Source organism: Dama dama, chromosome 1 (genome assembly GCF_033118175.1).
Source record: "Dama dama isolate Ldn47 chromosome 1, ASM3311817v1, whole genome shotgun sequence".
Lineage (NCBI taxonomy): Eukaryota > Metazoa > Chordata > Mammalia > Artiodactyla > Cervidae > Dama > Dama dama.
In genome coordinates this window covers 53489196-53631169 of record NC_083681.1, presented here as the reverse complement: position 1 = coordinate 53631169, position 141974 = coordinate 53489196, and the positions used below count along the sequence as shown (strand labels likewise).

Below are 141974 nucleotides of genomic sequence, written 5' to 3'. Positions count from 1 at the left end.
TAGCTGGACTTCCTCCCTTGACAGCCTCATCTGATGCTAGTTAATTTATCAGTCTAACGACATCACCCCCATGACCCCCCACTCCACCCAGTGTTGAGGAGTTGAAGGGTAAGAGGATGAAGAGGGTCCCACCCTGGCTGTGGATAACTCTACCTCAGAATGAAAAGCAAAACTGGTTTGGAGAGCCATGCCATCCCAATAAGAAGTCCCTCCATATGTCTAGCCCCAATTCTACAATGTGCGGTCAGAGCCTGTTTTTTCCCCACCAGTCTGAGAAAAGACATCAAGAGTCACTGCTTCATCTCAGGAAGGACCAAAATGCTCTAAGTGTCCCCTCCCACCCCCTTCAGTGACCCAGGTCAGCAAGAATGACATGGCACCACTTCCAAGAGCAGAGTATCTGAGATTATTGCAGACTTTATAGAAAACTGCCCAAAGGAGATCCAGGTTTCCGGAGGCGAGGGCGGGGGGAGGCCTCAAGCCAATATGTTGGAGGAGGGTGACTTCCTGTGTGCAGAGGCAGCACAGGCCAGCCATTCTGCTTGACCTAGGGGTGGGAGTCAGGGAGAGGCAGCCCCCTCCCACTCACCAATTGTGCTTTGGGATCATGCAGAAGGCAAGGCGCTGAGGCTCTGACCCTGGACAGGAGGGCTTGTGCCTGAGACAGGAGGAGAGGCCCCCTTCCTCTTCCAGAAGTCATATCGGGCAGGGGGTGGGCAAGGATGGCAAGGTGGCAGCGAGGAAACCTCAGGGGTGAAGAGTCACATAGGTGGGAAAGAGGATGTGGCCAACAGCTCCCAGCCCTTCAGAGCCTCCTCCTCCACCCCTCTCTGTGGCACAAAGGTCAGCTGACCCTGGTTCTAAGGTCAGCCCATCTACTCTGCACCCCCAGGACTCTCTCCTCCAGGATCTCTCATGAGGATCTGCTAGCATGGTTGGGGGGGGGGGGGTGGTGCTTGGCACCTGCCTGTTTTGCAGGGCTAGAGAGCTCATCCTAAGAGGAAAGGGGGGGTGGGCATCTTTCAGGGATGGAGTCCTCACTGGACCTGACCCAGTGAGTGGCAGATGTGGGTACTGAGTGCAAGCAATGGGTGTAGAGAGAACTGAGAGCCCAAAACTTGGGTAGAGGGATGAAACTCAGATCGGGGTGAAGAGCTGAGAGTCTCAGATTGGGCACAAGGGCTGAGTATTGGGGTATGAGAGCCCAAAGTGGGAAATGCTGATGATCGGCTCCACACTAAGGGTTTAACGGGGTGTCCCTGTCCCTGTGATGGGAGAGTTAGGAGCTGAGCGCTAAGCCTGGGCCAAGGAGGGGCTTGAGCTAGAGCTGGGGTGGTGGGTGGTATGAAATACATCCTCAGATTGGGGGAGGGTGCTCAGCCCTCAGAGCCCCCAGATGTAGGTCTGTATGCAGGATGAGCTGGTATAAGAGAAAAAAGGCTCAAAGTCTACAAAAACCTTCTGAAGGGGGTGCTCTGATTCTGAGACTAGAATGGGATGTGAGGGCCCCTGAGCCCTAGAAGGGAGCTGAGGGCTGCGAGCTGGAGTGCAGTTTAGGGGGACGTTTCCTGCTGAGAGGTCTGGGTTCAAAGCACAGGGTGGTGGAAGCAGTCTCAGGGCCTTGGGATAGGACAGGGTCTCCGAGTGAGTCCTGAAAGGGGGAAGGGGCTTCGGGTGGTTCAGGAGGGCTTTCAGAGCCTGGGATGAGTGGATGGGGGCGGGGGGGGCGGTTCTGGAATCAGAAGAGGGTGTCTCTGGGTCTTCGATGGTGACAGCTCTCAGAAGCTGGGGAGAAGGGGTACAGCTCCAGGCCCCTGGATGGGGGAGATGCCACAATCCAAACGTCTCAGGGCAGGGGCAGGTCTCAAAGCCTCAAGCTCGCGGGTGTCCCATACCCACGGTCTCGGGCGAGGTGGCCTCAGTAAGGTCATCAGCTGGCTGGGGCAGTCCCCAAGTCAGAACAGGCGAAGCTCAGAGGCCCGAACCCGGTGAAGTGGCGCGAGAGCCGGCGGGGGCTGCCGGGGCGGGCGCGCGGCGCGGGTCGGCGTCCTGCTCATAGCGGTAGTGGTAGCCCTCCATCTGGTCCCGGCACGCCTCACGCAAGTTGCGCATCCAGCGCTGGATGCCGCGGCGGTTTAGGTAGAGCACCATAAGGAAGATGAGGCCGATGAGCGCCAGAACCAACCCGAAGAAGACGTAGGAAGCTTCCAGCTCCGGGCCGGCGAGCTCCACTTCATCCCCGCGACCGTCTGCATCGCCGTCGGCGCAGCGCAGCCGCGCCTCGTCCAAGTCCAGGAAAGGCCGATTGTGCAGCGCCCGCGGGGCGGCGCAGCGCAGGCGCCGCGCGTCGGGTACGCGCTCCGTGGCGTTGCGCAGCCAGGCCAGCAGGGGGCGTGCGGCGCAGCCGCAGCGCAGGGGGTTGTCGGCGAGCAGCAAGCGCGGCGCGGGGAGGCCGCCATCGCGTTCGAGCGCCCGCAGCTCGTCGGGGTCCAGGCCGGCCAGCGCGTTGAGGTGCACATCCAGCTGCTCCAGGCGCGGCCGGCGCAGAGCGGCGGGCGGCAGGCGGCTAAGCGCGTTGCCCGCCAGGCCCAGGAGGCGCAGCTCGTCGAGCGGAGCGAGCGCGGCGTCCAGCGCGGCCAGCAGTGCGGAGCCGCCCCGCGCCAGCGCGTGGTTGAGCTGCAGCGAGCGCAGCGCGGGCAGCCCGCGGAAGGCGCCGCCGCCTAGGGTGCGCAGCGGGTTGTGGCTCAGGTCGAGCGCCGTCAGACTGGGTAGCCCGTCGAAGGCGCCGTCCTCCACCACCTCGATGTTGTTGTGCGTGAGGCGCAGCGCGGTCAGGTGCGGAAGGCGCACGCCGCCCTCCGCTGCCTCCTCCCCGTCCGCGTCCCCGCCGGCGAAGGCGGCCGCGCGCAGCACCGTCAGGTTGGCGCCCACGATGGTGAGGTTGCGCGCGTCGGGTGGCACGTCCCGCGGCGGCTGCCGGAGCTCGGCGCCGGACGCGCAGCGCAACATCAGCTTGGGGCCGCCGAAGCAGTAGCACTGGAAGGGACAGGGCGCGGCAGGTCGGCTCAGCGCCGCCGCCACGAGCAGCAGCCCCGGCAGCAGCGGGCCCCTGTGCTCCGGCTGTCCCGCGCGCGGGGCCATCGCAGCTGCCCCCACATCCAGCGCCCGGGTCGCGGCGCTCACCAGTGAGTTCGGAGCGCCTTGGGGGCGGGGAGGGGGGCGGGTGGGGCAAGTCCTTGACTCGGAGCGCCCGGCGGTCGTGGTCCTTCGGTCCGCTGGCTCTAGAGTCCGAGGAACCTTCACTTTCCTGGTTGGGGCGAGAGGGGACAGGCAGGGAGCGGAACCCCCCGCCCCCGGTGCCCTCTTCGCCCTGCGCACCGGCCTCCGACTTCCGCGGCTGTTCTGGGCTCAGAGCCGAGTGGGCAGGGTTTGCCTCCCCCCTCCCCGCCTCCTAGCCGCCTCCTCCGCCCCCAGCGGTGTCTCCGCGCCCTCCTAGCCGAGAGGCGGGGTGGGAGGCTCCCGAGAACCAGGGCTTTGGGCTGCTGCTCTTGTTCTTCTCCCTTTCGGCTCCCGGGCTGATGTGAAGTTTGACTCTCCGAGGTTCTGACTTAGTTCCCTCTCATCTCCCCCACCCTCCGCGTTTAAGCTGGTTCCTTCCTCTTACCTCTCAAGCACGTGTGGGGCGGGGCGGGGCCGGGCAGGGGAGAGCTGGCAGGTGGGTCAGCATCTCCAAGGGAGAATTTAGGGGCAGGATTTTAGAGTTCCTCCTCCAAGTGCAGGCAGGGATGAGGGGTCAGCTGGGAAAGTTCCTCGTTTTTCAGCTGCTTCCTAATTCCTGTGATCACGGAGAGGGCTGTGCTAGGAAAGGAAAATCCCCAGCCTCAGCCCCCTCTTCTGCCACCCCAGTTACATCTGGTCTGGCTCTGTTAGCATCCCTGCACGTTCCTGGAGACCTCCGTCTTTTCCACCCCACCCCATCTACCCGAGGAAGTCAAGACAACCCCCTCTTCCTTCCACCCCTCCTCCCCTCAAGTCACTGGCTGCTCCTCCAGGATTTCTTCCGTCTGGTTTTCTCCACCAGGCTGGACTCCTCCCCCAAGCACTCTCCTAGGCCCTGGGACCCTGTGGGTGTGGTGATTCAGCTCTTTGCTGCCCTTCTCCTTGCCCCAGCACCTTGGACCCCTGCTTGGTTGTCCTGGGTCTCAGGACCTTAGGGTTGTTGGATGACATCAGCTGCCCCTCCTCCTCTCCAGGGTACCCCACCTGTAAATGGTGAATGGGTAGGAGGGTTTGGGGCTCCGGAGGTGGTGAGACCAGGAGCAGATTTTGCACTGTTGGGGTAGGGGGTCTCAGAAGGGACCAAGGCCGAACTGTTTATAGGTTTGTTTTGTTCTCGATTCCCCCCACCCACCACCACCCCGCCTCAAGGACTGGGAAGCTCCAGGCCTGATTTAAAGAGAAAGGCTCCTGAGAAGGGAGCTCTCCTGGCTTTGGCATGAATTATTCAGGCTGTAGAAGTTGACACCTGATCCTCAAGCCCTTCTGGTATGAGCAGAGCTGGTTGGGATAAAGGCTCCCTCCAATCTAAGAAGCAGCCTCTTTCTCCTGAAATTAGGGATTGCTGGGTTGCCTCCTTCCCTGAAAGTATATTTAACTGATCAACCAACAGATCAATACCACCTAAGGAGAGGCCTGGGTCTCAGACAGGGGTCAGTGTTGAGGTCCAGGGCTGTTGATGCTGGGGGTGGGAGGAAGACCTCGCCTTCTCCTTCCCGCCCTCTCTCCTGTCCCTACTGTCACTCCCAAGCTTTGGCAGATGAGAATAGTAACTTGCACATGCTTATTGGACATGTCTTTTCAGAAGTGGGGTTGTACACTCACATGTATGTGCAGAAGCAAACTTAACATGTGAGCAGGCCTAGGTGTGTCCACATGTGAGCACATACACACACTCATGCTCACTTGTGTGTGCCTACACATCCACAGGAAGGCTTGCATAAGTTGTGCACAGTTCCAGGCAGGCTCAGATGTGCTTCTTACATGTACTTGCAGGAGCATTCATACATGTGCACATGTGAACATAGCTTTGGGTGCATTCTGGTATGTGTCCGTAGATTCATAAGCACATACATATTTGAACATTCATACTTCTGGGCCCATGCAGGTACCTGGGTGTGTTCTCAGAGGGACAAGCTAACAGACTTATGCAAGCACATGCATCCAGAGGTCGGCCAACACACTCTGAGCCCACTCCTGCCCTCCACCACACCTTTGGTCTGTGGAGTTAACAGGGTGTGGTGTCTTTTCTTATATGGCACAAGAGCTCAAGCAGGCCATAGATGCTGGGCCCTCAGCTTTGCATTCACTCCAGTCCTGGCCCTTGTCAACTCTAAGCCCCAGCTCTGACATCTTCCCCAGTGGGAGGCACTGGCTCTTCCTCACTGTTGTGTTTCTGGTACACAGACTAGCGCAAGAGACTATGCAGTAAATGTTTGTAAATGAATGAGTGAATGAAAAGGTCTTTGGTTTCCTGTCCTGCTGCGTACAGCCCCTTCAGCCTCCAGCCACTAAGACATCACAGGTCAGCTGTCAAGGCCAGCTCTCCCTTCTCAGGCCCCATGGTGGCTGGTTTCTGATTGGCTGATGGCCCTCCAGGGGAAGCCCTGCAGGGGAGCCAGCAGCTTTGGTGGTGGGGGTAGGGATATGTGTGCATTTGCTAGACACCTCCGTTGGGGAAAGGAGGCCCAGAGAGAACCTAGGACCATCAAATGACAGAGAACAAGGCAGTGACTGTGTTTTATAAATGGGGTGGTGAGGCCAGAGGCCAGGGACTTGTCAAAAAACTTGTGGTCCTCGGGGCTTTGCCTGGAAACCTGACCCCAGCACCTGGCCCAGGGCTCTGTCCAAGGTAGTAGGTGTGTTTGAGTGGCCAGCACCACAGGAAAATCTCTTCTTGACCCCAGGGATCTGAGGCCAAGAACAGATGGCAGGTAGGGTCTGGTGTGACCTTGGACCTCTCTCCACCTCTGGGCTGTCAGCTTCTATTTCTGCAGAGTAGTTGGGCTTCTGAATCTGTCATTTCTGGTCCTTTTAGAGCTATTGTGATAACGTGAAGGGAAAATGTTTTGAAACAAGAAAAGTCATATCATTAGGGTCTAGGCACTTAGCACCCACGTGACTCTGGATGAGGCATTGCCCTTTTCTGGGACTAATTAGTTTCCATGCTTTTTGGCTCTGTTCCATCTTCCTTCATCCCCCAACACCTCAAATTCATGGTAGATAGTACAAGGAGTGAGTCTCCACTTGCTGTCTCTCTCTATGCCTCTCCCCTGCCTTCTCCCCTGTCTCCCCTCTTTCTGCAGGTGTTCCTTATCTCTGTCCAGTTTCCCTTGGAACCAAGTCTGTGAGTCATTTTGGGGGGGGGGTCTCTTCTCTGGAGGAACAGCCTTCGGCGTCTTGGGAGTAATCAGTGTTCGGTATGTAGTAGGTGTTCAATAAATGCATTCAGTAAATGCGTCTTGAGGCTGTGTGTTTATTCCCTGAGGCATCCCGTGGATTGCTCACTGTTTGACTCTCATGGGGTGCTCTCTCCCCTTGATTTTTTTCCTCCAGTCTAGCCTACTGTCCCTCAGGGCTCAACTTGAATTCTGTCTCCTCCAAGAAGCCTTCCTGGCTTCCTTCTCTCTCCTTTGAACTTCACACTGAGTGATCAGAGGGCTAGGGCTGTCCTGAGCCCCTTGACTGTCAGCAGCTAGAGCTCACAACAAGTCTAATTTCTTGTGTTGTCAGCACACAGCTTAGAGCTCAGCATGGAAAAGACACCAGGGAACATTTACTAAGTGAAATAATGATTTAAAAGTCTCTGGCTCGATCCACCCCTGTGAAGCAGGCTAGGTGAGGATCCTTCACCTATGCTTTACACCAGGAGACAGCTGCCCAGAAAGGTTAAGTGCTTTCCTCAAGGTTGCACAGCTAACTGGAACCCGAGCCTGACAGGAGCTCAGGTTTCCTGCTCATCTTCTCTGCTGCGCCCTCCCCATCCTAGGTTCTCTCTCTAGGGAATGTGACTGGGTCAGATCCCAGGGGAGCCTGTGGGCAAAGAGCTCAGGCCCTCAGGGTTTCCTCAGGACTCAGCAAACAGATCACCCCAGCCCCACCCAGGCAGAATGATTGTGTCTGCCATGTGCCAGGCTGTGAATCAACCATGTCAGCCTCGAGGCACCTGAATTCTTGAATTTGTTACCCCGCTAGGTCCCAGAGCCCCTCTCAGCCTTCCAAGGAGCTGTGCCTCCCCTAAGCCCCAGTTCCTACATCCTCTTCTCCCTGCAAAGGTCCTACCCTCTGTACGCTCCCATAAGCCTTTATAGGGAAACTGGAGGGGTTTTCAGCTTCCCTGAGGTCGCCCAGCAGGTAGCTCTTACCCATCCGCCTCCAGCTCCATTTTCTCCCTTAATGGCTACTCGGTGTTACTGGAGCCTGTGGGCAAGTCTGTCTTTCCACCTCTGTTTCCCTGTTTGCAAAGGTGTATGTGTGTGTGCAAGGGGATGATCTTGGAAGGCTTTTAAGTGCTGTGCCCCATGGCCTTTTAGGGACGAGGGTCCTGGAGCTGCCTAAGTTGGTGCCCCCATCTTTTCAATATGTGACCTTGAAGTTGGCCCCACCCTTAATTATCAAGTGTGCTAGGATGTCCTGCAGCTCCTCCTGAGTCCCCTGCTATAGCAGCCTGCAATCCAGGCTCCCTCTTTCCTGGTTGCCCTCCTGCTGCCTGCCTTTCCCTCTGCTCCCCCTTCCTCGGAAGCAAGTGGAGGAGCAGCCTGGCAGGCCTGACATGATGAAGCTCAGTCATTAGGTAGTGGGGGAGGCCCCAGGTTCTCTCCTGTATCTCCGGCTCTGGTGGGGAGGGGAAAACTCCACTGCAGCCTTTACTGTTCCCATTTCTCACTCCCCCCCCCACCCCGCCCCACTGCCACGAGACACAGGAAAATCCATAGACCCAAGATCCATTTTCTCCATTGAGTCAGCAGAGGCCACACTCTGCTTCTGAGGGACTGGCAACCGGCTTTTAAATAACTCTCAGATATTTAATACCCTCCTCCTCCACTCTGTGGCCAGGGCCTCTGGGGAAAGCCTAGAATAAAAGTTGGATGAATCCTCTGAATCATAAGTGCTCCTGCCCGCACCTCAACCCACCCTCCCCCACCCAGACTCCCAGGCCATGGAGGAAAACCTGATTCCTTATCACCTTTGCACAGTGCTTTAGAGTTTCTAAGTGGTGCCCCCGACTTGGTTTGTTATCACAGGTTTAGAACTGGAAACTGAAGTTTAGAAAAGGGGACTGACCCCCTCTGACTTGTAGTCTTGGTCTATTGCTGGCTGGCTGTGTGGCTTTGAGCAGGTCTCTGTCCTCTGTGCTTCACGGTGGTTCAACCTGTGGGTTGCCACTGGTACCTCTAGCTATTATGTTTCATGAATTGGTGTCCTGGTCTAAGTCTCCTCTTATGGAGCCGCTTTTTGCCTCCATACTCTGCCTGGGGAAGGTTAAAGGGCAGAGCAGACTGAGGCTCAAGGCTAGGCAGGGTCTGGCCCTAGGATTCCAGTGTAAGTCAGAGACAGGAGTGGGTGGGGGGAAGGGAAAAGAGCAGAGTTGGATTCTTTTGTCCCCTCCTCCCCACCCCCCTTCCTTTCTTCTGCAGGTGGAGGTCAGGACAGACCAAGGACAATAATATTTAAATTTTGGCTTCTTTAAGACTAAGGTTCTCAGCAGCTGTAGATATAATTTGAGAAGGTGGGAACAGAACCCTCTGCCTAAGTTGTGTCAGGATCAAGGTCCTGATAATGAAAGTTAGAGGGCCCAGTTCTCCTGGCTTTACCACTGTTCTGTGTCATTTGGAAGACAGGGATTGATATCTGCATTGGTTATTTGAGAACACTGGAAGATTAAGAGCTGTGCTTGGGGTCACCTCATGATGAGGTGACCCTAATGATGGAAGAGGGCATATAGTCTAGGGTTTCTGATGCCCAGCTCATCCAAGCCTGCTCTAGCAGGAAACTGGGGGCTAAGGGATGCGAATGGAAGAGGCAAGTGGGTTCCCATTTAGTCTGGGAGTGACCTTGCTTTGTTTTACTTCCCTTGCATCCTCTTGGGTCCTCATGATCCTCCTGAGCTGTACCAAGCCCTCTGTGTATGTGTGTGTGTGTGTGTGTGTGTGTGTGTGTGTTAGTTGCTCAGTCATGTCTGACTCTTTGCAACCCCATGGACTGTAGCTTGCCAGGCTCCTCTGTCCATGGAATTCTCCAGGCAAGAATACTGGAGTGGGTTGCCAATCCCTTCTCCAGGGGATCTTCCCAACCCAGGGATCAAAGCTGGGTCTCCTCTGGTCTTTGCAGAGGAGATTCTTTACATTGCAGGCAGATTCTTTACTGTCTGAGCCACAGGGAAGCCCTACCAAAGCTTCTGCTTCTAAAATTACATAATTTTAGAATCAAAATACTGAATTTTAAGAACCACAGACTCTGGGAGCCATAGAACCATGGTCTGTTTCAATCAAAACATAAGACTCTTATGCTGCTGGTAGTATGAATGGTGGTGAAGCACTTAGAGCCTGTGGTAGGTTGTTATATTAATATTCCTCAATGAAACCTGTCTCTCTGTATCCATACTTCTATGCTGTCCCTTCACACACTGAGTTTGGTTTGGCCATGTGAATTTCTTTGGCACTGAGACATCAGAAAATGTGATGCAAGCAGAAGATTAAAAGGTGCTTGTCCCTGGTGGGGACAAGAAGAGGGGGCCTCCCCTCTTCTTGCTCTGCTGAGATCTCCATGCATAGAAACCCCAGTAAGCCTCTTAGGGGAAGAGACCAGCAATGAGCCATCCTGCTGAAGCCCTCTAGACAAACCAGCTCCCAGATGATCTTCCAGCTGATGCCAGCTGCCTGCATGACCCTAGATAAGACCAAGAGAACTACCCAGCTGACCTGAGCCCAAATTGCTGACTCACAGAATTGTGAACAGATAAAGTGGTTTCTGTATTAAACCATTAAGTTTGGGGGGGTGGTTTGTTACACAGAGGTAGATAACTGATTCAGAGCCTTAGCATTAGATCTGTAGAATCTTAGTCACCGATTCTACATACCCCTGCAATCACAGTATTGTAGATTCTTTGATGCAGTACCTAAGGGATAGAAGGATCCTGAGAACTCATTTAACTCACTCGGTGCTGCCCTCTAAGTCACAAAGCAACTGACCCACTCACTCTCTTCCAACCTGGAGCTCCCTGCTCAAGGGTCCCTGATTCTTCAGTATCTGTCCATCATGTCACAGAGTCTTCTTGTTCCACTCCTCAGTTGGTTCCTCAGTTCTTAATTCTTTAGAGAACCTTCCAATGCTGATCTACTTGCTCTGGTCTTAGGAACTAAATGTGGACATGGTGGAAATTTGTCGTAATATTTATCCCAATTCCTGGCACAGTGCCTGGTACAGAGTGAGGGTTAATGAACATACCTTGAGGGAAAACAACCATCACTACCACCACAAAGCTTTTCTCATGTTTTCCCACCCTGTCCCCGCCTTACTGAGTTCTGTGATCTGTCCATGGTGCTGAATGCCTATCCTTGCTTCTATCTGCCTCAGAATGGCTACTTCCCAAGGGAAGAAATCTCTCCCGTGTCTTGGAATTCTCCCTCCCTCTCAATCTCCCTCCCTGTTTCCCTCTCTCTCTTTGCACCACCCCTCATGTCCTGTCTTCCTCACCCTGCCCTATCCTTCATATACAGATCATTGGCCTGAACTATTTAATGCAAACTAATATGAGGTGATGTATACTGATTAGGATTAGGTTTAGCTGTAGGCATCAGAATGCACAAAATAACAATCTCTTAAGTGATATGGAAATAGAAGTTTTTTTCCTTTCATAAAAGGAAGTCTAGATGTAGCAGTCCAGAGTCTGAATGGTTTCTCCGTGGGTATAAGAAATCAGTACTTCTTCCAGCCTCCCACTCTGCTTTCCCTAGGGTGTAGTCCTCATTCTTGTGGTACAAAATGGCTCCTAGGGCACCAGCCATCACATCAGATGGGAGATGGAGGCAAAAGATAAAGTTGCCCTTTCCTTTTATGGTTACTTCTCATAATTTCATCCAACACATTCACTGGCATGGTCACCTCTAACTAGCTTCAAGGGGCTTGGGAACTTTAGTCTTAACTGGGTCGGGGAGTGGGGAGGAGGCAATTTTCCCAGCAAAAAGTGGTCGTCCTTATTACTGAGGAAGAAGGAGAAATAGTTATTGAAAAGTAACTAGAAATCTCTGACATTAGTGATGAAATAGTGTTACTGATGGTGACAGTGACTATGGCATACTAGTTATGTTGATGGTAACAGAAATGGTTATGGTTGTGGTGGTGATGTTGGTGATGATAGTGGTGGAGGTGATGATAAAACTTGTGATCAATATAAGCTCATGTCCAGGAGCACAGCCTGGACCAGGAGAATACCCAGAAGATAGACCCAGTGACTATAAGGTGTCTGGAGCTCGGGGCCTGCTCCAAGCCACAAGAGAGTGTTTCTGGCACCCCTGCTGCTTTGCAGTTCATCAGCCATGGGCCTCTCACCTTCCTGAGTCCAGAAGAGCATGAATCAGATCCCTCCCACACCCCACTTAGGCTGGAAATAACCATGGAATGAAAATTTAAGGCCTTAGGGAGGTGAAGCAGGAAGGGTGATATTGGGCTTCCATTTATTAGACAATAAACATTGATGGAATTTGTTGTTTCATTCAAGGAAATCTTTGCTGTGAAATATCCAGAGACACACATAGACACATAGCCTCCAACATAAGACAAATGGTTACAAAGATAGACATGCAGAGAGAATTACAGATATGCAGAAACAGGCCCATTTTCATGGAGACCCATAGGCCCAGACACACTTAGTCTAACAAAGAGGCATCAGGATAGCCCCTCTCCCCAATGAGATGCAGGCCATCCAGCCATCTTATTCCATAGGACAACTTTCAAGTCACCCCTGGATCCTGAAGGCTGAAGTCCTGAAGGCACCAAGGAGCCAGAAGTAACATTGAAGAGGGGGCTCAGAGATCAGTAGCCAATCAGGAAAGGAAGCAGTCTGACCTTTGATATGCCTCCCACCTGGGGAGGGATTGTACCAGTGTACCATGGCCTGATCCAGGCCAGCCCAGGTTCTGTGGCTGAAGGTGACCAGGTGGGGTGGGAATTGGGTAGGAGGGGGTGTGTCCTCCAGGATGTCTCCCCCCAGGGGCCCAAGGACACACCTGGAGGCCATTAGCAGAGGAGCCATCAGGCAGCAGGCTCCGGCTCCAGGTGAGGAGGCGTGATGTGAACATGTGGCAGCCTCCCACCAGCTGGAGCTGGATCCTGGAGGACACCTTGGCCTGGGTGGTTCCAGCATCACTCCCCCAGCACCCACATGGAGTGTGGAGGTAGCCACAGCACAGGCCTTGGTGCTCAAGACTGTGGGTGAGCCCACCTCCAGTTTACCTCCTGAACCAGATTTCCTGACTTTCACGGTGACATTCTTCTCAGAAGGCATCCTGATGACTTCACTGCCCCCTCCCCCATCACGCCACCGAGTCTCTTTCTTTCTCTGCTTCTGCTCAGAGCTCCTATGTGGCATCGCCCTGACCTGCCTACCCTTTCCATTGATCTGTGCTTCTTGGTAAGTGACAGCCCTGCCTAGCTCCAGCCGCTGCCACCCTCCCCCTCTCTACCCAGCTGGAGCAGCTTTACTTCACTGTAGTTTCAGTTCTTTCTTTGTGATGTAAGATGTTTGAGCCCCAAAGGGGGCTCAGCCCCCTTTGCGGCTAATCCTTGACCCTGGGACTCACTGCTCATTTCCCACCATTTGAGTGCTGGAAGCCCCCAGAGAGCCCGCTCTTTGCAGACAGGCCATCTATTGCCACACTAGCCTAGGCTTGGTGTTTTCCTGCCATCCCGGAGCCTCTGCTACTTTTCCAGATGCATGTTGACCATTTACCAGGATGACTTAGTGCTGGTTTCCCCCAGTGGGTCATATTCTAGGTCCCTCGGTTTTCCCAACTATATCCCAAAATGGTAGAGAAAGCATTCAATCTCAGGTGTGGTAGGAGTAGCTTTCCTCAACTCTAATAAGAGCCTGATTTCCCCGGGGATCTCTGAGTTCATCACTTTATGGAAGGCTGCAGATGGGTAGCAAGACCTTGAAGCCTAGCCAGAACATTGATTATTGGCTGCCCCACATGTTCCTGGACTTAGGACAGGAACCTCGGGGCAGACAATAGACAGCAGCCCACACAGTCAAGAAGCAGTTTCCTACCGAGGCAATCCCACGCTCAGCAGCCCTGCTACAGACATCTCCCCTCCTCAGCACAGGGCCTGATGGTGGTGGCGGCCTCAGCTTGGCTCTGCCAGTGTGTCCCCTGCCCGGCCCTGGGGAAGGAAAAGAGAAGCCAGTTGGAAGTTCAGAAAAAGAAAGCCTAAAAAGGAGCCCACAATTGGCCCTAATTAGCCACTGAGAGAGAAAAAAAGGAGGTCAGAGGGCTGAGTCTACTTCTGAAAGAAAGCACCTGGCAGGCAGAGCCGTGCCTGATTTGTGCTCCGTGCCTTCCAGCACAGGGCTGTGCGTGGGCCCATCTGACCCTGGACTCTTCAGCAGCCCCCAGCTGGGGAAGGACACCACATCCACCCACAGCAGTCATGGCCCTCTCCTCTGGAAGAGGCAGCTGGCTCTAGGGGAGGAGGGAGGGAAGGCAGGCTGACTTGACTGAGTGCCCGCTGTACCCAGCGCACTGAGTTCAGAGCTTTACATACATAGTTGTATTTAATTCTCACAGTGGTCCTGAAATAGAGGTACTTTGGCCCCAATTTTTAAACAAAGAAGTGGACACTCAGGTTAAGTAGTTGACCCAAGACCACACAGCTTGAAAGGGGCCAAGTGGGGAGTCCAGTTCAGGCTGTGGGCTCTGCAACCCGTGTTCGGGTGCTATAAAATGAGCGCTCGGAGGGCAGAACCCCAGTCTATGTCATCTCTGTGCCCCCAGCGCCCGGCCTGGGGAGGGGCAGGCACGTGGCAAGGGCTGAGAAGAGCTGTTGAACTCAACAGGCAGGACAGGCTGAACCAGGGAAGGACTTAAAGAGGAGGACAGATGGAGGGACAGTGGAGGCTCCGCCAAGACAGGCAGATCACCCCCGTGCCCTGGAACACCGTGCAGGGGACCCTCGGGGTGGGATGCTTCCCTTGGGCTGAGGATGGTGCTGGACTGAACACGGCCTGTACCCAGCCAAGGGGGGAGGCAAGGGAGAGGTACATTGCTTCTCTCCATTTTGCCACTCCTCCTACCCTCCAACCCACCCCAGATGGTTAAGCTGAAGCACAGACAAAATGAGGAGCCTTTAGCTCTTGCTGGAACTGAGCCACCCCTGCTTAGCCCGGGCAGATCACCAGCAGGCCAGCTGGGCCAGGGCCAGGCTGTGCTCCAAAGTGGCAGGGGGAGCACTGGGGAGTGGAGGAACACTGGGCCTCAGGACAGGACCGCTGTGGGTGCAGCACCCCTCCACGCAGGCTGCTTCTTCCAGGAGGTGCCGAATGCCTCTCACATAGGAGAGAGCCAGTAGAATGGGGAAGGGGAGGAGCTTCCTTTGGCCCTGTCTTATGAGCACCCCGGTAGCAACTGGAGAATAGGAGAGATCTATTTTGGGTCACAGAGAAGGAAATGGACAACCCACTCCAGTACCCTTGCCTGGAGAATCCCAGGGACGGCGGAGCCTGGTAGGCTGCCATCTATGGGGTCGCACAGAGTTGGACACGACTGATGCAACTTAGCAGCAGCAGCAGCATTTTGGGTCAGGCTGACTTCAAAGCCTGGTTGAGTCTTCAAAACCACCACTTGGAAACGAAGTGGTTCTCGAGTCAGATGTTAAAGTTGAGGAAACAGGCACAGAGCGAGCAAGTGAGTTGCCTAAGGTCACAGAGTAGGAGGAGGGCTGGGATTCCACCCCAGGCTCTTTGGCTCCAGGCCTGCTCTTAATCATCATCATCTCCTGAGAAGAGCAGTGAGAAGCTTGCCTGTCTGCACCCACCAGCAATTAGGGGGCCCTCAGTATTGTGAAAAACGTCAGTGGAGTGTGTCTGATTAGCCTCATCAGTGCCCAGCATGGGACACGTGTGTTTTTAAGATGGATCACCATTATCCTTGGCTGAAGAATTGCATAGGGTTTTCTAATTACAAATTATTCCTGCTGGATTTCATTATTCTCCCTCTTGTACTGGCTTTTTGTGTTCTCAATAATCTTACAAAACTTTGAAAATCATAATCGGCCCAGCTTATTCGCTAGGTCTTAAAATATACAGCTCAGCTTTTATGAAGGCACAGTGTTGTTATATTTTTAACAAGTGAATGTTTGACTCAGTATTATAAGAAGACAGAGATTATTTGAATTTTACCATTCCACATTTATCATGAGTCAAAAGAGCAGGACAGAAATTTACCTGCCTATAGAAAACCTTCATTCATCCAGAAAGCAAATTTCCTGTGATTGAGGGAGGTTTTAATTTAAGTGTTTTGAGCTGTTTTCAGCCACTAGTCAACTGTTATGAGCAAGTAGCCTGGGTTAATTTGCTCATTTATAAGTGCAGCTTTTCACTGAGGACTAAAAATTCTTCAGGTTTCACAACACTAACAGAGAGAGCAAAAACAGAATGCTTAAATCATTAAAAAATGAAGAAGAAGAAGAAAATGCAGTGGTCATCAGGACCCAGCATAGACTTACTTTCAGGCTAATCTCCTTTCTCCTCCTTTGGGAGAAACTGAGATCAATGGGTCTGTCAGAGTCTTGAAAAAATCTTGATTTCAAAAAGGCATTTGACCATATGATGTCACTTATATGTGGAATCTAAAATATAACACAAATGAACCTATCTGTGAAACAAAAACAGAATTACAGACATAGAGAACATACTGGTGGTTCTGTGGTTGGTGGTTCCAAGAGCAAGGGGTTTGGGGAGGGCTGGAGTGCGAGGTTGGGGTTAGCAGATGTAAGCTTTTATATAGAGAGCTGATAAACAACGAGGTCCCATTGCATAGCACAGAGAACTATATTCTATATGCTGATAAACCATATGGAAAAGAGTATATAAAAAAAGAATATATATGTTTAACTGAATCACTTTGCTGTACTGCAGAAATTAACACAACATTATAAGTCAACTATAATCATGAAAAAAAAAAAAAAAACCCAAAAGGCATTTGGACCATCTCCCAAGGAATTTTTATGGCAAAATCAGGGGCAGGATCAAATAGTGACTGACACTCCAGGGGAATCCCTAGCTGCCTGGCTAGCTGGTGGAGGAGAATTGATCAAGGGTCATCAGATCAATGGCAGCCTGGAGGGCAGACTAGAGCCCTGCTCAGGCTCCATCCCCCAGGTTGACTTGTGGGTCTGATGTATTTTTGAAGGACTTGGATGAGACCAAATAAAATGTGTATCTAGTCTGTGGGTGGGAGTGTGATGGTGTCAGAAGGCCAAACTAGGTTTCAAAATGATCTGAATTGACTTGGCCAAGTCCCTACCAGGGAAAAAGTTGGGTGAGGGAGAGGGGAAGGAATTATTGAGCACATGTGCATGTGTGTGCATGCTAAGTTGCTTTAATCGTATCCAACTCTTTGTGACGCCATAGACTGTAGCCCACCAGGCTCCTCTGTCCATGGGATTCTCCACTATCTGCCATAACCTTTGCATATGATCACTCACTTTATTATGAAACTCCTAAGAGGGGGCTGTTGCTCTCATTTTGAGGGGAAGCAACTGAGGCCCTGAGAAGCTAAGCACTTGCTCTTTGTTAAAAACAGGTGGAGCTGACGTCAAAACTAAGGCTGGTCAGACTCCACCTTCTCACTTAACAGCACTTGATGTGAGAAGACAGAAGTATACATTTATGAGATGTTAGTGCAAAATTCTAGAGCTGAGGCTTTTCTGAGACTCTCTCTTACTTCTTTCTAAAAATGTATTTATTTTTTAGTTGAAGGATAATTGCTTTACAGAATTTTGTTGTTTTCCGTCAAACATCAACATAAACCAGCCTTCGGTGTACATATGTACCCACTCTCTTGACCCTCCCTCCCATTTCCTTCCCATCCCACTCCCAGATTGATACAGAGCCCCTGTTTGAGTTTCCTGAGTCATACAGGAAATTCCCATTGGCTGTCTGTTTTACACATGATGATGTAAGTTTCCATGTTACTCTCCATACATCTCACCCTCTCCTCCCCTCTCCCCATGTCCATAAGTCTGTTCTCTTTATCTGTTTCTCCATTGCTTCTCTGCAAATAAATTCATCAGTACTGTCTTTCTAGATTCTGTATATATGCGTTAGTTTACTATATTTATCTTTCTGTTTCTGATTTACTTCCCTCTGTATGATAGGCTCTAGGTTCATCCACCTCATTAGAACTGATTCAAATGTGTTCCTTTTTATGGCTGAGTAATATTCCATTGTGTATGCGTACCACAACCTCATCACCCATTCATCTGTCGATGGACATCTAGGTTGCTTCCATGTTCTAGCAATTGTAAATAGTGCTTCAGTGAACATTGGGGTACACGTGTCTTTTTCAATTTTGGTTTCCTCAGGGTATATGCCTAGGAGTGGGATTGCTGGGTCATATGGTGGTGTTATTCCTAGCTTTTTAAGGAATCCATACCATCTTCCATAGTGTCTGTATCAATTTACATTCCCACCAACAGTGCAAAAGGATTCCCTTTTCTCCACACCCTCTCCAGCATGTATTGTTAGTAGACTTTTTGATGATGGGAATTCTGACTGGTGTGAGGTGATATCTCATTGTAGTTTTGCATTTCTCTAATAATGAGCAATGTTGAGCATCTTTTCATGTGTTTGTTAGCCATCTGTATGTCTTCTTTAGAGAAATGTCTGTTTAGGTGAGATTCTCTTTTGAGATCACTCTGAAGCCAGACTCGGGGTGCAGAGATGAAATACCCAGCACCCAAGCAAGCTGAGCAGAGAAACCAACACAACCACAGGCCAGTTGACAGTTCTGGGCATGCTGAGTGCTGCGGGAGCCTGGGGAAGACAGCCGTCCTGCCTCAGGGAATCCTGGCGAACTGTGCAAAGGAGGCAGGACCTGGCCTGAGGCCTGAGGATTGCTGGCTGATCTGGGAGCCCAGGATGCCCAGGGTTGCAAGCACAGGCAGAGGGTACCAACCCAGGCACTTCATTTCTGCCCCTCTGGCCTCACTATAAGGCCCAAAAAGTGTCTGGGCTGAAGGGATGATAAGATTTGCCCACCCTCCACTCCCAGCCCCCAGTCCAGAAATGGAGGGAGAAAGCAGGATAAGAGTGGGAGTTCTGGAAGGCACCTGGGAGCCAGAGTTGGGGCTCTGCCTCTGGGAATGCTGGGAGGTTCTGAGACCTTGGGTAGCAAATCTGCCAGTTATTTTGTGACCATTGGCTGTATCCTTAAGCTGTTCCTTCAAGTGAGAAAGGCCAGAGACCGGCATTCAGCGACAGTGAACATGCAAAGAACAGATATCCATGGAGTCAATTTGGCAAAGGAAAGGATGGCAGACCACATCTTTGTGCCCAAGGGGGAGGCAGTGTGAATGATGTGTACAAAGGTCTCTGAGGTGGGGGGGATAGGCTGGGGGTGGGGCAGAGACAAGAGATCAAGAGATGGGAGAGAGGGTTGCTGAGATACAGTTGGCAAGGTCTGCAAAGGCCAGGCCTTGTGGGCCTTGCAGGCCTTGTTCAAGATGTTAACCTTTCTCCCAAAGACAAGGAGAAGCCACTGAAGGCTTTTAAGCAGAAAGGTGACAGTTTTGTCTGCTGTTCGGAAAGACCACTGTCGCTGCAGGAGAAGGGGGGAAAATGTGAGAAAACAACTGAAGATATTCTTGGGGGCGTGCAGGTAGAAGATGCCAGTGCTTGGCCTGGGTGGTGGCGTGGGGGTGGGAGTAGCGATGGATTTGTCACTTGGTGCCTGGTGACAGACTGGATATGGGGCTGGGGGAGGGATGGCTCTGGGGTGTCCAACTTGTGGATGATGCGATCATGCACTGAGAGAGGGAAGGCCAGGTGCAGGGTGGGCAGAGAGGGTGAACTTGGCCTTGATTCTGATGCGTTAGAGATGCCAAGACATCCAAGTAGAGATGCTGAATGGGCAGTTGGATATTTAAGTCTGGCATTCGGGAGCCGTGTCAAGGCTGGAGCTGCAAGGCTGGGAGTTATTGACATTTAGGTGGTAATTGAAGCTGCTTGGTTATTCAAGGCCCCTGAGATCCAGTGCCTGCCCTGGGAAGCAGTTCCTGACCTCCACCCTGCTGGCTCTGGGCTGCCTCTGGGTTCCCATAGCTTCCTCATCACTGTGTGTGCTCAATGTCTGTCTCCTTCCTTAGATGGAGAGCTCCTTGAAGGCAGGGACCATGTTCATCCTTGCATCCCTGGGGCCCAGCCCAGGTCCTGGCACAGAGGAGACACTGGTGACAGTTTGATAACTGAGCGTGGACAATTTCCCAGTGGATTGGGCTGCTGTAGGAGGGAAGACACTTCCCACCCCAGAAGGCACGTTGGGAGTACTCTACAGCCACTGGGGAGTAGAAGAGATTCCTGTATCCAGCAGGTGTTGTTTGGGGACCCTGTCAGCCCTGGATTCTAGATTGCCAGAAACTAAGTCACAAGTCACACTCCCTAAGGAGGAGGAAGTGTCATTTCCTCTTATCCCTCTGTCCAGAGGTGGGGCTGGGACTCTCTGGGGCCGCCTCCTCTGCTGAAGAGGTTTCTGGAGGCTGTGCTGACCTCAGCAGATGCTTCCCTCCCCCAGAGCCTCTCAGCTCTGGAGCAGCCACCCGAGCGGAGCGAGCCGTGATCGTAGATGCCTTGCTGGAGTTTAGCAGAAGCTGCTGAGGCAGCTTTGGCCGGGGCTTCTCAGGCTGGCTGCCCGCCCTGCCCAGCCTCGGCAACCTCTGCCTTGGCCTGGGCCCTTCTCCCTCCCCAGCCACCTCTATCCTACTCCACTGCATTCCTTACTGCGGCAGCTCGGCCACTGCAGGAGCCAAGTGGGCATCCACCTGGTGATTCTGGGGGCTCGGCAAAAAGAGGGTGTACAAGGAAGGAGAAGAAGAGGGAGCGGATTGGTGAAGAAACTGAGAAGGAAGGGGGAAGGGGAGGGGTCCGGGAAGGGGCAGTGAGATAAGAATGTCCCCACTGAGATGGAGGCCCTGTCAGATGATCTAGCTCCCTCTCTTTGCCCCCGGGGAGCAGGAAGGGGGAAGTAGGAGTTGGGGGTAGTGGTGTGTGTGACTTACTGGAGGATTCCAGGGATGATATACAGGGCACAAGAAACCCCCCTGTGCTTGGGGAGGTGGGGGAAGGGAGGGAGCAGAGGACCCAGGAGGCTAGGACTGAGACTGTTCCCCCTGGAGGAGGGGGTAAGGAGGTAGTGGGGTCCTGGGGCAGAAACGTTAGGGATCAAGGTTGGCTGAGACTGATTTCTTCCTGTGTGAGTCAACCCCTACTCTCTCATATCTTGTCTCCCCATTCCACTCCCCATTAGTGGAAAAACACTGCCTCTTCCATCTGATTGGGACATTCCTCCTGCATTGCAGGTGGATTCTTTACCCACTGAGCCACCTGGGTAGCCCTGATTGGGACATTCCTAAGGCAGGGAATAGTCTAGAGCCTCCCGAGGTTGGAAGACTGACTCTCCCACCAGACGGGGGCCAGACAGGACCAAACCTCACTTGGCACTGGGGCAGTGCAGAGAGGAGAGGCGATAGGGGAACTGCAACTCAGACAAGGAGACACAGATGGCACCTCTGATGGACCTAAGCTTCCCATGACTGAGCACCCCCACCCCATTCATAGGAAGGAAGGTGAACCTTGAAGCCTGGGAAATGATAAATAAAACCAGCAGAGAGGAAGAGTCCAGCCCCCTGAGCTAAATCCTCAGAGTTTAGTAGAGCCTGATAACATATACATTGTAACAAGAGGTGGGAATGCTGGGTTATTCTCATGGTGGCTCAGAGTGTTCGACCTGAGATAACTGGTGACCGTGATGCACGCCAGCTATGCCAGCTCTGGTAGCAAACACTGCAAGGGACTGCCAGGCTGCCCCAGAAAACCCAGAACCACCTTGGCTTCCAACCACTAAAGGACATGACTATGGGAACTTGAAGAGTTTCCCTGGTGGCTCAGATGGTAAAGAATCTGTCTACAATGCAGGAGACCCAGGTTTGATCCCTGGGTGGGGAAGATCCCCTGGAGAAGGAAATGGCAACTGACTCCAGTGTTCTTGCCTGGGAAATTCCATGGACAGAGGAGCCTGGCGGGCTACAGTCCTTGGGGTCACAAAAAGTTGGACACTACTGAGCAACTAACACACACACATGGGAACTTGAAAGGACTAAGACGGGGTTGTACCATCTCTTAGTTAATACAATTTTTATGCTGGGTTTTAAAATAAAACTTATTTTACTGTTTGTTTCAGAGTGTGCTCACTATAAAAAATTGGAAAAATGGAAGTTGAAAGAAAAATAAGCAGACTCATATCCCACTATCCAGAGACTTTTTGGACAAATTTCCTTCCAGTCTTTTTTCTATGCATAGTTTCTCCATGATTGTGTTAATACTGGCATAATCTTTTAAACTATTTTCATTTTACTTTTTCTTATAATTATTAGAGTAATTATACTTTTTTTTAAAAAGAAAGTGCAGAAAAACATAAAAAAGCAGGGGAAAATATTCATAATTTTATTAGCCCATCAATCATTGTGTGAAGATATTGGAACATTTACTTCTAGTCATTTTTATTTGCCCCACGCTTTAAAAAAAAACATTAGGAGTCATAAACACAAATTCTCTGTAGTTACAATTTGGGAGACAGCATAATGTGTTTATTACAACAAAACCATCCACTTGTATTGGAATCCTGTTTCCATCACTTACCAGCTGAATGAATGTTATTTCACTTCCAAAATCTCAATTTCCTCAGCTATAAAATGGGATCAACCAATATCCAGTTTAAAAGAGAGTTTGCTTTGCAGATTTGCTTATGTAAAACTCCTGGAACACATCCAGCATTTAGTGACTCCTCAATAAAGGTGTAGTGGGCATTTGTCACATGTTCTGCTGCCTAAAAACAATCCATTGCTTTGTATTATATTTTGAGTGAATCTCCCATTAGGTGAGTCCTTATGGAAACTAGGACCCAATCTTCAATTTCAAAGTCAAAAGGAGCCAGATTCTCTCCCACTGCCACCTCCTGCCAATTTGACCAGTTGTACCTGTCTCAGAACTTTGGTGTGACAATTAGTGAGCCTGGAAAGAAGATTCACTCGCATTCATTTGTGCTTACGTCATGTAGCAGCGCCATGTCTGGGTGTGCAGTATGGTGGAGATGTTCAAAGGGCAGGCCGGTGGAAGTGCTGGGGCCAGCTGTTCCTGTGGTATTATATAACCCTGGCTATGAGTCCAGCTGCATGTTCATTTGGTTCTCCAGCTTTCTCATCCATTCTTAGCTGCCCAGTGGAATTGCTAATCTTTTTTTTTTTTTTTTCTGTTTTACTTAGTCTTGGTAAGTTTCTGTTGCTTGCAATCACAAAGGTTACTTCCTAAATCTTTTAAAAGCAGAATAAATTTCAGGCCCTAGCTTCAGTTCCCAGCCAACATTTTAAATGCAGACAAGTCCTGGATGTGCTGGAATGTTGTGCTTAATGTCATTTGAACAAAGAACAGGATGACCCCAGGTCTGTGCCTCATTGTTCAACCCAGAGCCTGCTTGAAGAGAAGAGGTACTGAGAGCTGCTGAAGGAAAGACTGAAGGAAGGGAGAGAATAGGTAAGGGAAGAATTTCCACCAGCCACTTCCTACAGACCACTAGTGTGTGGCCCACTTGAATTCCTAAGGTTCCATGGGCCACCACCCAATGAATCCTGTAATTGAGGAGCTTGAAACTGTTGCAGCTCCTGACCTTACATCCTCCTGTTTCCCATAGAATGGCATGACACAAGATAACAACGCTGGGTGTCTCCTGAAACCCTTTGAGTCTAACTTTTATTCGTTTCTTGATCCATGCCTTACCTCCCTCCCTAGGACACCAGCTCAACTGGTCAGTTTCCCCTGTCTTATCTGAATTTGCTCATGGGGCCCTTGTTTGCCACAGGACTGGCCCTCAGGAGTTAGGTGTCAGGAGCAGGCCTCCAGAGGCCAGGTCACTTTTGACCAGCAAGACTTCTTGCCTGGGTATCTCAGTCCTTGGGCAAGGGGTTGCAGGCAGATCCAGCCAACAAGCAGAGCTCCAGAGACATCAGCCAGGCCTGAGTCCTACCTAGAGCCAAGCCGGGACTATCAGGTTGGTAAGGGGAAATATTTGTGTGCACTTCTAGAACTCCTGGAGGACAGGACCTGGTTCTCATTCATCTCTATCCCCCACTCCCATCTGCTCCCAGTCCCAGCACTGGGCCTGGAACACTGTCAGTGCTCAGGAAGCAAGGATTGATCAGAGAGACTCTGGGGTCCTTGCCTCAGTCCCTTCTTGGCATGCCATCAGAAGTGAGACTGGGACCAGCTACGTCTCCTGCCTCATCTCCCCATTCCTACGTCCTGCTCTAGGCTCCAGCCACACCAACTAGTTCCCTGAATGTGTGCCAAGCTGTTTCACTGCCATGCCTTTGTACATGCTGTTCCCTCCACCCAAGGCCCTCCCTCAACCAGGTCAGCGCAGTGAACTCCCACTAATCCATCCTTCCTTTAAGGTTCAGTGAGTGCAATTACTGCCTTCCCTGGAGAGCCTTCTGGAACTGGCCCCAGGAAGTCTTCCACATCATGACCCCTCTGGGTCCTGCCCATGTGGGCCTCTGTTGTACCACTTGGCATAGAACGTTGTAGGTATATGTCACCTCCACTAGGCCATACTTCTAGGTCTGTTTCTCTCTGTACCTCCAGTGCCTAGCTAGGACCAGGCACAGAGGGAAAAACTAGGAGGTATTTTTTGCCTCTCTACCCACCCCCACCCCTTGGAGACAGGAGATGCGGTTGGCAAATTTGCAGGGCTTTGAATGCCAAGCTAAGGAGAGAGGCTTGGTCAGATTTTCATTTTTGAAAAATCCTGGTGGCTGGGACACCCTCATCTGGGGGTCATTTTTTCAATTTGTCCCTTTCCCAGACCAGAGAACAGGGAGTTAGTTATCAGCAGGAAGATGGAATATGGGCCTCCGCCTGGGGTCATGGCTGCCCCTTCCCCTGCAGCCCCTCTTTTCCCCCTCTGCTTTTACTCACATCCCCTGAGGTCTCTTCGCAAAAGCTTGGGGTCTGGGATCCACCCCCACTACCCAGGGGCCAAGTCTAAACCTCAATCCCCTGTTATGTAAGTGAATTATCCTGTTCCCAACCAGCGCCAGCCAGATCTCCTCCTCCTCCTCATAATTGATTTAATCTTCTCATACCGGAGAGCTGGGCGGGGTTGGGGAGACAGTGTTGATCAGAAGCCAACACGTCCGTGACGTAGGCTCATTAATTACAGAGAATCTAGGTCATGGATTGGCTCTGGGTGGCTCTGATTCCCCCCCTCCCTTGTCATTTGGGCCTCTGAAAGGACATTTTCAGTTTTTCCTCATTCCTCAAACCCCAGACCCAAACAGAAAGTTGAGGGTTCCATTAGATCCTATTTCTGTCTCTCAATTTCCCCAAACCCTCAGTGCTAGATGGAAATTCCCCGCATTTTAATGTGAACACAGGACACAGCTAAACCTAATTGTTGAGGATTGAAGAGATGAGCAGATGATTTAATTTGGGGGTGGGAAGAGACTTTAGAGTTGCCTTTATTTGCTTTCCACACGAAGCAAGTCTCCACTTTGTAGCTTCTCTGCTAGAGGATGTCCTTCTTGTGCAGCCCTAGAGATGGGAATCCCAAGAAAGTCCTTCTCATTGTATGATGTCCTTTCTCCCATGAGGCTGAGACCCCAGTCTTGTGACTTCCTCTGGGAGGTAGCTTTGCCTCTGGGGCCACAGGGCATGCCCCAGGACAGCCAGCCAGATCCTGAGCCATAGGGATTATCATCCCTGACTTTTCTCCAGGCTGAATACTCCTGGTTCTTTCACCAGTTCCTCATTTGGTAGACTTGACAGATTACTTCTCACTGTATCTCCTATGTGGACAAGACACAGATGTCATCATCCCTCCTGATGCACAGAGCAGAACACAGGCCCCAGAAAAATACCATTACCTTTTTTGATCATGTTATTAGACTTTCTTTGATACCAGCCTGAGATCTTTTAGGGTCTTAACACACTTTTGACTCAATTTAAGGACAGAGTCAGCTCACCCCCATGGTCATTTTTCTGATGTTTAGAAAGTCTCCATGAAAGTGATCTTTGTGATATTTAAGAATGTCTCCATGTTTCCCATAATTCTTTCTATATACCCTGACATTTATCTTACCATATAATCATGTAGTTATACATCATTCACCCACACAACTATCTAACTATGTATTAATCTATCCACTCACCAACCACACTGTCCACCTACATACCCTTCATTTAGCTGTGCATAGAATCACTCATGTACTCATTCACCTGTCCATCTTCCCACATACCTACCAACCTGATTACCTTTTCCCCACCTATATGATTTTGTACTTATCTGCCATCCATACATTCACCCACCATCCACCCATATACACACTTACCCATCCACACATCCATCCCTTCATCTACTCTCTTTCCCAGTCACCCATACATCAGTATTCATCATCTATCCATCTATCTATCCATCCAATACTTTCTGAGATTCTATCACATCTCAGATCTTGTGTTGAGTATTCTGAGTGCTTCAAAGCTGAATAAAATGCAAGCTGTCTGTCTTCTTAGGGGAGGGGATGAGAGCAGATTAGACAGATGATGCTGAGTATGATAAAACAGAAAGAAAATGCATTGGAGGTTCAGAGGAGAGAGAAGTGGCATCTGGATAAGATTATGGATGCTTTCCCCACAGGGTAAACTTTGGTTTGAGCCTTGATGGGACAGCAGTATTTGGACATACACAGATGTATTGGAAGTAATTCCAAGTAGAAGCAGCACATCAAAGGTATAGAAAGCAGAATTCATGTCCCATTTTGTATGTTCCTGCCAAAGTGCCTAGTGCAGATCTGGGCACATTTTAGTAACCTAATACATACTTCCTGATTTATATTTTTTTCTTCTCTTATGGGGGCACCCCCAACACTTGATCAGGATAAGAGGTTCCTCTTTCTGTTTAAGAGGATTCTACAATTGCCTTGCTGATGGCCTTGGGCAAGACACAAACCTTCTCTGGATTTCTCAGAGTTTAGGGCTGAATTTCTGTCTCTATCAGGTATTCCTTCCCCCCCAATCTTATTTTTATCATGCTTTCTGAAGAGAGATTAGCATTTCCAGATATCTTGAACTTTATTTCCTTTTGTTGGTACAAATGAACTCAATCCCTCCTGTCTTTGACTTCTTCAGCCCTGTTCCCAGGCAAAAAGTCTGTGATGTGGACAAAGTGGGGAGTCCTATGCAAGGGAAATAGCACTGAAGTAGAAACCAGGAGCCATGAATTACCTGATTACCAGGTTTCAGGTAAAGATCCTGAAACTCCTGGCTTCAGCCAAAGATCCACCTTTGCCATCAGCTTGCTATATGGCCTTGGGCAAATCTCTTCCCCTGTCTGTTTTAAAGAATTTTAGCACTGAACACAACATTTGAGATTGCCTAATCCAACATCCTCATCTTAAAAATGAAAAAAACAGCCTCGTAAAGGCCATGCCACTTGCTGTAGATCATACCTAGATTAGTGGCAAAGTCAGAACTAAGCTTCAGATTTCCTGACTTTCAGTTAGGGATTTTCTTTACCCAACCACCACATTTCATCTCCAGTCATAGCCCCTGTACATTTAAGGGAGAGCTTCCTCTCCCACCTCCGTTCTCCAAGAAAAAAATGTGTGAGTCTTTCAGTTGTTCTGGCTATGTGTTCCTGATTCATGTCTAGGTGGGGGCTGGGCAGGCAGTATTTAAGAGCAAGTATTCCAAGCCTGACGGAGTTAATTATGTTCATCAGGAAGAGAGAAGAGAAAGGAACAAGGCGCTCTGGTTATCTACTGGGCTTTAATCAAATTGAGAAAGGAGGAAATCCATCACCCAGAGGCTAAGGGAGTTGGAGAGCTTGGCTTCCGCTGGCTCCGAGTCCTGTAATGGGTTGGGCGCTGTCCAAGGTGCTGACATCTTCACTTACTGCTCTGAGTTGCTGGGAGGGGCCCAATCTAGGCAGAGGGACGACAGGTCTTAGGAGATGGCCCAGGATAGAGCAAGAAAAGGTCTGGACATGTTAGGGGAGAGGTTTGAGTTTCTAATCTTCTCTTCTTCGTTTGTCTATCTGATTTAGAGAAAATACCCCTTCTTAAGACTAGAGTCCTGAACTGGGGTTAAAGAAATAGAGAAGGGAGCACCCTGAACCCCTTGATTTCAGGAAGTTGCCTCCAGCATGAGGGCAAAAGCTCAGTCCTTGGTCTTTGGGGATTCCCCATATTAAGGGGAGATGTATCTTCTGCTTTTATAAAGTCCTCAGTCTATGGCAGAGAAATGAACTTACCTTTGGGAATTTATTAATCTGGTGGAGAAACATCATTCTGCCTTTAACTCAAGCTCAAGCATGATATAAGAGAGGCATTGACCATGCCTATATGGAGCCTCCAGTCTGATGGGGAAGACATTGTCTTCCTCTAGAAAACTCTGTTTGGTTGAAGAGACACTCTTAATTTATGGGGAAGTCTCAATTATAATCAGAGAGACAAGATAACAGATAAAATATGCTCTATAATCAACCAAAGATGTCAGATCTTCACGTTTGTGATTAAGGTTTTTGGTGCTAGATATTCAGTGTCAATCAAATAAGGCTTTCTGGTAGAGGTGAGTTTGAGTTGAAACTAAAAGCAAGGGACTTGAGCCCTTAGTATTACAATCATGCCTTTTCATTCTTTTATATTCCTTTTGGAATAAGAATAAGCCTGGGCACAGAGAAGGTTCTTATTTAATGAACAATCACCAGCAGATAGAGCGTGAATATACCTGCTTTGTGGGTGTGGAGACTGCAGAGTACAGCTGAGGTAGGAATCAGGGAGGAGGGTCAGTTGGAATAGAGAGCCCAAGGCTGGGTGGGGGACAGCAGTGGGATGGTAACATGAGCAGCGAGGTAGCCCAATGTGTGTCCAAGCCAGTGAAGCACTACATACAGAGCAACTCCTTCATGCTTTTGGAGCTGGTAAGAGACATTTTATTGAATCTGGGATGGTTAAAGCTAGAGACTATTAAATTACAAAATCATAGACTGTGCAGCTTCTAGAGTCACACAATCATGGCAAGTTAGAATATTAAAATCATAGCATGCTAGCAGGGGAGAATTACAGTGTGTTGAAACTATAGAAATGTGGCATATTAAAGCCAAAGGGCCAACAATCCATATTAGAGCATCTTAAAATCCAAGAATCTCAGTGTCAAAAAGGAAAAGAAATAGCAATTTATTGACTCGATCTGTATCAGTTATGGTGCTGTGAGTATTAGAATATACTAGAGTATATGATCCCATTTAATTCCTACCCCAAGTTTTAAGCCATTCAACTCCATTCCTACTCAATGCAGTACTTCTGACAAATGTTTATCAAGCACAGCCTTGTGTCAATTTCATGACAGGGGCGTCATTGCCTCTCTGCATACCTCAACCCCCAGCTGAATGGAAGCTAAGGAGCTCTACCTTATATAAGCTCCCTCCCTGTAGTGTCCCCACATCAGTCCAGTTCATGTCCTCTGAGCTACACTAAGTCTAATCTTCCACTCACATGACAGCTTTTCAGATGGCTAAAGACAGTCCTTATTTCTTTCTTCTCTAGGATAAGCTGGTTTGTTCATCGTGTATCTAGAAATGGGACAGCAAGTCAAAGAATATTTGAGCTAGAAAGGCCCTTAGAGGTCATCTTGTCCAGAGACTTCCTTTTACTGCAAAGCAGTATAGCATTATGGTTAGGAGCCAGGTCTTTAGAGAAGAGAGATGAGCCTGAATTCAGAATCCAAAGATCCAGCACTAACTTGCTCTGTAACCTTGGGCAAGTTACCTAAAATCCCTGAGCCTCAGTCTCCTTATCTAAAAAATAAAGACAATAATAATATTGACATAGCACAGTTGATGGGAGGATTGAATGAGATAATGCAAGGGAAGCTCTTAGCAGAATGCTTGGCACACAGCAAGCAGTCAATAAATATTAGCTATGATTATTGGAGGCCCACAGGGGCAGGGATTTGCTGAAGATCACAGAACAACTCAGAGACAGAACTGGGGTTAGACCAAGGACTCCTGCCTCCCAGCCAAGGACCCTTTCATGTACCACAGTTTCACTCTACCTTCCTGGGGAAAAGAAAAGTTAGAGGGGACTGGAATTCTTTGTACTCAGTTAGAATGCCAGTAAGAGAAAGCCTGGTGGCTTATGAGAGCCACAACTACTGAAGCCTGTGTGCCCTAGAGCCCATGCTCTGAGACAAGAGAAGCCACTGCAAAATAAGCCCACGCACCATCACTAGGAAACAGCCCCCTCTCACTGCAACTAGAAAAAAAGCCCACTTGCAGCAATGAAGGCCTAGCACAGCCAAAAATAAAGAAATAAGTAAAATTAAAAAAAAAAATAAACAACACCAAAAAGCCAAATGTCTATGGCACACCACCTAAAATTATTCTGAATGCTCCCATGACTAGGCTTACTACACTTTTGGAAATACTGAGCCATATATTGAAAAGAATGTATATTTTAAACTTTCTCTGTTGGGGTAACTATCAAATCCATAAATGAGCATGGAGGACAGGGCAAGGTATTGTGTCTCCTTAAAGTCGTCTCCGTACTGTTTTCTCATCAAGCTCTTATAACTTTCTGTCCATCCTCACTTGACCATGCCTTCTAACCCTGTGTGCACTCCTCCAGGTAACAGAGGCCATCATAATAACACACTTCAGCCCCCACACTATTGATCACATGAGTCTTAGCTGAAGAGTTCAGGACATGCATTCCCCACTCTACTGGACAGCACATCAGCCCAACTGGAAATTTAAATATTTTCACTATATCGCTTTGTCAAAAATTTCACTCAGGTGTCATGTAACCAGCCACCCTTCCTCTCTGATGTATTTATTCCTTTCTTTCTCATATCTCTCAAAATTCCTTCCCCAGATAAGAGGATGTCTCAGGTTTTCTTGTGTCACCCACTCCAATCTCCCATCACACCCCTGTCTCCGCACAGTAGGGACTCCAGTTAGTTTAAAATTCTCTTTTAGTACTTATACATTTTTCACAATTTAAATATATTTTCCTCCAGGCTCAAAAGGGCTTCCCAGGTGGCACTAGTGGTAAAGAATCCACCTGCCAATGAAGGAGATGCAAGAGACGTGGGTTCGATCCCTAGGATGGGAAGATCTCCTGGAGTAGGAAATGGCAACTTGCTCCAGTATTCTTGCCTGGAAAATTCCATGGAAAGAGGAGCCTGGCGGGCCAAAGAGAGTTGGACACAGCTGAGCACGCAGAGCATACAACCTCAAAACAAACAAACAAACAAAAAACAATGGTGGGGGACTTCCCTGGTGGTGCAGTGGACAAGAATCTGCCTGCCAATGCAGGGGACACGGATTTGATCCCTGGACTGTGATGACCCTACATGCCATGGAGCAACTAAGCTCATGTGCCACAACTACTGAGCCTGTGCTCCACAACAAGAGAAGCCACCTCAATGAGAAGCCCAAGCACCACAGCGAAGAGTAGCCCCCACTCACCACAACTAGAGAAAGCCCACGTGCAAAGCAACAAAAACCCAGAACTGCCCCTCCCCCCCCAAAAAACCCCAAAACTGATGGCTTAAAGTTTTTATTTCCTTAACAAGGAAACCAGAGGGACGTGGAGTCAGGATTGGTCTGGCTATTCAACCATGTCTCTGATGACCCAGGCTTTTTCCATTCTAAGCCTTGAGGGAGAGGTTCCCCTTGTGATCACAAAGTGGCTGACATGGCACCAAGTATCATGACCTCCCAAGCAGGAAGAAAGGGCATGGAAATGAAAAGGATCTTCTCTCATGCCTCTCTCTTATCCAAGAGGGGCGCTTTCCAAGAAGACCATCCCCTCACGTCTCACTGACCAAAATAAAGTCACGTGTTCATTCTTAGACTACTCACTGGCAAAGAGGAAGGCATCTCCATGAATGGCTTGGATCATCCTGTGGCTGGGCACCTTGCTATTGGAAAGAGGAAAAGGGGATTTGCTGTTGGAAGGCAACCAACAGTGCATGCCACACTCACCCTCTGTCTCCTCCCTGAAGCCTCCCTTCTCAGCTCCACCTCCGCCCGGTGGCTTTTCTTTACTTCCACCCCTTTGTCCTGTGGATCCTCTTCCATCATGTAATTAAACATTGCCCAGTTCACATCACAGTCTACTTTGCCAAGCTTTTCATCTTTTCATGTCCAAATCTTGTCTCCTTGGCTAGTCTGTGAGCACTGGGAGAGTAATAGCAGCTACTAATGAATAAGTACCTATTGGGTGCCAGACCCTGTTTTGACACTTGTGGTAGCTTGTTTCCAACAGCTCCCAAAGATCCACACACCTCCTGGTATCCACACCTGTGTGTGTTTCTGTCTCACACTGTGCCAAGTTTAGTCTGTGACCAAAAGAGTATGATAAAAGTAATGGTATGTCACTTCCAAGATTAGATTATGAAGGATACCGTGGCTTCCATCTTGGCAGATTCTCTTTCTTGGCTCATTCATTTAGTGAAAGTTAGCCCCAGGTCATAAGCAGTCTCATGGAGCCTCTTGTGTAAAATGGAACTGAAATTTTTGACCAACTGGCAGCAAAGAATGGAGACCTGACAACAATCACAGAGGGAGCTTGGAAGTGGATTTTCCAATTCTGGTTGAGCCTTCTGATGACTGCAGCCCTGGCTGACACTTGCCTGCAACCCCACGAGACATTCTGAGCCAGAATCTCTCAATTCTGAGTTCTTGAGCCTCAGAAATTGTATGTTGTGCTGTGCTCAGCCACTCAGTCCTGTCTGACTCTTTGTAGCCCCATGGACTGTAGCCTGTTAGGCTCCTCTGCCCATGGAATTTTCTAGGCAAGAACACTGGAGTGGGTTGCCATTCCCTCTTTCAGAAATTGTATGAGATAAAACAACAAAGCTGCTAAATTCGGGGATAAGTTGTTACTCAGCAATGTTAACTGCTACAGTGCTACAGTATCACATTAAACCCTCATCACAACTCTTTGAAACATAGGATCTTTCTCTCCCAATTTTCTGATGAGAAAATCAAGGCTGAGATGAATGCAGTTGACTTCCCACACCTGGAAAGTGATGAGCTGGGATTTGTCCTCATGTCTATTGGATTCCAAAGCAGAGGGAACTTGGTTCTGTTTTCCCAGCTGGAATGTCTCCAGCTTCAAGGTGAAGGTTCCTGTCACGTCAGTTAGCAGCTACTACATCTGTTGTGTGTGTGTGAGTCAGGGACAAGTATGTTTTTTAGAAAAAACACTAGGGTTTAAGAGGGGGATATCTGAGCAACCTTGGACCAGTTCCTGCCTTGGTTTCTCTAGCCACTGTGTGGAGATGATAGTTTTTGTTCTACATTCCTCACCAGGCAGCTCTGAGGATCAGTGTGAAGGGGCTTTGTAAAATGTAGTGCTGTGCAGTGCTGTGATCATGGAGAAGCTCTCACAGTCTGCAGGGGAGACAGCCCCACAAGGTCACCTCAAGGTGTGTACACCTTGTGTACACACAAGGCCAGTGCTCCCTTTCTTCTTCCACCTGAGTCTAGGTTCAGGAGACAGAGAATACTGAGAGCAATCGAGGATCCCAACCAGCTTCTCCAGCATCATCCCTTCACCATGATCTCTCTCTTAGACTACACTGTAGTCCTGCTGAACTAGTGGAAATTTCCCAAGCTTGACAGGGACTCTCTGTATTTTGAGCTTTTATCTGTGTAATTTCTTCTCCCTGGACACTGTTCCCAATTTCTCCACCCGGTATGTTCCTACACATCTTTTAAGAATCATCTTAGATGTCCAAACTTCTAGGATGCTGCTGTTGACCTGGTTCAAGGCTTCCTACATCTCCTCTTCATTAGAACACCAGTCTCCTGCCTGAGCTCTTGGCATCCAGCTTCTTGTTTCCATTCAAAGCCCCCATGGTGCAGCCTGCAGTCTTTCTAAAGCACAAATCTTGTCATGTCACTCCCTGCTTAAAATAACCAGTCAATTGACTGATCCATCAATCAATGCTTCAAGGGCTCCTCTTTGCCCTCAGGAAGACATCCAAAGCCTTCAGCTGGAACTCAAGGCTTGGTCCCCACAGGTATCTCCAGCTTCAGCTCTCCTCTCTCTCCTGATGGCCCTGCACATGTAGTACATCCCAACCACATCACTCTTGTACCATATCTCAGACACCCTTTGCTCTCTCTCTTTTTTAATAAAAATGTGATTTTTATTTATTTATGTTGTGCCAGGTCTTCATTGCTACATGGGCTTTTCTCTAGTTGCTGGGAGCAGGGACCACTCTTCGTTTCAGTCCGTGGGCTTCTCTTGTTGCAGAGTACAGGCGCTAGGTGTTCGGGCTTCAGTAGTTGCGGCACATGGGCTCAGTTGTTGTGGCTCACCTACCTTAGTGCACAAGCTCAGTCGGTGTGGTGCACGGGCTTAGTTGCTCTGAGGCATGTGGGATCTTCCCAGACCAGGGATGGAACCTGTGTCACCTGCATTGGCAGTTCGATTCTTTACCCCTGAGCCACCGGGGAAGCCCACATCTTGCTCTCTTATTTGTTCCTATCTTTGCTCTTCCCACAGTTTCTCATGCCCATTCACATATTCTCTACCTGGGGATTTCCTGCCTAATCTTCAAGGCCAGTTCTGACTTAACCTTTTCTGGGAAGCCTTCCATGGTGGCTCCAGGGAGAATCCATAGCATCCCCTTCTCCCCTCTCCAAAATGACTACTCATTCTTTTGTTACTATTTGTCAGCTTATCTGCTTTTACTGGGAGTTTCCCATCCTGGCCCCAAGGCAGCATCCCCAGCAGGGCCAGGACAGGGGTGTAGAGCAGCCATATAAATTGTTGGTTGGTTGGGTGGTTGAATAAATGAATGAATGAATGGTCAATGGATCCATATTTGAACCATCACTTCTTGGCCAGTGCCAGAACTGTTTCCAGCATTAGCCCATTTTATAGCAAAAGGGAAACAGAAGGAAGGGACTGCTGGGACTGCTCGAAGGGAGAAAGGAAATCAATAAAAATGTAAATCTGGTTGAGAAAAGCTGTCCCAGGCTGGCTGTGGGAAGAGATAAGACTGGGCTGGCTGAGCCCTGGCTGACAGTGGAAGAGAGATTAGGGGACAGGCAGAGCGGCAGCCGGAGCAGGGCAGAGGGAACGTGTCTCCCTCAGTGTGCCTCCTCCCTCTGTCTTCACTGTCCACTCCCACTGCCATGTGCTCCCTAAATTCCTTCAGGGACAGGAGAAGGGGAGGGGAAACTTACAAATATTGATCATCAGGTGTACTGTCTGTGAATGGGTATATTACCATTATTTTGTCTTCATACTTTTTTACGGTACAAGAAGTAAGAAGAATCAACCTCACTTTACAGGTGAAGAAACCGAGAGGCAGAGAAGTTAAATCTTGCTCAGGGTCACACCAGGAGTCAGTGGCAGAGTCCAGATTTGAACTGACTCTAAAATTCTGTTCTTTTTTCTCCACTCCACTGGAGGTCTACAGCCAGGCTTTAGATGATCCCCAACCTCTGAAATCAGATGCACAATTGTGTATAAGTCTGTGTGCGTCTTTAATGGGGCATCTATATTTTTTATCTGATTCCCTAAGGTGGTAGTCACCCACTCCCGTGTTTATAAGATGCTGCGTCCCTGGAGATGGTGGCCTTTGAGCTGGAAGTTTGGGCAGGACTTCAGGAGGCAAGCTTGAGAGACCAACGATGGAGTGGGATGTGAACAATGCCAGCTGGGCAGAAGGAAGAGCACATGTGGGGTTCTAGGGGGAAAGAATTCAACACATCCAAAGAATGACAGGAGTGCTGTAGGTTCTTGCTCCTTGGTTATTTGTGCTCCAATCATGGCTTCTAAGGGTGATCTGCCTGCCCTGCAGTTTCTCAGGATGGATCTATGGCCCAAAGGAACTCCAGGCCAGGAATCAGGATGTCCAATCTGGTTCCAGTGCTGTTCTCAGCTGGTTTTACCACCATAGAATCTAACAGGAGACTATACACCTTCTCCTCCAACTCCCAGGGACAGGATGAGAAGGTAGCTCACAGGTGCAACTGCTCATGGCTTTTCATTGGCCAGAAGCCTTGTCAGGGAAGAGGGCTGCTCCCTGTATCTGGGAGGTCTGCTGGCCCTTAGCTGTTCCACCCCTGGCTCTCAGCCCCACGTGCCTCTTGTGATTTACTCGTGGAGTCTCCTCATCCTGACCAGCCTGGATGATTTTAAACAGCTCAACTTCTTCGAATCTCAGCTCAACCCAGAGGTGGACTCAGCATGCAGCTAAGGCTGCTTGAGCATCAGGGCCTCTACCCAGGCCCAGGGAGAGGCCTCTGCGATACATCCCTGTTGTCAAGTTCTCGGGAAATTTGCAAAGGTTGACACTTTCACCAGAATGGGTCAAGACTGCTAGTTCTTTCCACTCCAACTTCCCTTGTATCCCAGCTTCCCTTTATGTAAGGTTGTTGGCATGGGCATTTCTGGAATATGGCTAAGGGGGAGTGGAGTTGGAGATCAATTTAACTTGAGTTGGTTGGAATATATTTATGTGGTTATCAGTCACCTCCACGAAGAGATAAATCATTGCTAGCTACCTCTGTATAGAGAATGCCTTCTAGGACTCCTCCTATCCACAGTCCAACTCATTTGGCATCGTGACATCAAAGTGTTATATTCAGAGATCATCTGGTGACATGAATATGTTTTCTGCTGCCTCGCCCTGGAAATATATGGACAATAGAGGAGAAACAGGTTTGAAATCTACAGAACCAGAAGTTAGTCTATAGAAAATATTTCCAATCATTAGGGGGAAAATTTTGGAAGTGTGTACAACAGACAGTAAAAAAATCTTAGGCTATTTTTCTGAATTGTGAGATACATTGTTTTGACTTCTTTTTTAATTCTAAGTAAATATTCACCTTCTTACCTAATTTTGTATTCTTTTGCTTAAAGAGAACTTCCCGAGTTGTATAAGCTCCAGTTCTCACAAAATTGAAGTCTAATCCTGGCTCCAGCATTTACTTTGTGTAATCTTTGTCAAGTTGCTTATCCTTTCTGAACCATTTCCTCTTCTGTAAACTGTGAATGACAATTTGGGCAGGTAAGGACTTGGAAAACCTTGTGACCTTATTCCACTTCTGAAAATGTTACTAGGGAAAGTAGCCCAGCCAAATGAAAATGAGACCAGACTATATGGGGAGGGGAAGATGTAATATACAAGAAATAATGGTAAGCAATGAATCCAGTAAAACTTAAATCTAAATAACTGGAAATAATGTGGCTGCAAACTGTAATGCAGTTTGTAAGAAAGATTTCTGTAATAGAAGAGACACTGTGCAAGAACAAATTTATTGATAAGCTATATTTATGATTCCAGATTATTTCTGCAAAACGTGGGAAACAAGAGGGAAGGAGGAGGAATACGAACATAGAAACAGCCTCATCTTGTTGGATGAGACTTTGAAATTCCTGGCATTGATAAATACAGGCTCAGATATTTGTTAAACATTTAAAGGTATCAACCAGTAGAATAAAAATGAGAATTAGAACGTTTGTATCTCCCTCTTCTTTCATAGGGGATAGCCCAAAGCCCTGCCACTGAGAGCTGCACAGAAGGCCAGAGCTTCTGGCTAAACCCCCAGCTTCTCCCCTGGCCCCCAGCACAGGGCTGGGCCTGGGTTTGGGAAGCTCCTGCTGATGACTCCCTGTCTCCTGTCTCCCAAGGTTGCATATGGGTGGCGACAGAACAGGCTGGGAGCAGGTTAGGAAACTCTCTCCCCTTCCCAGGAAGATAATCAAGCCAGATAAGACCAGGCCAGAAAATCAGACAAGGCCTGACACAGACAAGGGCCTGTTTGTTCAGACCCAAGCAGCCCACAGACCCACTTATTACATAGAATCAGGCATTATTGCTCCTGGATCACAGGGCTGGGCATCACAAAGAACAGGTTCTTATGCCAACCCAGGCATCACAGAGAACCAGATGTTATCCCAATATGTGTGTGTCACAGAATGAGACATTGTCTACACAATCTCAGCTGACACAGGGCCAGGCACTGGGGAGGAAATGGTGAAATTAAGATTCTCGTCACAGAAGTCACAGTGGTGGGCCCACGTCAAACATATGAAATCTTGGTAATACATGGATACCAGTGAGTCTATGATGAGTGGGTTTGGTCTTCGAAATTAGAAAATGCCCAAGAATCGGCCTGGATCCCCCTCACCACCAGGCAGAGAATAGGCCTCACCCAGACTCTGACACCTTGAGGACAAGGGCTGGGATTCCTGAGTCCAGAGAGGAGGCTCCCTGCTCAGCGAAGGCCCTTGGGGCCTTCATCAGGCTTCCTGAAGGCCCTGCATAGCCTGGATGTCCTGAGTGCCTCCCCAATGCTCAGGACTCTGCCTCCAGGGGGCGCCAAATAGACACATCTCAGCAGAGGCTGTACTGGCCCAACATTCAGGCTGAGTGGGGCTGGGGAGGAGACCTGAGTTGGATGTCCTGGCCACATAGATGGTCCCAGCTGGAAGAGGCCTGAAAGCTGACAAGTTCATTTCCACCTGACCGAGATGGAGGCTGAGATTCAGATGGAGGCTGAAGTTCAGATGGAGGATGAGGCTCCAGGTGAGCAGCAGAGAGGGGTCAGGACCCAGTGTGTGGGGGAGCCTGGCCTACGATTGTCCACCTCTCCATCCTAGGGCCCTGGGGGGAAAGATATGCAGTCCTTCCACCCAGGAAAGTCCGTTTTCAGGTCAGCCTGTGTGGCTGAGGGAGAAAGGCGGAAGACCCTCATACTCCAGGAGGGGTCAACACAACAAACCCCCAAGGAACTCTTTGGTTCAGATGAACAAACACAGGCCCAGAGAGGGTCAGTGGCTTGCTCGAAGCCACACAGCAAGTTAGTTGAAGACACAATTGGAAAACAGGGTTCCCAATACCCAATTTCAGGCAAAGGGCCCTGAGGAGGTACTCGCCGTGGCTGCCACTCTTGGCTAGGATGGGGCCCTGGGACAGCTCACACTCTGGATTCCTCAGGCTCCTTCTTTGCCTCTGATGCTAACAGCTGCTGCTGCAGGCCAGGGTTTGGTATGGTGGCCTTGGTCCTCTCCTCTTTGTCCTGCTGCCTTAGGATGGCCAAAATCAAGGCAAAGCAGGCCAGAGCGCCTATCTTGAAGAAGAACTGGAGGCCGATGAACCTGGGAAAGAGTGAGGAACCCTTGAACTCAGGACCTCCCTATTCAAAGCCTGGATGTGCTGGGGCTGGGAGTAGAGTCGGGTCAGCAGTCATCACCCGTTATGCAGTGGAGACACCGAGGCCTTGTCAGGGAGAGGCCTCCAGCCTCAGGCAGTGGATTCTGTCACCATGGCTTTGGCTGGGGAGACAGGGGAGCCCCTGAAGTTGATCCCCATAGGAGTCCTTCCTTGGAAGGGAGGAAAGGCTCTGAAAAGGGAGCCCTGGGTTGGAGGAGAAGCCTGGGCATCTCCCCTGCCCTGTCCTGACTGCCTCATAGCCTGAGCTGGCCCTGCCTCTCTCTGGGTCTTTCTAAGGGCTCAAGGGGCCTGTTAGTTGCAACTCTGGATCACCTCGCCTGCCACAAGAAAAGGAGGATTCCTGCTTCTCTGTCTAATTCACCAAGGCTCTTCTTGGAGTTTGCCTCCTCTAGGAAACCCTCTTGGAACCATGCACTCCTCAGAGCTGAAAGTGAACAGCTCCCTGCTTCCAGATCTGCTAGTAAGTCCCTCTCCTCAACTGTCCATCAATCCCAGGGCCAGCAGCCTCTCTGGTTCAGGTTCCTTTAGGCTCCCCATTATTCAGATGGGAAGACTGAGTCCCAAAAAAGGTAGGTCTCACAATGAGGGAGACAGAGCTGGGCCTGGATCCTAGGCCTTCTGTGTCCTAGAAAGAGCCATCTTCCTACCCTATGCCAACTTCCTGCCTTTCTCACCACTGCTTGGCTTCCCTTAGTCTCCCCTCACTCAGCCCAGCTTTGCTAGTTATCAGCTGTGTAACTTTGGACCACTTACTTAAATCTCATTTTCTTTATCCATCCAAAGGGGAGACACTATCTAGCTGGCAAGCCTGGGGATTAGCACTGGAGAGAGCCTGTGTCACCTTGCAGGTGGGTGTCAGTGGACCTCCCCTCCCTGATGGGACCCCAAGAATATTTCTAGCAGTTTCCCTATAGTCCCCTGGCAGCTGGCCCCCAGATCTCACCGGTTTCGAAGGAGGTCGTGGTCATAGTAGCGGCAGACGGCCCGACGCCCACAGCTCTGGGCCCAGTACACACAGGTGGTGTCGATGGCACTGCCGTGGATCACGGGGCTGGGCATCCAGGCTGAAGGAGGAGGTGCTCAGGGGGCAGTGGAACCTTGGCATCCCTGTACCCGTCACCCCGCCCCGTCCCTGGCACTGAAGCACTGGGGTCTGAGCCACTGGGAGCCTCTTGGCCCATTGGCTCCTCAGCCTTCAAGCCCACCCCTCTCCCTCGTGTTGGATGCTCTTTCCCTGATAGGCTGTTTAGCTGCTTGCGCACCCACGTCCAGGGTACCTAGGTCAGATTTGGAGCCCTGTGGACTGGTGAAGCCTAAGGTCAGGGGCTGGTTCCCACCCATCCCTGTGCCCCCCAGGCCTGGCACACAGCAGGTATCTGGGCCAGTGATCCCCAGCATGTTCTTTACCCAAAACTCTCATGAGCATGAACTGGATCCCCACAGCCAGAGTCTTGTCTTCTTTCTTCACTCCCCTAACAAGCAAGGACAGGGCGACATGAGGATTGAGAGGGCTCCAGCCTTCAAGGGGTTCTCACCATCCCCCTCTCCCCCACCACCCAGCATCAGCCTGCCCCCAGTCCAAGGTCCTTGGGGGGTAGGGCACAGGCTCCACACTCCCTTCAACCTATAGAGCCTGGTCCTAGCTACACCCACTGGCCATCAGGGCCCTGTGCTGACCTACCTACGTGTCACAGCACCCCTCTCTTCCCACCCCCTGGTCCCACCAAATTCTCCCCTTCCTTCTACAAAAATTGGCAAAGCTTGGAGCTGGTTTAACTGGTTGGAAGTTAAACATGGTTTAACTTCCCTGATCACTATGATACCTCTGCCTGGGTGGCCCTGGTGACCACTGACTCCTCTTAGTAATCCCAGAGTGCTTGCTATGGTTCAGTTAGTCTCTAGTGTGCCCACCCCCCACCATGTCACCACCATGTAGTAGTAAGTATAGTATTATGCCCATTTTACATATAAAGAGACTGATAGATATTTAGACATGTTGAGTGACTTGGCCAAGATCCCACAGCTGATGGGTGTCAAGAGTCAGAATTTGTGCAGTACCTTGACTGCATTAACTCCTCTTGGGCTGCCTGCTGGGGCATCTGATTCCTCTACTTTTGCCCTTGCAGCCAGCCTGATTGATGGATCTACCTGCCTTCTAATATTGTAAGTCATCCCTCTTCTAATTTTCTAGAAAAGAAATAGGGAATAACATAATCCCAGCCTAATGAAAATTTGGAAATATCCTGCTCTGAGGTCCTCTTATTCCAGCCTCCACCTCAGGAGGTGCTGACTCTGGCCTCAAGTGACAATTTGTCGGTCCCAGCAGGTATCCTCAGGACAATGGCCAGGAAGATCTTGGACCAAGAGGGAGTGCACAGCACAGGCTGGATCCACAGTGGGCACTTAATCCCCTCAACACTTGCTCCTGACTTTCTCTGAGCCTCAGTTCTCCTATCTATAAGATGGGGAGAAAACTTCATCTCAGCAGCTGCCATGAGGATGATGATACGCCAGCCTGATCTGCTGCAGGGGCCCGGGACACCGGCTTCTTCAAACCCGTCTCTCAGGATTCCCTGTCTTGTGGTTAAGGACCTCTTGGTATCCCCCAGTTCTGGCACGCCCCTGCTTTCACCTTAGGATGAGCATGAAGGAGGGCGTCTGGGTGACACTGGCCAGCGCAGCACCCAGGCTGATCAGGATCATGAAGGGAAGCACCAGGTGGCTGCAGGCTGAGTCGCAGGAGCCGGCTGGCACGGGGCCGCCCCCCGCCACGCAGCTGCAGTTGGTGTAGAAGACCTAGGGCGGGGAGGGGGAGAGAAGAGCCTTCAGGAACCTCTAAGGACAAGCAGCTGGCCAAGGGCATGAAGCTCCAGGAGGCTTGTGAGGGAGCCACGGACACCAACGACAGCAAACTGGGACAGACCTGGCTGGATGCTGGGACTTCTGACCCACTGGCTGAGTCAGGATAGCTTGAGCGCCAGACAGTATCTGGACACAGGCTGTCTGCACACAGGTGGGCTGAGGCTGGGGGAGAGGGGGGCATGGAGAAGAGAGAAGGGAGAAAGAACGAGAGGAGAGTCACCCCCAACATAGCACACAGACACACACATGCACGTTTGCTACACATACACATGTATGTGCTCACACACTCTCACACACGTACATATAATCACACACTCATACCTGTACACACATACCTTCACACATATGGACACTCACACCCCACACACATGCTCACGCACTTACACACATTCACACACCACATACACTCCCTCATTTTTTTCACCCAGCGATGTTAAGAATGTTCGAAATTCCTGATGGTCTGTGCAAAAGACTAAAGCAGCAAAGAGTATTTGAGGGGAAGGAACTCAGATTTCCCAATCCAGTGTCCACCTTTCTGCCTTCCTGAGGTCTTCCCGGGCACTGGATGCTAGAGTGGATTCTCAAGGAGAGATTCAAGGACAGGATGGAGAGAGAGGCAGACATCACAGGGGCAGTCTTGGATCAGAAGGTTAGGGAGGACCAAGGAAGGCTTCACCAAAGAGAGGAGTTGGGTTTGGCTCTTGAGGAAAGAATAGGAGTTCACCAAGAGGAAAACTGGAGTGAGTAGAGGGAGTGCCAAATGTAAAATTACAGTGGCATGAAAGAAGCCAGAAAATCTTTCCTTGTGCAGGAGCAGAGTACATGTATGCGAAGGCAGAGGGGAGGCCCTCGGGGTGAGGGGACAGTGTGTGCTGGGGCCACACTGTGAAGAGCCTTGGACGCAAAAGGGAACCTGACTACTGTTTCCAGAAGAGGGAAATCACTGCTGACAGTGATTTAAAACACTGGACAAAATATTGAAATCAATGTTCCAAAAGCATCCATAGGTTGGAAAAAAGGAAAAAATCCTCAGGTTCAGAACTAAGTGAGGCGAACCCAGGGAGGCGAGAAGAGTCCTGACGGGTTTTGGCCGCCAGGTGTTTGCAGAAGCCTGTACGATGGAATACAGCTTTCCGGGGTTTGGGGGCTATAGGGCCAGAGGACAAGTCCTGGCCCTCCCTCCAGCCAGGTGAGAAGCCTAATAGGAGATGCCCGGAAAACTGGGACCCCACCAAAGGCTGAAGAATGAGGAAAAGCAGACCACTTTCTAAAGTGCAAGGAAGTGTCCTCAGGCTGGTGTGGGGTGCATTTGATTCCATCCTTCATTCCCACCCCCAGGTGGCCTGGAAAACCCCCAATTCTTTCAGAATTGGTCTACACCACCTCGGGCGCCTGAAGGGAGCAAAGCTGAGCCAAGAAGACCTGGCTTTGCTCCTCTGCCCTGTAGATCAGAGTTTCCCAACCAGTGTGTCCCAGAGGCCCTTGGCCTCAGCCAAGAGACAGGTGAGCAGGGACGCCAGCGGCCCTCGGGATGACCTGGTGAGCTCTGGGTAGAGAGAACCCTCTGGGCCTTTCACCTCAGGCTGTGGAAGCTGTAGCCTCTTCCTAGTGTGGAAAGGACTGGGAAGCCCTGACGTGGATGCCCAGAGCCACAGGGAGATTTTAAGCATGGGAGAGACAAGACCTGATAGCACACAAGCTGCTCTGCTGATTCAAGAGGGTGGACCTGATCCAGGAGGCAGGTGAAGAGGCAGGAGGGAGGGAGAGTGGGATGGAGAAAAGGGTTTTGATTCGAGAGATACTGCTTTGGCCAGAATGTTCATTCGGGTTTTTCCCAAACATACATCATATGGGAAAACCTGAACGAACCTTTTGGCCAACCCTATATTTAGGAGGTGGAATTAGGGCAAGGTCACACACACACACACACACACACACACACACACACACACACACACACACACAGAAACGGAGAGAGGAGAGATTGGAGACCTAGGATTCCAGCTTGGGTGACTGGGTGCTCCATCCGTTGCATGACAAGGCTATGCTGGCCATATATGGGTCCCCCGTGAGCACACACCATTTGGACCTTCACTACACTGAGCAGCCCACTGGGTTGCAGATACAACAGAGGGACAGGTAAGTGGAGAAATATACCAAGGCCAGGTTACCGGAAGTGAACAATCCTGTTCTGAGAGGCAGAACGTTGCCGGGAGGGATGAAAAAGCTACAGGCCTTTCTCTTGGGGTTTTCCCAGCCCTTTATTCATATTCATCTAATTCCATGGCAGGAAGTTCTTCTTATGAATGGCTTCAATCTCTCCAGCGGCTTCTGAGTCTTACTCCCTAGGGCCCCACCCCCTGAGCCCTAGATGCTACCAGCCATCCACATCTCCCGTTTTTCCTCTGGTCCTTTACTCATTCATAAATGGTTACTGAGTGGAGCTGTGATGGACACTGACTGACCCATCCACCCCTGGGTTGAGGAGCTCAAGTCAGCCTGAGGAGGCAGGCTCATCAGGAGACAACTCCAGGACTGCCCTGGCAGTCCAGAGTGATCCCTGGTCCAGGAGGATTCCACATGCCACGGTGTGGCTGGGCCTGTGTGCCACAGCTACAGAAGCCCACGCACACTAGAGCCTGTGCTCTGCAACAAGAGAAGCCACTGTAATGGGAAACCTGCATGCTGCAACTAGAGGAAGCCCGTGTGCAGCACCGAGGACCCAGCACAACCAAAAATAAATAAAGCAATTAAGTTTTAAAAGAGAGAAACAATTCCAGGCCAGTGCGACAGTTTCTGAGTGTCAACCAGGACTCAGTTGCACCCTCCCCCAAATGCCATCCCTAACACCACCTCTGAGGGTGCTCTGGAGAGGGAGCTGGGCTTGGAGGGCCAGAGCCCTTGGTTCTAGTCCCAGCTCTGGCATTAAAACTTTGGGCAACGCCTTGTTCTTTCCTGGGCCTCCATTTCCCATCTGTATAATGGGCATAACAGAAGTGTGTATCACTGCATCCTTAAAATTTCTCAGGCTGAGTGCTTTTCATGGATCATGTCACGTGGCTCTTCACTTAATAAATGTATCTAGATGAGTTCTGCACAGTGCCTGGTATATTGCAGGCACTCAGTACTCTCTCCCCCACTTTGTAGAGCAGGAAACGGAGGCACAGATTAAACCATTTGCCGAAGGTAACAGAGCCAGCTGGAAGCAGAACAGGGGTCTGAACCAGATGGCCTGGCCTCAGTGCTCATAGCCCCATATCTGCAGGAGTTCACAGTCACCTCGGGGATCGTGCCCCAGCTGCCAGGGCCTGGGGACCTCTAGAAGGGCCTCAGGGAGATCAAACAAGGTCAGGACAGTGAGTGCTAGGACGCTCGAGAGCCTGGATTGCGATTATTCCAAATGCAAACAGCATACATAGCTCGGGAGGCGCCTGGCTGGCTTCTGAAGTACCATCAACCAGGTGCTTCACTCCATGCCTGCCTGTGGGGCCCAAGTCCCTCCCCATAGGGGTCTTGGGCTTAGAGGCTGCTGCCCAGCAGGACACGATGGCAGGGGTTCTGCATGATATGGGTGGGAACTCTGGAGAGAGGGAGGTGTCACAACAACCAGCCTGACACTACCCATCCCACCACACACACACATACTATATTCCAGCCTGGGGACCTGAAGAAGGTGAGTATTGTCCGCATTTGTCCTACGGGGGCAATGAGGAGAGAGGAGGAGAGGAGCCAGCTGGTCCTGGTGGTCTTTCTAAGGTTCCCGTAGAATGCACTGCAGTTAGTTATGCTGCCCACTCCTCCCCTTCTCCCCGCCCCCGCACCCCACCCCTGGGAGCTCCTCGAGAGCAGGGCCTCTTGGCTCTGGGTCTGTCCTCAGCCCCCAGCACAGGACCTGGCACAAAGGTGGGGCTCCACAAAGGTTTGTTGATTGACTGATTGACTAACTGAATGGGCTCATTGCTCCAGCCTCCCCACTCACCTCCCCGCCTCCTGGTCTGCATTCTACTCACCTTCCTCCACACTATGGCCTCAAAGGTGATCAAACACAGGTCTGACCTTGTCACTCCCCTGCTCAAAACCCATCCAAGTCTCCCCATTGCTCTCCAGATAAAGTCCCTGCTCTCCAGATAAAGACCATGAGGTCCTTCCCTATTTGAGGCCCTTCCGTATCTGGGCCTTGCTTTCCCTCCATGAAATCTTAGGCTTCTGCCCCAATTGTATGTGCATGTGTGTGTGCATATGTGCCTGCGTGTCATGAGCTGTGCCCTCCCTGCCGGGAAAGCCCTTCCCTAGTTTGCCTGCTCACCCTTGAAGATCCAGCACAAATGCCATGTCCCATGAAGCCTTCTGGGACCCTCCAAGGTGGGCTACATCTCCTTCCATCCTTGACTGTCCTTGTAGGGACCACTTCTGTCTGTCACCACCCCTGGAATTCCTGAGTTACTTCCTTCTGCACCTCCCCTGCCTGGACAGCTGGGACCAGACCTGATTCACCTCTGCACTCAGGGCCCTGGCACAAGACTGGCAATGAAGACGTATTGAAAGAATAATATTCTGTATCTGCCAACAGAAGGAGAAGACAGGTGATAAACAGAAAGAAAAGCCGGAGAATGAGAACATTCAGAGGAGGAGGGTGTGACAGGCACACAGAGACAGGGAGAGCAGAGCCTGTGAGAGGCAGAGGGAGCAGCCGGAGGCCTGACCCACCTGGCTTTTGTCTGGAACCTCCTGGACTACCCGGCTTGTGCAGCCTGCATGGCAGGGCGTGATGTACTCCACACGAGTGCTGGAGTCGCAGACAGGGTTAAAGTCGTCTGAGGGGCAGGAACAGGACTCCATGCAGCCTGGAAATAGTTCTAGGCCAGGCTGGGTGCTGGTGGGAGAGAAGGCCGGCACGGTTAGTCTGGTTCTCCCTCCCTCAGGCCAGGGCTACCTCGGCCCTGCAACCTCCCCGAGAGCCATGGTCAGATTTCAGCTCTGCACAGAGGTTTTTACCGTCAGAGCTGTTCCATGACATGCAGTGGTGAGCCCCTTGCCAAGGAAGCTGCAAGAGGCCTCCAATGGAGAAGTGGGGAGCAGGGTATGGGCCAGAGGCTCTGAGACCCCTTCCAGCCCCAAGATCCTACAAGTCTTTGAGCTGCTTCTGTGAACATCTCTGTTCCTCAGTGACTCTCTTTTTGGGGGACATAAGATAAATTCTTCCCAGAATTTAGTCTCAGATGAAAAGTACCTGTATCTCAATGAGCTGGATTTCTTCCTTTTCTGATAAAATTAGAACTATACGTGTGGGGTCCGGTCAGGGTACCTGAGTAGCTGTGAGGTCTCCGACCTGTTCCTGCCTCTCTCTGGCCTCAGTTTCTCTGCAACCTCTGCAGATTCCCTCTCCCTATTGCCATCCTGCAGTCTCACGACCTCCCTCTCCCTCTCACTACCCTGTTCACTGCCCAGGGCATGTTTCAGTCCCATCTGACTCCCTTTGAGGGTCTGTTCCCAAGTCTCAGGAGATCCCCTGCTCTACTCTGCCCAGGGCCAGGTACAGGGGGACAGGAGATCAGAAGGGTGGGCACTCCTTGCTATCCTTGTCTGTGAAATGGGGATAATGGTAGGACCTCTCCCGGAGATCCCACGAGGGTTCAGTGAGATGGAATATGGGAGCATCTGAGCGCATGGAAGACTCAGTTCTTGGCAGCTGCGGATACCATTGGTAATGATGGAGTATGAAAGTGAAAGTGAAAGTTACTCAGTCGTGTCCGACTCTTTGCGATCTCATGGACTATACAATCCTTGGAATTCTCCAGGCCAGAATACTGGAGTGGATAGACTTTCCCTTCTCCAGGGGATCTTCCTAACCCAGGTCTCCTGCATTGCAGGCAGATTCTTTACCAGCTAAGCCACAAAGGAAGCCCATGATGAAGTAGGAGAAATTCTCAATTTGTTCAGTTGGTCCCCAAAGGCTTCTTCAATGAATTAGAACCCAAAGCTCAGTGAGTAAATTGCAAGAATATAGATGAGAATCTGGGTGAGATGAAATGTCAGGTCAAGGTGAGGGACTTCAGAAGAAGAGACAAATGGGGCATGTGAGGTAGGCTGACTTTTCCCCATTTGCTTTTTAAAAAAAAAAAAACTGTGGTAAAATATTCATTTACTTTTTAATCTAAAAATGATTAAAAGGCCCTGGCTCCCTCCTCTGACCAGAGGCTTCATGAGGGCCTGGTTGAAGCCCCTCCTCCATGCCCAGAAGGAGGCTCTGCAGACCTTCGAGAAGAGAAGGGACAAGGAAAGAGGGGATAGGTTGACGAGGTGGGACCTGGGACAGGGTGGGCAAGAGCTGAGCATATCTGGACTGAGCCTCTCCCACAATTACACAGAAGGAGCCCCAGGTGTGGAAAGTTGGCACGTGGATGGAGGGAGGAGAGGCCAGGGGAGAGGAGTGAACAGAGCACGTTGGGGGATGTTAGCTGGGTGTTGTGCCAGCCTAAGCCTGGAGTGGCTTCCCAGGAAAAATGCAATCATTCTGGAGAAGAGGCATCAATGGAACTTCCAACATCCTCTCCAAGATGGTTCCCAAGGGGAAAGAGTCTGTGTCTGTGGGGGTTTAGGGGGCAGAAGGGGAAGGGAGAGAGGGATCAGAGGCTTTCCTCCTAGAGGGTAGAGACAGGTGCTGCCCCTCACATCTGGGAAAAAAACTGGTACTTTAGGGTCACAGGACTACAGGATTTTTAGCTCCCAGCCTCTACGGACCAAGAATCTCCAAGGTCTCCAGTCCAACTCCCTCCCAGGGCATATGTTCCCTGGGCTGCGTTCCTGAGAAGGGCCTTCTTACATGTGCCATCCACACAAGTGGCCTTGCCCTGCCTCAGCCTCCAGCCCTCCCCAGACCTGAGCAGTCCTGCCCACAAGTTCCACCCCTACTTGGTAGTGACTGAATACCTTCACTGAGCCTTCGAGGGAGAAGTCCCACTGCTCACAGCCGAGCCAAGCGGGGAGATGTGGGGAGACGTGAGGTGGGGGGTACTCTGCTGACCTGGCCATCCCCTGGCCTTTTCTGGGCCACCCCCTCCTATGCCCCTGGCACCCTCCTCCAGCTTATGCTCACCAGCTCTCAAACATACTCACCCAGGCTGGTGGCTGATGCCTGCAATCTGGTGGGAAGAGCAGCCCATGAAGAAGAGGGGCGTGCTGAGGATCAGGCAGCACAGCGCCCCCAGCAGGCAAAGGCTGCCACAGTGCATGGGGCCCAGGCGGAGGCGCTTGACCAGGATGCCCCCGACCACGATGCCCACGATGGCCAGCGGGATGGTAAGGCAGCCTATGAGCAGGTTGGCGTAGGATGCTGTGATGGAGAACTGGCGTTCCAGGAACTTGGGCAGGAAGGTGGCCATGCCTGCCACCATGGACGACATGCATACCTGGGACAGGACCACCAGCAGAAAGATGGGGTGGCGCAGGGTCCTCAGCAGCACCCGGGGGAAGACTGTTAGGGTGAGTGCGGGGAAGGTCAGGGTGGGCTGGCCGTGCCACACGTTTCCATCCCATCCTGCCCTGCTCAGCTTGTTCCCGTCTTCCATCCTGTCTCATTCCATTTAATTCTATTGCATTGAGTTTCATCGCATGACATTCCTTCCACTTACTTCTGTTTCATCTTTGAAGTTCGGTTGCATTTCATTCCATTGAGTTAGACTACATTTTAATCAACTACATTTCTTTCCAATTCAATTCTACTCAAGATGCAATTCCATGTAGTTTGCTTCTATATTATCCTGTTTGATTCTCATTCAGCTCGTCCCATCTCATTTCTTCTGTTCTATTATCCATCTCATTTCCCCCAACTCAGTCCTTTCCAACCTGTCCTGCAATAGCTCTTTCCAAGGTAACCCAGGCCTCTGTCTTCCCTTCTGTGTCTCCAACATGGGACAGCACCCTCTGCCTTGATTTCCCCATTCCTAGTTTATGTTCCTCCATAGCACTTTACCTAACATACTACACATTTCACTCATTTAGCCATTTTATTGTCACCCAATCAGAATGTAAACATCATCAGAGCAGGGGTTTTTATTATATCAATTGCTGAATTTCCAGAGCCCAGGGTATAGTAGGCACTCAATAAATATTTATGGAATGAGTGAGAAAATGAATGAATGCACATACAGACTCAAGGTGATCAAACAGCAAAATGTTGAGGTAGAAACTAAAATCTTCAGAGAAGCTGAAAACTGGGCAGGCCTGGTGCTGGGCAGCTTCCTGGAGGTAGGACAGAGGTAGGGCCCTGAAGAAGGGGAAGATTTGGAATGGGGGAGAGGAAGGGAGTCCTACAGGAGAGAAGCCAGGGCAAAAGCCCGGAGACAAGAATAGAAGGAATGGCTCTCCCCTCTCCTGCCACCTCCTAAACCCAATGCCTATGTACAGGTCTCCTTGCTGCAAGTCGACACATTGAGTCAGTCCCGAGGTCTGGGCTTCAGGGCCTTCATCAGCAGGGCCACCCAAGGTGATGCCCAAGAAGGCTTTGTGTGACCTCTCTCCACTGACAGCAGAAGAGAAAGACAAGTTTCTGCCCTCAGAAGGCAAGATGAAGTTAGAGACATAAGGCGTGAAGGAGACAGGAGAAGAGGCCTTTCTAAGAAGAGGCATCAGGGTATCTGGGACTTCCCTGGAGGTTCAGTGGTTAAGACACCACGTTTCCATTGCAGGGGGCATGTATTCGATCCCTGGTCAGGGAACTAAGATCCTGCATGCCGCATTGTGGCCAAAAAATAAAGAAAGAAAATCCTGATTCATACCAATAGGTCATTCTATAGGATTATGTCTAAAATAATAAACAGTATTTATTGAAAAAGAAAAAAGAAAAGAGGCTTCAGAGGAGCAAACTACTTGCCAGCCTGGGCTGGTGGGGAGAGATGGACATGGGCTCCTCGGGGCTGAGGTTGCGGGGAGTCCCTTCTGTTCCTGCAGCAGCAGAGCCAGGGTCCCTGTCATGGGAAGTTTCTCTTTGTCCTCGGAGCAGGGCGAGAGCCAAGCCAGCTGGTCCCCTAGCACCCTGGCCTGGCCAAGAACACTTCTCCTTGGGCGCCAGAAAATAAAAACAGAGTCTAGGCAGGGTGTAGGGGGGAGAGCTGGGGCTGTGGAATTCCCCCTCCTTCGTGTCCCAGGCCTCCTCCTGTCCAAGTCCTTGGCCACACACACAGCGTATCCAGCCGGCTCTTGGAGTGGGAAAGATGTGACACCGGGCCTTCACCCCAGCCAGCTGTTCCGCTTTCCTCCCCCCTTGAACTGCCCTGGCCCGGAGTAGCCTGGGCTTGGTCCAAGTCATACAGGTGACCTCATGGTACAGGTAGGGCCAGGAGTGGGGCAGGGACTGGCCCAAGTTCATCTAGGAAGGTCTGAATCAGGCCAGGAGTTGCTGGGGGTTTCCTGACTCCTGGTGTCAGGGTCATTTCCCCTTCTGTGCCCCAACTCCCACCCCAGCCTACATTCCTAGGACTCTGGCTGCCTGACTTCAGAGGGAGGGCTCCATCTCATGGATTGCTTCCATCCCGTTCTCCTGGGCTGATCACTGCAGTGCACTTCATTCCTATTCTCTATCTCCCTTCATCATCTTCAATTGTCCCTAGGACAGATGGAAAATTCCTGGAGGGCAGGGCTATGCCTATAGCTTAGATAAGGGATACTTGAAGGGGAATTCCAGGGATGTCTCTAGCTCAGAGACTTCAGCTAGACGAGTGCTTCCCTTGGGTCATTACAATGTCTCCTCCCCTTGGACAAGCCAGGGCCTCTCACCACTTAGAGACTGTGTCTTCCTTATCAGACAGAACCTCCTCCAGCACAGAAACCAGGTCTCCTCCACTAGACAAGGCAAGTTCTCCCCCCATTCAGGGACTAGGTATCCTCTATCAGACAGGGACTTATGTCTCCCCATCAAACAGTGCCTCTCCCAGCTCAGGGACTATGACTCCCCCATCAGAGAGTCTTTCCTTAGCTCAGAGACTGTCTTCTAAGAATTTAGGATTCCAGCAGCTGAAAGACTATGTTTATTCTTCTTTCTGCCTCTCCCTCTCCCAGTCCCAGGTTGTCAAGGCCAAGCCTTAAGATCAGACTGGCCTCCCTGGAGCTCAGCAGGAAGCTGAGAAGCCAGCCTTTGCCAGCCCTATCTTGGTCTCTCCTAGGATCATGTAGGAGCTTGAAACCATCAGAGATAATCTGACCCAGGACACCCACTCTAGGATCCAATTTCTGCGACTGGCCCCAGCTTTCTTCTGGGCTGAAGCCAAAGCAATGATTAATAAGCTCTTCCATGGAGCAGGGCACTGGGGCCTTCTAGCAGCTGGGGGTGACCTCTAGGTCCAGCCTCATAGGTTCCAGGCCTTTCTTTCCCTAGGAATAGAGGACAACCAGGGACTAGGTTACTGGTACCCTAATATCAAATCCTAGGACACCAGGGGACAGGTTGCTGATATCCTAATATCAAATCCAAAGATACAAGGGGCTAGATTACTAGTACCCCAACATCAAATCTTAGGAAACTTTCCCCAAGAAAATCTCCCCTAATTAACTTCCTAATGCAAAAGTCCTTGGGGATGAGGGGTAGTTTAAGCAAACCCTGTGGTTATCACCCTCCTAAACCATTGGCAACTCAATTTACTGTCCTGAGATATGGTCAGACTAATAACAGCAGGGCAGGAATGATAATTGAAAAAATAATTGCACTTTATATAAGCATAGTTTTTTAATAGTATGTAAAGGACCTTCCATTCATCATCCCATTTGAGTCTCCTAACATTCCTTGAGAGAGGCAGAGCAAGGATTACTGACCCAGTCTTTTAGATGAGGAAACTCTGGTTAGGGGAAGAAAGTAACTCCTAAAAGATCATACACTGGGTAGTGTCAGGGGTGGGCCTCTAAACCACCCCTTCTTCTGACTTGCCATCCTGTGCCCTACAAGATCCCGATGCACAGCAGGCACTGTGTTTGCGGGATTAGACTCTTTAGATAGGATGACGTGGTCACAGCATGGACCTGGTTACTGATCAATTTAGCTCAAAGTCTCAGGGTCAGAGGGACATGGATTTCACCCCTCACTGTACAGATGGAGAAACTGAGGCCCAGAGAGGAGGAGCAAGGACCCAGGATGAAAGTCCAGATTTCTGGACTTCAGCCCAGAGTTCCTTTCACCCATGCTACGGCCAAAGAATTTAATTAAAAAAATAATAAATATTTACTGAGAGCCTCCTGTTTGCAGGCTCTGTGGTGGGAGGAGAAAATGGGTCACAGACGAGCCATCACAAGCCAGACCCTCAGGAGCTCACTCTTTAGTAGAAGGGTTGGACAGCACAGATATGAGCTGATACAGGAGCCCTAAGGGTTCAGAGAGCTGAGAGGAGGGAGAGCCAGGCTGGGGGATGGAGAGAGTGGCTTGACTTAGAGGCACAAGGAAGCTTTTAATAGATAGTGATAAAAAATGACATTCTAGGCAAAAGGGATCCTATGAGCAAAGTCTTACAAGAAATGTATGGTGCTCATGAGGGGCCTGTAGGTGTGGAAGATGAATCAAGAAAGGCAGGTGGGGGGGCTGGATTCTGTACAGTCTCACCTGCCCCTCTGGCCCCACCTCTGGCCTCAGCTCACTTACCTTTGACAAACTGGATCACAGTCAGGTCTGGGGCCATCTGAGCTAGGTTGTCTTTCTTCTCTAGGGACTCTGCAGGGCTCTGCTCAGAAGAGGAATCCTCACCCTGGGAAGACACACAGCCAAAGGCAGTCAGTTAGATGCCCAACATTCTGCTCAGAGGTGCTGTGGGCGAGGGAAGGGAGCTCTGAGAGAGGAGAGGACGAGGGGTCTGTCACTGCCAGCAGCGTCCCACTTGTTCTTGGCCCCGTAGATACTTAGCAAGTGGTTTCTGAAAAGTGGATGAAATTACAATGGTTGAACTTTGTCATCACCATTATTAACATCGTAATAACCAACATGCCCATGAAAATTCCCACAACCACCACCATCGTTATTCTTATCATCTTAAGTATCACCCCCATTCATATCACCAATTTCACCACCAATAAACAACCAAGATTGGCCTTACTATTGTCGTTGTCTCCGGGAAGGTCACCAACCACCTGCACAATCTCACAATCATTGTCATCATCACTGTCACTTGACCCTTCACATCACCAGCAACAACGTCATTATCAGAATCACTAATGTCATTATCTCATTATCGCTGTCTCTCCCATCATTGTTATCCCTAGCACTGTCTTCACCACAACCAGCAGCATCACCAGCTTCTATGCAAGGTTATGACCACACTGCTATCTTCAGTTTATATCACTCATGGCTGTCATCACCTGGAGAGTCACCATGAGCAGGTGCCTCCAGGGCTTGTCCTGTTCCATCCTGTCTGTAGCAACAGGAAGGGATCTGGGTTGGGGGAGGCAAGAGGCAACAGCCCGCTTCTCCTCTTGGAGGAGTCAGATCACAGCCAGAGGGGATTGCTCAGCCCCTGGACCACATTGCAAGGAAGCTCACAGCTACCCTGGGGTGTGCTCTTCCATGTGGGAGAGGATGGCTTCTGCGCAGCTCCTGAGAAAAAGGTCTTCAGTCCCAGAAAAGAGGAGATCAGGGGTGATACAATTATAGTCTTCTGATTGCACCAAGGAGGGAAGGATAAAATGATAAATAACGGTAAGTGGTTTTTAAGCACTTACTACCACCCCAGTGCTGTTCTAATGACAAGTCCATTAACTCATTGAAACCCCACAGCAACTTTCTTAAGAACAGTATAATCCCTGTTTTTCAGGGAAATAAAACTGGGACACAGAGAGATCAAGTAACTTGCCCAGTCACACAACTAGTAAGTGGTCTGGCTAGGACCTGAATCCAGATGGCTTGACTCCAGGGCCTGTGTGCATTTGGTCAGCTCACCCTAAAGGCAGTGGGGAGCCAATGCCCTGAGTGACCCACCACTGAATGCTGCATAGTCTACCCGCCCCGCTCCAATACAACAAGGCTTTCATATAGATACTATTACTGTGCACATTTTTATATGAGTAACTAAGTCTTAGAGAAGTTGCTACTGGCACAGAGTCACTCAAATATAAGTGATCTAGTGAAGTCTGATTTTACAACATTAAAAAAAATTTTTTTTTAATTTATTTTTTTGGTTGCACTGAGTCTTCATTGTGCTCTGGCTTTCTTGAGTTGTGGAGAACAGGGGCCACTCTTCATTGCAGCACTTAGGTTTTTCATCGCAGTGGCTTCTCTTGTTGTAGAGCACAGGCTCTAAGAGCATGAACTTCAGTAGTTGCAGCTCACAGCCTGAGTAGTTGTAGCACACAGGCTTATTTGCTCCATGTCATGTGGAATCTTCCCGGACCTTGGATTGAACCCATGTCCTTTCATTGGTGGGTGGATTCTTATCCGCTGTACCACCAGGGAAGTCCTGATTTTACTACGTTTTTATGTGCAGTCTGAGACGAGGATTAGAAGCAACAATTTCCATGGAAGAAGACTGAAGCCCAGTGTGACAAGCAGTTTGGACAAGACTGTCCTGGGAGAAAGTGAGTTCCCCATAAGTAGGAGCATGCTAGCACAAGCTGACTTCCCCTGGTCTGGAGTGCTGTCCACCCTGGGGAAGGGTGGGTTGGGCTGGAGAATCCATCTGGGATCTCAGGTTCTGCCTCTTTTCTCCACATAGAGCCTCTGTGAGACCCCTATAAATAGCTTCACCCTCTGGCTGGTATATGACACCTTCTCTTTTGTTGCCCATCTTTTTTGTTAAGGAGCAAATGTGGAGTTTCCCCACATTTTAGAAGCTCCATGAGGGCTCCCACGCCAAGGGTGCTCTGTTCCAAGCCTCCTCCACCTTGCTTCCAGGTGCTGACTGGCTTAAGCCTAGCCTCACCCCCGTAGGGAAATATATTCCAAAATCAGTTCAAGTGTGTTTGTTCCCCTGTGGGCGTCTCCCTTCCTTCTCTCTACTTCTTTCCCAGCAGGTACTGGGCTCTGGGTTCCCTGGCCTCAGGGGAGGTTTGTGGCAGGGCAAAAAGTCATGGCTGCAAGATTTTCCCCCTTCTGGCTTTTGTTTCCTAAGCCTGACTCCATCGAGAAGATTACACTGAGAGTTGTGGGGAGTGTGAGGCGAGAGGGAGGCCCCTGAGCAGTCTGTGGGTTCCCTGAGCAGCAGGAAGCCACATAGCCTCTGCAACAGTGCCCAAGGAAGCAGTTCACTTCAAAGGGGCAGGCTGCAGACTGACAAGGCTGAGTTCCCACGCACATGGAGCTCCTCAGCCCCAAACAGGTTAAGGGGGACCACATGGGCCATGGGGAATTGAGGCTGATGCCTGCTGGGGGTGCGGTGGTGGTGAGGATGAGACCTCCCTGGTGCCTGGATATCCTGTAAGATCTCAGGACATTTGCTTCACCTTGGTGGGAGAGCCCTGAGAAAGGCTGAAGTTGACTTTCTTTTTTTTTTTTTTTTTTTTGAGGTTGACTTTCCTACTGAGCCAGAAGGATGGGCATTCAGTGTAGAAGTTAAGTTGATTTTCAGAGGAAACCAAGAATAATCTACCTTATAGACACTTAAAGTCTGAGTCAAACCTTGTTAATTGTCTCTCTCCTGCTGAACTCTGAGCTCTGCAAGAGCAGGGACCACGTTTACCTCATTCCCTGTTGAAACCCTGGTGCCTAGCACAAGGCCTGGAGCGAAATGGTGGCTGTCTGAGGAACTCCTTTCCTTTTCTATGGAAAAGAGTGCAAGAGATGGCTCCAGTGGGCAGTGGGTATAAGCAACACCAGGCTCTTGGAAGAAACATGAGAACATCAATAGGAGAGGCTATTGTGTTGGCAGGAAGCTTGTAGCTATCTGAGATGCTGTCTCCCAGGCTATAGTCCTCCTTTTGCTCCAAATAAAACTTAACTCACAACTCTCGTGTTGTGATTTTTTTTTCCAGTCGACAGTAACTTGCACAACATCACCCAACTAGCACAGGGCAGAACCAAGCTTTAGTTTAAGCCTGCCTGAGTTGAAAACACACACCTGATCCACCAAGCCTATGAATCAGAGATCTGGTGCAGGGCTGGCAGAATTAGGAAGCACCATTGTGGGAGGACGTGAAGGGGCCTGAAATCTGAGTCTTATTTTTCTGGATGAGGCACTGTGGATCTGTTATTCATTTGTGTCTCAGAGCTGTGCTATCTGAGGCACCAGCCACCAACTTGGAACTATGACTAGTCCAAACTGAGATGGGCCGGAAGTGTAAAGTACACATTGCATTTCAAAGACTCAGTATGAAAAAAAGGAATGGAAAATATCTCACAATTAGTTTTTTATACTTATGATATGGTTAAAATGGAAATATTTAAAAGATAGCAGATTAAAGAAAATATTTTATTAAAATTAATTTATTTTACTTTTGAATTGTGGCTACTAGACCATTTGGGCTTCCCTGACGGCTCAGCAGTAAAGAATCTGCCTGCCAATGCAGGGTTTGATCTCTGGGTCAGGAAGATCCCCTGGAGAAGGAAATGGCAACCCACTCCAGTATTCTTGGAGCCTGGCAAGTGACAGACAGTCCATGGAGTCACAAAGAGTGGGACACGACTTGGCGACTAAATAACAGCTAGACCATTTAGAATGACGTTTGTGACTCACGTGATATTTCTTTTGGACTTGCTGCCTTGAGGAGAATTAGAAACTCTCCTTACTCCATTCTCAGTCCTAGTGTAGCTATAGAGGAGCATGTGGGAGGTCCTGGGTCCCAGAGGGAGAGGGTGCCGCCCCAGGAAGGGGAGTAAGAAGGGTGGGAATATACTGATTTCTTCCCAATCTTCCTGTTGGGGGTGGAGCAGGCCCATCCTTCAGACACGCAGCATCTTGTGAGTTCCGTGCCTGGAGTTCCTTGTCCCCAAGTAAACAGTAAAAGCCACAGTGTCATCTGCTGCGACATGTGCAAACCCTCTGTGGTCTACACTGCACTTTCACATCCACCCTGTCATTTAATTCCCACAACAGTCTGATGGAGGGATTATTATTGCACCTACTTCACAGAAGAGGAAACTGAGGGCCTCCCCCAAAAGGGCAAGTGTCACCGGGGAGTAATTGGCAGAGTAGTCTCTGTTACCACCCCCAGCACCATCTAGCCCTCTGGGGTTTGGAGACAGGAGGGGAGGGACAGTCCTTCAGGGGCTGAGGGGGTCCGGAGGGCATCCAGGGAGAGGTGAGGTTTGAGACTGGATCAACAGGAAGGGAGAGGTTATTTGAAGCAGAGGCACAGTACTAGCAGAAGGGTGGTGGCGGGAAGGGAGGGGTGCAGGAGATGGGGGGAACCACCCTGCCTCTCAGGACCATGGTAAAAGTACCACCACAGAAAAGCACCCCATCAACCTCTACTTGTTACAAGAAATGACCAGACACAAAAACCCGCCAGGTTTAACACTGAACAACCATTTCTCTTTTGAAATACTCACAAACTACTCTTTTTTCCCTCCATAGGTTGCCAAATATATCTGGAAACCAGTTAGAGATTCACTTCCAAAGAAACACTTTTAATAGAAAGCTTGCCAATCAGAAATTGTCTCAGTATTCTTTATACTCTTTAAAACTCACTTTTCTTTCTAACACCTTTGATCCTCTCAAGAAATGAAAGTAACAGCAGATGGGTTCACTTGTCAAGTTTATGAATAAACAGTCATTGTTAACTTTGGGGGGAAAAAAGAACCTCTCAGGGCAAGAGTGGGGCAGTTCAGAGGGCCAGGCTGAGGGATTTGGGCTTTCTTCTATGGGTACTGGGTGCACTGACCTCCAGTCCCTGTCTCTGTGGCCTTCAGAAGTTTCTGCTCCCTCCTCACACCTGTTTCTGAGGACTCCTGACTAAGAGCGGGCTCCAGAAACAGGAATCATTGAGCCTTTGCTCAGAGCGGGGTTCAGAGAATGACACATCTGGGCTGTGGTTTGCCCAGGTCAGCAGGTCTGGGATCCGGTCCTAACTTCCCTTCTTGGGCTGTGTGCTGACTGCTGCAGCCCGCAGCAGTGGGGACACTGTGTATGGTCCAGCACGTGGGAGAACCCGCTGCCTGTGGGGCCTGCAGAGGCCAGGAGCTATTCTCGGAGGAAGTCGGGTTCCTCGAAGGCACTGCGCCAGGGCTGTGACCCCAGCCCCATGGAGCCAGTGCTGACCCTAGTGGATGATGTGGAACTCTCTGCCAGCCCTCAGCTTCCATCACACGTGGGCATGGGAAGCAGCCACAGGATGGCTGCTCGACTTGTACACACACACATGCACACACAAACACACGCATACAAACACATGTATGCACACACACACATGCGCACATACACATGCTTTAATCAGACAAGTTCTACTTTTCCATGTTTTTATTCCAGTCTTTTGAGTGAGATATAAATTGAGAAAGGGGTTCTACTGCAAAAAAACAATTTTTAAAAACACTGGTACAGTCCAATACCACCAAGTTTTAGAGGAGGAGACTGAGGCTCCTCCAGGGTTTTCAATTCAACTTCTTATCTCACACAGGAGGAAGATGGTGTTTTCTAGCAGCATTCCTGGGCAAAAGAGATTCTATGCGGCAGGGGGTGTGGGGGGAGGGTGGTATGCTCCCAGCTCTCCTACATCCATGGGTTTCTTGCAACTGATGGTGTCTCTTCCCTGTGGCTACCAGAAAGCTCAGGACCAACTGAATGTTTCAATAATAGCATCTAAATTCGTCTCTGTTTCTCTCTCATTCTGATAACCTTTTGCTGTTATTTCTCTTTCTGTCTTGGTCTTGATTGAGTGACTCAGCACAGGCCCTGTGACAGCTTTTCTGAGCTTGAATCCCAGCTCCACCTTTTACTAGCAATTCTACTAAGCTATTTTATCTCTCTGTAACTCAGACCCTTGGGTGTAAAACGGGTAAAAACTGAACCTATTTCATAAGTAAGTTACAGGGATTAAATGGGCTAATTAATACAAAGGGCTTAGAACAGAGTAGGCAATACAAGTTGGCCTATTTCCCACTCTCTTACTGGTACTGTACATGTATTTGGTGTGAGGTTGCCTTAAACCTTTTATGGAATATAGTGGAAGTAGGATCAGAAAAGCATCTAAGAAGAATATCAGAAAGAAAGTCATTTTTCCTTTTAAGAGCTGGCCTGATCCTGCTAAGAACAAGCACTTCTGGTTACTGAGACTGCAGGCCAGGTATTGAACCACCCACCTCACAACTTCGCCTCATTTCCTTTTACAACCCCCGACCCCCGGATGTAGATGGTCTGGTTATTCCCATTTTACAGATTTCAGATTAGTAAGTGCCAGAGTTAGAATTCACATGCAGGCTGGGATGGTGCAGACAAAGCTGCTGCTGGCCTTTTTCCCTGCCACAGAGGGAGGCCTTAGACTCAGATACCAAGGAAATGCTTATATGGTGCGTCTTGGGCCAGATCAGCTAGAGTCAGCTCTCTTTAGCCTCAGTCTCCTCCTCCATCATTTGGTGGTGTTGGACTACACCAGTGTTTTTAAAACTGGTGTTTGCAATAGAACCCCTTTCTCAATTTATATCTCACCCAAAAGACTGGTATAAAAACATCAAAAAGTAGAACTTGTCTGATTAAAGTGTGTGTGTATGTGTGTGTATAAGGGAGGAAGGTCCTTGGCCCCTGCTGGGGAACCCCTCTCTTCAGTCTCCCTGTGGTGGCAGCCTTGGGGTCCTATGGGGTGCAGTTTAAAAGCCACAGAGCAGATCACCCCAAGGGCCCTTTCACACCCAGTGACTGAGGAAGCTCAGATCTATATCAGGCCAGGGAGAAGAAGCCTCTCTTCAGCCCTTTGGGGCCAAGCCCTGACCTTTTATAGACTGGTGCAGGGGGAAGTGCCACTGGCCAAGCTTTGGACACAATCTTGACCCAATCCCTCTGTCTGTAATACAGAGTGACGGTTGAACTGGATGAGGTGGGGTGAGGATGGAGTCACAAGAGCTGGGTCACTTGGGAAGGGGAAGGACTCCTAAACCCACTGGGAGGGTTCTGGAGGCAGTGCCAGCTAAGAAGAGACATTGGGTACAGGGAAGACCTTGTCACCCAGCATCTAGCAGGGGCTACAAGAGGGAGCACAAAGTCTTAGGCCAAAACTGTAGCTACTTGGAAAAGTGAATTTTGGAAGTCACACAGCATTTGAGGCATAGAATCTTAAAGTAGTAGAACACAAATACTTAAGAACCTACAACTAGTATAAACTTAGAACTTTAAAACCAGGTAATATTAGAATCCCAGACTCTGGGAAATACCCTAAAATAATAGACATGGAGGCTCCTGGGAAATATCACAGAGGCCAGCGGTACTCAGAGGCTGGGTGCAGACCTGCGTCCCCAGGGGATCTGATTTCAGTCCCTGGCCCAGGACCATGGGCAGCTCAGAAGGGCCAAAGGGCCAAAGGGCCAAAGGGCCAGGAGAGCAAAGAGGGCTGCTGGCTGAATGGGATCCCATAGCCACCGCCCAGATGGGGCCGGATGATCGTCTAGGGTGTACCTAGGAGACCATCTTTACTACATGGGCCCTGTAGAGCCATCTGCCAGGAGCCCTGAGCCTTTGACGGGACCTTAGAAACTGGCTAATTGAAGACAGAGGCCTGAGAGAGGTGAGGCCTACCCTGGTTCCCTTCTAGAAAGATGTCTGCGTAGCCACCCGAGCTCTGAGGTCACAGACACATGGACAGAGCCAAAGGGAGGGAAGCTGGGCTCCTGACCCTCCTGTACGGGTATGGCCTCCCCCACCCCCCACCTCATAGTCTTCTCTGTGGAGACTGTTAATCCCCTGCGCCCTGGCAGAGAACTCTGTCATTCAAACCTCAGCTGTGTTTCAGTCATCTTCCATCTCTCTGCACCTGGCCTTCTTTCACGACCTGAGAGCTCCCTGGGGCAGGGGCTGTGGGATGCACCCCACTGTCCCCCTGTGAAAGTACTCATGTTACTGCCCCAGAGACAGGCAGCCATTTAGAGGAGACACTAGCAAACCTCCCAGAGCTAGCAGACTTTGTTCAGTCTTCTGCCTATTGCATGGACAGAGAGACTGAGGCCAGAGACCTTCTCTGGGTCATACAATCCTTTCTATTACATACCACCATCTCCTGGACACCAGTAAAAGCTGCAATTACTTCTAGGAAGGTATTTAGAGAACTCCTGTGAGGGGATGCTTGAAGGGACTCCAGAAATAACCTCCCGCCTGACCCTTCATTTTCTCTTGCCTGTTTCTACTTTCTGCAAAAGATACACAACAATGTCGAAACACCTGGACTTTCACCTAATTGGGCCCTTCCTCCTGGTCTATCCATCTCATCAGTGGCCTGAGCAGACTGGGTCAGCCCAAGCAACTGCAAGCTGAGGCAGCCTCAGCAGGCGGGGGAACAGTTCCTCCCACTTCAATATTTATTACCTGAGAGCTGCTGGAAGCAGATCATCATGTTCTCGGCCTTCGGTTCTTTTTTCAGAACCTCTCACCCCCTTCACTTCCCACTCCCCATCCCCCATGAGCTGACGAACGAATCCAGACAGTCAGACAGGTTCACAGCCTGGGAGCCAGGGTTTCAAGGCATCACAGAGACACAGCTCTTAAAATGAGAATCTCTGCATCACAGCAGCTTTGACTCAAGGAGTCATGTATTCTCAGAATCCAAGGCACACAGGACATTGCTTCGGGAATCTAAACCCAGTGTCTTACACAATAGAACAGAATGGGGAAGTGACTTGCTCAAGGTCACATGACTGAGCAAGGACATATGACTGAGCCCAGCCTAGCCTAGTCTCACCCTTGCTTCTTCCACCTATTCCACTCCATGGCCCAAGTAGCACTTCTCTGTTCAGATTTAGTACCCAACTTGGAGATTACCCATAACTGGTAAGCAGTATCTTCCCTTGGTCTGTGATCATCCCTGCTTCTAAGAACTCTTCTGCAAGTTCCAGGAATTCCATCTCATTCATATTTTGGCCCGAGCTAGGCAGAAGCGGGAAGGACCATCTGTGGTTCCAAGTTGTCTTTTTCCTTTCCCTGAAACTGATCTCTCTCCAACGCCTGCCTCCCCCTGCCTCTGAGCCAGCATCAGCCCTTCGTTGTCTCTGGGATGACTGACCCATAGCAGAGCAGGATACAGGTCTATGTATTTCCCCTCCTGCGTGGTTCTTTGGACTCATCCCCACGCCCTGCCTTACTGCCAATGCACCGGTTCCTGCCTGGACCAACGCCATAGCTGTCACACCAGTCTTCCTGCCCCAGCTGCTCTCTGCACACCTTCGCTTGCCTTCCAATCCTTTCTGTGGTAGCAGCTGGTGATAAAGCCACAGGACTCCCTCCAGGGCTACCCACTGCTCCTGAAGCTGGCAGGCAAGGCTTTCATTGTTCTGGCCCCTGCTGGCTGTCCCGACATCAATTTTCCTTAGTCCCCCAGCCCCATGTATACACCCTTTGCTGCAGCAGCGAGTGGGCAACAGAGTGGTGCGAGTGCCGTCTCAGACTGATTCGGGGGTTGAGTCTCAGCTTTTCCAGCAGAGACATTTTCAGCCCTTTGTCTTAAGCCCAGACTTTCTTGTTCTAAGAAGGAGACACTATCTCACATTATGGCAAATGTATTCAAATGCACCAACCTGCAACATTAAATTGAATTATTCTTGCTGCAAAATATTTGACAGGATTTTTATAAATTGTCCCTTTGAAATTAGAATTACTTAGCAACAACTAACTTCCTTAATTTATGATTGTTTGTGGTTTCTCAAAATCCTGGCACAGAGATCCAAAAACTCCTGTAAATAAGGGTGCTAGGAAAATCTTTTGTTCTAATATTTAGCCTTTGATCCCAGTTCCTGACCCAGACCTCCTAAGAGCTTTGTAATTTCCTGAGTGGTAAGAGCACCTGACACCGAGCCCCTAAATCCCTTGGCATTTCCTGGTGATAGGAACATCGTTTGTTTTAATGAGATGACTCCACTGGGCTCCAGGTTAGGGCTGGTCACCAGAAAGACCAAGCCATGATTGGAAGCTTGGAACTTTCAGCCCACCACTGCAACCTAATTCTGCAGAGAGGGGAGAGGAGCTAAAAATAGATTTAATAATCAATCACGCTGACATGATGAAGCCTCTATAAAAACCCCAACAGTATAGGGTTCAGGGAGTTTCCAGGTGATGAACACAGCCATGTGCCAGGTAGGCGATGCACCTGGACTCCACAGGGACAGAGCGCCTGTGCTAGACCTCGCCCTAGGCATCTCTTTATCTGGCTGTTTATCTGTATCATTTATCATATCCTTTATTATGTAATAAACTGGTAAACAAGTGTTTCCCTGAGTTCTGTTAGCCATTCCAGCAAATAATCAAATCCAAGGAGGGCATTGTGGGAAACTCTGATTTGTAGCCAAGTCAGACAGAAGTTGTAGGTGACTCGGGGGCCTCCTACTTGTGATCAGCGTCTGCAGCAGGGGCGGTCTTGTGGGAGTGAGCCTTACCCTGTGGCATCTGATACTGTCTCCAGGTAGACAGAGTCAGGATGGAGTTAGGTTGTAAGACACCCAGTGGATGTTGCAGGGAATTGATCAGTGTGGGAACAGCCCCATACATCTGGTCACTGAAGTATTGTTTATGTGTTTGTGCGTGGGGGGTGGGGGGGTGAGGTGTAAACGTAAAATAGGAGTATTTGTCTTTATACACCCAGACTTGGGAAAAGAGAAAATCTAACGCACAAATTTTCAGAATATAATGAGTGGTGAATATAATGAAATGTGTATGAGTATTAAAGAAAAGTGAATGAAGCTGACTCTAATGACATATAATTGAGCTTTTATAAGACATTTCCATTTTGTCATTTTTCTTTTGTATTTTAGAGCCAACGTATTATTTCTCGGGCCTCGTGTTTTTGTGGGTCCCTGGAAAACTTAGAGAACCCTAGCCCAGAATCCTCTCTCCTATCCAGTGGCTTCACATAGTCCTGCCTTCTCCTGTCACATGTGACCTTGAGCACATCCCTGCACCTTCTGGGTCTCAGTATGGTCCTCTGAGGAGAGACCACCTGCCCCATGAGCTGAGCAGAATGGTTCAGTGAGATCCTCTTGCAGCACCCAGCCAGTTGTTACTTATCAAAGAGACTTTGTCCTCATTAGGCTATGCCCGTTTTAAGGGTGGGGCTCACATGCTGAGCCCCAGGGTCCAGCCTGATGCCTGGTCCCCAGCGAGGCACTCAACACCTGCTTGTCCCCTCACTGTCCCTGAAAGGGCCATGGTCATTTCTACAGCCAAGTCCTTTGTCCAGGCTGTTTCCCACCTAGAATGGCCCTCCCCCTCTTTGCCATGCTTCCACACAGGCTTCAAAGTCCAGTGGAAACCCCCTCTCTTCAGAGAAGTCTTCCTAGGCTCTCCTGTAAACCCTCCACCTCCTCCCAGTTCTCAACACTGCAGTAGCATGTTCACAATCTACTAAACACATTCAGCGACAAGCAGAGAGGCAGTAGGCAGTAGGTTAGAGCAAGGGGAGTGGGTTCAGACAGGCTTTGGGTTCTGGTTCCAGCGGTGTCCTGGTGGGCCTTGTGACCTTGGGTGGGTCACTACCGGCTCTGGCCCTCAATCCCCTCAGCTGCGGAAGGGGCAGAGAAGACGCACCATGCAGGAATGCTGGGGAATGTAACAGAGCTCTATGGAGATGGCTTTGGAAGCTCTGACGTGCTGTGCCCAGGAGAATGGAGTTGAAGGTTATACAGGAGGACAAGTGTGTGGGGGTTGGAGCTTGGGTTAGGGTGCGGCAGGGAGGGGGCTTACCTTGCTGACAGGTGGGTCTGAAACTGCCAAGCCCTTTCTCCGGAAGCGAAGCTCTTGCTTCTCCTTGGGCATCTCCTTGGGGAAGAAGAAGTAGGGAATGGCGGCCAGGGCCACCACGCCAGCTGAGATGAGGAAGCCCAGCCACCAGGCACCCACCCATCGGGGGTCCTTCGAGGTCAGGTTGATGCCACCTGGAAGAGAAGGTGTTAGGGTCGGGATGGGCTGTAGCTTCTTGGCCACCACCCTCGGACCAGCCTCTGAGGTAGGATGCGACCTGGGCCGGGGTCAGGAGATCTGGGTATCAGCTGTGGCTCTGCCAGTTGTGTCTTGTGTGACCTTGGGCACGTCCCTGACCCTTCCTGGGCCTTGACTTTCTCAACTTTATGGCAGTGTGTGTCATGGTTAAGGTCATGGACTTTGGAAATGGTGTAACCTTGGGCAAGTTACTTAACCTCTTTGTGCCTCGGTTTCTTCCCCTGTAAAGGATAGATGCTAGTAGTACCTATATCATAAGGCCGATGTGAGAATCATAGAAACTAATATGTGTAGAGCACTTAGAATCGTGCTGGCACATGGATGTCCACACAGTGTTTGGTCTTTGTTTACTGTTACTTTTGTGATTGTTATTATTAAACTGATGGCTAGGATGACTCGAGGTTCTCAGACCTGCATGGTGGTTAAAATCACAAGGGGTGCTTATCAAAAATACTCAGCCTTTTCCAAGATCAACTTAGAACTGCCACAGGATGGGGTGGAAAGGTGGGCAAGGTATCTGTACCTTTAACAAGTTCCCCAGGTGATTTTGAGCCCCATCTAGGTATAATCAGGACAAGATTAACCCAGATATGGGCTTCCCTGGTGGCTCAGGGGTAAAGAATCTGCCTGCCAATGCAGGAGGCCCAGGAGATGCAGGTTTGATCCCTGGGTGGGGAAGATTCCCTTGGAGAAGGAAATGGCAAACAACTCCAGTATTCTTGCCTGGGAAATCCCATGGACGGGCAAGCCTGGTGGGCAACAATCCATGGGATTGCAAAAGAATTGGGCACAACCTAACGACTAAACAATAACAGTCCCAGATGTGCCTCTTGACTGGAGGGCCCACCTCTGCCATCAGACCACTTGACCCCAAGGCTGAGTTAGGTACCTCCTTCTTCAACTTCCACAGCACCTACAAACACTTTCTAACAGTACGGATGCATGATGACATTAACCCCATGAGTGGGGCTGGCTCCCAGATGCTTTGTCCTGAGCACCTCTGGAACCAGGCCCAGAGGACACAGTCAGCACTCAGCAAATACATCTGTAAAACTGGGGGTGGGGTTGACTTTTGTGCAATTTCCTCCTCCACTTATTATTCCCCTATCTTCTGTTCCAGGCTGGTGGAAATTCACGCACATCCATCTCAGATCTTCTGCTTCTCACATACTGGTCTGGGCTTGCAGTAGATGTGACCCACCCAACCAGTGAAATCCCCCAGAGAGAAAGAAGGAATAGGGAGACAGCACCTTGGTTCACAGTCCACAGGAATGCCATGTCTGCCTGTGAAGGTGTCAGCACCACCAGGATGATGTCAACAGAGCCAGAAACATAGTCCCTTCTCCTGAAACTGGGGTGTGTCTGGGAATCTGAGTCCTGACTTTTAGGACTGTTTCATCAAGGGAGAATGGAATTGCAACCAGAGTCCATGCTGGGCTCCTGGGCCCAGGTTTCTAGAAGGAAGGGGGTTGGGGCAGGGCCACCCCTAGTGACTCCTGTTCAGAGCTGCCCAGACCTATCCTGACTAGAGGTACCCTTGGGCAAAATCTGGATAGCAAGAAACAGAATCTGCCTGTCCATCTTCTTGTGCATGTGTCACCTGAGGCTTCTAGGGTTGCTGGAAAATCTCCAGGTGAGGGATGGGACATCTGAGCAGCAGGATGCAGAAGGCAGAGCTGGGGGCTTGGAGCTTCTTGGTGTGACCAGCAGGCAGCTGAGATGCCACAGTGACCTGTTCTAGAAACAATCCACTCCCACTCCCCACAGAACGCCAGAGTTCTGAGACCCCCAACACTCCCCCTTCCTGACTATCTTCGGACCAAGCTTCAGTTCCACACCTTGGCCCACCCTGACCACCACCTGGATCAGAGACCCCTTTTCCCCAAATGGTGCCCTCAGCTTAGGTGGCCAGGCTTTGAGGTGGTCAGAACTAGAAGGGTCTTTAGAGGTCACCCCGAATTTCCCCTCTGAGATGGCCCAAGGTACTGAGTCCTGCTTCAAAACTCTCTATCATGCCAGTGTCCTCTCTGGGTCCTGAAGTCTGTCCCCCATAAAGATAGGAGCACCCCAGAGACCAAGAGAATATATGGCCCTGTCTGCCCCATAGTATATCTGAGCAGAGGGCTGAGGGCCTGGGTTAGTGGGGAGTCAGAGTGGAACTAGGTGAAGACACATAACAACAGTGGCAACAATTACAACTCTCCATCTGATAGCAACTTCTGGCTTATCGCCACATTCTCACTGCACTCTGATTGCAGCTTTGAGAGGTGGACAGAGAAGAGAGTATCTCAAAGATGGGGAAGCTGAGGTTCAGAGAGGTTAAGAGGCATGTCCCAGGTCAGTGGAGTTGCTGGGTCCTTTGGTTCAGCATCTCCTATGAGACCAGCAGTTGGTCAACTGTTTCTGTGTGCCCCTGGGGACAACTGTGTGCTCCGAAGCTCACCTTCTGGCATTCGATCAATGTCCACATAAAGGCGCAACATGAGGCTGCCCAGCCCATAGGACATGCCTGGCCCCATCATGGTCACTGCAAACAGGATACCTGCAACAGGAAGCCTGGGTTAGTGCCTTCTGGCCCGGCTTCCCTCCACAGGTCAGGGCCTGCTCAGCCTCCACTGGGCAGGAGCAGGCCATCTCCCCTCCTCAGGCCTTGGAAAGCTCTCCAGGGCTCCTCTGGGCCTCTAGTGGCCACAGAGGGCATAAGGCAGGGATTCGTACTTAGCCCGACCTGAGCCCGGCCCTCCCTGAGAGCCTGAGCGGTGGGACAGATTCTCACCGAGGTAGAGCGGCGAGTTGCTATTGTGGGCAAAGTCATCGATGTAGGAGATGCCAAAGGGCTGAATGGGCACCCCGCCCACGCCGAGCAGGGTCTGGGCCGTGAACATGATCCCCACCACAGCTAGGTGCCGAACCTCTGTGTAGCTAGAGCAGCTGCTGTTGGACGAGGCTGAAGCTGGGCCCTTGGTGCTGAGCAGGCACAGGGAAGCCTTGAAGTCTTGTGGCATGTCTGCTAAGAGATGATAAAAGTATTAAGACAATAGCTAAGACTCATATAGCACTTACTGATGGGAGGTACTCTTCTGAATCTCTCTGACCCCCACAACAAAGCCAGGGGATGGGTACTCTCATTACTCCCATTTTGCAGATGAGAAAACTGATGCTCAGGCAGCAACTAACAAGGAGTGGAGCCAGGATTGGAACCCAGGCAGTCCAGTTCTGAGTCCATGCTCTTAAATCACCCTATGCCACTTCTCTGAGCAGGGGTATGTGGAAGTGCCACGGCAACAGTGGATCTTGAGTGAGGGTGGGGTAGGATCGCTGAAAGAGGTGGTTTGAACTGGGCGGAAAAGAACGAACAAGATTTTCCAGAAAGGGAAGGTGGTGGCCAGGGGTGGGGTCTAGAAAGAGGCCACAGCACATGTAAAACCAAGGTTTTGCGAAGTTCAGCATGGCTGGCTCACAGAGTGTAAGGGTCAAGGCCAGGGCTGAAGGCGGGGCCCGACAAGGGAGGGGCGCTGGGTCTGGGCTGTGGAGAGCACTGGAGCCCTTAGGCCTTCATTCTGGGAAGGGCTCCGTGTCAGCTTGGGACACAGAGGTAGAGTGCAATAAAGGGAAATTTCTTAATTTAGTGCCAGACATTTGTTTCCTGTAGCTCACCAATATTTGGTGAGCAAACTTAAGAAAACCCTCACACTATTATTATCCCAAAAGTGGCCTCCTCTCTGTGGCTGGCCAAGTTCTTTCTGGGAGCTGGGTCTCTGAGCCATGTGCACCCAGCCCAGAGAGCCACTCTCTAGGGCTGGAAAAAGCCATGTGAAGCAAGCTCAAGGACTTTCACCCTCAACCAGATTGCCTGGGTTGAAGGACAGGTGAGACTTTGGCAGAGGACCTCAGCCCCTCTGGCCTCGGTTTCCTCATCTGTTGAACAAGTCTCCTAGAATGGAACTTCTACAGAAATATGGAACTTACAAGCAGAAAAATTCAGTGGTCAGAGCAGAGGCTCTAGGGCCAGGCTAGCAGGGGATGTCTACTAGCTGTGGACCTTGAGGAAGAACCTCCCTCTCTGAGACTCAGTTTCCTCACTTATGAAATAGGATAATGGTAACACCTGCTCAAAGGGTTGTAAGCATTTGGAGTGGTGAGTGATGCCTGTGCACAGTGCTTACTAGATATGAAAATGATTATAGGGATCTGTCTTTTTTTCCAGCCCTGAGTCCCCAGCAGAGGGCCTGGCACATAAATATTAATGTGCTGGATGCTAAGTTGCCTCAGTCATGTCTGACTCTTGCACCCCCATGGACTATAGCCCTCTAGGCTCCTCTGTCCATGGTGGTTTTCCAGGCAAGAATATCGGAGTGGGTTGCCATTTCCTCCTCCAGGGGATCTTCCCGACCCAGAGATTGTACCGGGTCTCTTAAGTCTCCTGTATTGGCAGGTGGATTCTTACCAATCAGCACCACCGGGGAAGCCCAAGTATATCTTTTGAAGGCTGTGTGTGTGTGTGTTAGTCCCTTAGTTGTGTCCGACTCTTTGTGACCCCATGGACTGCCGGCTGCCAGGATCCTCTGTCCATGGAATTCTCCAGGCAAGAATACTGGGGTGGGTTGCCATTTCCTTCTCCATAGGATCTTCCCAACCCAGGAATCACACCTGGGTCTCCTGCATTGCAGGCAGTTTCTTTACCATCTGAGCCACCTTAATGATAATTAATTAATTAATGATGAGGAATGAGTGAATGAAATAGCCTTGTATGTCAGTTTAGGGTGGGTACTTAGAAGTCACCAAGTCCAGTTCACGCTTTGGACAGATGTGGAGACTGAGGCTCAGACAGGAGAAGTTTGCCTGGTGTTCCATAAGGAGCAGAAGGGTGTTGTATGGCGGTGAGGATGAAGAATGTGTGTGACCCTGCACAGGAAAAGCTCTGCTAATGTGAAAATTCTGGATGGGGAAATATGAGTAAGTGAAAGAAGAGAGTAAAAACGTTGGCTTAAAGCTCAACACTCAGAAAACAGATCATGGCATCCAGTCCCATTACTTCATGGCAAATGGATGGGGAAACAGTGGAAACAGTGGCTGACTTTATTTTTCTGGGCTCCAAAATCACTGCAGATGGTGATTTCAGCCATGAAATGGAAAGACACTTGCTCCTTGGAAGGAAAGTTATGACCAACCTAGACAGCATATTAAAAAGCAGAGACATTACTTCGCCAACAAAGGTCCGTCTAGTCAAGGCTATGGTTTCTCCAGTAGTCATGTATGGATGTGTGAGTTGGACTATAAAGAAAGCTGAGCGCAGAAGAATTGATGCTTTTGAACTGTGGTGTTGGAGAACACTCTTGAGAGTCCCTTGGACTGCAAGGAGATCCAACCAGTCCATCCTAAGGAGATCAGTCCTGGGTGTTCATTGGAGGGACTGATGTTGAAGCTGAAACTCCAATACTTTGGCCACCTGATGCAGAGAGCTGACTCATTTGAAAAGACCCCGATGCTGGGAAAGATTGAGGGCAGCAGGAGAAGGGGACGACAGAGGATGAGATGGTTGGATGGCATCACCGACACAATGGACATGGGTTTGGGTGGTCTCCGGGAGTTGGTGATGGACAGGGAGGCCTGGTGTGCTGCAGTTCATGGGGTCGCAAAGCGTGGGACACGACTGAGTGACCGAACTGAACTGAACTGATAATTTTTGACACCTGAGTCAGACCTCTTGACAGTTCTCTGCTCAGGCCTAGGTAACCACGCTGCTTTCTTCTGGGACTACCCCCAATTCCCAGCCATTGCCTGAGCAGCTGCTTCTACCTTCTTTCTACATCACAGTCAGACACCACCTCCTCCAGCTCACTCCAGCCTCCAGTGTCCATTCCCTACTCAGGTCTCTACCAGCTCCCCCTGGCTGTCCTGTGCTGGACTCTGGTCTGCAGCAGAGCTGCCCCCAACCCACGCTCCCTCAGAGCTTCTTAGGGCTGATTGTATCTGCTTTTTCCACCCCTGGGCCTAGCACAGAATAGGAGCTCTGGGGTCTGAGCTGATGGGAGGACAAGGGAGAAAGGATGCTTTCTGACAGCTCTCCTCCCCTGGGAAGCCTTCCATGATGCCAGGATGGGCTGTGGGCTCCTTCCCTGGGCTTCTTCTGCCCAGTTCTTCCTTCCTCACACAGCTGGTACACTGGGTGGGGGGGAGGGGAGGTATTGTTTGTTTCTGTTTTCTCTACCAGACTGGGAGCTCCCAGAGGGCAAGGACTGAGTCCCTCAAGAGGGTCCAGCACAAAGTAGGAAGCACTAATGTTTTCTTGGGTGGACCACCAGATAGATAGATGGGCGGAGAGGGTAGAAGGGGTAATGGAGGGGAGGATAAGTAGGTGGATGGATAGGTAGATGGGTGGATGAATAGATGGGTAGATATGTAGGTGGATGGGTGGATGGGTAGGTGGATGGATGGGTAGGTGGGTAGGTAGATGGATGAACTGATGAGTAGATGGGTATGTACATGGATGGGTAGATGGATAGGATGGGTAGGTAGGTGGATGGATGGGTAGATGAGTGAATGGGTGGAGAGATGGAAGGGACAGGGAAGGCTGCTTGAGTCCTTCTCCACGGGACAGGCATCCATATGTCAAGTTGACTCTCAACAAAATCCCACTGGGCTAAACAGGGGCTTCACTATTCCTGTCTAAAATTCTTTCATGTTTTTGTTTGTTCTTTCACTCATTCATTCTTTCATCAATGCTTTGACTTCTTGTGTAAATTAAATGCATCAGTACACATTAAGTGCTTAGAACAGTGGTACCTAGTAAGTGGTGTGTGATACTGTTAGTATTATTCCACAAATATTTCTTGAGGACCCACACAGGCCAGGGCCTAAATCCACCTCCATCTCAAAAAAAAAAAAAGGCAGGAAAAAAAAGCAGCAACATACAAGCAGGCCCTCACCAAGAGAAACCCAGAGGGCCTCACCTTTCTGCCCCAGGACTACCCCCCTAACACCACTGCCCAGGGCTGCCAGAAGGACTCATCTGGGCTGAAGCTGAAGGAGGCAGTGGGGTGCGGTGTGGGGGACTAGTAGGTGTTCTAGGAAGCTGGGCCCATCTTGACCGCTGGAAGCCTGGGGGTGGACCCTGGGTACAGTAATGTGGCAACTCATGTCCACCCTTAGCCCAGCCCCTCCTGTTCTTACCAGGGCTGGTGTGGTCGTAGCGGTACGGCTCTGAGATGAAGTGCGGGACAGTCATGAGTACACCCGCCAGGGTCACAAGGATGGCTCCACACCCGATCAGACGGGGCCGATGTACCCGGCTGCCGAAATAGCTCACGAACACAATCAGGGCTGTGTTCCCCACCTGCAAAGGGATGAGAGGACCCAAGAAAGTAGAGCAGAGGGCCATCCTTGTCTCTATCGCCAATCTCAGTGTTCCCTTCTGCAGAATGGTTGAATAAGAATCATTTGGGTCCCTGTTGAAAAACACAGATTCTGGGTCCTCCTAGGATGTATTCTACTTACTGCTCCAATAGAGGAGAGAAATAAGAGCAGCATGGACAGGGCTAGAAGTTCAATTTCATTCTAGAATGTGGGTTGGTCCCATGTTAAAACATGGGGTAGTAGGACAGTCAAGGACAGGGATTTGAGCTTCTGGGACATCATGAATGAGAAATAAATGAAGCCTGGGTTTCCCAGGTGGCGCTGTAGAATAGAATCTGCCTACCAATGCAGGAGACGTGGAGACCCTGGTTCGATTCCCTAGATCAAGAAGATCCCTTAAAAGAGAAAATGGCAACCCACTCCAGTATTCTTGCCTGGAAAGTTCCATGGACAGAGTTGCCTGGCCAGCTACAGTACAAAGAGTTAGACACGACTGAGTGACTAAGCACAAAAAAAGTCTAAAGCCACAGGACTAAGGCTGGTATTTCAAGCCTTCGAATTAAAATCCTTGGATGTGGGTGCTGGAGGGGCACCACAACCTCTGGCATCCACCCAGAGGAGCTTGTCCAGTCCTCGTGGCTGGGTGTGGAGAGCTGGCAGGGCAGGGCAGGCTCTGCTGTCAGAAGCTGGGGTGTGTGTGCTCCCCTCTGCCGCTTCCTGGTTGTGACTGTGGGTGGGGTACTTACCTGTGAACCCCAGTTCTTTGCTGATGGAGTGGGGCAGTATCAGCAGAGGGGCCTTGGGGGAACTGATCCTGGGAGGGACAGCCACTCTCCATTTTTTAGATGGGACATTGAGACCTAGAGTCAGGGAGTGACTTGTCCGAGGTCCCACAACTGCATAATGACAGTAATGACATTCTTTTCCCATCTCTGACATCTGGGAGTGGGGTGATAAGGAGAGTCTGGGGATTGAGTGGAGACTATGGGCCTTGGGTTGGGAGGAATGTGACATACCACCCAAGGGGGAGACAATTTCAAAGAAATCTTGAGGGCTGGGGAGAGGGTGTTCTCTGGACAACAGCCTTCTCCAAGGCAGAAAACATCAGGTGGGGGAGGGGTTGCGCACAGCTGGACTCTGATCTCCAAATCCACCCAGAGGAGCTTGTCCAGTCCTCGTGGCTGGGCTATCAACCCAGAGGCAGAGGCCTGTGGATCCTGCGGCAACTCCACGCCCTAATATCATCCCCTCCCTTCTCTACCCTAAGGTCCCAAAGTTTTGCCTTTGATCTCATTTAAACCTCTCTCCCTACTGTTGAGTTGGCTTCCTCTGATTCCTTCCTGGGCCAGACAATTGTCAGGTGCCTGAAAAGGTGAAGGAACCAAAAAGAGAATGGTGGGGAGGTGAGGGTAATGGGGACACTGCCTAGCTCTAAAATCCTCCCTGAACCCCAGCAGAAGCCCCCCCCCCCCCCGCCCCCGCCACCAAGGGTGGGATGGGAAGGAGCTCTGATGGGGTTACACGTGGCACTGGGGTAAGGGTTTCCATTAGGACCGTGAGGGAGGGGAGAGGAGGTGAGAATCTCCCTCAATTCCCCACTGCCTCCCCCGCACCGTGGCTGTGCTGCCAGGGCCAGTACCTCATTGAAGGCAGCCAGCAGCCCCGAGGTCTGACTGGAGAGGCCGAAGCGCTTCTCCACCGTGGAAATGGAGCTCTTGAGGTAGCCGGACATCATGAGCTGTGCCAGCTGCAGCAGGCTGTGGCACAGGACGAAGAACTGGCGGAGGGGCCGCAGGTGGAGACAGTCATGGGGGAGGATGCAGAGAGACAGGGACAGAGAAAGGGAGGCCGCAAGATGGAGAAACAGAGTCAGAGGAGACAGACATACAGGAGGAGCCGGAGGAGAGAGAGGAAGGGAGGGAGAGTCCGGGGCAAGAGGAGAGAAAGTGTTATTGGGGTAGCGCATGGATTCTCACAGCCCTAAAAAATAGGAAAGCTGTCCTGGGTACCCCGGGGGTCTGGGGGACACTTGAAATTCACAGGTCTGAGAGTAGGGTCTTCATGGGGCCAAGGATGGTGGGAGCCCCTCTGTCCCCAGAGGTCTCCCAGGCTGGACTAGAAGCCCTCCTATCCTCAGGAAGCTCCCCAGATCTCACCTTGCCCCACCCCACCCAGTCCTTGCCTGAACTTCCCTGGGAGACCACCTGCACACAGCAAACCCCCAAGCTACACTCTCACCTCACTCAGCCCCACACAAACATGCCGCTTGCCTGCAGCCCTCCTGAAAACCTGGTCAAATTCCTAAGAGAAAAACTTGTCTCAAAGGATTAAAAGTAGTGTGTTTATGCTGGAGCTTAAAAAATAGAATGTTTGTTCTGAGTTTTGGTTTCCTCATCTGTTTAACAAGGATGACACCCCTGTTTCCCCAGGTTACTGTGGGAGCTAAATAAGACTGTGTGGAGTGGCCCCTGGCACAGGGCCTGGCACCGTGCAGGTGTTGGTACAGATTTGGTTGTTTAGGGCTGCCCTTGGTTGAGCCAGCGCTCCCAGTATTCACACAGGTTCAGGATCCCCTGGGGGTCCTTCTCTTTCCCCCTAGAAAAACTGGCGCCAAGAAGACTGGTCCCCCAGTGCCCATAGAAGACCCTCTCTGGAAGGAGAGAACATGTGTCTGAAATCAAGCTAAGTGCTTCTGGAGATCACAGTCACCCATTCTACAGATGAGGAAACTGAGGCTCAGGGAAAGGCAACACCTTGCTTAGCATTTAACGGCCTGTAAGTGGCAGAGCCTGCTCTGCCAGGCTCAGATGATCCTTCTCCTGCCAGGTCCTGAGATGTACCTTGATGCTGTGGAACACACTTGGCCGCAAATTTTGAGGATTTGGGCTGGCTTTGCCTCCAGGTGTGTCTTCTGTGCCCACCATGGCCTTGGCGTCCTTGTCTGGCACCTGGAGCTCCTCACCAACCGGCCCTGTGGAACAGAAAGCCAGGGGGTGAGAGTGGAGATGTAATCTCAGAGAATGATCCTGACCAGGCAACCCAATGTGTTTCTCGGGTTGGTGAGAATCTGAGTCAAAGCACCGACAGCCTTCCTGCATCTCAGGAGCTGAAGGAGCCCTTCCTCAGAGGGTATGTGTGTGCTCCATGTGCCTAAGCTGGCCAGATCCCACTGGGACCACCTACTCACCTCTTCATTCCATTCCCAGCATAAAGCTTCCTTCTAGTGAGAAGCTGCTGCTGCCGTCATACAGCCTTTGAGCTGTGGTGCTAGTGTAGAAATGCATAGCCCTACCCTCCTGGGGCCTGTATCTGTGAGACGTCCAGTGTTCCTGGAGGCTAACTCTGGGTCAGGGTTTGTCTGGCTTAGTCTAGGATCAGAGGTCTAGGGCCCCGTGTGTGGTCAAGGCTTGGTCCAAAGTCAGGGCATAAAGGATTTTCCTAGGGGTAGTTTGGAATAGATAGCAATACTTCCACAGGACACTACATGGCATATAATCATAGAACTCACCAATCCAATGCCCAAATCATGGTCCCATGACCCATGGTAACCATGGTAACCTCGTCAGTCTCCCTCTCACTGCAGCCCTTTCAGAGGCATCTTTCAGGGTTTCCTGAGGTTTAATCTCGGTGAACAGCCTGGAAGCCCAGTCTTGGGAGACTCCACCTCTCTGTTTAGAGGAAAACCACCTGTACCTCAGGCAGCCCAGGCTTCTAGGACTTTCCTCCCCTCCTGGGGCCCTGCTTCCTGTGGAAGCCTCTCCATTGTCTCAAATGTCTCTCAACTTGGTAGGAATTTCCCCTCATTCAACAAGCTCCTTATGTAGCCTGAAAGCTGCCCTGAGGTCACTCCTGACCGAGAGAAGGGGTGTGGGCCCTCTCACTACATCTCTAGACTTGGAAGACCAACTCAGCAAGAGGGATAAGGGAGCCTGCAACCGCCACCAGTGAGGGTTTTGTGCTCCTTACACAAGGTACCTGGGAGCCTAAGGAATTTTTTAAAATTGAGATATAATTCATATGCCATAAAATCTATCCTTTCAGTGGTTTTAGTATATTCAAAAAGTCATGACTATCTAATTAGTTATATACTATCTAATTAGTAATATAGTATCACCACTCTCTAATTCCAGAATACTTTCACCACCCCAGTAAGAAATGCCATACCCATGAGCAGTCATTCCCCATTCCTCTATCCCTCCAGCTCCTGGCAACCACTGATCTATTTTCTGGCTCTCTGAATTTGCTTATTCTGTATATTTCAAATGCATTCACATAGAGGAAGTCATACATGTGATATTTTGTGACTGGCTTCTTTTACTTAGCATAATATTTCAAGGCTTACCCATGTTGTAGCATGTATCTGTGCTCCATTCCTTTTAATGACTGAAATAATACTCCAGTGTATGTATATATATATATATATAAATACATACAATTACATTTAGTTTATCCATTTATCTGTTGATGGACATTTGGGTTGTTTCAGGTCCAGTGAACATTCATTCATATACCAACTTTTGTGTAGATACATTTCCTCAGTTCTCTTGAGTATATAGCCAGGAGTTGAATTCCTGATCCATAGGGTAACTCTATTTCACTTTTAGAGGAACTGTCAAACTGTTTTGTAACACTATCTAACACCCGTGTGATGGTTCCAATTTCTCCACATTCTCACTAATATTTATTGTCTGTCTCTTTAATTACAGCCATTCTCATGGGTGTGAAATGATGTCTCATGTGGTTTTGATTTGCATTTCCCTAATGACTAATGATGTTGAGCATCTTTTCATTGCTTATTGGCCATATCTTTGGAAAAGTATCTATTCAAATAGCTTGAGTAATTTGGCTGAGGAATTGGAAGCATGTGTGGCTGGGGAGGAGTCCCTTTGGTGGGTATGAAAACTCAGAGGAAAAAAAAAAAAGAAAACTCAGAGGAAACAAGGAGATACTGAAGTAAAAGTGACACTTTACAGGGAAGAGGTGAGGGATTGGCCTAGGTGAGGGAAGTGGATGCAATGTTCCGTGGACATCACTTTGAAGAAGAAGGGAAAGTAAGGGGATTCCAAGCAAACTCAACCAGAGGAGATTGACAGGACAATTTCTGAACTTCAGTTCTTCTCACAAGTAGAGCCCAGTCACCCATAATAACATAAATACCGTGCTACATGCTTTCCGTGTATGTAAAGGCTTGCACGCACGTTCTGTGAATTGGCCAAAAAGTTGTTTCGGGTTCATCCATTCATGAACAAGTTCGAATGAACTTTTTGGCCAACATGGTAAGTGCTCCTGAAGCCTCTCCACAGCTCCATGCCTTTGGTGCATTCATGAGCTCTGTGCTTCTGATGGGGACACCGAGGTTCACAGGCAACTAGCTCTGCTAGCTCACACTGAGAACTCAAGCCCAGGTGTTAACCTCATGCTGCTCTGCATTACTTGCACAGATTTAATGAGGGGTAGAAGCACAACATTCTTCTCTGTCTTGGCCCAGCTGGTCCTAGCCAGGCCCCCTGGAAGGCTGCAGCAGTGCCTGCTTCTCAAGGGGCAGGCCAATCAGATGATGGGGTGGGAGCTGAGGTTGGGAGGGCAGAAGTCACTGATGTGGATTCCCAGCTCTGAAAGAAGCCCAGGGCATGGGTGAGAGAGGGGACAAAAGGTCAGTGGACCAGCTCAGAACTTTCCACCCTCCTGTGACAGTCTGTAGTATGAGCCTCTGGGGGGAGAAGGGGAAGCCCTGGCCCTGTACCCCTGGGTTCTGAGAGCAGCTGCCAGTCAGTGTGTTGAGTGGCCAGTTGGTCACTGAACAGGGCTGGTCAGACTGGCTGTCAGTCCCCTTTGAGCCCTTCCTGTGGGCTGGAGTCCTCTATAGAGGGGCTGGCAGCAGAGAGTCCAACTCCCCGATAAAGGGTAGAGCGTCCCCTGGCAGGAAAGTCCTGAGTCCAGGGTCCACCTCACCTGCTGTCTCGGAGGTCCTTACCATCCTTTGATGGTTTTTTCAAGGGCCAGCTCTGCAGGAGAGAGGACAGCTGAGGGAGTACACCTGAGCTGAGCCTGGGGGCCCTGTAGGAATGAGGGGACAGGCAGGCAGCCAGGCCCCAGGAGAAAATTACAGCTTCTTCCTCTCCCAATGGGGCAGCCAGGTTTGGGGGCCCCAGGTAGGCCAGGTGGTTCCAAGGGCTAGCCTCCTACAGCCCCGGAGCTGGCAGGCAAGGGGTCTGTGTGCCTGTCGGTGGGTCACATGGCTGGCCATGCACACAGGCACACTCGTGTCTGTCATCTGGTAAGTCATTGGTCTACTAGTCCACTGTCCTTTAGGAGGCTTGTCTGTTCAGGTGTGTCAGTTGGTCACTCACTGTCCTGCAGTTGCTCAGAAAGTCAGCAGAAAGTTGCCCTGAAAGTCTGTCAACCAGAGACCCTCAGTTCAGTCAGATGCTTCAGATGTCTACAAGGCAGTGTCCTGGCCACAGCCAAACCCCCTCCAGGGCCAGGAATTTGAGTCTGGGAGATGAGTGCCAGAGATTCAGAGAGCAGCCTGACAGAAAGGGCTGCGTTTCTCTGCCTGTTCTGTTTTCTTTAAAGACTCAGGGATCTGCCTCCTCCAGCCACCTCCCAGCTATAAATAGCAAATCTCAGGCAGATATGGGACTGAGTGTAGGTTTCAAGGGGCTTCCCAGGTGGTGCTAGTGATAAAGAACCTGCCTGCCAGTGCAGGAGATGTAAGAGGAGTGCATTCGATCCCTGGGTTGGGAAGATCCCCTGGAGAAGGACATGGCAAACCCCCTCCAATAGTCTTGCCTGGAGAATCCCATGGACAGAGAAGCCTGATGGGCTACAGTCCACAGGGATCACAAAGCGCTGGACTCGAATGAAGCGACTTAGCACGCACACACACAAAGGCTGCAAAGTCCCCAGACCTGGGTCTGAACCCTAGCCCAGCCACTGGTCCTCTGTGGAGCATAGACGTGCCCCCGATTAGCTTGTCTCCTCTGTAAAGTGAGGATACAGCCTCTACTCAGGGAGGTAAGGCATCTTGGGTGCCTGGCTCAGACCTTACACACCATAGGCCCCCTGAGGGCCAATCTTCCCCTCTCCTGAAAACTTCAAGCACCTCTGAGGCTACAGGCCCAACTGAACCCTTCCACACACAGCTGGCTCCTCCACGTGAACCTCTTCCTCTGACTTTGCCACCATCATCCATCTCTGGATTATCTCTCTCCCTCCCATTCAAGCCCCAGTCAACCACAAGACCCAAGGACCTGGGTTCCTTCCCACTGTGCACACTCATAGCCATGCAGACAGTTGCACAGGTTTCTATCCTCCAGCTGGGATCCTCATCCTCAACGCAGGGATGGCAACCACTACTTCCCACTGCCGAGAGCGCCTACTGAGAACCTGAACCTTCCCTCCACATTCAGCAAGGACCCCAAAAGCCCCGAACTACACCTTACCAATGACATTAACTTGACTTTGCTACTCCACTGTCTTCATTAGCAATTTTCTTCTTACTTTTCTTAGACTGAGCAGCCCCAGAAAATTGCTTGATTTTTCATTACAGAAACTTCCAGAAAGACGGAGCAACTGTTCAAGAAAAACTGTCAGCAGGGTGTGCACCTCTGATTCTTTGAACCTCTACCCATGAAATCCTCACCTTGATGTTTCTGCCAACAAACCCTGGACTGTTGTATCATGATTCTTGCTCAATGCTATTGATCTTTCCTCCCCATTCTGAGACACTGCCAAACTTCAAGAGGTGTGTTGGCCCTTATCTTGGTAAATAACAGACTTTATCTTATCAACGGGTTGTGTCACTAACCTACGGGAGCCAGCACACATAGATGCTCAGTGAGCATTGTTTTCTTCGCTGTCAGGTATAAACACCCTGCCTGCCTCCATAATTGCTTTGGGACAGCAAGAGCATTGCTGCATCTAGAACCTGGGAACCAGGAGAAACTTCCACCCGGAAGGGCCAAGGAGCTAGGGCAGGAGACCCAGCTCTCTGGCTCACGGTCACTCCCTGATGGAAGAGGCTCACTGTCTCCCCTTGAGGCTACCCTATGTGCTGCGCTGGGCACACTCACCCATCTGCCTAGCAAACCATTGAGGTAGCTGCTGTGACTCCGTGAATGAGGAAACTGAAGCAGAGAGAGGAAAGGGGGCCTGTCCAGGTCCCGGGGCTGGTAAACAGCAAAGCCTAGACTGGAGCTCAGACCTGTTTGACTCTTGGGCCCCTAACAGCAGCCATGAAATGGTGGCTACCAATGATGGTCTTAGAACCTATGAAAAACACTCCCCCTGTAGCCATTTCTGATTCTGGCCTGGCTTCCCTCCAGTGAATTGCCAAAGGTGGTTGTACGGGGACAGTTCTACCAGCTGATTTTTTAGCTTATCAGTCACTTAGTTCATTGGTCAGTTCAAGGCTGGACAGAGAAATGTGGTGAGAAGGACATGGCCCCTAGTCTAGGGGACCTGGGTGCGGTGAAAGCTCGGGACTCGTAAAAAGGCCCAGATTTGAACTTTGAGGAGGGACGAGCTGAGGAATGCCAAGAGAGCCTGGGAGGGTTCTCACATCCTGAGGATGGAGCAGGAGGGCTCGGACCAAGGAGGAACAAGCAAAGGGCACTTCCTCTCCAAAATATTCCAGCCTATCCCTCAGCAGAGAGAGCACGACCTAGGATCACTCAGACCCAGTATGGTCTTGGGCCAGCAGTTAGACCTCTCTGAGCCTCTGCAAAATAGGAATAATGAACCTTGACTCTCAAGCCTGCATGAGGATCACAGAGGAAACATCCTTTGTTAACTCCAGGATGACACACAGTGTCGGTTTTGTCCGCGTTTGCCCCAAACTTACCTGGGAGCTATCTCCAGGCCTGGCCACCAGGCCTCAGAACTTACTGTCCTCCAGGGGGGCACCCATCCTTGGTATTACTCTCTCACCTCCTCCTGGTCCCTGAAGAGACACAGACCCCTCAGGAAGCCTCCCTCTGCTGTCTTCTTGTCTTCCCTCTGTGCTCCGTTATCACCTGCTGCATTCCATGACCTTTTTTTTTTCTTCCTGATAATGATCCCTGGTCAGGAAGCTAAATTCTGCATGCCCCCCACTAAGAGTTTGTATGCTGCAACTAAAGATCTCGCATGCTACAGTGAAGATCAAAGATTTCCAATGTGCCGCAACTAAGATCCAGCACAGCCAAGAAAATAAATATCGTAAACTCCAAAAAGAGAGAAGCCTCTCCCGGAAACCTACCACCACACACACTTTGCCTGGGCTGTCAGAGGAACTGGCAGAGAGATAGTACAGGACAATGGTTACAACACGGAGGCCCTGGACAAAGGCCCTCTGTGCAGCTGCGTGAGCTGTGCGCCGTGAGGTGAAGGGTGCCCTCTGGAGCTGTGCGGTGGATGGCAGTCCTGCCTGGAGGCGCATCTGACTCCTAGCTGTTTTTATTTGGCTTGAACAATGCAACAATGCTGGCTTACTGAGTGTTTTTAAGTTAGTTGCCAGCATTTAAAAGTCAGGAAATTTCACACAAAACTCCCAGTTTTTGTTTTTTCTTGAAAGATTAGCAGATCTGGCCACATTGGGCCTATTTTCCCATATGAAAACAGCTGGTCTAAGAGGCTGGCCTTTCATGTGGCAATTTGCCCTGTGAGAGCCTCTTTGAGCTCAACTGGCTTGCTCCAGGACCTTTTACACTTGCCCGTGGGCTTCCCTGTCTGTGACCCACAGCACCCCTGGGCCCGCGGAATGCTGCTGGACAGGAAGCCAGGACTGGGTGAACCCTTTGAAGGATGAGGCAACAAGACCAGAAAAGGCCATGACTTGCCCAGGGTCACCACGGTGGGGGACACAGCTGGTCTCTGCTGCTTCTAGGAGTAAGAACGAAGGTTCCACACGTGCTGACAGCTCCACAAAACAGGTGGCCAGGGTTTTGGAAGCAAGCAGCCTAGGTCCCTGCTCTCAGGGAGCTATGAGGGTCTGTGTGTGTGTGTGTGTGTGTGTGTGTGGTGACAGGGCAAATTCTAACACAGAATCACAGCACGTGCTCACTATGTGACATAAGGAGTTCCAAGACTTTAGAAACATAGTGAAGAGGCTCCAACCTACTTTGGAACGTTCAGGAAGGCTTCCTCAGGGAAGAAACATCAGAGTAAAGGGCAGAAGTATGGAAGTGCAAAGAATGCTCAGGAAACAAATAGTCCAGGAAGACAGGAACTCTGGGGTCAAGGTGGGGAGGTGAGGCTGGAGTGGTCAGTCTATGACTGCCCTTGAATGCCAGGCTGGAGGGCTGGGCTTCATCCCGGGCTCAGGGATGAGTCTAATCTGGCCTCCTATGAAGACCTCCGTGCCATTTGGGGGAGAGTGGAGAGGTCAGGCTGTGGGCTGGGACCAGGGAGAAGGCAGGAGTAAGGAGCAGGGGAGCAGATGGTCGTGGGGCCTGGGCCAGGTAGGGGCTGTAGGGATGCAGAGCAATGAGCTGATGAACCACAGCAGGGAGGTGGGATGGACAGGATTTGCTGGAAAAGCAGGCGGGTGGGGAGTGCAGGAAGCCGAGGAGCCCTGGGGGCAGGGGAGTGGGGAGTAGGGAGAGGTACAGCTTTTGGTCTGGGTGTACTGCCAGGGAAGGTGGGATTGTAGGGTAATGGTGAGCTCAGCCTTAAATATATGAGTCTGGGCTGGTAGGGGCGCTGCCAGAGGAAGAGGCCTAGGGGCCCATGGGCTCCAGGAGAGCCCACGAGAGGACATGGGCCAAAGCCAGTCCTCTGGCTCTCCGTCTGGAAGGCATGTGTGGAGAGAAGGAAAGAAAAGCCACACGTGGGCAAACTTGGCTTGGAAAGTGAGAAGACCCAACGCATACATGACCAGACTGAGGAAGACAGAGCAAAAGGAGGAACCGATGCTGGAACCACGTTCAGATGCCAAGGTTGAGGTGATAGAGCAGTGTCACAAAGGAGTCCGGATGTTTCTTGAACACCTACCAACCTCCAACACTCACACACCCACAGCCTGAGCCTTGGGAGGCAAATATTCACAGCAGCAGACGCTGGGCAATCCATCTGTCACAATGATGGCAGGTACCTCCCTCCGAATGTGTTGGGATAGGAGGAGGCCAGCCTCATGGTCAACCCCACCTCCAGCCCTTCCTACCTCCTAGATTTCCCTGGGCCTGCTGGCTCCCCCGCCTAGCTCCTGCAGCCCATGCCAGCTCCCTCTCCCTCCACCTCCCCTCCCTCCCCTGGTTCAGTTCCCTCAGCCCTTTCTCTGGGATGCCAGGCCCATCTAGGATGTCACCCCCCTGCATCATTTATGTCCCCCTCCTATCTACCTGATAAGCCAGTGGACTATCCCCAGGCAGAGGCTCTCCTTTCCTGGGTCCTGATGGACTATAGCAGGTCCCTGTTGAAACCCTCTGGGTCAGAAGACTTTGAGTTCAAATATTTGTTTGCTACATTGTGCCCATGACCTTGAGCAGTTTATTTAGCCTCTCTAAGCCTCAGCTACCCTCTCTGGGCACACAGCATTTTTGGTAGGATTAAAGGAGACCATTCTGCCTGGTACACTGTGGTCCTCAACAATGGTTAACCACCCTTCCACCCCATCAGCAGCATGTGAGTCCAGATGCCTCAGCGTCCTGGAGATCAAGGCCACCCTAGTGAAGATTCTTCTGTAACTCCAGTAGATGCCTGCCATTCCCCAAATTCATTCTGTTCTTTTCCACCTCTCTGCCTTCGCACATCTTATACCCTCAGCCTGGCTTCCCAAGGTGTCCTACCTTCTCAGAAAACCACTTCTCATCTTGCAAGGGCTCAGCTTAAAAACCACTTCTCATCTTGCAAGGGCTCAGCTTAGAAACATGATTGTTGAATTGAGCTAAACTGAATGAGGGAGAAGAGAAGGCTGGAGTGTGGGGGTCTGGGGAAGCAGGGGCTGCAGCGCGGGGCCCCAAAGGGCTTCAGTTCCCCATGTGGCCCCACGGGGCTTCTATGCGGTGGGGGCGGGGGGGGGGGTTAGAATCAAAGACAGGAAGCGGGGTCAGGTCTCAGGCTTTGGACTTGGCTTTCATCTTTGGGAAATTCCTCCTAGCAGGACCCTTGGGTGGTCTGTTGGGAAGACAATAACATGCTGCAGGCCTCCAGCTGTTGCTTTTTTCTGGTGGTTTCCAAGCTGGGTCACAGACCCTGAGCTGGGACTTTCTATTCCCGATTCTGACCCCGACTACCCCATCTAGACCCAAGATGACCCTAAAAATAGAGATGAAGGCACAGAGAAGGGAGGGTGGGCCCTGAGCCTGCAGGGAATCCAGGCCGGCCTTCTTAGACCTAAAACACAAGGCCTGAGGCTCAGAGACACATGGTCATTGGCCCAGGCCACACCCTGTCCACCAACCACGAGTCCTGGCTCATCTCTGTCTGTGCTTACGTTTACTCCCAAGCGCCTCACTGTAGCCCCATCTCACTCCTTATCATGAATCTCCAGTCCTCAACAAGAGTAGGCTTTCAAAGCAGGTTGGAGGAGGGAAGGAATGTTATGGGGGTGGGGGTGGGGGTGGGAGCATGAGGAACTAAAAAAAACAACTTGCTGGCTGCACCTTCCCCAATACCTGACCTCTGCCCAGCCTGTGCGGGGTTCTGGGGCCTCAGGAATGGATCAAGTCAGACCCCATTCCCAGGGAACTCCAGGCTGGAGAGGTGGGCCTTGTTCTCCATTACTCCAAACATTAGCACTTAGGGCTCTGGATTGCAGCCCAGGAGGGGTAGCAGGAGCCAAGTTTATCTCTTCTCTACCCCCAGGGTGTGGATGGGTCCAGACTTGCACCCTGGAGATAGCCAAGCCCCTGTCCCATACAAGAGGCCTCTTCCCTCCAGAGACAGAAAGCTGAGCTTCTCAGCAGTGGAAGGGACCAAGTGACCACCTCAGCCAACTCCTACCATCGACTGCACAGATGGAGAAAGTGAATCCCAGAGAGAAACAGACACAGACTGGGGAGTAGATACCTGGCACCCAATTGTGAGGTCTAAGCAAGCTTGCCATGTGTTTTCCAGCTGCCCGAGATCTGGCCCAGAGGGCATGGCCCAGCCTGGGAGGAATAACTCTCCTGCTCCCTCTGCAGTCACTAGCTCCCAGACAACAGCTTGCTTTGTCTGGAGCCAGTGGAGAAGTGCCCAAGGTGGGTGGAGACTCGCCAGTGTGGGGTGTGTGGAGGGAAGAGGAAGCCCCGAAGGCGAGGGGACAGAAGGGAAAGGAATTTGGCATCCGGCTGATCTGGTTCTGGCCCCCCACTCTGCTGCTTGCTTGCAGCAAGCCTCTCCCGGAAACTGGTGACCTTGGATGTGTCACTTACCCTCTGTGAGCATGTGTTTCCTCACATATTAAAACAAGGGTGAGAATGCATTCTCATCAGGCCAGTGAGGCAGAGCTGCAGTGTGAACCTGGCCCTTGCCCTACCTCCTACCCTGGGTTGGCCCACATTTGAACCTAGGACTGGGGAGAACAACAGAAACAACACCAGGAACCTCCCTGCAAAGGGAGGGTCAAACAGCATATGGGAGAGAGGTTACTTCCAACTGGAAGGATCAGTCGGGGAGGCTTCCTGGAAGAGGTGGCATTTGGAAGTGTTAGGAAACAATGCAGATTTTACCATAATGGGATGTGGGCAGGTGCCTTCCTTTGGGTAGAGGGAAAGCTGAGCAAAGGTGCAGAGAAGGGAAAGTGGTTTCTCTGAATCACAAAAATAGGAATGGCCTGGGGAGATCATTTTTCTCAAGCACCTCCCCCACAGACCAGGACGCTCTGCCTGTTACCTAAAAGCACATGGTAAGTTGGTGGTGAGGGTTCACTAAGGGCCAGTTCTGACCCTGGTTCCTCTCTCTGCTGTCTGCCCCTGGCTGGGACTGCTGGCCCCTCTCCCTCGGGGGAGCTGGGTGTGGGTCTTTTCCCAGGCTCTTTGTCCTGCCCACAACCCTCAGACCAGAAAGAGGGCATGGGGGAAGCCTGGTCTCAGCTCAGATTAGGGCTCAGGAAGGGAGGCCAGAGGTAGCTTCTGGTGGCTCAGTGGGCAGCTGCTGGGGTCAGCCTGCCTCCCACTGTATGTGTGGGAAGTGGAGGACCAGCTAGAGAACATTCCAGTAACAAGCCCTGCTGGTATCAGAATAACAATTGAGGGACAGGTGCAGTACAGCCAAAGTCTCTAGTTTCTTCCCATTCCCATACGATCACCAGGATCCCGCAGCTTGCCAAGGCTGACTGAGAATTTAGTTTGTTGGTGGCCCATCTCCAAACCAACTCACCTGGATCTGACTTCATTGTCATCTCTCCTGTGAGGCCCTCAGAGGAAGCATCCACCCCCATCCTTCCTTCCACACCATGGGCCCCAAATCGGGGTTGCAACACAGCCACGTCTGCCCGCTCGACCCAGGAAGCCCTCACATCTCCTCCCTCTGGACGCAAGTCAGGCCTCATCTGAGTGGGTGTGAGGCACACAGACAGCTGCAAGGAGGCCAGAGGTGATCACCACAGGGTGTCCAGCCCGAGGGCCACCCTGTCTGAAGAGCCTTTGTTTCTTCCACCTCCCTCTTCCTGTCCCAGAAACTGGGCGTTCCTGTTCCCAGAACCTCTGCCCTCTCCAAACGGTACTTCCGTCACCCTCAGGTCTCAGCATCTCTTCTCGAGGTTTCGAGACACCTTCCTGCCCGCCTGCTCCCCAACCCAATGCCCAAGGTCTCTGCAGGTCTCTCTCTGACTCCGCTTCTCTTCTCAGCTTTCCGCAGTCTGCTCTCTCCCGATCTCTGTTGGCAGTTTTCCCTCTCTCTGTCTCCGCTTCTCTTTACTTCTCCGGTCTCTTCCAGAGCCCCTGTCTTCCGCACGCTGCAGCTGACACCTGTTGATCTTTGTCTTCTCCTGCCATCTCGGGCCTCTGTCTCTGTCTTTGTCTGACTCTGAGTGTCTCTGGACTTGCTGGATCTCTGACTATATACTTCTGTCTCTATTTTTGTCTGTTTTGTCTATCTTTGCCTGCTTCAGAGAGGGGATAGGGCATGGGGAGTAACAGGGGGCCTGCCCTTCCACTGCCCTTTCGGTCTCTCTGCCTCAGCAGGGAGGTTAAGCTGGCTGCCCTGTCTCCAGCTGATAAACAGCAACCCTTCTTACCTCTCTGGTCCTTCATTCATTCATTCAACACACACTCACTAGGTCTGCCCATATGCCTGGCAGATGTAGGGAACTGGGAGCCCCTACTTCCCCAGCCCCAGCTCACATATTTTAGCTCTACAGCCTCACCCTTCACCCTGGGAACATGGCCCCCAGACTCCCTACCAATGCCCCTTTCTTACTTTGTCCAGACTTACCTATCCTGGGTGCCATGACTTCTGGAGCGGGGCGGTGAGTTTCAGCTCCTATTCCAATCGCAGGACTGGATTTTAGCAGGAGAGAGGCAGTGAGAGCTTATGGGAGCTCCGGGAGACAGCAGCTGGGGAGCCGCAGTGGGGATGCACCACCGTGCAGATTCCAGCCACTGGGTTGACCGATGCTTCTTGGGCCACGCTGGACAGCAGCCCCCTCTTCCAGGTGGGTAAGGAAGTCCTGCTCAGACTTGACCCTGCCCCCCAAGGGTCAATCTCCCTTAGTCACTTGTTCCTACTCTCTGTCTCTTTCTCTGAATTCCTCTGATTTCTGGCTGGGGCAGCCCAGGGCCAGAGTTGTGGAGGCTGGGTTTGTTTAGATCCAGCCCCGCTGATGGGAGGAGGCTGCTGATGAGCCTCCCCTCAGCCTGTTCCTTCCCAGCCTCTTGGTGTGGCATTTCCCTTGGATATTTTCTCCTACTAGTGGTGGAGAGATGGGGGGTGGAGGGAATGTGGACTGCCCCTCCCAGCCCTGGGGTCACTCAGTCCTGATTTTCCAGTCTCCTCTCAGCACTCACTCTGAGCCTCCTCCCTCATCAAACTCTTGTCTCAGTTACAGAACTTTTTTCACACTTCATGAGCCCCATATAAGGCCATTTCTCCCACTGTCCTCCTTCACTGAACCCCTGTCTCCCTCAAGCTCTCCTCCTCTCTCACTGAACCCCTATCTCTTCTCTGAGCTCCACAGATCCAGAGCAAGGAGGGACCCCCTCCACTGGGAATCACAGTGGCCAGCCCTTGGGAGGTGGGGAATCATGGCAGCAATTGGGAGGTGGGGAATCATGGCAGCAGCTCCATAAAGTATGGCCATCTCACTGGAGGGTGGGGTTGGAGAGCAGAAGAGCATATAAGAAAGTCCCAGAGTTTTCTGGACTGAAGACTGGAGTTGGAGGCCTTGGAGCCAGACAGACCTGAGTCCTATCTCAGCTTTGTCATTCCATGGTCGAGTGACTTCAGGCAAGTCCCTGCACCTCCCTGAGCATCAGCTGCCTCCTCTATAAAGAAGGACTGATAGTCCTCACTCGCAGGGCTGCCGTGCAAGTTCAGTGTGGGAAAGAACCCAAGCCTGAGGCCCGGAGCTCAGAGAAGGGAGTGGCAGAGGTGAGACTCAGAACAGGGCAGGGAAAGTGAACCTGGTTTGCCTCTTCCGCCTTGCTCAGCACTTTCACACGTGAGGCCCCACTGGCCCCTCCTAATGACCTTTCGGGCCAGGAACATATTCCCCTATTTTACAGATGAGGCATTAAGTCTCAGTAACCACTCAGAGGTCACCTGGCTAGGAGGCGGTGGGGTCTGGACTTGAACCTCTGATGCTAGGAACCAGGCTTTTTCCTCCACCCAGGCTGCATTTTCTGAGGAAGACCTCTGGGTTTCCCCAAATCCAAGATACAGAAGTGAACCCGACCCAGTCCAAGAATAGAGTCTTTGCATGTTACAGGGATGTGAGACTGGAGTCCAGCTTTTGGAGTGCAACAATAGAGAGATAAACATGATCCCCACTTGGTTCCTAGTGGCATAAGGGATGCTAGAAGGAAGTGGGGAGTATCTGAAACAATCACAGATCAGCCTGGCACTTAGTAGGCCCTTGACAGATACTCGTAGTGTGAGTCTCTGAGAGATCAGAAATGGGAATGCAGGACCACGGCCCAGGGAGGGGTCAACAATTGGCTTCGGTTAATAGGAAACCAGACCCCAATCCTCTTTGAGAAAGCCAAACTGGCTTTCCCTCTCTAAATCCTTCAGACAGGCAATGTGAGTCCTCACAGAGACTCAGAGGTGCAGAGGCACCTTCCAGACTCCAAATTGCAGGCACGTGGTTGAGAGAGGAAAGGTCCCTTTTAACTTTCTGGAAGCTCACTACCCCCACCGCGGCTCTAGAGGCTGTGGAAACTCTGCACATGGAATGATGTTGGAACCAGCTTGGCTGGCTAAGTTCATTTCACCAATCTCTGAGTCTAACCATGCACAGCACCCCACAGGGCGCAGAACATACAGTAACCTCAGGCATGAGCAGCCTTCATTTATCACTTCAGCCTCCCCAGGCTGATCCAGGTCCAAGAATATTCCTGAACTCAGCTGTGGAATTAGAGGATGAGTCCAATCTCCATGGCCTTCTGGGAGTTAGGCTAACAGGCCTTCAGATAACTCTTGGACTAATCCGGCAGTGAAGTTTTCCTTTTGGGTGGCCCAGGCTTGAGGTTCAACCAACCTGGTTTGGACCCCACCATTGCCACTTACCATCATGGTGTTTGCTGAGCCCTGTACATTTCACAGGGCCCTAGGATGTGCGTGGATTGCAACACCATCTGTGGATACACACAGCTTGCAAAGCTTGATGCCTTTTTAGAGTCCCATGCTGGTGGCAAAGCCTGGCACAGTTTACAGAACTCTGCAGCTTTCAGGGCCCCATGATGTTTGCACAGTCCTGCATCTTGTGTCGAGTCTGATGTTGCTTGTGAAACTCCAAGCCGTTTGCAGAACCCAAGCTCTTTTGCAAACCAGGCAAGATAGGGGTCTCTTCATTTTGTAGAACTATCTGAATTTGGAGACAAGGGGAGAGCCCCAGGTTTCAGCCTTAAGACCTCAATTCTGGTCCCAGCTCTGTAACAACATTGCTGTGGGACTTGGAGAAAGCCCTTTCTCTTCCCTGGGCCTCAGTCTTCTCATCTGTTAAATGGAGATGCTGACATCAAATGGCCCAACCTCAGGACTGTTCTGAGGATCACTGGGAAAATGTCCAGAAGATGGAGGTCAGGGCAGGGCACTGGGGGAAGAGGAAGAGTGGCAGAGGCTCCTTCCTAAAAAAGGTCCTAAACTACCACATCAGCACTGTTGTTCCCACTTCCCTCTGGCCTGGCAGCCAGGGAGCGGATATCTATAAATGAGCCCTTGGCCAGGCAGACAAGCAATGGCCTCCGTCAGAGCCTCAGTCATCCCTACCCCCAGAAGCTGTGCAGGGGTCAGAGCCCAAGCTGTGCCCACGTGATCCCATGCATGGCTCATTAGATCTGCCCAAGGGAGGCAGTATCATACTTACTTCAGCCATGAGGACTCTGACACTCAGAGAGGCCATGTGACTTGCCCAGGGCTACATGTCGAGGATACAGCCAGGCTGGGGTCTGAGCCAAGGACAGCAAGGATGGCACTCAGAAGATCAGAGCCCAGAAGGAACTTGGAGCTCATTTAATTCAGTCCCTCACTTTTTCAGATTGGGAGACTGAGGCCAAGAGACCAGCAGGTTCTGCTACGTTGTGACCATGGGGAAATCACAGTCTCTCCCTGGGCTTTGATATCTCCCTCTGGTGGAAAAGAAACAGAGCCCCCTCCTGCCAAGGCTTCGGAACTTTTCCACTGTTGGCATGGCTCCTGGATCAGAACACAGCAAATTTCCCAACTGGGTGAGAAGATAGGTCTGCAGGCAGGTAAGCGTCCAGCCTGGCCACTCAGCCCTATCCACCTTGGCTCAGCACAGCCACTGGCTCCTCCGGCCCATCCAGCCCCGTGCAGCCCCGGCTCTGCTCTCTGCAGCTAAAAGCTGGCCTGGAGTTTCTTCCTGGAGAAGCCCGTTTGCCCTAACAGCAGCCTTCCCCTGCGGCCAGCTGCCTCTAACTCTCACCAGCCTCTCCCTCCAGCCTGGAGAGAATATGTACTCTGCTAGAAACTCTGCATGCACTGTGCCCAGACAGAGCATGAGTGTGGCAACAGATGGTTTCACCCTGACCCAATAAGAAGATCTCTGAGGCTCAGTTTCCTCATCTGCAGATATGATGGGAAACCTCCCAGCAGGGCTGCACTAAACCCAACCATCTCACTCTGTCTTCAACTCTATGTGCGTAGCTCTCCCAGGAGACTGTGAACTCTCTGGAGACCTAGCTGAGTGATCTGAGGTTGGTCTCTTGCTGTCTCTGATTCTCGGTACCCTTGTCTGTGAAATACCTTCCCAGGGCTGTCCGAGGGCTCAGATGAGTTGATGGATTAGTATTAGTGCTCACTAAGTCTGAGAGCTGAGCAGACACGAGCCGTTATTAATATGGTAATGATGGTAATGGCGATGACTCTTGTAGTTCTGGAGGCGGAGGATGAGGAAGAAGTAAATCAGGTGCATGCCAGGGCGGTCCGACCTCACTGACAACCCCACTGACATGGGACTCAATTACCTCTGAGGTGGAAGGGAGTTCAAGGGTGAATTTGGGGCTCCCAGGCTGGTGGGGTGGCCTATTGTTCCGTGGTTGCTGCAGACTCTTCCTTCTCACAGGGTCCAGACTGGGCACTGGCTGGCTTGTGGCTCCCAACCCTGGCTCTAACTAACACACTGGCTTTGGTCAGGTCCTATTTTCTGGTCCTAGGTTTCCTTATTATAAAGTGGTCGTTCTGGGTCTCTTCCTGCTCTGCCCCATCTTTGGGGAAGGAACATGTGAGCTAATGGATGTACCACTGCTTTTGTAAAGTATCAAATGTGGGACATGAGAGATTACAGTTATTAATAATTTTACTTCTGGGAGAGAGGACACAGGGGTAGGGGTGCAGCGGCGACGGAGCGGAGCAAGCCTTTGCCCCTGGCTGCAAGCACCCAGTGCCCTGCAGACTTTGTAACACTGCCCCCTGGGGGCCAGAGAGGAGATCTGCGCCCCTGGCTCTTCCTTTAAGACTCTAGTGGCGGGGCGCGGGGGGTGGGGAGGAGGGGGCTGGAAAGGAGACTGTCAGAGGAGGCTGAAGTGGACAGGCCAGGGGAGGCAGTGGGTGCAGTCACTGCCTGTTCCCCTCTCTCCCTCTCCTCCACGCTCGTCTCTCAAACCAGCCTACTTCTTCGCGTTCTGCTGTCACTGCCCTGGTGCTGGCCACCAGCAGCTCTGGCCTGGGCAGTGTCCCAGCCTCTTGCCCATCTCCAGTCTCCATCTTGCTGTGAGCCAGAGGGGACTTTCCAGCTCTTAAATCTAACCGTGCCCCTCCCTGCTTGAAACCCTGCCCTGGCCCACACCCTGGGCCCTTAGGATCAACCTCTCTCTGAGCCTGATGTGGATGCCTACTACTCCTCTGTCTTCTGCCAGATTAGAAGTTCCACTTGCAATGAGAGGAAATTGTGGGTGGACAAAAACAAGGCTTTGGGGCAGGAGTACTGGTTTTTCCACTTGGTAGCTGTGTCACTTAATTTTTTGGGGTGGGGGAGGGGTGTGGTGGTTGTTTTCAGTCGCTCAGTCGTGTCCGACTCTTTTGCAGCACTCCAGGCTTCCCTGTCCTTCACCATCTCCCAGAGCTTGCTCAAACTCATGTTCATTGAGTTGGTGATGCCATCCAGCCATCTCATCCTCTGTTGTCCCCTTCTCCTCCTGCCCTCAATCTTTCCCAGGATCAGGGTCTTTTTCCAATGAGTCAATTCTTTGCATCAGGTGGTCAAAGTATTGGAACTTCAGCGTCAGCACCAGTCTTTCCAATGAATATTCAGGGTTGATTTCCTTTAGGATAGACTGGTTTGATCTCCTTGCAGTCCAAGGGACTCTCAAGAGTCTTCTCCAACACCACAATTCGAAAGCATCAATTCTTTACCGCTTGGTCCAACTCTGACATCCACATGTGACTCCTGAAAAAAACCATAGCCTTCTGTGAGTGTGGTTACATATCTAAAACATGAAATTTACCCTATTAAACATTTTAAGTTTGTGGTTCAGTGACATTAAGTACATTTGCATTGTGGTAGAACCACCACCATCCATCTCCAGAACTTCTTCACCCTCTTCCAACAACAAAAGAGAAGACTCTACACATGGACATCACCAGATGGTCAATACCAAAATCAGATTGATTATATTCTTTGCAGCCAAAGATGGAGAAGCTCTATACAGTCAGCAAAAATAAGACTGACTATGGCTCAGATCATGAATTCCTTATTGCAAAATTCAGATTTAAATTGAAGAAAGTAGGGAAAGTTACTAGACCATTCAGGTATGACCTAAATCAAATCCCTTATGATTATACAGTGGAAGTGACAAATAGATTCAAGGGATTAGATGTGATAGACAGAGTACCTGAAAAACTATGGACGGAGATTCATGACATCATACAGGAGGCGGTGGTCAAGACCATCCCCAAGAAAAAGAAATGCAAAAAGGCAAAATGGTGTCTAACAAAGACTTACAAATAGCTGAAAAAGAGAAGCTAAAGGTAAAGGAGAAAAGGAAAGAGATATCCATTTGAATGCAGAGTTCCAAACAATAGCAAGGAGAAATAAGAAAGCCTTCCTCAGTGATCATTGCAAAGAAATAGAGGAAAACAATAGAATGGGAAAGATTACAGATCTCTTCAAGAAAATTAGAGATACCAAGGGAACATTTCATGCAAATGTGGGCACAATAAAGGATGGAAATGGTACGGACCGAGAGAGGTGGCAAGAATACACAGAACTATACAAAAAAGATCTTCATGACCCAAATAATCACGATGGTGTGATCACCCACCTAGAGCCAGACATCCTGGAATGCAAAGTCAAGTGGACCTTAGGAAGCGTCACTGCAAACAAAGCTAGTGGAGGTGACGAAATTCCAGTTGAGCTGTTTCAAATCCTAAAAGATGATGCTGTGAAAGTACTGTACTCAATAAGCCAGCAAATTTGGAAAACTCAGCAGTGGCCACAGGACTGGAAATGGTCAGTTTTCATTGTAATCCCAAAGAAAGGCAATGACAAAGAATGTTTAAACTACTGCACAGTTGCATTCATCATAGAGTCAGACACGACTGAAGTGACTTAGCAGCAGCAGCAGCAGCAAAGTAATGCTCAAAATTCTCCAAGTGAGGCTTCAACAGTATGTGTACCATGAACTTCCAGATGTTCAAGCTGGATTTAGAAAAGGCAGAGGAGGAACCTGAGATCAAATTACCAACATCCATTGGATCATCAAAAAAGCAAGAGAATTTCCGAAAAACATCTACTTCTGCTTTATTGACTGCGTCAAAACCTTTGACTGTATTTGGTCACAGCAAACTGGAAAATTCTTAAAGAGATAGGAATACCATTGGTTGGTTGGGAACATTGGTTCCCATTAACATTGGTTAACCAGTGATAATGCTACATGTCCTACCCTATACAGGTTAGTGTTGTGCAATGAGGGCTGAGGTACACATGCAAGTGATGTCCCAGTTCCACAGGCCAAGAGCGTGTGGTGAGACACGAACCATCACCACACTTCCCCTCACCTGAGGAGGCTTTCACGGCATTTCACACTTACTTCTGATGTGACAGATACTACAGCCCCCTCACCTGAGGAGGCTGTGAGAGCGGTGCAGGGGTGCCCCTGACATGACCACTAAGCATAAATTCTCTACCTGAGGGGACTGTGACAGCAATGTATGTGTACCTCAGACATGAATGATACCATCCCCCTCCTCTCCAGTGGAGGCTGTCACAGCAGTTCAAGGGTACCTCAGAGGTGACTGATCACCTCAGGTCCCCTTACCTGGGGAGACAGTGACAGTGATGCACTTGTACCTAAGACCTGACCACCAGGCACATATCCCTTCACATGACCAGCTGTCACAGTACCTGTACCTCAGGCGGCCAATAGCACAAGCCATTTCATCAGAGAAGGCTGTCCCCCCTCAGAGGGGAAGACATCTAAGGGGTGGCCTCCCAGTGACTATGGTGGTGATAATATAGAAATCTTCTTCATAGCACTTCACAGCTTGCAAAGAACTCTTACCTAGAGTGTCTCACTAAACCTTCACTCCAGCCAATATAGCCGCTACTGTTACCTACTGTTCATGAAGGGGAGACAAAGAGAAGTGATGTCATTGCCCAAGTGGAGGAGCTGAGATTTGAACTCAAGTGTGTGGCCCCCAAAGCCAATGGCACACTGCCTCCTGGTGGAAGAAACGATGGTGACCGTGATGAGTGTGCTGAAGGCCCCAGTGATGGCCCTGGATTCTGGACTCTCCTCCCCAGCACTCCAGGAGCCTCCTGCCCACACCAGGAGGCAGCCCAGTCTCTCCCCCAGTGTATTTATAGCTTCCCTTTTCTCCTTGGCGCCTTCCTTTTCCAGCCTCTTGGATCTGTCGGAGCCTGACGCCAGGGAAGGTGAGGAGCAGTAGGGGTGAGACGGAGATAGACAGGGCGTCACTGACGACTTTCCAGGGCAGGGTGGCTTAGGCAGCTGGCCTCCACTGGGGGTGGGCGCAGGGCGGGGAGGAATTTAGAGGGCCAGGCTGTGCCTTCTGTTCGGAACTCAAAAATATTCCTGAGATGGGACATCCCTGGTGGCCCAGTGGTTAAGACTCCATCCTTCTACTGTAGGGAGCACAAGTTCAGTCCTTGGTCAGGGAAATAAGATCTTATATGCCACACAGTATGGCCACAAAAATAAATAAAATAATTTTTAAATAAAAAGGAACCTATAAATTTAAAAAAATGTTCCTGAGATACATGGACTCCTTCTGGAGACATTTCTGGGCCACCCCATCCACTTTCTTAGATGGAAGAGACTTGGACTGGGAATGTTATGGGCCTTCCCACAGTCCTGGGAGAGAGGCAGGGTCATGTTAACTGGGTGGAAGATGCTTCTGACAGCTGACGGCCCCCTTTGCCTCTTCTCACCCTGCACCTCAGCAGTACAGAGCATGCACAGAACAGACTCCCACTCAACAGAAGAGGAAACAGAATCTCAGAGAGCTCCAAGCCAGGCTTGAACCCAAATTGGTCTGCCACCAGGGTCTGAGCACATATCCACTCTATGGCCTCCCAGACTCATTCAATGGAGAACAAACTCCATCTAAGACAGAGTAAGAGAAGCCAAGGAGAGAGAGAGTGAACATTTGGGAAACTGAGTAACTCTCTGCTCTGTAATACCTGTTCCTCTAACTTCAAAACCCTCAGAAGTTCTCCACACCCCATCCTCTGGCCAATAGCACAGTTTACAATTACATGGAGATTTTTCCACAAACTTTTTCTCATTTGTGTGGTTGGTTGGCTCAGAGGCTAGACTAAGAATTAGCAAACCTGAGATCTCGATTCTGCTTGTCCTGTGTGAACTGGGCAATTCCTTTCACCTCTGCACCTCAGTTTCCTCACCTGTCACATGGGGTTCTGAATTGTTTTTCAATTGGTGGGAAAGCCTCCATAGACCACAGAGTTCTGTGCCCCAGTGAGGACTATTAATATTGTTGTTCTCATATCTAGCAAAGCCCAGTGGTAGCTGCTAACCAGCCACTTGGGAGTCCCCAGAAAAGCAATACACAGGGCCCTGATAGAAGGGGGCCTCAGGGGACAGGACCCCAGCAGGCTAGGGATGAGGGCTTAGGGGACAAATGAAACCAGTTTCAGCCCCAGCCTGGTCCTCCCTACTGAGGTGACACTGGCCTGGGGAGAGGCAGCTGGAGTGGGCTGAGCTGCAGGTGAGCTGAGCCCCCCTCATGTAGACTTGAAGGCTACAGGGAAGTGCCCAGAGCCTGTCAGAGCCCAAGGAGGGACAAGGCTCTGGAAGGACATGGTTTAAGGGGGCAGACAGTCAGGGACCTTCACCCCACAATGAGAGGGGCTCCAAGAGAAGGGAAATGGGCTAAACTCTTTCTGCCTCAATTTATAGCATTGCAGGCTGACTTCCCAGTTGGTGCTAGTGGTAAAGAACCTGCCTGCCAATGCAGGAGATGTAAGAGACATGGGTTCAATCCCTGAGTTGGGAAGATCCCCTGGAGGAGGGCATGGCAACCCGCTCCAGTACTCTTGCCTGGAGAATCTCATGAACAGAGGAACCTGGTGGGCTACATACAGTCCATGGAGTTGCAAAGAATAGCACGTGGCTGAAGCTACTGGGCATGTAGGCTGGCTGCTGACTCACTGACTGTGTGACCATGGCCAGGCACAGCCCCTCTCTAGGCCTCCTCCTCCTTATTAGCAACAGTAAGGGAGCAGGGCCAGAAGCTTTCACAGAATCAGGGTCTGATTCCACAGAACGCTGGAGGGAAAGCCCTGGGGGTGGTCAGGACAGTTCTGTGGAAACACTAAGTGAGGTGCCAGGCCCCACGGAGATGCTGGTTTTACAGGAGAGGAGCCGGCTCAGTCTCTAGCCCCAAGAAAGCCGCAGGCTGGTGAGGGAAACGTGAATGATCCGGGCTGCCAGACAGGGGCGTGCCTCTTCTGTGGTGGACCCTTGGGAGCCCTGGGCAGGGAGTCGGGGATCTGACTTTCATCTCCTTGTGTGACCTTGATTGAGCAAGTCGCTCCCTTCTCTGAGTTACTTTATTGGATAAATGAGTGGAGGGCCATGGGAATTGGACTACCTTGCTTGCTTTTAAGGATCCTTCTGGCTCTAATATTCTGTGGCAGCCCTGCAAACCTCGCACAAACCTCACATAACCCATTTACGTGGGCTCAGTCGGGGGGAGAGAACAGCATCTCAGAAGTGAATCAGCTTCCCCGGAAATATGGTTTGTATTCGTTTAGATGCTAAAACAAAAAAAGTAAAAATCCCTGCTGATTGTCCATTATAGGAAAAAGTTAAGTTGAACTTGGGTTAACCGTCTCATTCATTAATTCATTTATTTTAAAAGTATTTGTTGAGGGTTTGTTATGAGCTAGCTTCTACCAGGCACAAAGTGTACAGCAGTTTTACTCAGGATGGGTGCACTGACTGCCGTGACTTTTCTGCTTGCAGATGCATCCAGTCCACCTCTTCTTTAAGTCACTTCTTTCTTTTTTAAAAAATTTATTTGGCTACATCAGGTCTTAGTTGCAGAATGTGGGATCTTTCCTTGCGTTGCAGACTCTCTAGTTGTAGCTCGCAGGCTCGGTAGTTGTGACACTCAGACTTAGTTCCCCCGCAGCATGAGGGGTCCTAGTTACCCCACCAGGGATCAAACCTGGGTCCCCTGCATTGCAAGGCTGTTTCTCAACGGCTGGACCACCAGGGAAGTCACTTCTTGAGAATAGCATTTTTTTTTACTAGTCATGCAGAGCCTCTGTTTAGTAACCAGTCCACTTGAAACTGTTTGAAAACACCCTCAGAACAAAAGAGAAATTCACAACTGTCTCTGATAGCAGTCTAAGAAACAGAGAGAGGAAAAGAAAAATTTTGGCCTATTTTTTTCCCAGGTGGAAACCAAAGCTTCTGAATCCTCCAAGTGGCCTGTCTTGGTGGAAAGAGTCTAAGACCAGATCCAGAGGCCTAGATTCCAGGACCAAGGCTGGTGCAGACTAGCTGTTGACCTGAGGCTGCTCCCCATTCCCACCCCAGCCTGAAGATTCATTTGTGAAAGAAAGGGTCAGGGACTCAACTGTCTGCAAGCAATTTTTCGTGCTTACATAATCTTTGACACAAGAACGTTTTGTTAGAAGAGGGAGAGACGCTGGAGATGGTTCTGGAAAATCAAGTGGATCTGCTCCAGGGGTTCCTGGGGCAGAGAGGCAGTGAACATCAATGCAACCTGGCCTTGGATTGCTCAGTCAAGGTGAAGGGTGAGTCAACACTGCCATTGGCTCAGTTCTGAGGGTTGGAAAGTCTCACTCAGGGGGGCTTGGGCTGCCACGCATCCTCAGTAGCTTTCTTCAGTGGTCCTAGGAGCAGACTTACTCTCTGCAAAGGGCTTGGCCTTCTCTCCTGACTCCGCTTCTGAGATGTTTTAGTCCTCTGTGGTGCACTCTGGACTGGGGCCCAGGCAGTGGGCATGAAGTGGCTAAACAGTGATATCTGCTGAGCTGCAGCAGCCTGATGTGGGGAAGACCATGGAGTGGTCCAGGAAGTGCCTGGGAGTCTGGTTTTTTCTTTTTTTCCCAATAGGTGGAGAATCCATGTTCCACTTGGATTCACTGGGGGAATGACTCCTTTTACCAAAGGCATATAAAATGCTTCTACCTTTGTAGGGAGATTAACATCCCAGTTTGCCAGGGACTAAGGGATTTCCTGGGACATGGCACTAGCAGTGCTGAAACCAGGCAGATCTGGGCAGAGCAGGATGGTTGGTCCCTGGACATGACGAAGAGACAGGATCCAAGGACAGGTCCCAGGGCATTCATGTTAGACTGAGACAGACAGAGCCCCAGCAGCAGCTGCATGGAAAGAGGAGCTGTTCTCAGCTGAAGCAGATGGCATTTTGTAGTGGTCCTTGAGGAAAGCAGCTGTCTGTATCAATAAGACATCATAGAAAGGGAATCCTCCAAGTTCTGATTAATGTCACTCAGTTATATTACTTTTTTTTCCCCCCCAGTTCACATTCTCTTTATTTATTTTTTTTGTGTGTGTTAAAAGGTATGTTTATTTATTTATTTATTTTTTTCATTTATTTTTATTAGTTGGAGGCTAATTACTTTACAATATTGTACTGGTAAGACCCAGAGGAATCGGGTGGAGAGGGAGGTGGGAGGGGGGATCGGGATGGGGAATACATGTAAATCCATGGCTGATTCATGTCAGTGTATGGCAAAAAACACTACAATATTGTAAAGTTATATTACTTTTTAAAAAGAACCAATGGACCTAGGGTCAGACAGTTGCTTAAAGGTTTTTAATCTAGCTCCCATCTAAATATTAAACTTCCTCTGCACCATTTTAGCCAAAAAGACCCCAGCTTTGCATACCTCTAGTTATATGGAATTTGCTCATTTTCAAGCCGGTCTTTTGCCACATGGGATAATGCAGATTGTAAGAAACTTGTTTCATGTGTGGGACTCTCTGCATCCCTGGAGCTGCTCACACTGGCCCCAGTTCTTGGTGTGTGTTCTACCTGTTCTTTGACAGCCCTTCAGGGGTTTATGTTCATTTCTCTTCCCCACCAGACAGGACCAGCTTTGCAACCAGTGCTCCTTAGACAACTCACCATCCTGGGCATCTTAGTCGTGCAATGAAATTCTAGACACAAAGAAACTGTTAGGATTGAAATCCATGGTTAGAAGGAAAAAGATACGTGTTTCAGTTGGCATTTTCATGCTTGTTCTGGTTAACAGGAATGTATTGATATTTCCAGTGTCTGTCTGCTGATATCCAGCACCAACTCACAATGGAAGCCACCTGCAATGGATCAAAGGGCTCCTCACCTGTCTTCTACTTGGTGGGCATCCCCTCTCTGCCTGAATCCCTCTTCCTCCTTGTCTTTGTCATTTTCCTCTTAATCTACTTGCTCATCCTGGTGGGAAATGCCCTGATCCTGGTGGCTGTGGTGATAGAGCCCAGCCTTCACAAGCCCATGTACTTCTTCCTGATCAACCTCTCAGCCCTGGACATCCTCTCCACTACAACCACCGTCCCCAAGATGCTGTCCCTATTCCTGTTTGGGGACCACTACCTCAGCTTCTCTGCCTGCTTCCTGCAGATGTACCTTTTCCACGGCCTTAACTGCTCTGAAGCCTTCATCCTGTTGGTCATGGCCTATGACCGCTATGTGGCTGTCTGCCGCCCACTGCACTACCCTGTGCTCATGACCCCACAGACCAATGCTGCCCTGGCAGCCAGTGCCTGGCTCACTGCCCTCCTTCTGCCCATCCCAGCAGTGGTGCAGACCTCCCACATGGCTTTTGAAAACATCGCTCACATCTACCACTGCCTCTGTGACCACTTAGCTGTGGTCCAGGCCTCCTGCTCTGACACCACACCCCAGACCTTCATGGGCTTCTGCATCGCCATGGTGGTGTCCTTCCTGCCCCTTCTCCTGGTGCTTCTCTCCTATGCCCACATCCTGGCCTCAGTGCTTCGCATCAGCTCCCAAGAAGGACGCTCCAAAGCCTTCTCCACCTGCAGCTCCCACCTCCTGGTGGTTGGCACTTACTACTCATCCATTGCCATAGCCTATGTGGCCTACAGGGCTGACCTACCCCTCGACTTCCACATAGTGGGCAACGTGGTGTTTGCTATTCTCACACCTGTCCTCAACCCTCTCATCTACACGCTGAGGAACAAGGATGTCAAAGCAGCCATTACCAAAATAGCATGTCCCCAGAACCTAGGGAATTCTAGGGCCCTTGATCCTTAGTTACAACTAATTCAGCTCCCTAGACACAAATGACAGTGCCCAGTACAGAATAAACACAATAAATGTTTTTAAATGAATTATAGCAACCCAAATTGACTTCATTTGGTTGATCAGACACCTAAAACCTGGTCCTCAAATAATGGATCAAGAAGTCTTCCCACTGGTGCCACAGAATAATTGATTTTCACAATTTCCTCCAGTCATTAACATGATGAATAAAATTTGATCATCCAGTGATTCATATTAAAAATCTTTACTTGATCTGCAGGAGACAGAAATAAACCAGACCTATTTGCTGCTCCCATGGTATTTATCATTTAACTGGAGAGTCAGACCCATAGAAGTAGTATAAGGCAATATGACAGAGAGAAGCAACAGGGGAGGGGACTAAAGGAGCCAAGAAGTTAGCATTTGATTCAATGTTAAGATTTTCCTGTAAGTTCTTCTATTTTGGGCATTGATATCACTTGTTTGTTAGCAAATATTCATGAGTCAGCAGTACAGTTGGGTGAGAGGCTTGAGAAGATTGCATAAGGAAACCACTAGCTTCTCCAGTCAGGGAGTGGTCACAGGGTCTGTGTTCTTGTCCAATGGAATGGATCCGTTTTCAGCTTGGATGTCCATTAAAAAGGGATGCTTCCTGCCAAGAACTGGTGGGTGGAAGTTAGAGTGGCTCCACTCATCATTACCCTCAGTGACCCAACTGGGGAAATTTGTGTTTCCAGTCCTGATGACTCTGGCCTCTGTGGATTAAGCAGTCCTGATTCAACTGGAGACACAATAAATCTCACTAAATTTAAAGCTACACCTTCTGCCTGGTCATTTTAAGCTCACTGTGAGAGTAGACCAGCAGTCACAAAGAGGAGTTACTGTGTTTACAAGGGCAATTTACCATCATCTTCAGGAGGAAGGAAAACTGCTCTTCCACAATGGGGACTGGGAGGTTGGCACTCAGGCAAGTAAGCATTTCTTATTTCTGCCAACTCTAACTCTTAGTGGACCATGAAAACAACCATAGCATGATGAGGCATAGCAACCAGGGGTTCAGAACTGACATGGACGAGGATCTGGATCATGCTAGAAGGGACTCCATCTAGATCCACTGAAATGATTGAATGTGAAGGAAAAGGGGAAGGGGAGCAAGAATGGGGGAAAGAGGAGGGAGAAGAGGAGGATTGCTTGCAGCCTTGGGACCGACTGCAGCCGCAGGGGCAGTCGTTAATTCAACTAATCTTTTTCTTGGAAATTTCCCTTGAAAATGTGACCAGTCAGAATTCTGGAAACCCTATGTCCAAATGGAGTGAACCTGTGAAAAATGAATGAATCTAGGACTTTCCTGGTGGTCTAGTTGCCAAGACTTTACCTTCTAGTGCAGGGGATGTAGGTTCAATCCCTGGTGGGGGAGCCTAAAATCCCACATGCCTCACAGGCAAAAAACCAAAACAAAAAGAAACAATATTATAACAAACTCAGTGAAGACTTTTTAAATGGTCCACGCTAGAAAAACTTTTTAAAAAGTGAATGCATCTGAGAGGTTCAAGGGATAGACTGGAGTAGACAGTGGTCTGTCCTCTAGCAGGTGAGTGCTGGCTGCTAACAACTCACACACATATACCCTAAGATAGCGGCAGGGTGACCCTGACCCTCAGTGCTTTCCTTTTTGGGGGAAAGGGAATAAGAAAGCAACTTTATAAGTAGAACAAACCAACTACTGGGTACTAAGCAGTCAAAGCTTGGATGCCAGCTATTGACATCCTATAGAAGTACAGCATCTATAAAGCCAGCTGTTAGGCATCTAGAGACCCTAAGAGCCCATGAAAAGTGCATCTTCCCCTGCAGGAGACGAACATCCCTAGTCCCCTGGGAAACTGAATGTATGCAGGCAGCCTCTTCCCTGGGTATTGCTAGAAAATGCAAACAAAACTCCTGGAGTAATTTTCCACAATTGTGTTTCACTCCAAATACCCTATGTCTGTTATCTCAGTCAGTTCAGTTCAGCCGCTCAGTCATGTCTAACTCTGCGACCCCATGGACCACAGCATGCCAGGCCTCCCTGCCCATCACCAACTCCCAGAGTTTACTCAAACTCATGTCCATTGAGTCGATAATGCCATCCAACCACCTCATCCTCTTCTTTTCCCACCTTCAATCTTTCCCAGCATCAGTCTTTTCAAATGAGTCAGTTCTTCGCATCAGGTGACCAAAGTATTGGAGTTTTAGCTTCAACATCAGTCCTTCCAGTGAATATTCAAGACTGTTTTCTTTTAGAATGGACTGGTTGAATCTCCTTGCAGTCCATTGGACTTCAAGGAGTCTTCTCCAACACCACAGTTCAAAAGCATCAATTCTTCATCACTCAGCTTTCTTTATAGTCCAACTCTCACATCCATACATGACTACTGGAAAGACCATAGCCTTGACTAGATGGACCTTTGTTGACAAAGTAATGTCTCTGCTTTTTAATATGCTGTCTAGCTTGGTCGTACCTTTTCTTCCAAGGAGTAAGTGTCTTTTAATTTCATGGCCGCAGTCACCATCTGCAGTGATTTTGGAGCCCAAGGAAATAAAGTCAGCCACTGTTTCTACTGTTTCCCATCTGTTTGCCATGAAGTGATGGGACCAGATGCCCTATTCTTAGTTTTCTGAATGTTGAGCTTTAAGCCAACTATTTCACTCTCCTCTTTCACTTTCATCAAGAGGCTCTTTAGTTCTTCTTCACTTTCTGCCATAAGGGTGGTGTCATCTGTATATCTGAGGTTATTGATATTTCTCCTGGCAATCTTGATTCCAGCTTGTGCTTCATCCAGCCCAGTGTTTCTCATGATGTACTCGGCATATAAGTTAAATAAGCAGGGTGACGATATACAGCCTTGACATATTCCTTTTCCTATTTGGAACTGGTCTGTTGTTCCATGTCCAGTTCTAACTGTTGCTTCCTGACCTGCATACAGATTTCTCAAGAGGCAGGTCAGGTGGTCTGGTAATCCCATCTCTTTCAGAATTTTCCACAGTTTGTGACGATCCACACAGTCAAAGGCCTTGGCATAGTCAATAAAGCAGAAATAGGTGTTTTTCTGGAACTCTCTTGCTTTTTCCATGATCCAATGAATGTTGGCAATTTAATCTCTTGTTCTTCTGCCTTTTCTAAAACCAACTTGAACATCTGAAAGTTCATGGTTCACATATTGTTGAAGCCTGGCTTGGAGAATTTTGAGCATTACTTTACTAGCGTGTGAGATGAGTGCAGTTGTGCAGTAGTTTGAGCATTCATTGGCATTGCTTTTCTTTGGGATTGGAATGAAAACTGACCTTTTCCAGTCCTGTGGCCACTGCTGAGTTTTCCAAATTTGCTGGCTTATTGAGTGCAGCACTTTCACAGCATCATCTTTTAGGATTTGAAACAGCTCAAGTGGAATTCCATCACCTGCACTAGCTTTGTTCATAGTGATGCTTCCTAAGGCCCACTTGGCTTTGCATTCCAGGATGTCTGGCTCTAGGTGAGTGATTACACCATCATGATTATCTGGGTCATGAAGATCTTTTTTGTATAGTTCTTCTGTGTATTCTTGCCAGCTCTTCTGAATATCTTCTGCTTCTGTTAGATCCATACCATTTCTGATCTTTATCCTGCCCATCTTTGCATGAAATATTCCCTTGGTATCTCTAATTTTCTTGAAGAGATCTGTAGTCTTTCCCATTCTATTGTTTTCCTCTATTTCTTTGCACTGATCAGTGAGGAAGGCTTTCTTATCTCTCCTTGCTATTGTTTGGAACTCTGCATTCAAATGGGTTTATCTTTCCTTTTCTCCTTTGCTTTTCGCTTCTCTTCTTTTCACAGCTATTTGTAAGGTCTCCTTAGACAGCCATTTTGCTTTTTTGCATTTCTTTTCCTTGGGGATGGTCTTGATCCCTGTCTCCTATACAATGTCACGAACCTTTGTCCATAGTTTATCAGGCATTCTGTCTATCAGATCTATTCCTTACTTCCATGGTATAACCATAAAGGATTTGATTTAGGTCATACCTGAATGGTCTAGTGGTTTTCCCTACTTTCTTCAATTTAAGTTATCTCATTAAATTCTCTCAACAACTCTATGAGATGGGTAATATTGTTATGTTCCATTTTATAGATGGAGAAACTCAGACTCAGAGTTAAAGTAACTTGCTTAAGTGACATGCTGTGACATTAAGTGACAAACTCAGTTGTTTCTGACTCTTTGCGACCCCATGGATTAGCCCTTCAGGCTCCTCCATCCATGGGGATTCTCCAGGCAGGAATTCTGGGGTGGGTTGCCATGCCCTCCTCCAGGGGATCTTCCCAACCCAGGGATTGAACCCAGGTCTCCCACATTGCTGGCAGATTTTTACTGTCTGAGCCCCCAGGGAAGTCCAAGAATACTGGAGTGGGGAGCCTGTCCCCTCTCTAGGGGATCTTCCCAACCATAGCTAAAATATATTAGAACTGGTATTCAAACCCAGGACCCTATTTAGACCCTCTGCCCTGACCCATATGCAGAGTACGGTCCTGGGGATGAAGTTCTGGATCTGCCATGTAGCTTTAATATTAAACATTAGCATAAGCATCAGTAAGTCATTTCACTTCTCTGGACCTCAGTTTCCTCGTCTTGACCTGCCTGTCTCCCTTGGCTGTTCTGGGGACCAAATGGAATAATGTCAGTAAAAGCTGCCCCATTGGTTGTAAAGTTCTGGAACCCATGAGGGCTATTAACAATGTTGTTCTCACTATCGGCAAATCTCAGAGGTAAATCCCATCCCAACATAAACTCTAGGAGGGGCCAAGAAGTCAATCCTGGGTGAGTAGGGATTCAATCCCTGCCTCGAGGGAGAGTACTCCAGCAGGCCTGGCTGAAAGGGAGGGTTAGGGGTTTAATTAGCCACAGCCCATCTGCTACCACGCTCTTCTCTGCCAGCCAGGTTGGAAGACACATAGGGGACACCACGAGAGGCATCAAGGTAGACAGGACTTGGCAGGTGAGTGAGCTGAGGGTGATGTGCCAGAGCTCAGCAAAGATCAGAGTGTGGAGACAGGGCAAGGATGTGGGAAGGGGGGCTAGAACTGGGACCAGGGATCAGGAAGACTAGTTGGATATGCACAACAGGCAGGCACCCAGGAGCCAGGTCTGCTGTGTGTATGTGGGCTGTGGGACCTTGGACCACATACCCTGTCAGCTCTATGTGCTCAGAGGTGGGATTCAAACTGTCCTGGTCAAGGCCTTCCATGGAAAAGCAAGGCTGATGGCAGCAGTAACATTGGAGACACTAGCCCGCTTGGGGTTTATAGTTGTTCCAGGTTCTTGTGTAGCATTGCTTAAGTATTCTCTCTGCAGGACTCAGCAACCCCAGGGGGTCACTGATGAAGGAAATGAGCTGCAGTTAGGAGCTGGGATGGGAATCTGGTCCTTTCTGACTCACAGTGCACACACTTGACCACTAAGGCCCTCAGGACACGCTGCAGATAAAGCCCCTGGCTGGCAGCAGGTGCTCACTAGCTGGGAGAGCCCTCACCCTCGCCCTCTCCCTTTGGGTCATGGACCATGTGACATGTGCTCTGCCAGACACAGAGCAGACACTTTGAAAAGGGTTCATCAGATTAGAAACCCCTCAGAGTTCTTTTCCCCTAAACCCATCACTACACAGATGAGAAAACCAAGTGCTGGAGGATGGAGGGAATGAAAAGTTTCCGCCAAATTGAGAAGGCATTCTGAGACTGTAAAATGAGGCAGGTAGCTCCATATGATCAATGGATCTTTTTATTATAGGGTAACTTACAAGGTGGTTTTATTATAGGGTAACATCAGGATCAAGTAGACAACAATCTGGAAGCATTCACAGCTGCACTATGCACCATGGAGGGGCCACTGGGACAATTTTATAGTTAATCTAGGGCATGGGGGTAAGTGCTTGGAGACAGGATATGCATTCCTAAATCAAGATTAATGACTGGATGACTGGTCTCGTGAGTGCCGGGAGTACATCACGGAAGATTTTCAGCATTGTTTGGGGACTAACAGCATAGAGGCCACATGATCCTAATTATTAAGCAACATTTGTTTTTTTTTTTTTTTAATTATTAAGCAATATTTGTTAACTACAAAGCCCTTGATAACAGAGAAGTGGTTTACTGCACAGTACAATCCTGGTAGGGTCAGTGGAAGGACGGGAGACACTGAAAGGGGCCAAGATGGTGTCGGTTTTGTTAACAGCCATACACCAGAGTCACAAGAAGTGAGTGGCAGAGCTGGTCCAGGAGCCAGGACTTCTGGTTATTAAAGGCAGGGTTCTTCTATAGCAGGCTGGCTCCAGAATGACCTGTGCTCTTGCCCCTCACCAACCATTGCCTTAAACAAGGGTCTTGTTCCATATGTTGAAGGGAACAACTACTCCCTGGCAAGGTTGGATGATGGGAGAAGATGATGCACATGAAGCAAAGCATCAGGTTGGATCCTTGGTGATTCTCTATCCTTGCCTGTCCCCACCTGCACTGTAACATTCTCCTAGACAATCCCAACAGGGAGGACCTGCTGGGGCAAGTTCTGTGCCCTGGGAAATAGTACCTATTAGGTCCTGGTAGCTCAGCGGTAAAGAATTCGCCTGCAATGCAGGAGATGCAGGTTTGATTCCTGGATCAGCAAGATCTCCTAGAGAAGGAAATGGCAAGCCACTCCAGTATTCTTGCCTGGGAAACCCCACAAATGGAGGAGCCGGGAGGGCTACAGACCACGTGATCACAAAGAGTCGGACACGACTAAGCGATTAAGAACAGCAACAAAAGACCCTAAGCACAGGACTGCATCCCTCAGATGTGGTGCACAGTCCAAAACAAAATGAGAACCTAATGTGTAAAATAGTGTAAGAAAGTCCAGCTAACTCTAGATACTTCCTAAGATCACCAGCTGAATTGTGCTTTGAAAGATTAAATGTCAAATTCTTTCCAAGAGTATTCTTGGTGCCCCTGCTTGGCTGGTGACCAAGCATATGCCTAGTCTGCCTGTTGGACAGTCCAGCACCAGTTGATGTGAAAAACCGCGTGCCACCTCTCCTTTGGGGGTCTCAGCATCCCTCTCTCCATCTACAAGGGGGAAGGGAACTTGATCTGATGGCTCCCTTAGGGCCATGCTGGCTTCGGCTCCCTGCCTTTCTGCCTCTCCAATCTCCTGCTCTGCCTCACCCAGCCATAATTGCTTCTCTGAGAGCAGAAATGTCCAGGGCAGTGCAATCTACATTCCTTCAGGTGTGAAAAAAACCTGGTGACCATACTTGTTGGACCAGGGTTCTGGTTAACTGAGAGTGAATGCTTTAACGTGGAGACAATCAGGTCAGTCTCTTGCCAGGTCCTTGGTGTGACTTCTGAGATTCTCTTTCCAGGAGCACACACACAGGACAGCTGTCCCTCCCGTGCTCATTTGAGACAATGCAGTTGCCAGTCCCCACGTCCAAATCTAGAAGCCAGGCTGTACAATCCAAATCCATCTCAGAGCAAACTAGTGAATTTTTAACAGGTGGGCAAGATGTGTTGGAATTGAAGATTTAAAAAACCTTTTTGTTTCAGTCTGACATTCTATGATTGTAGGACATGAGAGGTGTTTGTAGCTAGTCTGTTTTGCATTTATTTCAGAAAAGAAAGTAGCTATTGTTCCTAAGAATTTCAAGGAAAATTGCTTGATGACATCAAAAGAGTTCAAAGAGCAGTGATAGAGTTGTAAATATAAAACTACCTGGACCGCTCATTAGAGGCTCATCCTGAAGTAGGGATGAGCCAAAATTGCCCCAGCAGTCCCTGAATTGACCCCAGCACACATTTAACGAACAACTTATGGTATGAGGTTTTTGTATTTGGGCAGCTACAGTTTTCAATTCTCTGGGTCCTTTCTAGCTCTCATGACAGCTCCTTGTGTCTTTTCAGCTGGTATTTGGAGGAGCCCACAGCACCGTTGGCATCAAAGAGCTAAATACAACACTGGCTGGGCAGTGGCAGCCAGGAGGAAAGATGTTGACAGACCCTAAAGGAGAAGAAGATGCCCCGTCAGCTTGGGCTCCATCAGGAAGAGGGCAGTCCCTCTGAAGGCATGGGTCCTTCCCATCACTGAAACATGAGTGAGAGAGCACCCAGAGAACGTGGCAGGGAGAGAAATCAGCAGAGTTGCTGAACCCAGAAAACGAAAGGGGAGCCCTTCCCTGGGTAATGAGTAGCCTGGGCAAGCAGTATGCTGCAGAAAATATTGGAAAAGTCAGCTCTTTCTAGTGACGTGGTAGAGTGATATCACTTAGTAGAACTTGAAACAAGAGCAGAAGAAGAAGTAATGACGTAGGAATCTTAAGCGATCATCTAAGATCTGATGCTCAAAAGATACTGTGGGACGTGGAGCAGAGAAGGAACAGTAGCTCTTTCAAGGCACTTATCATAGCTCTAACTAATCATTAACCAAGTGATTGGCTTTTAAAAAAAATATTTATTTACTAATTTGGCTCTTCTGGGTCTCAGTTGCCACATAGGGAATCTTCGTCTTAGTATCTGGGATCTAGTCCCCTGACCAGGGATTGAATTCAGGCCTTCTGCACTGGGAGTACAGAGTCTTAACCACTGGACCACCAGGGAAATCCTATGTGGTTTGCTTTTAAACCCACCATCCTTCTACTAGAATTTAAGCCTTGTAAAGGCAGGGACCTTATGTGCCTTATTTACCTTCTCACGGCCTTGTTTATTGTAGGTACTTACTAAATACATTATGGAAGAAGGAAGGAGTAAATTGTGGGTTAAGATGGAAGAATGATAGCCCCAGTCCTTCAAACTCAGTCATAAATGATTTGGATTGCAATCATTGTAGAGTGAACTATACAGAATTCTCCTTCCAAACTTCTGTTTTATCTAGTTTCCAGATGCTCTGACTGCCTGTCACCCTGGCATATAGCTCTCTCCCACCATGTATGCCTCAGCCTGTAATGGGTCAAAAGACTCTTCACCCATCTTCTACCTGGTGGGCATTCCCTCTCTACAGGATGTCTTCTTTCTCCCTGTCTTCTTCACCTTCTTGTCCTTTTACCTGCTTATCCTGGTGGGTAATGCCCTGATCCTGGTGGCTGTGGTGATAGAGCCTAGACTCCATAAACCCATGTACTTCTTCCTGATCAACCTCTCAGCCCTGGACATCCTCTTCACCACATCCACTGTCCCAAAGATGCTATCCCTCCTCTTACTTGGGGACCACTACCTCAGCTTCTCTGCCTGCTTCCTGCAGATGTACCTCTTCCACAGTTTCTCCTGCTCTGAAGCCTTCATCCTGGTGGTCATGGCCTATGACCGCTATGTGGCTATCTGCCGCCCACTGCACTACCCTGTGCTCATGACCCCACAGACCAATGCTGCCCTGGCAGCCAGTGCCTGGCTCACTGCCCTCCTTCTGCCCATCCCAGCAGTGGTGCAGACCTCCCACATGGCTTTTGACAGCACTGTTTACATATACAACTGCTTCTGTGACCACTTAGCTGTGGTCCAAGCCTCCTGCTCTGACACCACACCCCAGACCTTCATGGGCTTCTGCATCGCCATGGTGGTGTCCTTCCTGCCCCTTCTCCTGGTGCTTCTCTCCTATGCCCACATCCTAGCCTCAGTGCTTCGCATCAGCTCCCAAGAAGGACGCTCCAAAGCCTTCTCCACCTGCAGCTCCCACCTCCTGGTGGTTGGCACTTACTACTCATCCATTGCCATAGCCTATGTGGCCTACAGGGCTGACCTACCCCTCGACTTCCACATAGTGGGCAACGTGGTGTTTGCTATTCTCACACCTGTCCTCAACCCTCTCATCTACACGCTGAGGAACAAGGATGTCAAAGCAGCCATCACCAAAATAGCATGTCCTCAAGACCTAGGGCATCATGAGGACCTTTGATCCTTAGATATAGTTAATCCTGCACCCAGGATACCTGTGTGTTAAGAAGAGAGAATGCCATAAAAAATTTTTTTTGAAGGAAAGAATGACTTATAGCAAGACCAAAAATGCACTATTGGAGCTTCCCTTTCCAAAATTAATGAAAAGCTAAGTAATGAAATCAATCCTTTTGTGGAAAGAAATAAGAATGTCAGATACAGTATGTAAAGTATCTTCTTAAAAGTATCAATTAGATTTTTTAACATAATAGGTCTAAAGTAAGAATAAAGACAGGAATGCAGACAAAGTAGTTATTAAGACATAGATAGACATGTAGATCAATGAAACACAGCAGAGAGCCCAGAAACAGACCCTTGAATAGATGGGCAATTGATATATAAGTGACACTGTAGGTCAGTGTATGATAGTATTATAACTATCAGATATCCACTTGTCAAAAGATGAAATTTGTCTCTTACCTCAAACATACATAAAAATTAATCCCAGAGTCCTTAAAAAACTGGAAATAGAACTGCCATATGACCCAGCAATCCCACTCCTGGACATACACACCAAGGAAACCAGATCTGAAAGAGACACGTGCACCCCAATGTTCATCGCAGCACTGTTTATAATTGCCAGGACATGGAAGCAACCTTGATGCCCATCAGCAGATGAATGGATAAGGAAGCTGTGGTACATATACACAATGGAATATTACTCAGCCATTAAAAAGAATTCATTTGAATCAGTTCTAATGAGATGGATGAAACTGGAGCCCATTATACAGAGTGAAGTAAGCCAGAAAGAAAAAGACCGATATAGTATACTAATGCATATATATGGAATTTAAAAAGATGGCAACAATAACCCTATATGCAAAGCAAAAAAAGAGACACAGATGTACAGAACAGACTTTGGGACTCTGTGGGAGAAGGCAAGGGTGGGATGTTCTGAGAGAATATCATTGAAACAAGTATACTATCAAGGGTGAAACAGTTCACCAGCCCAGGTTGGATGCATGAGACAAGTGCTCAGGGCTGGTGCACTGGGATGACCCAGAGGGATGAGATGGGGAGGGAGGTGGGAGGGGGGATCGGGATGGGGAACACAAGTAAATCCATGGCTGATTCATGTCAATGTATGACAAAAACCACTACAATATTGTAAAGTAATTAGCTTTCAACTAATAAAAATAAATGAAAAAATAAAAAAAAAACAATAAAATCTATTTGGTAAATAAAAAAATTAAAAATAAAAACAGTTTCTTGGTCAAAAAAAAAAAATTAATCTCAACCTAAATAGGAAAGGTGGAACTATACAACTGTGTAGGAGACTATAGTTCTGATCTTGGAGAAGGAAAGTATTTCTTAAGTAAGATTTTTAAAACTCTAAATGTAGAGAAAAAAAACATAAATTTGACTGCCTTAAAATGTAATATTTCTATTCATCCAAAGGCACCAAAAAGAGACTGGAAAGCCAGGCTACAGAACAAAAGAAGTTATTTCTTATGTATATTATCAACAAAAAGACTCAAGATTCATAGCCAAGATATACAGAAAATCAACTCAATTTTTTAAACAGGTAGTCAAGCCATTAAAAAAAAATACTGCTAGAGCAAAATACTGCACAAAAGGGAATAAACAAATGTCCGATAAATATAAGAAAATGTGCTCAAGCTCTTTAGTAATAGAAGTGTAAATTACAACAGCAAATAGTTACCACTAGAAACCAATCAGACTGGCTAAAATGCCAAAGTCTGATGATACCCGGGTTGGCTAGGATGTGGATGGATGGAGCTCTCATACACCGAGAGTGGGAATGCTAATTGGTACAGCCATTTTGGAAAATACTTTATGATTCTCTTATGATATTGAAGACACACATATTCTATGATCTAGCAACAGCAGCATTTCCCCAATTTGTGAAATGTTCCTAAAATGTAACACTATATGCCAATAAAATATGAAGGAATTACATACACTTGCAACAACCTAGAAGAATCTCACAGTATTGAAAGAATCACAACTCAAAAGGACACATGTGATAATGATTTCAGTTGTATAAAGCTTAAAGACAGGCAAAGCTAAATACATTTTTTATTAATGCATACAGATGTCATTAACTATGAAGAAAAGAGAAGGCATATTTATTACAAACATCAAAATCATGGTTATTTCTGTAGGATAAGGAGAGGGTTGTTCTCAGAGACAGCTGCCAAGGAGCTTATGAGGTGTTGTCAATGTTTCATTCTCTGCTAAGTGATGGTGACATGAATATTTTCTTTACAATTAAACTATATATTTAGGCTTTATACAGTTCTGCTCTGTATAAATATTGTATCTCATTATAACCTCTGACAAGGCATCATTCCACTGGGCAGAGTTTCCGATAGTAGCTCTCAATGTTTGGTCCAAGTCTTCCCATGGGTACAATGGATGTTGGTGGTTTTCACATCCATGGTAAGCATCAAGCTGCTGAATATAATTTTCTTCATTTGTCCATTCATTTAAGAAGTCTTTTCTGAGCATCTGGGAAGTATTAATCTATATAGTGGGCTTCCCAGGTGGTGCTAGTGGTAAAGAATCTTCCTGCCAGTGCAGGAGACATAAGAGACATGGGTTCAATCTTTGGGTTGACAAGATCCCTTGTAGCAGGGCATGGCAACCCACTCCAGTATTCTTGCCTTAAGAATTCCATGGACAGAGGAGCCTGGCGGGCTACAGTCCATAGGGTCAGAAAGAATTGGACACAACTGAAATGACTTAGCATGCATGCACACCCGAACAATCTATACTGTAAAAGCTAAGAGACAGAGGTAATTCGGGACCATCACCATCCTCAATTCACTCACAGTCTGGTGAGGAAGACACATGGGCGGAAAAAGTGTAGTGAGGTAGATGGTGTTTCAGAGGGAGGCGCAAGGGGCAGCAGGAACACAGGGTAATATCTAATCCAATATATCAATAAAAATGTCTTCCATAAACACCGTTAACCTATGCACCTATTTATGTTTGTCTGGGAGTCCTCATGGAGTTAATACCACGATGGATGTGAACTGATTGAATGGAAGCCCTAAACTGCTCCCATTGGAGAAGGAGAGATTTCACTCTAGTGCTGACCAGGGAACATAGCTTCCATTCCTGGTCCAGGAAGATCCCACATGCCCCGGAGCAAACATGCAACTACTGAAGCCAATGAGCCTGGAGCCAGTGCTCTGCACCAAGAGAAGCCATGACAAGGAGAAGCCTGGGCACCATAACCAAGAGTAGCCCCTGCTCTCTGCAACTAGAGAAAGCCGGGAGTACGAAGCAACAAAGATCCAGCACAGCCAAAAAAAAGAGAAAGAAATGGAGTTAACATTCAATTAAACCCGAAGGATTTTAACACCCAATCCCTTCAGGAATAACACAAGTCAAAAAAGGGATCAGGATGTAGTTCTCTACACTGTTGGGCTCCCCTCAACTCCTAGCGAAACAGGCAGGAAGGAAAAACCATTCTCAGAATAGTGAATGGAGCAGGCAATGACAGTTTCATGGCATGGGTTAAAGGGAAGAACATTTTCCTTAGCAAATTGTGATAAAGGTGGAGCACTTAAGTGGAACATAAAGCAAGGGCATTAGCAGAGCGTGAGAATTCCAGTAAATAATAATGAGTGTCTTCATACCTGATTTAAAAAAAAAAAATTATATCAGTTTTTGGCCATACCGCATGGCATGTGGAATCTTTGTTCCCCAACCTGGGATTGAACCCGTGCCCCCTCACAGTGGTAGCAAAGAGTCCTAGTCACTAGACTGCCAGGGAAGTCCCCATGCTGCTGCTAAGTCACTTCAGTCATGTCCAACTCTTAGCGACCCCATGGACTGCAGCCTACCAGGCTCCTCTGTCCATGGGATTTTCCAGGCAAGAGTACTGGAGTGGGGTGCCATTGCCTTCTCCGAAGTCCCCATACCTGATTCTAAAGTCACAAATACAACAATTCTAGGTCAAAATTATGAAGCAAGTCATTTTTTAGTAAATTCTAGCCTCCATTTCTGCTCCCTTCACCTGCTGCATCCCCCTTAAAGAAACAATTTTTATTCATTTTTTGTTTTTTTCCTTTCCATTTTTAATATAAGCAAAACCATATATTTACAAACATATGCATAATAAATAAACATGACTATATTATTTTAAAATATGGCAATTTTGGTCATATTTCCACTCTGTCTTAGAGGAATGGTAGCATATTATAGTACTGTTCAGGACCCTGATTTTTAAAATTTAATCAGACTTGTGGTTGCCAAGGGAGAGGAGTGGAGAGGGAAGGACTGGGAGTTTGGGATTGGTGGATGCAAACTATTATGTTTGGAATAGATAAACAAGGTCCTAAAGTATAGCACAGGGAACTGTATTCAATATCTTGTGATAAATCATAATGGAAAAGAATATTTTTTAAAAAAATATGTATAAAAATATGTGTATATTGCTGCAAGTTTGTTATAAATAATTTTATGCATAGTATTCATTCAAAGAACACTGTTATTACAGATTAAATATTTAGAGAGTAACATACTAATGTAACTGAAAAATACCTTGATCTAATACACTGAATTATTTTGTATTTCGTATTTACTATTATCTACTGAATTTGCTTTCACTCTTTAAAGAAATATTAATTACGTCTTATAAATACTGAACTTTGTTTTCCTCCTAATGAACATATTTTGTCATATACCGTCCTTTTCTTACCCCCTAAAATCACAGTCTACCTGTATTTTAAACTTTTTCGAATCCTAAAAAATAAAAATTTCATCAGTAGTTTAAGATGGGAGTTAAAACAGCATATTTGTACACTGATGGAAATAATCCAGGAGAGAGTAAGAAAATTGGTGATAGGAGGCAGAAGGGAACATTATTGAAAGGACTGGTTTCAGACAGGAGCATGAAAAGTTCATGGGAACAAACCAACTTCTTAGGCAGGGTGTGGGCACGGATGCTGGTAGGTGAGTGAAGATGGGGTGGAACTCTGTGGGACTTCTCTCCTTATTCGCTGTAGTGACAATGGGAATAGGTATCCGTGAACTGAGAAGAGAAGGAATGAAAAAGACATGTAGAAGAGAAGACAAGGGAACAAAGCAGGGACATATAGGATGACTGCCTGCCAGTGTTAAGGTCCTACTTGAGTTAGGTTTATAGCCTACAGACCTTCTTACATTAAACTCAGATAAGTTGTACTTACATCAGGAAAATACTTCCTGAAAATCAATTTCACTTTAACCTAAAAGTGTAGTGCTCATCCTGAGTCATAGGGTACACAACTAATAGTCCTAATGTTACTGATTCTTCCCAGTGGAGACTTAAAAAAAAAAAACCCAAAACAACTAAGCATTGGAGTAATCACATAAGCCAAGCTGTATTACAAGCAGAGATGATCGGATTTTTAAAAAGTAATCTGTCCTCACAAATGGCTACCTAAGCTTCTTGTCAGAAAAATCAGATCTGTCAGCTAAATGACACAAGCTGTCATGTATTAAGTGTGTATATCATGAGCCTACTATGTATTATATTTCATATTTCAATGCTACTCAATGTTACTTGGAGAGGAGGGAAGAAGAAATATTAAAAAATAATTTAAAAAATGATTCTAAGATTTCAAAAGCTAGTTTAAAATACGTTTAAACTTAATTAGAATGTTGAGTTCTAAAGCTGACTTTACTTATCACTTATGCAAAGTGAAAATTCTTTCTTGAAAGCTAAAGTTGTTCAGTCATGTCCAATTCTTTGCGACTCCACGGACTGTAGCCTGCCAGGCTCCTTTGTCTGTGGAATTCTCCAGGCCAGAAAACTGAAGTGAGTAGCTGTTCCCTTCTCCAGGGGATTTTCCCAACCCAGAGATCGAATCCAGGTCTCCTGAAATGCTGGCAGATTCTTTACCATCTGAGCCACCAGGAAAGCGCAAGAATACTGGAGTGGGTAGCCCATCCCTTCTCCAGGGGATCTTCCGGACCCAGGAATCAAATCAGGGTGGATTCTTTACCAGCTGAGCTACCAGGGAAGCATATTTATGTAACACTATTTTTGGCCACATTTCACGGTATACGGGACCTTAGTTCCCTGACCAGGGATCAGACGCACGCTCCCACACAGTGAAAGTGCGGGTTCTTAACCACTGGACTGACAGGGAGGTCCCTGTAATACTATTTTTATGCATTGATTGTTTATATTCTTTATGGTAAATGAAGTGGTTATAGTATACTAAATTCTTATTTTGTTCTTTCTGTTTGTATTCCAAATAACTTGGTTCTCTTTAATTTCTTCTATCTTATGTTTTTTCAAGTATATTGCCAGAATTGTTCACACTAACCTTGTCTAGTTTCACCTTTGACTTCATTATTTCTACACTAACTTTTTTTGGTTCTAAGCAGTAGATTTTAAAAATAATATGCACACTTTTTCTATACTTTCTCTAAAATAATAAAGGCTGTCACTGAATGCTGTGCTGGGCTTAGTCACTCAGTCGTGTCCAGCTCTTTGCAACCCTGTGGACTGTAGCCCATCAGGCCCCTCTGTCCATGGGGATTCTCCTAACTCCAGGCAAGAATACTGGAGCGGGTTGCCATGCCCTCCTCAGGGGATCTTCCCAACCCAGGGATCAAACCCAGGTTTCCCAAGTTGCAGGCAGATTCTTTACTGTCTGAGCTACCAGGGAATCTCAAGAATACTGGAATGGGTAGCCTATCCCTTCTGCGAGGGATCGTCCTGACTCACGAGTAGAACTGGGGTCTCCTGCACTGCAGTGGATTCTTTACCAGCTGAGCTACAGGGGAAGCCCAAAACAGTGCTTAGAGGGAAATTTATAGCTGTAAATACTTATATTAATATTTACATTAAAAAAGGGGAATCTCAAAATTAATAACCTAATTTTTAACTTTAAGGTATTAGAAAAGAAAAGCAAACTAAATTCAATGCAAGCAGTAGGCATGAAATAATGATAAAAATTTGATTGAAAGTAAATGAAAAGAGAATAGAAAAGCTGCAGAGAAGACAGACAAAACCAACACTGCTTCTTTAAATGTATCAACAAACTTGACAGAACTTTATCTGGACTGACCATGAAAAAAGAAAGAATAGCTAATTACTAAAATAAAAATGAAAAGAAAGACATTAATACCATCTACAGAGACATAAATAAGAAATGTTAAAAGATACCACCATACAACATCTGAAACGAAAAGCTGAGTTCATCGCTAGCTTAAGCACGGGAAAACTATAGTTTCTGGCATGGTTTGTTTCTGAGCAACACAGGGAGCCGATCTTAAATAGAGTTGTGGAAAATGTGGAGATTGAGGGTTGGTGGACTTTCAGGAGTAGGAGTATCTAGGGATTGGTTTGCCTTTAGCCATGGAAGTGTGTTACTGGAGTGAAGCAGTTCTGGGTGACTGGCTGATCGGCTGGCTTTCAGCAACATGTGTACTGACGCAGAGCTGTCATTGAGTGATGAAAACAGGTTTAAAAAAGTTCTGATGACTATTTGTCACCATGGTTATAGAAGAACCAGTAATTTCCTAGAAGTTTGAGAACATTTTTATTTTCAGAGGTAAAGAAAGAAATCATATTTTATTCCATAATGTGATAATAGTAAGTCTTAGAATATTGGCTTTTTACACAGAAATCTCAGCCAACTGTTTAGCTCTTCTATTTAGGTTCATTTTCTTTAGTAAAACAAAATAAAGTTAGAAACCTAAAAGGAATCTAAATGTTGGTTTATGCTTGTTTTCTCTGACTTAACTGTTGTACTCCATGTAGGTTCTTCTGGCCCAAGTTTCCAAGTCTTTCAATTAGTTTCATCCTTAACGTCCCAGAAAGCCTTTAGTCATCCTCATGCTGCCAAAAGCTGGCTCTGGTTGTTTATTAAGGAGTTCTGTAGTGTCTGAGAAACAGAAAACAGAACAGAAGAATCCACCTAACAATCTGGTTATTCTATAAAATTCTTTGCCTTTTACTTAAGAATGGTTAGATTATCTCCCCCAGAAGCACTTTTAGCATTTACCTTTACCATCCAGAAGCAGAGATCCACATGTATAAATTTATCCCCAACTCAAATTTCTCTCTTTGATCAAAAGGAGTAGATCTGGAAAGGAAGAGATGACATATATAGTTCTCATTTTTTGTTCAAAGAAACTTCCAAAACCATCTTTAGCTCCATCATGAAGTTCATCAGATCAGGAGGGTCTGTGGTACCAGTTTTTGGTTTCCATGAAGTTTTGCACTCAGCTGCCAAGGCTTAATAACCTTGCATCCTGTGGTTATAAATCTATAGTAAGTAGAGATTCACTATGGAAGTCTCTTCTCAGTGTTCTCAGACTCTGTGGGTTTGAACCTGGGACCATCCCTGTCCATGCACACATGCAGATTTAAAAATCTATAAAATAAAATCAAATCTATTCATACAGTAGAAACTAATAAATAGTGCAAAACATCTGTACTCCAATAAAAGTGAATTTTAAAAAATAAATAAAATAAAACAAAATCTACTTACTGCTCACCCCAGAATTCTTACTTCTAAGAGTCTATCTCAGAGATATATTTGGGCATATGTGCCCCTCAAATGTATGTTAAGAGTCTGTTACAGAATGGAAGAAAAGAACTGCAAATGAAACCACCAACAAAAGATTAATCTCCAAAGTATACAAGCAGCTAATGGAACTCAACACCAGAAAAACAAACAACCCAATCAAAAAATGGATGGAAGACCTAAACAGACATTTCCCTAAAGAGAAAGTGCTCAACATCACTCATTATTAGAGAAATGTAAATCAAAATTACAGTGAGGTAAAACTAAGACCATGGCATCCAGTTCCATCACTTCATGGCAAATAGATGGGGAAACAGTAGAAACAGTGGCTGACTTTATTTTTTAGGCTCCAAAATCACTGCAGATTGTGATTGCAGCCATGAAATTAAAAGACACATACTCCTTGGAAGAAAAGTTATGACTAACCTAGACAGCATATTAAAAAGCAGAGACATTACTTTGTCAACAAAGGTCCATCTAGTCAAGGCTATGGTTTTTCCAGTAGTCATGTATGGATGTGAGAGTTGGACTATAAAGCAAGCTGAGTGCCAAAGAATTGATGCTTTTAAACTGTGGTGTTGAAGAAGACTCTTGAGAGTCCCTTGGACTGCAAGGATATCCAACCAGTCCATCCTAAAGGAGATCAGCCATGAGTGTTCACTGGAAGGACTGATGTTGAAGCTGAAACTCCAATACTTTGGCCACCTGATGCAAAGAGCTGACTCATTTGAAAAGATCCTGATGCTGGGAAAGATTGAGGGCAGGAGGAGAAGGGGATGACAGAGGATGAGATGGTCGGAAGGCATCACCACTCAATGGCATGAGTTTGGGTAAACTCCAGGAGTTGGTGGTGGACAGGGAGGCCTGGCGTGCTGTGGTCCATGGGGTCCATGAGGGTCCATGGGGTCACAAAGAGTCGGACACGACTGAGTGACTGAATTGAAGTGAACTGATCACCTCACACCAGTCAGAATGACCATCAACAAAAAAATCTACAAATAATAAATCTGGAGAGGATGTGGAGAGAAGGGAACCCTCTTTCATTGCACGTGGGAATGTAAACTGATACAGCTACTACAGAGAACAGTATGGAGATTACTTTAAAAATTATGAATCAATCTATCAGATGAACCAGCAATTCCAATATTGGGCATATACCCTGAGAAAATCATAATTCAAAAAGACACATGTACCCCAATGTTCATTGCAGTATTGTTTACAATAGTCAAGACATGGAAACAGCCTAGATGTCCATCAACAGATGAATGGATAAAGAATCTGTGGTACGTTTTTACAATGAAATATTACTCAGCCATAAAAAAGAACAAATCTGAGCCAGTTGTAGTGAGGTGGATGAACCTAGAGCCTGTTATACAGAGTGAAATAAGTCAGAAAGAGAAAAACAAATATCCTATGCACATATATGAAATCTAGAAAAATTGTACTGATGAACCTATTTTCAGGGCAGGAATAGAGATGCAGACATAGAGAACAGATTTGGGAACACAGTGGGGGAAGGAGAGGGTGGGACAAAGTGAGAAAGTAACAGTGAAACATACCACATGTAAAATAGTGGGAAGTTGCTCTATAGCACAGACAGCTCAATCTGGTGTTCTGTGACAACCCAGAGGAGTGGGATGGGGTTGGGGGTGGGAGAGAGGTTCAAGAGAAAGGGGACATATGTATACTTATGGCTGATTCACATTGTTGTATGACAGAAACCAATACAACATTGTAAAGCAATTAGCCTCCAATTAAAAGTAACTTTTTTTAAAAAAAAGTATGTTAATTATAACATTGTTCATAATATCAATAATTGGATATAGCTCAAATATCCATTAGCAGGATAATTATTAGATAAAGTATATAATACCCATACCATCAAATACCAAATATCAGATAAAAGAATGAAGTAGATCAGACATAGAAAGATTCCAAGACTTATTAAGTTAGAATATAAGTGACACAATAAGTACAAAATGATTCCATTTATGCTAAAAGCAAAACACAGCTACGCACACACAAATGTTTAGAAAAGGTCTGAAAGGAACACACCAAATCAGTCATAGTGATGACTTGTGAGGAGGGAAGGGGAACTGTGCGGAAGGGCTGATGTGAAGAAAATTTCCACTTTTTACTCAAAAAAGCTCTGAACTGATGAAAATACTTAACAATGGGATCTATTTGTTACTTGTGAAATTAAATTTTTTTTTACGTTTTACGCACATTAGTGAAAGAATAACGGAAAGAGAGCTGTGGAGCCAAAGGAGAGAATCAGAAAGCCTGAGGCAGGAACGGGCTTTGGCACTGCCTGGGGGTGGGGCACAGACCCCCACCTCACTATAGCAGCACTGATTATATTCCAATCATGGGACAGGGTTTCCCAGTTAAGTTCATTAAAATAATAGTTCTGGAGACTTCTCAAGTGGTCCAGTGGTTAAAAATCTACTTTGCAGTGCAGGGCACTCAGGTTCAATCCCTGGCCCAGAAAATAAAATCCCACATGCCATGGTGCAGTTAAACACACAAGCCACAACAGAAGGTCCTGCATGAGGCAACTAAGGCCCAACACAGCCAAGTAAATAATGCTTGACTATTAGCAAAATATTCACCCTCCGTTCATCAAGCAAAGTGTTGCAGTCTATTTGTTTAATCAGAAAAAGAAAAAATAATAGCTCTCACTTAACTGAATATTTATCATGTGATTGACACTGGGCTGAGCACGAAATCTTCCCAGTCGCCCCTTACACTCTCTTACAAGATAGGGGAAGGAAGGCTCAGTGAGGATAAGGTGACATCATTGGAAAGAACTCAGGTCTCAGCCACGAGATGATGCACTGCTGAACCAGATTTTGGGTCCAAATCCCAGCTCTGCCTCCAGCAACCCATGTGACCTAGGTCAAGTCACTCTACTTCTCTTAATCTTGGTTTCCTCGAATGCCATATAGTAGGAATTATCCTACTGGCTGTTGTGAGACCAGTTAGGAAAACAGGAATCAAACTGCTTTGTTAGTGATAAAATTCTGGGACCCATGAGGATGGTTAATGATGCTGTTTTCATTAGCTGCAAAGCCAAGGGCCAAGTCCCCCACTCCACCCTAGGAAGTGTTCCCAGTGGGCAGATATGGGGTCCCACTGGGGAGCCAACTTGAAGGAGAGCACCCCCACAGGGCCTGGCTCTGGGCTTTAATGGGCCGTGGCTTGGCTCCAACCTGGCTCTTTCCCCAGGGCCAAGTGTGGTGACTCCACAGAAGATACCAAGGTGGATCAGGCACAGCAGGTGAGCCGGGCTGGGGAGGGAGTGTTTAGAAGGGAGAAAAGTCTGGGGTGGATGGGCAGGCAGTTTCAGGGAAGCCAGCCGCCCAGGAGTATACACGTGCTGTGCTAGCATCCGGATCCCCGTGTGCACACATAGTCTGACTATGTGACCCTGGGTCAGCCACCTTGGCAGGACAGACAGGGATGTGCAACAAGCAAGAGGTCGATGGTCTTGTAAGAGTTTCTCACAAGGAAGCAAAGCTGAGGATGGTAAAAGAAATGGGAATATTCAACAAGGTGACCATCAACACTGTGAGTCACGGAGGAGGGAACTGCAGTTCAGAGAGGGAAAGTGAAAGAGGCAGAGCCAGAATGGAAACCTAGGTCTTTCTAATTCCAGGTAATAAACCCAAACTCTATAATTCACACCTATTCTCCTTTTCTGTGGGAATAGCACAGGGTAGGGGAAATACAAGAGAATGGCATGGATTTGGGAGTTATAGAGATGTACAATGACACAACAACTATAAAGAATGAGGCATGAACCAGGAGCTTAATAAATGGGAGAACCTTACTCTCTCTAGAGTCTTAGGCCAAGAGTCATTCAGCTCAGACCCTTTGTGGGGCCAAATCCAGAAGGGACACTAAAAAGTGTGTATTGAGTTGGAGGAGATCATCTCTCCCAAGGTGCTCATTTTGCAGATGGGAAGACTGAGGCCTCGAGGCTCAAAGTCACAGCAAGCAAGGGGCCAGGACTCTGGGTTGCCAGGCAGGGCTCAGCCTTTTGCCAGCAGGCTGACTCCAGAACAACCTCTGCTCTCTCCCCTCACCAGCCTTGAACAAATATCTGTTCTTCTCCAACCCTCAGTTTCTCCTTTGTTGAACGGGCATAACCACTCCCTGGCAAGATTGCATGATGGAAAGAGAAATGCATGGTGTTAGGTTGGACGTTCAGTGATTGGTTTTTCTGTTCTCTGTCCCCTCCAGCACTGTAACTGGCTCATAAATAATCTTGACCAAAGAAATGGTCTTCTAACAATGTTTAGTGTCCTTAAGTCCTAAAAACACCCCCTGAAATATGTATTCAAAATAAAATCATTTAATCTAAATCACAAAATAAATGTAAAGGATTCCAAAATTTTTCCGATTTTTGCTGTGTTGTTACATCAAATGATGCTTTTTTAAAATATCAAACACTAAATTATTTCACAAACATTTTTTTCATGCTGTTATCTAGCCAGCACCCTAAACACATTTTGCTGGTTTGTTGCATAGGCCCACTCTGCCAAGCAGAAGTTTAGGGGAGGAAACTGCGTCAGTGCCTTTAGGATGAGCAAATAAACATCAACTTATTGATCTGTCTTGTGGCCCCAAGAAGATGAGGCAGCCTGGGCTCATTGCTTAGTTATCCTGGACTCAAAGTGATAACCCAGCCCTGTTGATGGTCTAATTCTGGTTCTGTCATTCACTTACTGTGTGACCATGGGCAAATCACAGCCTGCTTCTTAGCCCCATACCTTTTTTGTTCCCTGCATATAAGAAAAGGGTTAGACTAAAACTATTTATTGCTAATGATCCTTTCGTTCTAATTTTATGAGTGAGTAGCAAAACAAAGTCAGTTGGGAAACTGCATTCTGGCCTGTCTCTGGAACCCCAAGTTCCTGAGAAGGGTGCTGGTGCTTCATTAAATAGAAAATCAGGCCTAGTTACAACCCTGGGCTCCCAATCTGATGGAGCCACAGACACATAAACAGAGAAGAGACAATTCAGCATGATCATAGTGATGTCCAAAAAAAGCACATGAACAGTGAGAGCCAGCTGAGATCAACAAAGACCTCTTGGAGGAGGGAACACTGGAGCTTAGTTTGGAAAAAGAATAAGGCAAGAGCAAGGAGTTGCCATTTGATGATAGAGTCAGGAGAAATAAGGCTAAAAGAAGATAAGCTTTAAATGGAGGCTAAGGGATCATCTCTCACGAAAAATCCTTAATGAATACTGGATGGGAGCTTGGACACTGGGTTTAAGACCTACCTCTACTATGAATTGTCAGTTGACCTTAAGAAAACAGTTTCCAGACTTCAGACTCAGAATCTATCTCCCCCACTTAAAAGAAATGAGCAAGAGGAGGGAGAAGGAGTTGGACTTGATGGCTCTGAATTTTTGCCCCTCAAACCCCAACTCAGATCTGGTTTCCTCAGTGTATGACAGAACCCACTGCAATATTGTAAAGTGATTGGCCTCCAACTAATGAAAATAAATGAAAAAAAAAAAAAAAAAAGAAATCAGCCAAAAAAAAAAAAAAAAAAAAAGAAAGAAAGAAAGAAAAAGAAAAGCTAGAAAGCTTTTCAAAAAGCTACTTGCGGAATTCCCTGGCAGTCCACTGATTAGGACTCCACACTTTCACTGCCAGGGTTGGGTTCAGGTCCTGCTCAGGGAACTAAGATCCCACAAGCCGTGTGACATGCCCAAAAGAAAAAAAAAGTTCAACCTGGAAAAAAAAAGAAAGCTATTTAAAGTATGATTCACATCTGCTCTGTTAATAAAAAAAAAAAAAAACTCAAAAAAAACACCAAACCCCAACTCAGTTTAACTCAGTGACATTCAATCCAAAATTGACTTCTCTGAGCTCTTATAACATGCAAGAAGATAAAGGTGATTTGCATCATTGGGTGTGAGAGAAACCTGGTGACTGGCTTTGGGAGACTGGATCTGGTCAGCTGAGGGTTCACTCTTTTACAGCAAGGTGCAGGAGTTTTTGCTTTTCTGCTTGGCTAATGGAGGCCAACCTCTAGAACATTTTTTTTTTTTTCTTTCAAGGAAGACTTCACAAAGGAGTGGCCTATTTCTGGTGTCTTTTACAAAGACATTTTACCAGCCTTCACCCGCTTACAGGGAATCATGCCGCCCTCCACACTTAAGAAACTTCAGAACAATTTGAAATTTAGGGTTGTTTTTGACAGTATCATCTAAGAAAAGGAGATGGAAAGAGAAAATTGTTGCCCAATATCTCTCCACATGAAAACTTAAGTTCTAGATTCTCCAGAAGACATAACATAGAATAAATAGGCTTAGTCTGGCAGTCAGATGTCTGGGTTCTGGTCCTAGCTCTGCTGTGTAATCTTGGGCAAGCTCTTGCCCCGTCTGTCTACAAAGAAAAAAAAAAAAAAAAAACCTGACTGGACATGTCTAGATTTGACATTTTTATAATTCAATGGCATGAAAGATATTTTATTAGAAGCAATATCAGGGATGGAGTAATCTCAGAGTCATATTCCCAGAGAAGAAAAGAGCTGGTGATTGTTGGTTCACTTTGGAGGAACCCTCCTCCCTAGAAATCCAACTCATCACATCCTTCCTGCACCTGTGTTTCTCCAGATTACTGAAAAATATGATATTTGTAATTCACCCAGTTTTGCCTAATTGCTGCAATGGAAGTGTTGGGCTAGCGTGATCTATCATATTCTACACAAAAATGGAAGTACTGACACTTAGCTTAGAAGGAGTCAGGAAGAACCACTATTCGAGGCTTACAGGAGAAGAATAAGCTTGATAACTATGTGAGCAATAGCATGTTGCAAAGAACCTTGGAGAAAGCAGTCCTTCCAAAGCAATATGGTGGAACTTTTAGTGCAAAAGAAGAGGCATGAGTTCAAGGACTTATTTTTTGAGAGCTGACATCCCAAACTAGATACATAAAATCTCAGATGAAGACTAGCAGAAATCTTTCCAGAGAGTTTTTCACAATCATAATTCAACAATCAACTGTTTACATCTGATTATCCTAGTAAAATGTAAAGTCTAAGAAAATAGGGACTTTGCCTGCCTTCTCCATTTTCATCACTGTGTCAGCTGAACACGGCAAGTCTTTCACTTGGTAGGTTATTGGTTAATTAATAAATAGTTTGACAAAAGAAAGGAGGTAGAAGTTTTGGGTTCACATAGTAGGAGTTAATACCACAACCTACTAATCAGTCCTCAAGAGCTGGTTGTAATATTACCTTTATATTTTGACTAGAGTGTAAATATTGTAGATTTCTCATTCCAGAATCCGTTGATTCTATTGTTTCCAGATATCCCAGTGCCCAGATGTTCCAGCTGCCCATCTCCCAGAAATCCAGCTCTGGCTCACCATGGAGGCCACAACCTGTAATGCATCACTGGGTGGCTCGCCAGTCTTCTACCTGGTGGGCATCCCCTCCCTGCCAGAGTCCCTCTTCCTCCCTGTGTTTTTAATTTTTCTCCTTTTCTACCTGCTCATCCTCACGGGAAATGCCCTGATCCTGGTGGCTGTGGTGGCAGAGCCCAGCCTCCACAAGCCCATGTACTTCTTCCTGATCAACCTCTCAGCCCTGGACATCCTCTTCACCACAACCACTGTCCCCAAAATGCTGTCCCTATTCCTGTTTGGGGACCATTTTCTCAGCTTTACTTCCTGCTTATTGCAGATGTACCTCTTCCAAAGTTTTACATGCTCTGAAGCCTTCATCCTGGTGGTCATGGCCTATGACCGCTATGTGGCTATCTGCTGCCCACTGCACTACCCTGTCCACATGACCCCACAGACCAATGCTGCCCTGGCAGCCAGTGCCTGGCTCACTGCCCTCCTTCTGCCCATCCCAGCAGTGGTGCAGACCTCCCAGATGGCATATGACAACATTGCTAGAATCTACCACTGCTTCTGTGATCATCTGGCTCTAGTTCAAGCCTCCTGCTCTGACACCGCCCCGCAGACCCTCATGGGCTTCTGCATCGCCATGGTGGTGTCCTTCCTGCCCCTTCTCCTGGTGCTTCTCTCCTATGCCCACATCCTGGCCTCAGTGCTTCGCATCAGCTCCCGAGAAGGACGCTCCAAAGCCTTCTCCACCTGCAGCTCCCACCTCCTGGTGGTTGGCACTTACTACTCATCCATTGCCATAGCCTATGTGGCCTACAGGGCTGACCTGCCCCTCGACTTCCACATCATGGGCAACGTGGCATATGCTATTCTCACACCAATCCTCAATCCCCTCATTTACACTCTAAGAAACAAGGATGTCAAGGCAGCCATTACCAAAATCACACATCTTAAGACCCAGGCTGGAATAGGAGCCCTTGACCTTTAGATGCAGCTAATTCTGCTCTCAGGATACCAATAACAGTGCCCAGCACAGATTGTTGTTGTTGTTGTTTAATTGCTAAGTCATGTCCGACTCTTTGCAACACTATGGACTGTAGCCTGCCAGGCTCCTCTGTCCATGGGATTTCCCAGACAAGAATTCTGGAGTGGGTTGCCATTTCCTTCTCTGAGGGAAATTCCCAATCCAGGGATTGAATCCGCATCTCTTGCATTGGCAGGCAAATTCTTTATCTCTGAGCCACCAGGGAAGACCCCAGCACAGATTAGCAACTCGATAAATATTCTTGAGTAAATAAATCAGTAAATATAGAATGGTAAAAGAAAATTCTGTTGAGCAGTCAACTTCAACAGTGGTTGTCATATTTTGGCCCAGGGCTTTCCCCCTAGTGCAATGGAATGATGTTCATCTTTATATGATATCTTGCACTGTATAAGAATTTCACTTCTTCATAAGAAGCTTTTTCTTTTTTTAAAAAAAATCTGCATGGCAAAAAAATCTTTATAAGCAAAGTCAAAAAACAAAAGACTTACATCACAGGGATAGGGCAAATATCTAAAATAGATAAAGAATTCTGGAGAAGGAACTGGCAATCCACTCCAGTATTCTTGCCTGGAGAATCCCATGGACAGAGGAGCCTGGTGAGCTACAGTCCATGGCGGGTCACAAAGAGTCAGACATGACTGAGCGATAACATACTTACCTACCTCCTGAATTTTTAGAAGAAAAATCTAACATACAAATATGAAAGTGGGAAAAATATATGAAAAGATAGGTTACCAGAAAAACACAGTGGTCTTTAAACAATGAAAAAGTAGTCTATTGTATCAAAATACTGTATAAAAAGAATACAAATTAATACTACAGTGTGAATTTCCCTAGTGGTCCAGTGGTTAATAATCTGCCTGCCAGTGCAGAGGACTTGGGTTTGAACCCTGGTCTGGGAAGATTTCACATGCTGCAGGGCAACTAAACCCATGTGCCACAACTACTGAGTCCATGTGCTCCAACTACTGAAGCCCATGAGTTCTAGAGTCCATACTTCACAGCAAGAAAGCCACTGCAATAAGAAATTTCTGCACTGCAACTAAAGAGTATCTCCTCACTGCTCACCACAACTAGAGAAAGCCTGGCACAGCCAAAAATAAATATAAATAGTAAATAAAAAAATTTTAAATTACACTGAAATGCCATTTTCCACATAATCAGATTAACAAAACAATATTTTGGCAATATGCATGTAGAAAATCAGAACTCTTGTAAATTGCTTGTGAGGATGCAAATTGATAGAGCATTACTGTGATACCCACCAAAAGTATATATACATTTACCTTTTGACCCAGAAATCTCATTTCTAGGAGTCAATCTCAAAGACACATTGGCAATAATTCATTAGGCTACTCATTCATCATTAGGGAACAGGTTGAAAAAAAATTATTTTAAGTATAATGCATCTATAAAAAGGAAGTGATAAAGCTGTATAGTGATCTAGGATATGCTAATGGACTTCCCTGGTGGCTCAAATGGTAAGGAATCTGCCTGGAATGCAGGAGACACTGGGTTGGGAAGATCCCCTGGAGAAGGGCATGGTAACCCAGTACAGTATTATTGCCTGGAGAGTCCTATGGCCAGAGGAGCCTGGCGGGCTATGGTCCATAGGGTCGCACCGAGTTGGACACAACTGGAGTGACTTTGCACGCATGCGCACAGAAGGATGAAACCTCGAATTAATAAAGATGGTTACCTACAAGGAGAGAGAGGGAACCGGAGTGGAGGGGACAGGAACAGAAGCAAGACAAACTTAAACGTACAATCTGACTTTAGATGTATATACAATTTTTATATAATTAAAAGAAATAGAAAATAAAAAACATGATTCCCTCCTTTTTAAAATAAACAGAAACACTTGATCTTAGATGTCTATCAAATTAATGGCATGATCATTAGGAAAATTACTGTAAGAGTCATCGAAACAGTGCTTTGACTGTACATCCGAAGAGGGATACAATTTAACAACAAGAAAAATCATAACAGTTTAAATTACATTGAGAAGTCTTTTAAAAAATATGTTACAGTTTTACTTAAGAAATTAGACTGAAATTAAATCATTCTATAATCATTTAAAATACTTCATTTTGAAATTATTTTATACTTACAAAAAGTTACAAAAATAGTAGAGTTTCTATTTACCTTTCATCCAGCTTCCTCTAATTTTAACATCTTACATAATCATGCTGCATTCATCAAAACTACGAAACATGAATCTATATAACACATTATCACTCAAAGTCCATAGTTTACATTAGGGCCTACTCTTGGTATTATATATTATTTTATTTTTTGTATAGACATCCAGTTGTTCCAGCACCATTTTTTAAAGCCTATTCTTCATCATTAAATTGTCTTTGAACTTTTGTCAAATATCAAACTACAGTTGTGTCTATTTCTGGGCTTTCTCTTCAGTTCCATTGGTACATTTATCTGTCCTTTTACCAACACCACGTCATCTTGATTACTATAACTTTATACTTAGTGTTGAAATTGGGTAGTGTGAATCTCCCAACTTTGTTTTTCTGTTTTAGAATTGTTTTGACTACTTTATTTCCTTTGCTTTTTGATATACATTTTGGAACTAACTTGCTGGGTTTTGACTGGGATTGTACTGAATCTATGTATTAAATTTGGGATATTTGACATTTTAACAATATTGAGTTTTCAAATTTAATAACATGGATATCTCTTCATTCATGTAGATTTTCTTTGATTTTATTCATCAGTGTTTTGTAGTTTTTAGCCTATGGATTGTGCACATATTTTGTTGAAGAAAGAAAGTGAAAGTCACTCAATCGTGTCTGATTCTTTGCGATCCCATGGACTATACAGTTCATGGAATTCTCTAGGCCAGAATACTGGAGGGGTAACCTTTCCCTTATTCAGGGGATCTTCCCTACCTGGGGATCGAACCCAGGTCTCCCACATTGCAGGCAGATTCTTTACCAGCTGAGCCACCAGGAAAGTCCAAGAAAACTGAAGTGGGTAGCTCATCTCTTCTCCAGCGGATGTTCCTGACCCAGGATTCAAACTGGATCTCCTGCATTGCAGGCGGATTCTTTACCAACTGAGCTATGAGGGAAGCCCCACATATCCTGTTAGGTTTATATTTAAGTGTACTTTTTGGTTAGTCTGTTAATATGGTGGGCTTTTCATTGGTTGGTTTTGAATGTTGAACAGATTCTTAATTCCTGGAATGAACTCCACTTGGTTACGATATATTGTCCTCTATAAATATTGCTAGGTTTGATTTTTAAAAATATTTTGTTTAGGATTTCCATATGAGGGATACTGATCTGCAGTTTTCTATTAATTCCTTTGCCTAGTTTTTTTTTTTTTTTTCTTTGCCTAGTTTGATATTAGGTTAATATTGGCTGGCCTTATAAAATGAGTTGGAAAGTTTTCTCTCCTCTTCTATAATCTGGAAAACATTATGTAGAATTGGTATTTTTTTTTCCTTAAATATTTAGTAGTATTTTCCTATGAAACGACCTGTGTCTGGAATTTCCTTTTAGGAAATTTTTTTTCTACAAAATCAATTTCTTTACTAGATGTAGAAGTATGGGGTTTTTTGTGTTTATTTATTTTTGCCTGAATCTTTGTTGCTCTGTGTGGCCTTTGTCTAGTTGTGGAGCATGGCTTTCTCGTGGTTGTGGCTTCTCTTGTTGCAGAGCACAGGCTCTAGGCACTCAGGCTTAGTTGCTCAAGGCATGTGGAATCTTCCTGGACCAGGGATAGAATCATGTTCCCCGCCTTGGCAGGCAGATTCCTATCCACTGCACCACCTGGGAAGCCCTAGATATAAAAGTTTTAAAAGTGTCTGTTTATTCTTGAATGGGTTTTGGTAGTTTGTACCTCTCGAGGAATTTGTCCATTTCATCCACATTATAGAATTTATAGGCATAGAGTTATTTGTAGCAGTCTTTCATTATCCTTTTTTTTTTCTTTTTTTTTTTCATTATCCTTTTAAAGTCTGTGATATCTCTTCTTTCATTCTGAATGTTGCTAATTTGTGTCTTCAATTTTTCTTCTTGGTCAATCTGGCTATAGATGTATCAATTTTATCGATTTTTCAAAGAATCAGATTTTAAACTTAAATGTCCATCATAAAATAGCTAGAGGGAAGCTCAGGGAATTCAGTGCTCTATGATGACCTGGTGGGGGGGATGGAGGTGTGGGAGGGAGGCTCAAGATGGAGGTGATATATGTATAAATAGAGCTGATTCACTTTGTGGTAGAGCAGAAACTAACATAACGTTGTAAAGCAATTATACTCCAAAAAAAAAAATAATAATAATTAGCCTTTAGTTTTATTGATTCTGCTCAGCTGTTTTTTTTGTTTTCTGTTGTATTGATTCTTGCTATAATATTTACAATTTTCTTTCTTTTAAGTACTTTGGGTTTAATTTTATATTCTTTTTCTAGTTTCTTAAAGTGAAGATTAGATTGTTGATATGAGCCTTTTATTCTTTTCCGATATAAGTATTAAACTCTATAAATTTCCCTCTAGCCACTGCTTTCGTAATTCCCTACAAATTTTGAAATATTGCACTTTTCTTTTTTTTTTCAACTCAGAATGTGTTTTTAATTTCCCTTGAGACTTCTTAAATTCTGGAGCACTTACTCAGGCCCATCCACTTGAATAGGGCTTGATTCCAACCTCTGCCTCACCAGCATCATGTGGCTGCTAAACTCTTTCTGCAGCTTTGTAACTTCCCAGCTGCTGTCTTCTTCTGGTTTCTCAAAGTCTTTCCCTATACATGCATACCTGAAGAGTTGGTCCCTGACTTGAAGGGAATTTGTACAGATTTTGAAGTGCCTTCCCTGCAGTACTATCCTCCCCAGTATTTTGCCTTTTAATTTCCAGCCCTTTTGGTAATCCAAATTCCAACTTGTATCTCCTCAGTTTATTAGGACTTTATTTTTCTAATTGAGCTCTATTTTTCAGTCCTGTAAATTGGGAAATGCCCTCAGGTAAAAATCTTGTTTCATGTGGAAATTACTTCATGAGCTTTCCTATTTTCAAGGATCACAGTCTTTCAAGGATTCCGAAGCCTTCAAACAATCATTTTACATATTTTATCCAGTTTTTACAGTTGTTTTTGGCATGAGGGTTAGTTCCAAAGAAGATACTCTGTCATAGGCAATACTTAAAAGTCCTCTTTGAGTTTTTGCACTATTGGTAGGAGAAACACAGTGTAGACCCTAGGATTTTAGAGTGAACTATGTGGGGTTTTTTTTCTGCTGATATCTGTTTTCCTTTTTAGAAACAGTTCCTGGCCCTGGTGCAGCCGAAAGCCTGAAAAGAAACACTAAAGGACTATGGGTCCCAAGCTGACCCTTACAAACTGGGTATTAATTTGAACAAACAAAATATAAAATTGGATATGTACAAAAACATCCCACTGTCAAGTGGGAAGTCAGGTAATAAATATTATATTAGCTCAAGCAGATCTTGAAGGCACAAGACAGTTGCATGAGTGGGTGGCTCAGACTTCCAAGATGCACCATCTTGCAATATTGATACCCTCCCATCAACTCTGACATAGGGCCTCATGGGAAATTCCTTATAATCAACTCTCCCAAGAAGAAAGAAATCAGGCTTGATTCACAAACAGTTCTTCACAATATGCTGAGACTACTCAAACATGGACTGCTACTATATTACAGCCCATTCAGGAAGGCCCTGAAGGATCAACAGGAAGATGAATCCTGTCAGTGGGCAGAACCTTTGCCAGTGCCTCTTGTCTTTCACCTGGTAGGTTCATCTCACCTGGAAGGTAAAATGGAAAGAGGTTTGGATCTATACAAGTTTATGAGCAATGGCTAGTCTATGCTGGGATATGAAGTAACTTAGAGCAAAGTGACAGGTTTGGTGAAGAAAAGATCTGGAGAGATTTAAGGCAATAGGCTTCTGAGAAAGGCCTCAAACTGTGAAGATATTTTTGTCCCAGTGTGACAATTTACCAAAGGGAACTCATGGTGAGAAAACTCTCTAAAATCAGCAAAAGTAGGCAAAATCAGATACACAAGATAACCCATTCATGAGTATCAGTCAGACTTATAATAAGAATGAAGGTTACACCATTGGCAGAAAGTTTGAGGCCCCTGAGAGCTGTTAATAATGTTCTAATCATTACCAGCAAAGCCTAGGGACAAATCCTACCTCATTCTTCATGTATGCTTTAGGTGATGCCAGGGAGTTTATTCCTGAGGGATGGTGGGTCTTCAAGGGAGCACCATCTTGAAGAAAATAACCCCAGGAGGCCTACCTGAAAGCAGGGAGCTGAGGGTTTAATAGGTCATGGCTCAGCCTCTAACAAGTCTTCACATGGAGACACAATAGGACCCACCAGTATGGACCAGCTTAACAGGTAAGCAGGACCAGGGCTGAAGCGTCCAGAGACAGGCAGAGAAAACTGGGGCCAGGAGACAGGGGTAGAGAAGCCAGGATGTATGAACTTGGGCCAGGGATCAGGGAGACTGGCTGGGTGCGAACAAGAGGCAGGAGCCCAGAATCCGGGTTGGCTGTGCACACGTGGGTTGTGAGACCTTGGGCCACACATTCTGACAGGTCCAGGCAAAGGAGGATTCTTACATGTGGGTTTCAAACCACATTCTCATCAAATTATTTCCTCCCATAGGAAATCAAGGCTGATGGAGCAGTAACCATTGGAAACACGAGGGCACTCTGCGTGCTTACCTGCTCCGGGCTCTTGTGTAGCATTGCCTAAACGTTCTCTTCGCATTCTCTCCACAAGGACATAACAATCTCGGAAGGTCACAAATGAGGGAAACGAGTTCAGACAGAGAAAAGTGACTTGCCCAAGGTCACACAACTGCAGGTACGACCTGGGACGGGACTCCAGTCCTTTCTGTCTCATAAGTGCATATTCTTGACCACTAAGGCCCACAGGACAGATGAAGGTAAAGCCCCTGGCTGGTAGCAGGTACTCAGGAAAGGTGGGAGAGCCAAGTGACATGACTTTGCCAGACACAGAGTGGACACTCAGGAAAGGGTTCATTGGATTGGAAACCCCTCAGAGATTTTCTCTAAACCTCTCACTACACAGATAAGAAAACCAAGTCTCAGGGACCCAGAGTCACAGCAAGCAAGTAGCAGAGCTGGTCGAGGAGCCAGGACTCCTGGTTGCAAGGTGGAGTTCTTTAACAGCAGTCTGCCTCCTAACCATCTCTGCTCTCACCCCTCGCCAGTTGGGACCTTGAACAAGGGCTTGTCTTTCTCCAATCCTTGGTTTCCCATTTGCTGAGGGGCGTAACCACTCCCTGAAAGGGCTGGCTGAAGGAGGAGATGATGTCCATCAAGTGCAGCATCAGGTTGGACACTCAGTGATTGGTCTTTCTGTCCTTCCCTGTCCCCACCTGCACTGTAACTCTCTCATAGACAGTCCCACCAGGGAGGACCTTCTGGGGCAAATTCTGTGCCCTATTAGTCCCTAAAGCACAGGATGGCATCACTCAGATGTAGTGTGTAATCTAAAACAAAATAAGAGCCCTAACCTATAAAATAAATGTAAGAAAGTTCAACCAAATTTGGATATTCCCTTTGATGGGCTAGTTGAAAGGTGTTTTGAAAGAAAAAAATGCCAAGTTCTTTCATAAAGTACTTTTGGTGTCCCTGTTTGGCTGGTGTCCCAATATGCCTATTGGATGATCCAGTACCACCTGCAATAAAAAGCCATGTCCCACCCCTCCACTGAGGTCTCAGCATCCCTCCTTCATCGTCTAAGCAGTGGAACAGAAGTGGGATGAGAGGGGTACCAAAACTGATGGCCTTTTAGGGCCCCACTGGCCTCCCCTCTCAGCCTTTCTGCCCCTAAGACCCCCTGCTCTGCCTCACCCAGGACTGAAGACACGACTGCCTGTCTGAGAGCAAAAATGTCCATGGTAGTGCAAAACAGGTTCACTTTTTTTGCTAGATCCTGGGGTCTGATTTTTGGAATATTATTTTAAAGGAAGATTTGCATTGCCAGATACTAGTTCTCAGTGCTTATCCTATAGCGACTCAAGATAAAAACTTGAATTATAAATTTGTCTGATTATCAATGAAAAAATGGAAAGGGAAACAGAAAACCTTGGTCTTAATATGATCTCCCCTGAAAAGCTGAACTTCTGGATTCCCCAGAAGACATGGGGAGTAGAAGAGAGTCCTCTCCCAGGAATCAAAGACCTGAGTTCTGGGGATGACTCTGCATCCAATGCCATTGGTACCTGGGAAAGTTCCCACCCTTTTTGCGCTCAGCCTCTTGCCTTCAGGAGGAAAACTGGTTAGATCTGAAAATTAAAGTTTTTTCCAGCTTTTTCACTGATGGTTTTATGCATAAGAGGTGTTTCGAGAAGAGAGAGAAATTAGAGGTGACTCTAGGAAAAGTGTGGGGCCCTACTCACAGAATCATCAGGATCAATACGGACTTGCTTGCAATGGGAACAGGGATTGTTTAGCCCAAGGGGCAAGTATCAAGTAGATGGCAAATCAGTATTTCTCTTAATTCAATCCCCCCAGATCTATGAAAACACTTCCTCCTGATTCCTTTTTGGCGGAGGCTAGGGGGGTTCTTTGGCCTTGGAGCAGCCATTGCAAGCAAACCTCCAGTTCCTCTCCATCTAAAATGCTTCTCAAGCAATGACCAGGGACAGAGAAGCCTGGTGAAGAGTGGGCATGCCAAACAGGAGTTTGAGCTGAGCTGCATGCCAGCAGAGAGGCAAGTTCAAGAGTAACACAGATATACTCCCTGGATTCTCTGTTGCTGCCCAGTTGCAGGAGAATCTACACTCAGTTCCTACTCCAGTCAGGAATGGCTCTTTCCGCCAAAGGGATTTTCAGTGTCACTCCCGTCACTGCAATGTGACAAAGAGCCCCACATCCAGAGACAGAAAAGGGAGTACTCAACTTAGAGACAGGCAGAACCACTGCATCAAGCCAACAAGGAAGAGGGAGCCATTCCTGGTCAATAATTATGATGAGAAGATGGCATGTTGCTATAAACTTTAGAGAAATCAGGCCTCCCTAGCAAGGTGGTGCCAAAGATGTCACTTTTTAAAAAATTTAAAGCAATGCCAAAGAGAAAGGAGCTCAAGGACATGGTTTAAGAGACTCAATATCCCTGAAGGATCATATGTGACATGGACGAGGGGACCAACAGAGTTCTTCCACAACACTTAGCACAACTGAAATTAAATAATTATGCGATTCTTTGTTTAATGTCTTTCTCTACCACTGAAATTTCAGCTCCATTAAGTTAGAGACCTTCTTTGTTTTGTTCAACTTGGTATATACTCAGCATGTAACACATGGTTTGGTATATTGTAGGTAATTTTGCCGCATTATTTTTTAAAAGGAAAAAGGGAATTCTGGGAGAGGATGAAGACAGAGCCCATCATTTCTCTTCTAGTGTTGGTTACATTATACAGTGATCACTCTGTAATTAATGTTCCAGAATCACCGATTGCTCTGGTTTCCAAGTACTCCCACCGCCCACTTCCTGGGCATCCAGCTTAAACCATCATGGAGATTATAGCCTGTAATGAATCAGAGGAGTCATGGACCATCTTCTACCTTATGGGCATCCCTTCTCTGCCGAAATCCCTCTTTCTTCCTATCTTCTTCATCTTTCTCCTCCTCTACCTGCTCATCCTGGTGGGAAATGCCCTGATCCTGGTGGCTGTGGTGGCAGAGCCCAGCCTCCACAAGCCCATGTACTTCTTCCTGATCAACCTCTCAGCCCTGGACATCCTCTTCACCACAACCACTGTCCCAAAGATGCTGTCCCTATTCTTGCGTGGGGATCGCTACCTCAGCTTCTCTGCCTGCTTCCTGCAGATGTACCTCTTCCACAGTTTCTCCTGCTCTGAAGCCTTCATCCTGGTGGTCATGGCCTATGACCGCTATGTGGCTGTCTGCCGCCCACTGCACTACCCTGTGCTCATGACCCCACAGACCAATGCTGCCCTGGCAGCCAGTGCCTGGCTCACTGCCCTCCTTCTGCCCATCCCAGCAGTGGTGCAGACCTCCCACATGACTTTTGAAAACATTGCTCACATCTACCACTGCTTCTGTGACCACTTAGCTGTGGTCCAAGCCTCCTGCTCTGACACCACACCCCAGACCTTCATGGGCTTCTGCATCGCCATGGTGGTGTCCTTCCTGCCCCTTCTCCTGGTGCTTCTCTCCTATGCCCACATCCTGGCCTCAGTGCTTCGCATCAGCTCCCGAGAAGGACGCTCCAAAGCCTTCTCCACCTGCAGCTCCCACCTCCTGGTGGTTGGCACTTACTACTCATCCATTGCCATAGCTTATGTGGCCTACAGGGCTGACCTGCCTCTTGACTTCCACATCATGGGCAATGTGGTGTATGCTATTCTCACACCTGTCCTCAACCCTCTCATCTACACGCTGAGGAATAAGGATGTAAAGACAGCCATCACCAAAATGGCATGTCCCTGGAACCCAAATAATCCTGCAAAACCCTGATTGATAGTGAACTTTATTTTCTCACAAACACCAATAACAATAGAGATAAAATTGGACAATTCAGATAGCCAAATAATTAGAACAATAATTCTTAAAATACAGTCCTAGGTATTCTTCCATTGTAACAAAATAATGATTTTCTTTCCTTAATTCACAGACAAAATGGATTGGGCTTTTCAGTTTTTAAGCTGTGACTCCCAAATTTCACAAGATTTGTGGTCACATTTCCATTAAGTATTTTGATTCTCAGAGACTTAAGTATTTGACCAGAAAGAAATTCAGTTTTTTTCCGTTGTAGAGCTTCTAATATTTCTAAATGCCCCCAGGATTGCTGACACATAGATATGAATCAGCCTTGCCCTTTTTGCTGGAGTAGTAACTTAGAAATCCTCTTCAAGGAAAACGTCTGAAACTGCTACCATCTCAATTCTCATTTCCTGAAAATACACTGCTACTACCAATGTGTCAATACCAGTCATGCAGGAAATTTACCACTGGTGTCTAGGCCTTCATAGTGTCCTGAAAGTAGAGCATACCCTTCCTTGAGCTTATGCTTAGGCAAGAAGTATTCCTTAGCAAACCTGTACAGGCACCAAAGCATTGCATCCATAACAAGGAGAGCGAAGTCGTTTTCTCTTATTAGTAGCATGCGATGTCCAGGACCTGCACTCTTGCTCACAATACAGCCGTAGGTATTCTTCCTGACCCTAGACGCCAGCCCAAGCTCTTTATTCCCTTTCCCTATGCCAAATTTCCTCTTGAAGAATATTTTACACCTATCACCTCACCTGCTAATTGGCACAGTCTCTCTATATCTCCCATTTAAAAAAAAAGTAATTTCAACTTTTGTGCATCAAATGATACTATCAGGAGAATAAAAAGACAATCCACAATGGGGAAAATATTCAAAAATTAAGGAATTAATGTCCCAAATATATTAAGAACTCCTACCACTCAAAACAACAACAGTAACACCCAATTTAGAAAATGGGCAAAATATTTGAATAGACATTTCTCTGAAGAAGACATACAAATGTCAAATAAGCCCATGGAAAGATGCTTGACATTACCATCCATCTGGCAAGTCAAAACCATAATGAGATAGCACTTCTACCCACTAGGATGGATATTATCCAAAAATGGAAAATAGCAAGTGTTAGAGAGAATGTGGTGCAATTGGAAAGCTTGAAAAAAAAAATGATGCAGCCACTGTGGGAAAACAATATGATGGTTCCTCAAGAAATTAAATATAGAGTTAATGAATGATCCATCATTTCCACTTCTGGGTATATACCCAAAAGAATTGAAAGCAGAGTCCTAAGAGACATTTGTTCACCTGTGTTTATAGCAACATTATTCACAGTAGCCAAAAGATGGAAACAGCCCAAATGTCCATCAGCAGGTGAACAGATAAACATATACACCCAGTAGAATATAACTCAGCCTTAAAAATGAATGAAATTCTGATACATGCAACAACATGGATAAACCTTAACAACATTATAAGTGAAATAAGCCAAGTACAAAGGGATAAATATTGTGTGATTCCATTTACATGAGGCACTTGTCATGGTCAAATCATAGAAACAGAAAGTGAAACAGTGGTTACGGGGAGCTAGGGGTGAGTGGGGAAGGGAGAGTTACTCTTTTCTGCATATGGAGCCCTGTCTGGGATGACTAAAGAGTTCTGGAAATGTACAGTGGTGATGGTTGCACAACGTTGTGAATGGACTCAATACTCCTTTATGTACATTTAAAAATGGTCCAAATGGTAAGTTTTATGTTACATATGTGTACCACAATAAAAGATATTTTAACAAATAGTTTCAAATCAGACCACAGGTCACAGGTCCTTGAGTAGCCCATGGGCTGGCTGCCATTTTGTCAGATGGCCATCTCTAGACCCACTGATCAGCTGTGGTCAGAGGAAGATGTATGGAGTTCATCACATGGTTTGACATGAACACAAGAATTCATGGAGCAGTTTGCCTCAAAAAGTGGGGTGGGAAGGCATTTGAAACCTGGTACATTTAGGGGACTCATTGTCCTATCGGTGTCAGGCGGGTGTTGGGAGATTGTTGTGAAGATTTGGGTGAGACTGGGAAATTTCATCTCTCAAATATCTCTAGCCTGCCTATACTCCTCTCCATCCCACTTCATTCACTCTGGTGCAGGTGTTGGTTACCACCTTCTCTCTCCTGAAGGAGCACAACCATCTCTCCAACCATCTCTCTGCCTCTGTGCCCACCCTCCACTTCATACGTGACCAGAATGGGCTTTCTGGCAGACAGATCTGGTCACCCTATCACCCTCAAGGCTCTCTCTGCTCTGGTTCCCCCTAAATGACTTCTTTGACCTCACATCTCACCATTGCCTCTCTCATGGCAATTCTGAATTTCTTTCAGTTTGCCAAACACGGCAACTCATTCCCATTCTCACCAGTCACTCAC

The 141974-nt window shown here is 48.1% G+C and overlaps 6 protein-coding genes across 20 annotated transcripts; 4 read left to right on the top strand and 2 right to left on the bottom strand.

The window, feature by feature from the left end:
- Positions 1-399: 399 nt before the first annotated feature.
- On the bottom strand, positions 400-3620 carry TPBGL (trophoblast glycoprotein like). Its single transcript, XM_061150500.1, has one exon. The coding sequence runs from the start codon at positions 3139-3141 to the stop codon at positions 1972-1974; it is 1170 nt and encodes a 389-aa protein (XP_061006483.1). The 5' UTR covers positions 3142-3620; the 3' UTR covers positions 400-1971.
- Positions 3621-24784: 21164 nt separating this feature from the next.
- On the bottom strand, positions 24785-88571 carry SLCO2B1 (solute carrier organic anion transporter family member 2B1). Of its 12 annotated transcripts, none has more exons than XR_009694077.1 (19): positions 87112-87251; positions 75669-75799; positions 74468-74605; positions 72646-72808; positions 68249-68482; positions 67916-68014; positions 65218-65408; positions 53070-53172; positions 48563-48920; positions 46154-46319; positions 41217-41380; positions 39992-40056; positions 39528-39648; positions 38287-38508; positions 36242-36393; positions 35910-36034; positions 34685-34844; positions 31242-31300; positions 24785-25167 (listed from the first exon to the last, which is right to left on the bottom strand). XR_009694077.1 is itself a non-coding variant. In XM_061150488.1 (14 exons), the coding sequence occupies exons 1-14, from the start codon at positions 88181-88183 to the stop codon at positions 38328-38330; spliced, it is 2130 nt and encodes a 709-aa protein (XP_061006471.1). In that variant the 5' UTR covers positions 88184-88571; the 3' UTR covers positions 36645-38327. The 12 variants fall into 12 exon arrangements, 3 of the variants coding, with proteins under 3 accessions (XP_061006471.1, XP_061006414.1, XP_061006463.1); XR_009694076.1 differs by lacking the exon at positions 24785-25167 and adding an exon at positions 26919-27300; XR_009694080.1 differs by lacking the exon at positions 34685-34844 and having other exon boundaries at positions 24786-25167.
- Positions 88572-91146: 2575 nt separating this feature from the next.
- On the top strand, positions 91147-113122 carry LOC133061975 (olfactory receptor 2AT4-like). Of its 4 annotated transcripts, none has more exons than XM_061150399.1 (3): positions 91147-91643; positions 99296-99658; positions 110090-113122. In XM_061150399.1, exon 3 carries the CDS (start codon positions 111108-111110, stop codon positions 112071-112073), a length of 966 nt encoding a protein of 321 aa, XP_061006382.1. In that variant the 5' UTR covers positions 91147-91643; positions 99296-99658; positions 110090-111107; the 3' UTR covers positions 112074-113122. The 4 variants fall into 4 exon arrangements, with proteins under 4 accessions (XP_061006382.1, XP_061006372.1, XP_061006402.1 ...); XM_061150389.1 differs by having other exon boundaries at positions 91147-92108; XM_061150419.1 differs by lacking the exon at positions 99296-99658.
- On the top strand, positions 101197-102176 carry LOC133054669 (olfactory receptor 2AT4-like). The gene has a single exon (XM_061139889.1). It carries the CDS (start codon positions 101197-101199, stop codon positions 102163-102165), a length of 969 nt encoding a protein of 322 aa, XP_060995872.1. The 3' UTR covers positions 102166-102176.
- A 14875-nt stretch (positions 113123-127997) lies between the features above and the next one.
- LOC133060059 (olfactory receptor 2AT4) lies at positions 127998-128969 on the top strand. Its single transcript, XM_061147790.1, has one exon. The coding sequence runs from the start codon at positions 127998-128000 to the stop codon at positions 128967-128969; it is 972 nt and encodes a 323-aa protein (XP_061003773.1).
- A 9589-nt stretch (positions 128970-138558) lies between these two features.
- LOC133054663 (olfactory receptor 2AT4-like) lies at positions 138559-139524 on the top strand. The gene has a single exon (XM_061139875.1). The coding sequence runs from the start codon at positions 138559-138561 to the stop codon at positions 139522-139524; it is 966 nt and encodes a 321-aa protein (XP_060995858.1).
- The last annotated feature ends 2450 nt before the right edge of the window (positions 139525-141974 follow it).

Coding starts and splice junctions, on each gene's coding strand:
- LOC133060059 (XM_061147790.1), top strand. CDS start 127,998: ATGGAGGCCACAACCTGTAATGCATCACTGGGTGGCTCGCCAGTCTTC.
- SLCO2B1 (XM_061150431.1), bottom strand. CDS start 87,172: ATGGGGGTGGATGCTTCCTCTGAGGGCCTCACAGGAGAGATGACAATG. Junction 65,409..67,915: donor CATTGATCGAATGCCAGAAG/GTGAGCTTCGGA, acceptor CTTCTCTTCCAG/GTGGCATCAACCTGACCTCG. Junction 48,921..53,069: donor TGTGATCCAGTTTGTCAAAG/GTAAGTGAGCTG, acceptor TCACCCTAACAG/TCTTCCCCCGGGTGCTGCTG.
- TPBGL (XM_061150500.1), bottom strand. CDS start 3,141: ATGGCCCCGCGCGCGGGACAGCCGGAGCACAGGGGCCCGCTGCTGCCG.
- LOC133061975 (XM_061150419.1), top strand. CDS start 111,108: ATGTATGCCTCAGCCTGTAATGGGTCAAAAGACTCTTCACCCATCTTC.
- LOC133054663 (XM_061139875.1), top strand. CDS start 138,559: ATGGAGATTATAGCCTGTAATGAATCAGAGGAGTCATGGACCATCTTC.
- LOC133054669 (XM_061139889.1), top strand. CDS start 101,197: ATGGAAGCCACCTGCAATGGATCAAAGGGCTCCTCACCTGTCTTCTAC.